Here is a 132816-nt window from a genome sequence, read left to right as displayed (position 1 = left end):
CTAATTTTGCATTATACTAGAGATTTCATCCCAATTTCACGATCCACTTAACATAGAAAATGATAGTGCGAGTGGGGCATCCATGTACAATGGACACATTCTTGTTCTTTTCCAATTCTGATTTGATCAATTATTGCGTTGACTCCCGTTTGTCATCATACTGGGACGAGTCGTCCTGCAAGAGCAAAAGTGATATGTTCATAAAGAACAAAAGTATCTTAAGGATTCCCATCAGAGCCTGACATTCAATAGCATCCTGTTCATTCTAATCAATAGAAACTGAATCACTTTGGGCATCTCCAAAATCGTGAACATTTCCACCAAACTCAGAATGCTGGTTTTGTTAGAAATAAGCATAAATCGTCATTTTGTTTTTCAGAGACATTAACTGTTTCGTCCGCTGACTGATAATTTTTCAAATTAGATAAATTCGAAAGGTCGAACAAGTAATGTATATTCTTTAATTGGTATAAGCTTCCGTTTTTGTTCTTGTTAGGGTTTGACTTAAAAGACAGGAACATTTGTATCCATATGGTTGAATAGTACACATCTGTCCTCACTCCATTTATTCGAAAGTATTTGCTGTTCATCACACATTTGTTTGAATTGAAACTAGTAAGTAAATTGATTAAATATGAGCTTTTTGTGCTCTTGTGTCATATTTTTTTTTTTATATTTTTCTGTGATCTCAAAATTACCTCTTGTGCGTTTTCATCTGCCAGATTGAATTTTGCTGATTTTGACAAAAACTTATTTTGACGATTATAATAAAAAGTAAATGATATATCAACAGCTTAACGGGATTGTCGATCAAACATTAACCTAACAAATGAAAATCTAGTAGATTAATGTTATATCCTAAGTATGTTTGCATGTGCAAGTATGAGAGATTGATTCTGACTTTTATCTGCGTCCAAATTCCTAACATGTCCATGATATGTAAATTGGAACGCCCACACATACCCTTACCCAGGTTTAGTTTTACTTTTCAACTGTTGGTAACAGTTAATACATCTTGAAACAATTTGGACTTAACATCTGCTCCCAGATGAATAGGGTTTAATTCCGTTATACTTTTCACAATTACATTAAAAAAAATAATAACTGCTTTGGTTAGGTAGTCATATTTCTACTTGGTATGGTTTGCGAGATTGCGAGTCATACTGTAGCCAGATGTATCCATATATAAAGTATAATTATCTAAACAAACCAGTTCAATTGGTTTTGTTCACAAAGCTCATGTTTCTTAATCACTTTTAACATTTATCAAATTGTGATCGTTTCCACCATGAACAGAATGCTGGTTCTGCTTGAAATTAACCTAAGTCGTTCGTTTGTTGTTCCGAGATATTGCTGTTTCGTTCGCTGAATTCTAATTTTTCATAGTAGATGAATTCGAAACAAACCACATCACCATCAGCATAATCATAGTTGTTGTCGTCAACGGTAACTGTTTAGTTTCAGGTTTTTGTTTCAGAACGCACAAGGGATTTGGCTTATGAAGCTGATATTGTAGGGATCATTCATCAAACACAAAAAGTTTTTTTATTTAAATCTACGATGTCAGTTTACATACTTTGTCAATAAAATCTATCTGGCTTAAGTTCTTTTACGTCCAGGAAGGTCAACGCTTATGTGTAAACAGGTTGAAAGAATTTGGAGAATACAGTTTTGGTAAAATTATTTGTAATCAGGTTACCTTATTATCTGATCCCTTTCTATAGAACAAGTAAATTAAACGGTCTTATCATACTTGTATGGTAAGATAAATTTGACAGTTTCTCAAGTTTTGACCAATTCTAGAGGAACAACACACGCATTCATAGTCGGAAAGAAACTGACAACGTCATGACAAAAATAGAGGAGACCAAAAGACAAACAACAGTATATAAACACAATATAAAAAAACTAAAGACTGTGAAGCATGAGCCAAACCAAAACACGGATATGAGTTCAGGTGCTTCGGAAGGGAAAGGAGAGACTGCGTTACATGTTGCACCTTGATTGTTGCTCGTGCGTGTACCAACCTTATGATAAGTGTCAGTTGGTAGATCCAATTTGAGGCCTAGATTGTGGATACGACAATTGAAAGATATCAATCGTTACTATTTAGTAATACCGATATTTAATAGTGGTAGACCAACTCGTGATGACGTCCGAAATTGTTTTAAAGGCACGATTTAACTAAACAGTTTGGAATTTAGTTTCATCTCTCTGTTACTATATCATTTCGGACTGGCTATATTGATTACGTTCTGATCTTCAAATCACTTGGAACGACTGGTTCTTACAGTGATAATGCTTCAATTTATAGTAACCATGTATCATTTAGCATCTTGAAACCGGACACTTTGACAAGATATTGGCACAAACATCTGCTGGTTCTTCATATCACAATCAAATATGGAGTAGTGAGACTGGCCAACAAGTCCATATGCATCAAATGGCAAATGTGAAAATATAATCTTATCTAATCAGTGTGCACTTTAAATTTTCTGTGGCACATTCTACCGCTCATTCTGTGAGGAGTTATAATATTCTTACTTATTAAAAGCTCAACTAGCATTGCTTTCGATTCTGTTTCGTACTTTGATTCACTTTAAATGTTGACATTCCTCCATAGAATAACCGAACACACACAATGCATGCGCTATCCATCTATCTATGAGATTAAGTTAAATTAAAGTTCACATGAATATGGATTCAATGTGGTCTAATTATTCCATTGCAAGTGAATAAATCATTACCAATGTTTCTATACTTAATTTGACAAAACTGGCTGCTAAAAGCGAATTATTATTTCACAATCCTCTTTTAAAAATGTCCTGTACAAAGTCAGGAAGATGGCCATTGTTATATTATTGTTCGTTTCTGTGTGTGTTGCATTTTAATGTTGTGTCGTTTGTTTTCTCTTATTTTTGGGATATTAAGATAAGACATGGCACGGTACTTGTTTATCCCAACTTCATGTATTTGATTTAGATGTTATATTTGTTATTCTCGTGGGATTTTGTCTGATGCTTGGTCCGTTTCTGTGTGTGTTGCGTTTCGGTGTTGTGTCGTTGTTCTCCTCTTATATTTAATGCGTTTCCCTCGGTTTGAGTTTGTTACCCCGATTTTGTTTTTTGTCCATGGATTTATGAGTTTAGAACAGTGGTATACAACTGTTGCCTTTCTTTATCAATAATGATTGAACCAAATATAATCATACTTTACATGATCTCGTATCTAGTGCACTTTCAATTTTCATAATATTCGTTTACTTCATAAGGTATGTTTGCTTTATTTTGAGGTTTTTATGAAGGATTCGATACCTTAATTAATATGTGACGAATTTGGAACATGAATTTTATAGATTTTATAGTATTTAGATGTAAATGTGTTTGGCTTTGGTCATGTTTCATGATACCAAGAACATACTCTTGTCGTGTTATTTCTAATCTTTGAATTACATACCACAGACACATACCATGATCTATGCAAATCTATATTATTTTGGGGGGTTTTCAGTAACTGGTAAACCTGACACTCTAATATAAATTTTATTGAATTCCACATATGGCAGTTTTGTTCTTTCAGCACATTCAATTCTTTTATTATATAATTCAGAGGCTGCATGGGAATTTGATATATATGCTCCCCAAACAATTTCGACTAGCTGTCGTAAAAGTAGACCATGTGTCTAAATTTGTGCGACCCGACAAATCACTAATCTTCTGATCCACTATATTAATGGCGTGTATGCTAACCTAATTACTGAACACTTATTGTCTTTGAATGGTCCTTGCACATTGACCCTTGAAAGTTAAACGGGCTACTAGCTTGTCTCTTTGTATGGTTTCATATTGCTAAACATTAATAACTGAATGTCAATGACACTTTAATCACATCTTGGAATTTGGTTTGTAGGGATCTTACCACCAACGCAAGTTTTTTTTTAATAAATCGCATTGATAAAACTTGATTTTAATTGTAGATAAACACAGAGCGTAACATGCCATTTGGATCTGAAAATCTCAACTTGTCAACTTAAATTTGTCTACTAAGTTAGTCTTCTAACCTTAATATGTTTGTAAATAAAAAGCAACTTTAGTATACCGCTGTTCAAAATTCATAAATCGACTGAGAGACCGGGCTACAAACCAAAACCAAGGAAACACATCAACTATAATAGGGAAACAACTAAACAAAAGAAACACTGAAATGAAACAAAAACACAAACTACAGTGCAAATCACACAAAGACGAACAATAAGCTAACAACTGCTATTATCTGACTTGATACAGGACATTTAAAAAATGTTGGATTTGGCGTATTAAATAATACTCCTGGTACCTGAACACACACAATGCATGCGTTAACCATCTATCTATGAGATTAAGTTAAATTGAAGTTCACATGAATATGGATTCAATGTGGTCTAACTATTCAATTGCAAGTGAATAAATCATTACCAATGTTTCTATACTTAATTTGACAAAACTGAACCATTATGGCTGCTAAAAGCGAATTATTATTTCACATTTCCACATTCAATAATGATTGAACCAAATATAATCATACTTTACATTTTTTTTTTATAGATCTCGTATCTAGTGCACTTTCAATTTTCAGAATATTCGTTTATTTCATAAGGTATGTTTGCTTTATTTTGAGGTTTTTATGAAGGATTTGATACCTTAATTAATATGTGACGGATTTGAAACATGAATTTTATAGTTTTTTTTAGTATTTACATTTACATGTAAATGTTTTTTTAGTATTTACATTTACATGTAAATGTTTTTGGTTTTGGTCATGTTTCATGATACCAAGAACATAATCTTGTCGTGTTAGTTCTTATCTTTGAATTACATACCACAGAAAAATACCATGATCTATGCAAATCTATATTATTTTTTGCGGGGGGTTTCAGTTACTGATAAAGCTGACACGTTGATATAAATTTCATTGAATTCCACATATGGTAGTTTTGTTCTTTCAGCACATTCAATTCTTTTATTATATAATTCAGAGGCTGCATGGGAATTTGATATATATGCTCCTCAAACAATTTCGACTAGCTGTCGTAAAAGTAGACCATGTGTCTAAATTTGTGCGACCCGACAAATCACTAACCTTTTGATCCACTATATTAATGGCGTGTATGCTAACCTAATTACTGAACACTTATTGTCTTTGAATGGTCCTTGCCCATTGACCCTTGGAAGTTGAATGGGCTACTAGCTTGTCTCTTTGTATGGTTTCATATTGCTAAACATCAATAACTGACTGTCAATGACACTTTAATCTCAATTGGAATTTGGTTTGTAGGGAACTTACCACTAACGCAAGTTTTTTTTTAATAAATCGCATTGATAAAACTTGATTTTAATTGTAGATAAACACAGAGCGTAACATGCCATTTGGATCTGAAAATTTAATCTTATTAACTTAAATTTGTCTACTAAGTTAGTCTTCTAACCTTAATATGTTTGTAAACAAAAAAGCAACATCAATATACCGCTTTTTAAAATTCAAAAATCGATTGAGAGACCGGGCTACAAACCGAAACCAAAGAAACACATCAACTATAATAGGGAAACAACTAAACAAACTAGACTGCAAATCACACAGAGACGTTCAATAAGCTAACAACTGCCATTTTCCTGGCTTGCTACAGGACATTTAAAAAAATGTTGGATTTGGCGTATTAAATTATACTCCTGGTACCTTTGATAACTATTTTATTGTTTCGAGATTTACCCTAATTTTGTTCTGACATATTCCTTTTCGTATTTGGACTCGATGGGATCATACACTTATTGTACGCCTCTTATTGTAGCAGAGGAGTCATACGCCAGCTTTGATTGCACAAAATAAACGACAATAACAAATCAAATGATCGGTCAGAAATTTGATGAAACAAGTCAAGTGTAATGCAAACCATGTGCAAAACTTTTCATTTAGATAAGAAAATTATGTAATACTATTATTTTTTCACAAAAACAGAATATTTCAAATTGATTACAAAAAGAAATGCATGCAATTAGGGTCTGCATTTTAGTGTGAACAGTTACGTCATAAACGGTAAAACTATGGAATTTAAAGTATTAAAGCAGTGGAACATAAAACAAATGAAAATGCAAAATCACTGCCGCATCGGATAACGTTCATAAAATTCATTTTGCACTTTATATTAAATAAGAACAATCAAATAGTATCATGTGATATAAACACCTGTCAATCGTGTTTCTCTTTGTAAATCCTTAATGAGTTAATTTAAAGATTTATGTTTTCTTTGCATGTAATCGTAAGGCATTTACAAATTAAAGAAGAATTTTGCTAAATCTTTTTCACAAGTCTAACAAGGTGAACTTGACATTTTTAATTGACGTTACCGGATAGGCGATCTTATCTGTTAAGAAATACACTTCGATTCACATGAAAGGTGAACCTTTAAGATATTTTCACGTTATGGTATACCAAACCTAATTTCCTAATTAAAAAAAGTCAACACAGTGATAATTTATTCACAATAAATTAACTGTAATATTCTCTTTTTAAAGTTGTACTTTAACTCGTTGAATTTTGAAAGATCTTAGAGCCAAATGAATTTTTAATGACCATAAAAAAAACATTTCTGTCTTTTAAATAAGAAATTCCTGTTGTTGCCTCACATTGGTATTTCATTACAATACCTTTGGTTAACAATTGTTTTAATTACATTCATTTGTATCGAAGGAAAAACAAAAACGAAATCATAAACGATAGTGGGGTTTAAGTAACTATTGTCGAGGTAAAATGCACGGTAAATTAGCTTCTTTATCTGCAAAACGTAATATAAGTTACAATTCCTAACCTCCGGAACTAAAGCACATGGAAATTATAGAACAAAAACATTAATTTTTTAACATTATTTGGATAATTATTTGATAAAGTGTACGATGGCAACTTTGATAATGTCCAACAAGAATGATGCTGATCAATCGAAACCGTTTTCCTACAGCCCGTCTTATCTAAAGAGTATAACAAGAAACCGGAAAAATAAAAAACCTTTAGTTGAAACTTCATCACCTTGGAAAGACAGCTTTCACAACCCCCTGGACACTTTGGAGGAACAGAGTGAGAATTCATCCAGCACCCAACCTGATGATTCACCAAGAAATCTGACTCAGTTGACCAAGAGCAAAACATATTTGGAAATAAAAGCGAAATTGATTCAAATTGCAAAATCGAGAAAGAAAACAGTGGACAATTATTATTCACAACACTTCCGGAACAAAAGATTCCAATTAGCTGGAAGAAAAGTTATCATTTGTCTACGGTGGACAGCATTTTATCTTTTGAGGTAGGTCAATCTGAAGATGATAAATTAAAATCGTTACAAGTATTCAAACGTTAAGAATAAATTTAGAAATGATGAGTTTCCATTAATCTTTACAAGTAAGGCACCAAAAGTAAAATGAAAATAACGCAAAGGGTAAAACGAATCGCAAGATTGATTTTGTATAATAAACCACAACAATGTTTACATCTTATGTGTATATACATGTTAAGACCGACAGATGTTTCTGGCATCATTGGCTAGGCTTAGAAATATACTGTATTGACATTTAAGAAGACCAGGCATATGTATGGTTTTTAATTGAATTTCACCAGCCCATAGTCGACAATACTATGTTGACACAAATTATCATTAATATGTTAAACTGAAAAAAATAATTGTTTACAAAACTTTTTTTCTAAATACTAATGATGGTCTTCCCTCAACGATAAATTACCATAGCTGTATTCGACCAATCATCTCAGAATATCTGGTCCTCAATGCTGTTCAACTTTGTACTTTATTCAACCTATATAGTAACATTTTAGCTCCAAGCGCGCTGGTGATTTATTTTTAGAAGTAACACGCGTATTACGTACAAAACTATAAGCCTAATGTCTTTGATTTCACAAGTTATATATGTCTAGATATGCAACACGTTAGCTATTTATTAACACGAATATATGTTTACCTGTAAATATATAGAGGAAGATGTGGTGTGAGTGCCAATGAGACAACTCTCAATCCAAATAACAATTAATAAACAAGTATATGCAATGTACGGCTTTCAACATGGAGCCTTGGCTTACATCGAACAACAAGCTATAAAGGGCCCCAAAATTACAAGTGTAAAACCATTCAAACGGGAAAACCAACGGTCTAATTTATATAAATAAATGAGAAACGAGAAACACGTATAAATTCCACGAACAAACGACAACTACTTTACATCAGATTCCTGACATAGGACAGGTGTAAACATTTGTAGCGGGATGTTTCAGCTTTCAATTGCGGTATAACCTCTCGAATTGGAAAACGCTTGATTTGTTAGTTGTTCTAGACTTCCTCTTCCATTTATGGGCATTATGTTTTCTGGTCTGTGCGTCCGTCCGTCTGTTCGTTCGTCCGTCCGTTTGTCTGTTCGTCCCACTTCAGATGTAATACCACCATTGATTTTCCCCTATTAGTCTTTGTTAAATGCACTTTTCAAAAAATTGTGCAGAATTTATCTTTGTTTCAAATAAAGAAATACTTGGCATGAGTAAAGTTTTATCTTGTCCAGTGCTATAGAAAAAGTTTCACATAACATTTCATTGCATATAAGAAAATAACCATCAATGGAAGTTAACCAATCAAATTTCTCCCCTTATTCTATCTGTGTACAAGGTTAAGTCATCATGTAACCTCAAGATTACAAAATTTTCTATACAAATCACAAATAAAAAATAATGGTGTTTTGAAATACCCAAGACATATGTTTATGACACAGAAATAGTTTTACTACAATAAAATGTAGGATTTATTACCTACAACGGTCAAATTCAAGGGAATATTTTGTTAGACCTACTTTCGTATGCAACCGGATGTGACGTACCATGATTTGGTGGTATTACACCTTCAAGTTGTTCAGGTTAAAGTTTTTGGTCGAGGTAGTTTTTGATGAAGTTGAAGTCTAATCAAATTGAAACTTAGTATACATGTTCCCTATGCTATGGTCTTACTAATATAATGCCAAATTAGAGGTTTTCGCCCATTTTCACGGTCCACTGAACATAGAAAATGATAGTGCGGATGGGGCATCCGTGTACTGGGGACACATTTTTGTTTAATTTGCCTCTGAGTGTTATTTTATCATATTCTTTTCAATATAAGACCCTTAAATATATCAGACTTCAACCAATTATCTTCTTATATGCGCCGTGTTAAGAAAATCCTGCCACGCTGTATGTGATATACGTTTAACTTTATAAATCGGTATCCCCTTTACAAAAACAAACGTACACGCTTTTACTTTTGTATTTGTATAGAAACAACACATACAATTTAAAATAAAAACAGCCATGTAATCTTAATTTGTTTGCTTTTGTTTTGGATAAAATTCAAATTAGCATCTCTTTTATTTGTGCATTTGCAGAAAACTCATCAACATATTAAACATTCGAACATGACCACCAATTTCAGATAGTTTTATTTGTATTTAGTAATTAATGTGCATAAATGAAATAGATTCCAAGGAGGCATTTAAACATTATAAATCAGTTAAAAACATCATTTTCTAAATTAATAATGACCGACAAGTAAATAGCTCACAAAATGATAAACAAAAAACAAAAGAATGAGCGACACGAACCTTATTTAACATTAACCGGTGAACTCAGTTGTTACCAGAAGGACCATCAGTCGTGTTTCTATCCGTTGACAAATCATTTCAGATAAAACTGCATCTACCATTTGATTTGTACAAAAATCTTATCAATACCTTACCTTAATACAATGCCAAATTCATAATCTACTGTTAATTCTCGAAGCCACTCACATGACTGAATATCAAAGTTTTAAATACACCAGCTGGCGTTTTCTTGACAAGCTGTTTGCAATACCGTTACGTTAGTAACATATATTAAAGAATAAAAAGAAAACAAATGCAAAACTGATACCAAAGTTAGTCCAATTTTACATTGCTATATACTTTTATATTGTAAGTTTTTGCATCAGCAGTTTATTTTGATTTTAAATCTAATTTCTTTAAACAGATCAACATTAACAAATTTGCGAAATGCACATTTTATTTAAATATCTTATTGTTCGAAATAAAATATCCTTCATTCATTTAAAAAAAAATATGTTACTTTAATTGATAAATGAATAGTATAATTAAATCCTGGCAGTTTAGCACATACATGTAAATTCAATTGAAGTGTCCCTGTGGCGCCATAATATGTTGGAATTAAAGCCCCAGTCCCACTAGACCACGATTGCACCACGCCCACCGCGATCTAAAATAAATTCAGATCGTGGTGAGGTCTCGGTATGAGCGACAGGAAATTCTAAATTTTCGTTGCTTCCACGATGCTACTATGACATCATTACTCTTCTACAACGATCCCGTTCCGAGTATACCACGTTCTCATTGCGCTTATTCTGCGACCTCACTACGATCTTTCTACGATCATCACGTTCTTACTACGACCATACCACGAGTTATCCGATTGCAGCAGTGCACGATCTTACCACGCGTCTACTGCGATTATAGCACGTTATTATCACGATTATACTACGTTCATACCGCGATCTTAATACGTTCTCAGCAATAACGTCAACAGCGTGTTCCATATCAATACAGTTCCATTCCTTTTATTTCTGATTAATACATAGATTTCTCAGATAATACAGCCATGCCACCAAAATCTACCCGAACACGTTGTCGTAGTGGTATGGGTTAAATTAATAGGCAAAGGGAGCTCTGGTAGTAACGAATTCTAATCCAGCAGAGATGTCGGACCGACCAAAAAAACCTAAACTACAACCTATTGCTGGTCCATCAAGCTCAAATGACGATATTTTAGTGAACGATAGCAGAAAAGACACACATGTGTCTATATATAGGGAGATGTGGTATGAGTGTCAATGAGACAACTCTCCATTGAAGTAATAATTTATAAAAGTAAACCATTATAGGTCTAGGTACGGCCCATCAACACGGAGCCTTTGCTCACATCAAAATTCAAGCTATAAAGGGTCCCAAAACATACTAGTGTTAAATTATTCAAACGGTAAAACCAACGGTATAATCTATATAAAATCTAGAAGCAAGGTTGAGCCGTTAGAGAAAATAGACAAGAAATCCTTATTAACAACAGAGAAACAAAACATGGATAGATTTGATATATTTTATGTGAGAATGATGGTCGTTGTATGAATGAAGTGAGGTCGTATGATGAGGACGACAAGGGCGTACTAGAATCGTACTATAGTCTTGAACAGCGTGGTAAAAACGTGGTAGGGTCTTAGTGGAAGCGTAGTCGGGTCGCAGTGAGAACGTGATTGTTGTAGTGAGGTCGTAATAACGTCGCTGTGAGATAGAAGCGCAGTCTCTCCGAACAGAAACGCAATTTCACTACGTTCTCGCGACGATGGTACTGCGACCTTTGCGATCCTACCACGAACAAAGTGCGCTCTTACTACGCTTCTACACGACCTGATTTCATAACGAACACACCACGATTGTTTTGAACATGTTCAACACGGAGCCTTTGCTCACATCAAAATTCAAGCTATAAAGGGTCCCAAAACATACTAGTGTTAAATTATTCAAACGGTAAAACCAACGGTATAATCTATATAAAATCTAGAAGCAAGGTTGAGCCGTTAGAGAAAATAGACAAGAAATCCTTATTAACAACAGAGAAACAAAACATGGATAGATTTGATATATTTTATGTGAGAATGATGGTCGTTGTATGAATGAAGTGAGGTCGTATGATGAGGACGACAAGGGCGTACTAGAATCGTACTATAGTCTTGAACAGCGTGGTAAAAACGTGGTAGGGTCTTAGTGGAAGCGTAGTCGGGTCGCAGTGAGAACGTGATTGTTGTAGTGAGGTCGTAATAACGTCGCTGTGAGATAGAAGCGCAGTCTCTCCGAACAGAAACGCAATTTCACTACGTTCTCGCGACGATGGTACTGCGACCTTTGCGATCCTACCACGAACAAAGTGCGCTCTTACTACGCTTCTACACGACCTGATTTCATAACGAACACACCACGATTGTTTTGAACATGTTCAACACGTAACCTTTGCTCACATCAAAATTCAAGCTATAAAGGGTCCCAAAACATACTAGTGTTAAATTATTCAAACGGTAAAACCAACGGTATAATCTATATAAAATCTAGAAGCAAGGTTGAGCCGTTAGAGAAAATAGACAAGAAATCCTTATTAACAACAGAGAAACAAAACATGGATAGATTTGATATATTTTATGTGAGAATGATGGTCGTTGTATGAATGAAGTGAGGTCGTATGATGAGGACGACAAGGGCGTACTAGAATCGTACTATAGTCTTGAATAGCGTGGTAAAAACGTGGTAGGGTCTTAGTGGAAGCGTAGTCGGGTCGCAGTGAGAACGTGATTGTTGTAGTGAGGTCGTAATAACGTCGCTGTGAGATAGAAGCGCAGTCTCTCCGAACAGAAACGCAATTTCACTACGTTCTCGCGACGATGGTACTGCGACCTTTGCGATCCTACCACGAACAAAGTGCGCTCTTACTACGCTTCTACACGACCTGATTTCATAACGAACACACCACGATTGTTTTGAACATGTTCAAGGTTGGCCACGCTCATCACGATCTTTAGGACATCAGCCCGAGCGTGATACGACCTTACTGCGATCTACACGATCGTAAGTTCTACGATCATCAAATTTTGCATTTGTTTCACAGATCGTAGTGCGATCGTGGCATAGTGGGACTGCGTTATTATATATTTTACAAAAAATGGCTACGTTGCACTTATGTTTTTTTTACTGATTTTAACTTTCAAGTTGGAGTAAGCTGCACAAAAAGCAAAATAAACAAAATACTGAACTCCAAGGAAAACTCTAAAAGAAAGTCCCTAATAAAACGACAAAATCAAAAGCCCAAACACATCAAACGAATAGATAACAACTGTCATATTCCTGACTTGTGTTTAAATTTCATAGATTTTTATTGACTTAAACGTAAGTTAGAGTGCGGAAACTAAAAGTCTTGGGACGACGACGACGCAGATGACAACGCCAACGTGATACCAATATACGACCAAGAAAAAATTCAATTTTTGCGGTCGTATAAAAATTACTGTTTTATTAATTTACTTAAAATCAAGAAAACATTGGAAATCAAATGTTAATTTACATTTACATAGCGAATATTTGTTAAAATTTAGAAAGTAATTCTTTTCAAGAATTTGTTTACCTATTAATGAATTGATCAATAAATACAATGTCCCCAGGATGCATGCTTTCCTGGAATGATCCACATGCTGTCGTTACCAATTTCTTATGTAGAAAATGGTGAATCAAACCTGGGTTTAAACTAGCTAAACCTCTCACTTGTATGACCGTTGCAACAAATTCCATTATATTCACAACGATGTGTGAACAAAACACATTTTTTAAACAACGAAAGTAATTAATTACATTTTAAAAATCAAATGCAAAATTAAAACAATTTAAAATTTTGATAAGATAGAAATTGAAATAAATTAATTTTGATGATCATTAGGTAAACCTTTTTGTAGTTATGACCGATAGAATTTTTCTAACTGAAAATGAGTTAAATACAGGGCTGAACTTGAATTTTAAAGATTAAATCATTTGAATGGAATAACAAATAAAGCTGTATTTTTTTGTCAGACTGAGTCATTAGGAGAATTCGATTAAGTTTTCATTTTCTAACTATTGTGGAGTGCCTACAGTACAATAAATTTCGAAAACCGATGAAACATGAATGTAATATTTGTTTTCCATATTCTTAACAATTGAAATAGAATATACTATATGATTATCTATATTTTTTGTTTTCTGGTTATTATGTAAACATAGTTTGTAAATAGTTATGTTACGTAATTATTTGCCAATGACGTTAAATTGAATTTAAAAAAACCAATTGAATATAATCATATCATTGTTTGTTTATCAGCTGATTATCGAATGTATTCAACAAATGTAAATTTTAAGTATACTTGGGGATATGGAATATACGTCGATAGACATCAACCTAAAAACACATTAAAACATAAAAAACGAGTATAATATATTTGTTTAACAAGTGTATACAATGTGCCAAAATCTATTTATATGTATTTTTTATCACCTGAAAAAGAAGAAAAATGTCACTTTTATGAAGAACCCCGTTTATAGTCGATATAAATATTTGTTTTCAAGACGAAATTACTGTTCTACAGTAAAACTTGATTTAAGAGACCGCTAAGGTAGAGCACAACATTGGTCTGATAAGACAGGTGTGTTTTTTAAATACAGGTTTAATCTAAGTGAAATACACTACAGATGGACCCAAATTAATGGTCTAATGACAAAGATTTTTGCTTGATACGGGTGGTCTTTTAAGCAGGTTTGACTGTATTGTAATAAACAAATCGCGTTGTTTTGCACTTTAAACGAATGATATCCATCTATATGTAAAACATTATAATAAAACTAAATACATATTAAGTGTTTAACTAATTACGTTTTTTCCCTTTTAAATAGCCATAAAGATTCACTTTTTTGTTAATGAATTTGAATTAAACGACGTCATCCGAGAAAAATCCGGTTGATAGCTATAAAAAAAAGATGCAATCAAAAAATAAATATCATATAAACATGAATTTGAAAAAAGACACTTATTTTAATATACCTTTTACCTTTACGTAGCCGTTAAACGTTGAAATATTATTAAATATTTCATGTTTCCTTTTCACTTCCATCACTTTATCAGATATCTTTCTGGAAAAGAAAACACAAGGAACTATGTCCAATTTATACCCAGTGAAACAAAAACAGAAAAAAAGGACGCTAAAAATTTGTATGGAGGTTGTAATAGCTGTCCAAATTTTACACTTTAAACGGTAGGTATATTTATTTAATATTCTTATAATCAAATCTTACAACAACATGTAAATGTATCAATTCCTTCAAAACGAAAATTCTCCTAACTCATAATTGTAACAAAATCATCATTTCAGTTCAAAGGATACAATACAAGAAGCCAAAAGGCTGTACACTGAAATGCAATTGAGAACATCAGATTATGAAACAGTGGATCTTATGTTTGACAAATCTTCTTACAAAGCAAAAACTGCGGTAAGTCAAAGAACCAACATATGCATAACTGAACCAATGACAACATAACCCAGTATAACTACAAAGTAGTGTGTCGCATTTATCCGATTGATTAAAAGTTATACGACCAAAACACTGTCGATTACTACGCTATCAACTTTACGTACTAAAATATAAAGTGTCGAGTTATTATTGAATATGTATACTATATATTACTGTTCCGGACCATATGAGTACTTGGACCGTTCGCGTATGGTCATGACCATATGCGTATACTCATATGGTCCGACCATACGCGTATGGTCCGACCATACGCGTATGGTCCGACCGTACGCGAATATAATACTCGTTTGGTTATTAACGGGCCGGACCATATTTGGACCATTCATGTAAAAACAAAATTAAATAACATTATAAAAGTTTCAATAATAAAAAAACAGCTTACAGTGATACCGAGGTCATGAGCCATTCTGATATGTCTACGGTGTTTTTAAGAAGCTCTAAATCTCAAATATCGTCACATGACTGCAATACAACATATTTACAAAAAGAGGGACAAAAGATACCAAAGGGACAGTCAAACTCATAAATCTTAAACAAACTGACAACGCCATGGCTAAAAATGAAAAAGACAAACAGAAATACAATAGAACACATGACACAACATAGAAAACTAAAGAAAAAACAACACGAACCCCACCAAAAACTAGGGGCGATCTCAGGTGCTCCGGAAGGGTAAGCAGATCCTGCTCCACATTTGGCACCCGTCGTGTTGCTTATGTGATAACAAATCCGGTAAATAGTCCAATTCGGTAGGGCACATTCATGAAAGGGAAGGGGATTGTAGTTACGACGTAAAGAACATATCTGATATCTTTTGTGAAACGGTTATTCCATAACGTAATCAACTCGTGATGGCGTTCGTAAAATTTACGAAGTGATGATTTGAACTTCACCATTTGGAACTCTTGGTTTAATAACTTCCTTGTGAGCAGTAAACCTCTATCAAGAAAATCATGATAGGAAATGCAAGGACGGGAATATCGTATCGATTGGGAGATATATACCCCGTATGCAGGTGCTGCTGGAATGTTGCTACTAAGAAATGGAAAGTTCACAATTGGAAAGCTGAAATCATCTCTTTTGCCGTAAAGTTTTCGTTTTAACCGACCCTTATTGTCAATTTCTAGATGTAAGTAAAGATATGAGTCAGATTTAGCTGTATCTGTTGTATCCTTTATCTCTAGTTCATAATAATACAGGAATAAGTCGACCCTGTTTTAATAATTTTTCATAAATACAGAACAGCGATTTTTTGTCATTAAAATTGAATACAAATGTTCGTTGTTACATACACGAGCGAAACGAAAAAGTTCAAATAAATAAACACCATAAGATTGGATCAATGGATCTTCACCATCTAAAAATGGATTACTTATTTACATAGGGATTGAAAAATCATCTCTTATATTGTTAATTTTATCTTGTGTGAATTATGTTAATGAACTAATCTTTATATGATTTTCAGGTTAGAATTTCAAAGGAAACACGAAGAATACTGATGAAATCACCACACCAACGAACGGACGAAGAAGTATTTAGGGTATTGTGTAGTATTATAATGAGCAATATTTTCGTTTTTAAATTGGTATATCATTAGAGATCAGTGGTGAACTAAGAGATGTGACGTTATGTTCACTCCTCTATAGACATGTTTGAATACTAGTACTAGTATTCTATTTTTTGATACTCAGATGAGAATCAACAGGGTCGACTGTGCAATAACTTTAGTATGCAAGACGATAAGTCTGATTACGAGTTGCTTTGTAATCGGGTAGTTATATCAAATTTTGTGATATTGGTTTTAAATAGCGATTCTTTTGTTTAAATTTGTATCACATTTCAAGTAGTTTTACAAATTGTTGACACCATCATTTAATTAAGTTAATTCCCACGATATGTCAACAAGAATAAGAATAATATAAACATAGACTTGCTGATTTGTTCATAAAAACTATCTACCTTGTTCTAAGGTTCGCAATGTAGAAAGAAAGGTGTTGCTTTATTACTTCTCTGCAAGGTATATCTTGAGAACTTAGTTTTTTTTCTTTGAGTACATGTGCATTGTATTCGTTTTCAATAAAACTTGATTTACTTTATAATACTGACGCTTGCTTGACTATACTGTGTGAGACACGTGTTGATAATGTAATATTTATGCGACAATGCATCATTTGAGAGGTTTTTTAAATCGTTGACTAAAAGTTGTGTAAATATTGCTATATCAATCACCCATGCTGTGGCCTACTTTTATGAAACATGCAATCATCGCATATAAATAAATAAATAGTATTATAATACTTACTTTTGTTAAAATAGTGTTTTTACACAAATAAATGAAATTACTTTTGAATTGTGAGATTGTTCAAATACGTATTTGAATGAGAAGAGTATTAAGTGTATCAATATTTCATGTCCATCAATTTCTCTTTTCTTGTGCATTGTAATGACACTATCGATCATCAAAGGTCACCTTGGGTTTTGATAAAGTTATACTTTTGATATGGTCATATTTAGAACAAATGATAAATTAATATTCGATATGAAGCAGCATTAACACCCGTTTTGTTAATGCGAATTAGATATTAAAAAATTAAAACAAAAGAAAAACTGGCCAAATAATAATAAGTAAAATCCCAAAGGTACCCATTCCAGAAATTGTACCATTGATGCATTGAAACCAATATCATTTATCTGTATATTTCAATTACATCAGTAATGTTTAGTGAATTGAGAGATTGTAAACAAACTGCTAATTAAACAAAAATCCAAAAAGGAACGGTAATGGAAGTATTATTGAGTTTTGTAACTTGAGTACTATATAATGCTAGACAATTATTTATTTAGGCACAAATAGCATTGGGAAACATTAAAGATATAGCCCAGTATCCGTTCAGAATGCAGAGGGAAATAGCTAAATTCGGAGAATATGAAAGGTCAGTTTTTGCTTGGTATTAAGACTGTTCGTACACGACTTGTATCTTTTTAACTGTTGTTTGGAAAAAATACTGACATATTTCCAAGAAATATTGAATGCAGTTTTTTTTAGTTTTAACCGCTATCAAACGAAGTACAAAGAACATTTACAATAGAGCACAAAAAATACATCTTGTTTAATAATGTAATACATCATTTGATTTTTCATCACATTGGTCTAATATGAGGGTATGAAAATAAAATGATACATTTTTACTTTGTAGAATGTAGTCTATATTATGCTATTAAAAAAAAACAATGATTGATATTCTGTTTACATAGGCTTGTTTTCAACTTAAAGCTGAAACATTGTGTTCAAAGTTCACAAGGAAATAAATAATAAGACGAGAAGCGATAGTGCTTAAAACAAATAATTTTGAAAATAAATACCAGAAATTATCTTTTTTTCAACATTTGAAAATGAAAAAGAAATCATGATGTGATTGTTGTCTTTGTGATGCATCGCAAAAACGGTAATTTTAGGGTGTACAGACAGTAAAAAAGAGTACTTCCCTGATATAAAGATTTTCTGTTTTTGTAAAAGATTGTGTCCTTGAGATAATAATAAAATTGTGTAGTTCAAATAAAACGTTCAATAATCATATATTGCTTTTCTTTTATCAAACTTTGTTTATTCTTAAGTCTTAATCTATACCAATCGTTACAATTAAGATTGTAAAATTTTAAAATGAGTAAAATGAGAGTCAGAATGTGAAGTTATATAATCAGCGGAACTGACTAACTAATACTATTGTTCTTTTTATTTTCACTGTGTAATTATTGGATTACATGTTTCAAAGTTGAAACTTGTTTTATTCTGATATCAGTCATTTACTATAGGTGTAATACCACCATTGATTTTTCCCCTATTAGTCTTTGTTAAATTTGCACTTTTCACAAAATTGTGCAGAATTTATCTTTGTTTCAAATAAAGAAATACTTGGCATGAGTAAAGTTTTATCCTGTCCAGTTCTATAGAAAAATTTTCACATAACATTTCATTGCACATAAGAAAATAACCATCATTGGAAGTTAACCAATCAAATTTCTCCCCTTATTCTATCTGTGCACAAGGTTTAGTCACAATGTAACCTCAAGATTACAAAATTTTCTATAGAAATCACAAATAAAAAATAATGGTATTTTGAAATACCCAAGACATATGTTTATGACACAGTAATAGTTTTACTGCAATAAAATGTAGGATTAATTACCTACAACGGTCAAATTCAGGGCAATATTTTTTTCGACCTACTTACTTTCGTATACAACCGGATGTGACATACCATGATTTGGTGGTATTACACCTATAACAGAACAGTTTTAATACAGATATTTGATGGGTATTAAAATATCATGTCTTGATATTGGGCATTGGAAAAATGTTACATTAGCGTGAGATTGGTGTGAATATATTTTTTTAAAGTAAATACTAAACAATGTCATGGGACCTGGAAAAAAGTAGAACATTTTAAAGGGGTTATTAGATAACAAGCTTACAAAATTACTAAATTTGCATATATGTGATTCCCTTTTATGGCATCAAATATGCATACAGATGATTACCTTTTACGGAATCAAATAAATGTACATGCTATTACTTTTTATTCATAAAAATGATAGATTGATGGCAATAAATATGCAAAACATGATTACTTTTATGTTAATAGTATTAAAATTCAAAACATGATTACTTTTATGTTAATAGTATTAAATATGCAAACGTGGTTACTTTTATGTAAATAATATTAAATATGCAAAACATGATTACTATTATGTTAATAGTATTAAATATGCAAAACATGATTACTTTTATGATAATAGTATTAAATACGCTTAAACAAGATTAATGTTTATGGTATAAAATTTCAAAACAAAATTATATAAATACCATCAAATGAAAATATATTGTCTATCTTCTGTTGTCTCGATGACTTTATACCTTACAGAACCTACTAATTTGATGTATTGTTTAATTTGTTTAGGGTCTGCATGCGCATGTTACACTTTTCCACTGATAAAAAAATAAATAAATACACGCTCTGCTTTCCATGACAATGCTTGCTTCGTTTTACTTTAAAATATTAGATATCTTATTTTTCAGTTTTGGAGGAAGGAGATTTATACTTCGTCAAGGGCATCCACCTTCAGCAAGTTATTTTGTTCTTTCCGGTGAAAGTAAGTAAAAATTAAAAAAACCATGACACAGTATAATTTTATTTTAGTTCCTAAAACAAATATATTTTGAAAGCTATGTATGGCATTGGAACACAAAAAAGACTTCTGCGAGGCCTAGAATTTGAGAAGTTTTCATGTGCTGTGGAAATAAAAATGCCAGTTTCTATTACTTCTATTGTGTACCCCTTTTACATACTATACATGGCTGTATTTTTAAAATGAAATCACTTCTATTTACTGACAATGGGATTGAACATATAAAGAATGTCAGAAACATTGAAATCAATATGATGGCTTGCTTTTTGCCCAAAATACAAAGTTTTAAAAATATTTTAACGAGACAAACAGTCACATATTATTTTTACATTCAAGAACACTTTAAACGTTTAAAAACATTCTTTTTCTTAAATAAATAATGAGATCGAATTTGATATTGTAGAATAATTTAAATGCAAAATATTCAATTTATTTTTCAGTATAGCTTCCGATCTGTTAAATGATGTTCATGACATTTTCATGAACGTGAAAGGTTGAAATGATGTTGTTGTGGTTCGAGTAATTCATGTAAATACATTAATTCAATCTAATGGCAAAACTCTTTTGCCATTCACTAGCCTTCTGAAATGTCATTGATTTTAATTTTGTTTTAGTGTTTGAACTCATTTACGAAACATCTGATGCGAAACCCAAACTTGGCCAATCTATCGTTAAAGGCGATGAATTTGGGGTGAGTAGTAATATTTTACAAATGTATGTACTTTACACTTAATTTGTGATTGATTTAGTTTATTAACTATTTTAAGAACTGTTACATTCAATTTGTTAACATTGCAAATTTCCTGCAATACAATTTGCATATCATGTGAGATTGTGGATTGGTTGATTGTATTCATAAAGTCCACTTAATCGTACCGCGCAGCTCTAAGTTGACACATGCTCTCGAAAATTCGGATCTAAGAGTATGAATTATAATTTTGATGAATAGTTATCAAAGATACCAGGATTATAATTTAGTACGTCAGACGCGCGTTTCGTTAACATAAGACTCATCAGTGACACTCATATCAAAATATTTATAAAGCCAGACAAGTACAAATTTGAAGAGCATTGAGGATCCAAAATTCCAAAAAGTTGTGCCAAATACGGCTAAGGTAATCTATGCCTGGGAAAAGAAAATCCTTAGTTTTTCGAAAAATTCAAAGTTTTGTAAACAGGAAATACAGGAAAAAACAGTTTTACAGAGAGCAATCTGAAAAAAAAAATGTTCAGATATATCGGAATTCCTGTGCTCGCCAACGAAATTATATTGTATAGGAAATAAATTTCATCAAACACTATTTTCTGTTAAAAATCAACTTTTGAACTCATATTAAAATGTTTTAATTGCTGAATTGTACTACAAAAAGTCAATTAACAGTGGTTATTATCTTAATGTTAACCTTCTATTCTCATTTTTTTATGAATTCTAGGAAAAGGCCATTGTGGATGATACTCTTCGAGAATGCACTGTTATTACTAAGGAACCAACAGAATTGTTATCACTGAAAAAGAAACATTTCCGGCGTATATTTATGTTAGGAGGAGGGCTTTGTGTTTTAGATTCAGAACAGAAACAATTTCTGAGGTGAGAAGATAATATCAATTCAACTATCAGGATTGATTTAAATAACACTGTTTATAGATATACGAAGATGTGGTATGAATGCCAATGAAACAACTCTCCATCCAAGTCAAAATTTATAAACGTAAACTATCATAGGTCAAGGCATCTTTTTTGTTACTAAGATATATAAATGTTTTATTCCTAAATATTTCCTGTATGCAATTACCTTAGTCGTCGAGGAACAGGCTAAGGGTTCCCTGTTTAAAAAATGGACCATTTATCCAGGGGAAATAGAAGGCAATAACAATGTAGTCCATCTTTTACCTTGGATTTACAATTAGTGTAAAAAATATATCCAAATAATGTTAGAAACATCTAACAGTTCTATACTAAATAAAAAATAGTTAGTACATGTAAATAATAAGATATAAACACAAAGGATGTGCATTAACTACAATAAACATGATAGTTTAACATTTTTTTTATACTCGTATTAATTGTTAAAATCGATATTCTTATACAATAAACCATAAAAAAAAAGCAATTTGACTCAGGCTTATACTATATTTACTGTCTGAATAGTTATCAAAGGTACCAGGATTATAATTTAGTACGTCAGACGCGCGTTTCGTCTACATAAGACTCATCAATGTCAAAAAGATCAAGGCATCTTTGTGATCTTTATAATGCAGGATACCTTAGAAATAATGTTTGTCTCGCAGGTACTTAATCTCAATCCCCAAGTGGCAATACGTTGATTATCAATTCGTGCTATGTAGCATAATTTTCTTCAATCGCTCGCCCATCATAGTAACGAACGTGACGGTGACCCTAAACGCACAAATGATGTTCACTAAAAACAAATGCAACGAACTCAAAAGTGGTCTTAACTTTTTTTATTTTTTAATATAGTCGAACGTTTTTTATGCATCTTCATAATAGAAAGCGGTAAATTTTGAGACATAGAATTGTAAAGCGGCACTATTCCTTCCAGCTGAAAATATCCTTCCGTGGTAAAATTAGTACATTTGATATCAAAAGCCTTGATTCCTTTCTTTTCAGACGCTTACCTTATATGAAAGGATTTCCTATCGACAAATTGGAGGAAAACTCGGAGAAAGTAAAAACGCAATATTTCAAGTAAGTAATACAATGTAGAATATTTTGGGTGGTCACTAATTGCTTGATTAGGAATATTGGTCTTGTGTGTACTACTTTGACCGTTTGCTTTCGGACTGGTGGTTTATCATAATGGTGAAGCGGTATTTTAATCATTGGCCGTCTCCGTACATTATCTTCCGCGAAGTAATCTAAAGACAAATTTTTTCTTGGTTTTTATATGTTTGAATTGTTTCAGTTTTACAATGAGGTGTTTGGTAAATTATGACAGAATTTGATACATAAAGCGTGCAAACTCGATTGTGTAAAGGAATTCATAAATGAGACCTTACCGAAATATGACAGCAAATTACGCCACAATCGGTGCTAGAATCCAGCTTGAACTTGTTATGATGTATAACTAATTTCTCCATATTGTAAGTGTCGTTGTGACTTTAGATGAAAAACTATAATAAAAATGCTTATGCTTTACTTTAACATTACATGAAATCCTTACCCTGTCAATGCAAAAGATCCCAATCCTATTTGATTGATTGTTTTTCATCAGTTTCTGTTTGTTAACCTGATTGGTCTCTTCCTTATCGCCTAAATTTAGGCCTTACAAAGTGGTAGTAAGGCTGTCTGTCATAAACTTATAAATGAATTCAACAAAAGATTTAAAACTATTTATTACATGTTTATTACAGTTTTTGTTTGTGCGTTTCTCTGTGTTGAATTTCCATACGTTTGTTCGTGCTGTATTTCTGTCACTGTGTTGTGATTGTAGCCACATTTTGTATCAATGTCACATAAGCGGGAGGTTTGGCTTATCATACAATCAGTTACAACACACAATTTGTTTCTTCTTAAAATGTCCTTAACAAAGTCAAGAACATGGCAGCTGTTATCAAATAGTTGATTTCTATGCATATTGGCGTTTGTTTTTGTTGCACTTCAGTGTGTCTGTTGTTCCTTTGTTTTCCTCCTACAGTTGATGTGTTTTCCTGGGTTTAAGTTTGTAATCCGGAATTGTTTTCTCTCACTTTAAACAGCGGTATGCTACCGTTACCCTTATTTATATATGCACTCTATTTACTTCCGTGTAATCTTTAATTTGAAACTCGCCATGATATAGACTGTTTGCGCTGATGCCAATCAACTATTTTGAAATTATGACTTCATCCCGCAGCAGTAAATGCAAAGTAGATTGATTTTGACATTCATAATAAATTGATATACCGTGGACATTAATTTCACTATTCTAAAGTGTATACATTGCAATGCAATGGTTCTGACATCTTCAGATTTCATAAAAATAAAAATGCAACATTTATCATTTTAAAAAAAAATAAAAAATTGTTACCTATTCAATAAATTCATCGCAGATATATTTTCTTCAAATATTTATTTTTGTTTTAATACTCACTCACAGCACTCTAAAAAATGTCGTTTCCAATCAATTATGTAAATATAATTAGAATTATCAAACCATATTTTATGAAGACAATTCAGAAATTAAGAAACCTTGATCCTTTTGGGAAAATTCCAACCATTATGAACATTGACTATAATGTCGAGTATTTTGTAGGAAAGGTGATATGATAACTGATGATACTAGGTATTTTCCATGGCTGATTCTTGTCAAAACGGTATGTTAAACGAGTGAACACTGGTATTAATTTTTCATGTCTCAAAAGTTACAAAATGACAAATTCCACTTCATGGCAGATCAATGATCGGTGTAATTTCTTACATTGAAGAAGTTTCACAACTTCTGTCTCTAGTGGAACAGGAACTGCTGATCTCGTCAGAGCAGTGTACGTTAAACCCGATGGAGTGCTTGTTTGTCTTTTCGTCGTTTTTATATTTACCTTGTCGTTACGGGTGTTGATCCAAATTTTGATTTCAAAGGAAACACAATAATAATATTAAATAACTATAATTGAAGTTTCTATAATCAATGTTTTGTTATGAACTGCATGTAAAGTAACCAATATTTCTTTGTTATCTATCTACAACCATTCATAAAAGGATGTAAGACTCTGAACACAAAGGATACAACAAAAGAAACAAAAACACTATAACACCTTCAAAAAACCAAATGCATATGTGTTGTATCACATTTGTTCTTACAAGCATTCAACCCATATCTAATATCTTGAGTCAGCATCAGTATCATATATTTATATTTATGTGATCGTGTTAAATAATATCTGAAAGAGTTTTTGTTTTTTTATTTAACTGTTAATTAAGTAGTCCTGTCATTTCAGGGTAGCGTTTTCATTTACAAACGTTTAAAGAAGATAGTTCCTTTACACAACAATCGCAAAGGTATGTTTATATGAATTATTTAAAGGGTCCGTCAGAGAGAATTGATTAGGCAAATAAACTATTTTATAGGAACAACTTTCAAGACAGTTATGGTATGCACATTAGAGACCCCCATGAAAAAAAACCGGAGAAACTAAAATCACATTGAAGATTTATATACTGTTGGTCTTATCGTGTTTGATATCCTTTTTATGATACAGAGTTCGACCGGTATATCATTTTGTTCAAATAGAGTTTTATATCCTCTTATAAAGCACTTCAAGTATTTAAGTACTTATACCACCTCAGTGTTTATACGTTTGTGTTTCATCGTTCTTGAAAATGAAAAATCCAGAAATGCGCTCCGGTCACAGCAACATTTATATTTCTAGTTTACTTTTTAGCACTGGGCCGATACCGTTATTGGTGGACCTCCAATGATTTCGCCGCTTTAGTTTGTACTTCGATACTGACATCGTTTATAACAGATTTTCCTAATTTCCCTTATTGATAAATTAAGAAATTTTTAACCACCTAACTTTCCAACTCCAAAATTTTGTGATATATAAAAAGAAGATGTGGTATGATTGCCAATGAAACAACTATCCACAAAAGACCAAAATGACACAAACATTAACAACTATAGGTCACCGTACGGCCTTCAACAATGAGCAAAGCCCATACCGCATAGTCTGCTATGAAAGGCCCCGATAAGACAATGTAAAACAATTCAAACGAGAAAACTAACGGCCTTATTTATGTAACAAAATGAACGAAAAACAAATATGTAGCACATACACAAACGACAACCACTGAATTACAGGCTCCTGACTTGGGACATGCCATACATTCATAATGTGGAGGGGTTAAACATGTTAACGGGATCCCAACCCTCCCTCTAACCTGGGACAGTGGTATAACAGTACAACATAAGAACGAACTATAAAAATCAGTTGAAAAAGGCTTAACTCATCAGATGGACAAAAAATACAAGTGGAGGTGGTCTCTTTTGGTAAGATTGTTTATTGTTCACGTGAAGAATTTATGCAATAAGTGCTTTCAAAATGATAGGTTACAGCGTTTGTTCCTGGTAAAGGTTAGACCACAAAAGTGTGCTTCAGACGAAATACTTTATGAAATATTATGTTACTTTCGGTAAAAAATATTAAAATTCAACCAAAATGTACTCGTTAGAAGGCACTGAAATGCTTGAGCGAAAACAACTGGGATCGCAATATTCAAGCGAAGCGACACAAGCTGTGTCTTTAGAAAAATCTTATCATGCTATGAATATCCTAACAGAATGAGACACAGTTCGTCCACTTACCATATCTCTACAATATAAGCTTGGTATCTTGCTATGAATTATGAGACGGAGTGAGACAAGGTGTGTCTATTTCGTTAACATATCCTGCAACTATTTTCATATGCTACCATCCCTCACCATTGATACCCATCAGAACGACTTTAATAAAACTTAGAAAATGCGCAACATATTTTGTATCCTAAAAAACGATTGAAATATTTGTCCCTAGATGTTATAACAAAGAATATCTTCTGAATGTTTAAAGACCTATATAAATTGTTGCAGGTTTATTGATTTTCTTTAAAATCAAAATTTTCTTCAACAAATCAATATTTTGATATTAAAGTAACTCAAGTGCCTGTTTTAAGTCACAGTGATATTTTTAACCGTTTCAGGCATCTGACAGTTATTTCTATTCGTTCCGTTGGTGATGAAGTTTTACGCTTGATGATCTCGTTATGTTTTAAGGACTTCCCCTTTTTGAATTTAAGTCGCAGTTCTGTATTTTTGTAAATATTTTATTATTATTATTATTTTATTATTACTTCTGTAATTTTTCTTTTCTTGGCATATTAAAAAGATCATTTTAATTTGTTACAAAACTAAAGCCAGAATATGTGAATATTTTCTTTTATTAATCTGAGAGGCAATAAAACAATGAACAACATATTATTAAGAATACTATGCAACTTATGAAGCGTCATATTTAGTTAAGAACCAATGTCACATTTATCTATTACTTGAAGGAAATCGTGTATTCATGATCCTAGCCCCAAATTTTTAATTATAAGAATTGAATGCTTCCTTTTGTAATTTCATAGCGTTGGGCCCTGGGCACATTTTTTGAATGAAGCGCTTATGCGCTTCATACAGAATGTACATCGGTAAACGATTTTACACCCTAATGAACTTACAAAAAGAAGCTTTCAATTCTTAAATAAAAGTAATGAACAACATATTATTAAGAATACTTTGCAAATAATAAATCATGATATTAATTTCAGAACCAGTGCCACATGTAACAGACCAGAAAAAGAAACCAGAATCTCAAAGTTCCCTTACGAGAAGACAGATGCTAAATGATATCCATATACCAGTTAGAACAAATGTAGAAATTGATCCAAATGTTGTAGAAGAGAAACCAGGACAACCAAAGAAATTTATTCATCCGTCAGACAGACACTGCTCCAAAGATTCGACAGACCGTCTGCCTGATAAACAAAACCAGGACACTGAAAATAACAAATACTCATTTCACAGCATACAAGATCAGCTTTTAAAACGAACAACTCCTCCTCACTTTGAACCGTTACGATCAGCAACGTCTAGAGGAAGTATCTCATCAGGACTTACTGGTGTTGAATTAACAACCAATAACGTGCAGTTAGGTGACGGTATGTGCTTGAATTTTGTCTACGCTCGTATTCTGGCGTTTTCTTCATCCAGAAAAAAAGAAATTTTGTTAAAAATGGATTTTTTAAATTTTAAGATGTAAAAAGGAGACCATAGTAGTCATATGCGACTGAGACAAGTAATACATGTTATAACACATTTTCATCTGCAATGTAAGTGTTATACTTTTTGTTTAACGGCACTTTAAAACTATATTGTAATCCATAAGCAAAGAACATTTAATTACAGCATGTTTTTGTCGTGCCAACGTTACAGCCATCGAGCTACATAGTAATCGTGCCTCGGTCAACACTTTTAATTTCAAAAACATAAAACTTGCAGGAAACCTAAAAAATAACGCGTTTAGATGATGTTTGCTAGCTGCAAATTTCCTGCAAACAATGCAGCTTCTCGTTGCAATGGAGCAGCAAGTTGGAAGAAACAGTTCTGTTTGCAAGATTGAAGGAGAATTGAGAATATGCTCGCAGGTAGATTGCAACAATCTTTTTCCATTATATGTTTGTAAGAATTACACAACAATGACTGAGTATGTTTATATCTTACTATTTTTTTCTAAAGGTCAAAAAAGTATTCATGAAAATGACGATGATGATTTCTGGGGAAAAGCTCGCAGTAAGGTAAACAGATTATTTTAATATTACTCAACTGTAGTTCTCTTTCCAAATACTCAACTATTGTGTCCTCATTCCGAATACACAATTGAAGTAGTTTTGATTTTATCGATACTAGATGTAAAATAAGATACGAAGCTGGCTAAACTGTATCTGTTGTATCCTCTATTTCAAACTCGAGGGCGAAAGATGCAACTGTAGTTTTCATTCAAAATACTCAATTGTAGTTATCATTCAAATGACAAAACTGTAGTTCTTCCAGAAGAAAAGACTGTAGTTCTTATTCAGAATATATAAAGGAATTTCCCATTCGAAATACCCACCTGAGTTCTCATAAAAAATAAGTTCTCCATATTTGAAACTTTAGCAAAGTTTGTCTCTAATTAAGTGAATATATATTTCCGTACTTTAGCAATAATTCAATCATAAATGCCAATATTTAAACAAGAGTTGTCTCTCCTGGACAATACAGTATTTATTATTTTCTTCTCTTTTAATTTAAGGCTGATAGACAACACGCCGAGGATTCAAATACAGACATTGTCCATGTTCATACAATCACCAACGGTCAAATTTTTGTAAGTTATCAAATTAAAACATTCTTTAGAATGAGAATAGTATGGTTAATTTGATCAAAACGTGTTGCTGTAAGTTGTAGAATTATGTTAAAATTTGGATTACCTGTACTTTTTTGGTTGCGGCGTCACCTTTTCGTCTATTTAGCTTTTGACAGTCTTCAAAACACGAAATTCATTTAATAATTAGACTAAAGCCATGTTATGAGAATGATTTGTCTTCGGAACCATCTCATGATACAGAATAATCATAAAAAATATCAGAGTTAGAATTTTGGTACTGCAGAAACGCGTTCCATCTACACAAGACTCGTCTGTGACGACTGAATGATAAAAACTCAATTATAAAAAGTGAAATAACAAAAATAAAGAACTCCGAGGAGTATTCAAAACAGAAAGTCCCTAATCAAATGGCAAAATCAACATATCAAACACCTCAAACGTGGATAACAACTGACATATTCCTGACATGGTAACGGCACTTTATCATGTTTACAATTGTGGAATTAATCTGGATTTATTAAATATATTTTGATTTTAAGAAAGGCTCCAATAAAGAGTTTTTGAACATTTTACAAACGTCAAACGTTATGTACGATGTCATACAGTCGTTTAAATCTACGTCATTTGAACTCTGTTGTCATTGGCAATCAAACAATGTAATGTTTTTATTTAGAATAACATCCTAAGGAACTGTAACGTTCAGAATTAGTTTTTTGACAGGGTCTGGATGATATAATGGTTGATAAGCGAACCGAACAGAGACAAAGTTTTAGTGTATTTAGTGGTGGAGCTGATGTTATTTTTATAGACAAATATTTCTTCAAAGAAAATATGACGGAACGATTTAGAACCAAGTTAGTAAAATATGTAAGTACTAGTATTGTGAATAGGTGCAACTACGTTTGTTAAACTTGATGTTGATGTTGGTCCGTTCTTCTTCGACATGATTGTCCCTTGCGTACCATCTATCTTTTATAAACGGGATGTTTTTTTCAATGTAGATTCCATGTCTGCGTAAAACAACCGTTTGCTTTCGAAGTTTATAAAAAATATATGTGTCGAATTGTTTTACATGCATACACATAAACGACAAAGAAACTTTGATGTTGAATACTTTGTTATTCGCCATCTGATGCATAGAGAAATATTCAGACTGGAAAAGGTCCGAGGTAAAAAAGAAACAAGTTAAGGTTTTTACGATGCCAGGTTATCAAATTCGCAGGATGGTTAAATGCGCCCTACTTAACATTAGGCATCGTTTGTCTAGCCGTTCAGAAAAAAAAATAGAATTAAGTTCAATTTATCTAGTCGTAAAATAATTAATTTCACATGGGTTCATTCGTTCTGATATATTTGATGAAAGTTTATTCGTGATATGACCGAATCAACTAGTTTTAACGTGTTTTTGGATACATTGCAGTATATAAACAACTATAGTTACACCATATGGGCAGAGGGGATGGTTTGTTATACGATCTTTTAAAAGTGTTGCTTATGTTTTCTATTTCATAGTTTTGTCCATATCCTTCTGACGAGGAACTACAAGAAAAGTTACAAACTGAAGTCGATTGGAATGAATATAGAGTACGAACATTGAATAATACATTGTTTCTATTGGAAAAGGAATCTCGACTAAGGAAATCACAGAACTTTTTCTAATTTAATTAAAAGCATTTTGAGTTTCAAAAATAATCATTCTTGTTCATATTTATCCAAAGATGCTTTATTCAGGTTACTGATGAATTTAGCTCAGGACTGTTGAAGAGAGTTGATAAGAAGAAGCAAGAAAATAATATGTACTGGACATGACATTTGAAAGAATGAACGTTTTTAGGTCTAGCATTCGGAAGTGCATATAAAACTAAATAGTTTTTTTACAACTTTTTCAACAACAAAAAAAAAAAAACTGCCTAGCAATAGAACATAACAATTAGCAAATTAAAATGCTCATAAAGAGGGAAACAAAGCAGGCTTTTCTACAGGTTCAATACATATCTTTTGAAAAATTTGTACAGTAAAGTTGACCTCGATAATTTTGTAATGGCATATACTCGACCTGTTGGGTTTATCAGAAAGGATTCCTAAAATACTAAAGGTATATTCAAAGATCTTCAGTCACAATCATTCATAGTTATCAAAGGCACCGGGATTATAATGTAGTACGCCAGACGCGCGTTTGTCCACAAGACTCATCAGTGACGTTCATATCAAAATATTTATAAAGCCAAACAAGTACATAGTTGTAGAGCATTGGGGATCCAAAATTCCAAAAAGTTGTGTCAAATACGGCTAAGGTAATCTATGCCTGGGATAAGATTTGGCATCTCTTTTCTGTTTTCTGCACAGTATTCTATGTTGCTTTTCATATTGCAGTAGTGCTTCAACATATATATTTTCTTGTTGGAAAGATGCGTGGTTTCGTCTTCAGTTGAGTCCTCCTTCCTCGGCTGTTTCGGCGCTGTCCACTACAACCCGCAGAGGTGTGCCGACTGGGGTGATCTATTACCAGCCAGAAACTACATGGCTATCCATCCCTGCCTCAACCCTTTACTGCTTCCACTATTCATACCTTTTCCTCCACCACCGCATTGATTATGTCTCTGCTTCTTTGCACAAGTTACCAATCAGCTAACTTCTTTCCCTTCAAACAATACCAAGTGCTCTTAATGCCCTCTGTATAGACTGTTCAACAAACCCTCTGCTTCTTAAAATGTTAACTTATGAACGACATTTAAGTTTTCTGATTGTCAGCTTTTCATTTGTTAGTACATTCAAAAAATATGTGACACCCGTGTCTTTTCACAAAAATCGAACGTCAAGATAGCAAAATATTTGACTGATACGTAAATTTATCGATTATGTCCTATACCCTATCATGATATAACTCTTCGAACGGCGGTGTATAAATGCATAGTAGGATAGGCTAATCCTGTCTACCCAGCCTGTCTTATTATGATTAACAAATATTCTATCCAAAAATAAATATAAAAAATTAGTTGAGAAGGCTATCAATTTAGGTCAAAAGACTTTTCAACGGAAAAACAAATATATATCATTTTTTCAAAATTTTAAAATTTAAAAAAAAGGATCGATCCTTCATATGAGTATAACATAAATTACATTGACTATCTTCCCCTTATTTAGAATATATAGTGGCAATATTTGGTGCTTATAGAGGTTATATGGCCATATGTTTCAAACAGTCATTGGTAGCATTTTGATAATTACAGGATTTTGAAAGTTTTATATATATCAATTCCCTTTATTGTGCTATTTTCAAATTTATTTCTTGATCGGCGTGAGAAAAATATTTCGCCTCACTAAAGAAATATCTATTATCGGCAAATGATTGGTCGGAATTTAATTATGACGTCAAATTTTCTTGGTTTTTTCTGGGCCTACTTCGATTCGTCCAACTCGGGTTAACTCGAGTTAAAACATCATTATTAATGCGCATGTCCGCAACCTTTCCGAATCGAAGTCAAAACTCTTCAATCGAGTTAACTATCAAAAGACTGTGAGAAATATATATGATGAACATTAAAATAAAAAAAATACATTTATGTGTCAGTATAAAAAGTCCTAATTATGTGTGCTTCTGATATAAAAAATTTGTTAGTGAAAAAAATCAGAAAAAATATCGTTCCGAGAAAAATAATGATTTTGTTTTATTTTTATACCTAACCGACAGTTGATACACACTTGAGATCACCCCTAGTTTTTGGTGGGGTTCGTGTGGTTTATTTTCTAGTTTTCTATGTTGTGTCATGTGAACTAATGTTTGTCTGTTTGTCCTTTTCATTGTTAGCCTTGGCGTTGTCAGTTTATTTTCGATTTATTAATTTGACTTTTCCTCCTGTATCTTTCGTCCCTCTTTTTGAACTATATTTATTGATTCCATAATGCAGGCACACATAAGTTCTCTTGTCAACCATTTTCTCCGGCAGTATTTAGTCAAAAAACAGTTATTTTGTATCATTTTTTGTTGTTGCATTTATTTGAGGCCATCTTGAAACTCGACTAAGACTGCCCCGACCCAGGATTGATGTTCTGGTAGGTTTAAAAGGTAAAACTCGGGGTGTTCGGTTCTCAGTCAAGTAAACTCGACAGACTTTACTAACCCGAGTTGAACGAATCAAAGTAGGCCAAGAATATTCCTATTGTGACGTTATGAAAAAGGTGACCATGCCTGAAGAGGTCAGATATAAAGAAAAATAACTATTCAAAAAATCTTTGAGACGGAAGACAAAATTCATAAGAGAATCAGATTCTACAACCATAACTCGTGCATTACGATATTTCTCCATTCCCAACAGCAAGCCTCGTGCTTGAAATATTAAAATGTTTCTGTCTCGAGTGAAGAAATATTGTAACACACTTGTGGTGGGATCAATATATCTTTGGGTTCCACTTCTTTTACCTATAACATTATTGGTAAGTAAATGAATATCTAAAATTTTGAAGGTGGACATCCAAAAAAGTTTTTTTGTTTTTTTATTATTCTTATCAGCAGTTAGATTTCCAGAAAAATATTTGAAAAAATAAAAGCAACAGTAGTATACCGTTTTTCAAAGTCATAAATTGAAGGAGAGAAAACAAATCTGTGTAACAAAACCGAATGAAAAAATGGCAAATAATGGAATCACACTGAATGCCAAGGAAAAACATCGATCACATATTTTACTGAGTGTTATAAATTATATCTTAAAATGTGTGTACTTTATAAAATAACTGTTGCAGTCATAACATTTAAGTTTATGACAGCTACAGTGTATGCATTCTTTTACATTTTTATATCTTTTGAATGAATTAGTCGAAATAACGTCATGATTCAGAAAATAATATTCTTCAAGCTATGTAAGGATAACATATAGTTTTACTTCTAGATGGTTGCTATGTATTTGTGCTGCGTAATAACATAAGATTGTGCTTTTACTGATTTAGTTCTAAAGCCTAAAACCCTTGATCATTTTCATATGAAAATCTATTGTCTTTTCACATCTCGTGAGTAATTTACAAGTAAAATGGATTATACAGTATTCCGCGAACATCATAAATATTCAGTCATATTTTGTCTTTCGAATGCAAATTAAGCTTTTTTTTCTGTTAGGAGGGATTATAGAAAAGAAAGAAAACCTGACTTCACCCGAATAGAATTAGTTCGAAATTATTGATTTCGTTCAAATCGTATTACTAATTCTCTAGTGTCCCGGTGTGAAGTTATTGAATTGGTATTTTTGTATATAAATTAGAAGCCAGCTTCACTGGTTTAAACTTTGATTTACCTGGTTCAGGAAAACGGCATTCTTCTAAACCCATCAATTAAGGTAATGCAATCGTGCGATAGAACATGTCTTACAGAAGTAAATGAGAACTATTTAATGAATAAATGGTCAACGACCAAACACCTAGTCAACCTTAATGTCTTACAGGAATCATGCGTATCACATAATTTATATATTTGTTATTTATTTAAGATAACTTTAAATAAGGGATCAATGTAAGATTCAATTCTGTAATCAGCTATCATATACTGCAGGGCAATAACAACAAATCATATGTGTTAGTTGTTTAAAGCTTACAAAATAGTTAGTGCTTTATTCATTTTGGAAGGACGAACAGTGACCTATATTTACTTGCACCTACTTCAATTGATATTTGCATTGGCACTCATAACATTTTTGTCTTATTCTATTTTTATTCTGTCTTTTATTTCAATAATAGGGTCGATTGAATTCAAATCTTTTCTTCAAATGAGATCATTTCAACTTCATAATTATCCTCCGAACGTAACAACTATGAACTTTCCGTCTATGTAACAACATTCTAGCAACGTCTGAATCCTGAGCATGTGTCTCATAGTTTGTGCGATATTATAGTGCATGTGTTTCCTATAAAAATTGTCGTGATAAAGGGTTGTTGCTGTTGCTCACAATAAAGCCATTTAACAAAAAAGTGCTGAAAAGTAAAATAACAAAATACCGAACTCCGAGAAAAATCCAAAACGGAAAGTCCGTTATCATATGGCAAAATCAAAAGCTTAAACACGTTAAACGAATGAATGAAAACTGTCATATTTTTGACTTTGTGCAAGCATTTTTTTTTAAGTACAAAATGAAAAAGTTGAAATCAACCCTTCTTTACTTTAACGGACGATATCAAGAGTTGGTTGACCGTTTCATAGATGATAGCGAAAGTGTTCCTTATGTCGTCATTATAATCCTGTCCCGTTCTCCCTAATGTAACCTATAAATTAGACTACCGATAGGGTTTATACTAACATGAGCAACATGACGGGTCCCACATTTGAAGCAGGATCATGTTATCTTCCCTGAGTACATGAGCTCACTCACAGTCTTTGGTAGGGTCCGTGTTGCTCAATATCTAGTTGTTTATGCTGTGTTTTGTGTACTATTGTTTGTCTGTTGGTGTTTTATTTTTTAAAGCCATTTTGTTGTCAGTGAATGTTCGACTTATGCGTTTGAATGTTCGTTTCGTAACTTTCCCATCTCTTGAACTTAACATCTTTCTAATGACCGTACAACCATTCTTTCTACAAAATAAAATTGATTCGTAAAACTTTGTTTGTATTTACACCAAATTTATCATTGATACAATCCGTTTAAATTTAACAGATCATTATCTACAAAAAGAAATGTGTATACAAATGTACATATGTTTGGGTCAAGAGTTATCTAGGAAATCACTAGGAACAACCAATAATTGCACCGAAAATGATGTCATCAAATTGCAGGACGTTTTGGTCGGTAAGATATTTGAGGAGTAGTGGGTTGATTAGTTAGCAGACATACACAATTGGTATTTCAATTGGTAATACTTGTTCACCATTAACAGTCCGATTTGGGTATTTTTTTTTGTATTCTTATATGAAGTAGAAACCACACAGAACATAAAAAATAAACAGCAAAATCATCTTGCAATTCTTAAATTTCATTTTCAGGTGGATTGATGATTTCCTGTCCCTTGATAATTTATATTTCTAAAAATGTTTTTGGTATCTTTGGTAAGTCTATTTGCAACCAATTCAGTAGTCGGCACTTCAGTGTTGACATATGTTATCATTGATATGGTTATCATCCATTATGAATTAATTGCAGAAAAGTTGTTGGAGGGTATCAACATCTTTTGAAGATTTCCGTTTTCGTCGATCTAGAGTTCCTCCAGGACTTCAAATATCGAATGCACGTTTGCCTTAATGATTATCTGTCAACAAATTATTACAAATGATAGTATTGGGTACTGTATGCAATCTCATGATATTCATGTTTGTTGTATATGTTTTAGACTACTAATGAATTCTTCCAATTCAATTTGTTGGGCTATAATGTTTACATAATATATATCTTTAATAAAAAGCAATATCAAACTAATGGTTGTGTTTAATGGAAGTAAATAAAGGCAATAGTAGTATACCGCTGTTCAAAACTCATAAATCCATGGACTAAAAACAAAATCGGGGTAACAAACTGAAACCGAGGGAAACGCATTAAATATAAGAGAAGAACAACGACATAATACGTAAATGTAACACTAAGTAGAAACGGACCGAACATCAGACAAAATCCCACGAGAATAACAAATATAACATCAAAACAAATACATGAATTTGGGATAGACAAGTACCGTGACACGTCTTATCGCAATGTGAATTAACACTAAAAAATAAGAGAAAACAAACGACACAACGTTAAAATGTAATACAGACAGAAAGGCACAATAATATAACAATGCCCATATTCCTGACTTGGTACAGGAAATTTTTAAAGGAAAAAATGGTGGGTTGAACCCGGTTTTGTGACATGCCAAACCTCGAACTTTTATGGCCATATGAAATATAACATCAAAATGACAACACAACACCACAAGACTACAATATAAATAAATTGGAGAACACAATTGACAAAGAATCACACGAACAACCATATAATGTGTAAAACTTTGTGAACAAACGTATAACCACCCTTTTTTCAATGAACCAGTTGCCTTCGTTTTGAGTACCACTGCTTGCGTTAAAATATGTGTTGAAAACGAGCTGTGAAACAATCATAATTTCAACTGAAAGGTCAAATATATCGGTTTTTAGTTCAATTTTTTCGTGTATTAAGTGAAAAATATAGTTATGTTGGATTGTGAAAATTTTATTTACTTACAACTTTAACCCTGTGTATTGTTAACCTGAGATATGTGACTCAGGATGTTTATAATTTTTTTTAAGCGAGACGGTTATGCTTATAAGGATATCATGAATATTGTTTTATTTCTAGTATTTTCTAATAAACAGTTTGAAAAATAAAGGCAAACTCTAGAACGATAGAAATGTCAGCAAACTTAATAAAATATGCTAGAGCCATATCCTGATTATCAAAAATGTTTGTTTGTCTCAAAACATTATATAGACAAAGACATTATTCTGAAATATAGAATCCATAAGGACAACTCATATCCTAATCAAGTATCTATCTTTCAAATATATAGCAATCTTAATCAACGAACTAAACGTAGAGAATTGCCAAAAGACACTAGTTGGTGTAATACACATGCAATTGAGACAAATATTGGAGCAAGCGCATATTTAAACAAACATAAGACATTAAAGGGGCGTATCTTAATTAATGTCGGTATTTTTGTTATTTTACACTTTAGAGAACATTCAAGACAATAACCATTTCCCTGTCTCGGTTAGGAAAGCCTTTAAACCAAAAAATTATAAAGTCTGTTTCAATTATTTTTTCCCGATGAGGAAACCCTTAGTATTTGGTATAACATTTTATTAAAAGTTAATTTACAGAAATGGACAAGGCTGGTTATACTGGAAAACTTTAGCCGACAAATGTTTTATAACATTCAACATAACCAAGCTCCGGAGTATCTATGCAAACTTGTTCCACCTAGTGTACAGAACACAACGGCATATCCCTTGAAAAACGGCAATGACATCATGGTTCCATTTTGTAGATTATCTCTTACTAAATAATCTTTTATACCATCAACTATTAACTTATGGAATCATACCGATTTGTCCCTTCGAAAATCAGACTCTATATCAAAGTTTAAAATCCAATTAAAAAGGCTAAATACCATAAATAAAGATGTATTTATGTAAACTATGACTTGTTTAGAGTCAATATAATTGCTGATCCATCTTGCTTTTGTGAATGTAACATTGAGACTGTACACCATTTCCTTTTCGACTGCTCTTTATTTACACGCCAGAGAGAAATTCTGATGAACAATCTAAGATGGCTTCCTGATGACCATAAACTGAATGTTAAGTTACTTACATTTGGTAATCAGAAACTCTCATATGAACAAAACGTGAATATATTCAAACACGTAGTCGAATTCATCAAAAGTTCTGAGAGATTTCTTGTTATGTATGAAAATGTATTTACGGTACATCCACGTCATCATTATCATCATCGTTTTCAATGGTTACATTTATTTCTATATCTTTTTTTTTTTCAATTGATATACTTGTAAAATATTGTTTATTTTGATATTGCATGCTCATTTTAATATTTTATTGTAAATTATTGTCATTCGGAGCGAACTTCATGAGTTTGGCTTACTTGTGTCCAATCCATTTTGCTTTGGGTAAATGACATATATGTGTAAACTGGTTATACTCTTGTGGACGAAACCTCCACCACTAGTTTCATCAAGTAGTGGGTTTAGAACTCATCAAAATTCTCTAACATTTAATTTATACGCCACCAACGTGTTTTGTTAACATTACACCCAATGATGGTGCTCGAATGAAAACAGTTGTAAGGCAATAACTAATACGGAGATGATGTGCACTGGAAACCAAATATTACAATTTGAGATATGTGATTAAGATCTATTATCTTTCTAATAATCAAACATTCAATTAATAGTAAATTGAATTTAAATCTATGAACGAAATATATTTCATGTTAACTCAAATTTCTCTTATATGTGATATCCTTGGAAACGAACCGACAACAAGCATGCACATCAACCAAGTGTCAACATTATCAAGATACCATGATCATAATTTGTTACCCCGCCTGACGCTCGTTTCGTCTATATGAGACTCATTTGTGGAGCTGGGTTCATGCGAATAAGAATAACACCCTAAAATCATGTTTTGTCGCTGTATAAGTCAAGGAAGCACCAAACATTCATAGTTTGTCATCGTACAAACCAATGTAACATCAGACTATAGAACTCGAATGAAGAAATACAGATGGTCCATTTGAATAAAAGAAGTACCCCACATTATGTATTTATGCGCCTGTCCTAAGTCAGGAGCCTGTTATTCAGTGGTTGTCGTTTGTTTCTATGTTACATATTTGTTTTTTGTTCATTTTTTATACAAATAAGGTTGTTAGTTTTCTCGTTTGATTTGTTTTACATTGTCATTTCGGGGCCTTTTATAGTTGACTATGCGGTATTGGCTTTGCTCGTTGAAGGCTTTACGATGACCTATAGTTGTTAATTTCTGTGTCATTTTGGTCTCTTGTGGAGAGTTGTCTCATTGGCAATCATACCACATCTTCTTTTTGTTATTTTTAACCATTCTGTTTTTTGTACGTGTACATTAAGCCTTTAATGAAAAAAAACTTTTTACTCGATTCATCACAATGGAAGGTCTCAAGAGACTTGCATTGCGTCAAATGTACAAATGGTTAAATTGACCTTATTTTACCAAAATTGTAACAACATAAAAAAAATAAAGTAGTCAAATATCATGTTAAAAATAAAGAGTATGAAAGTTTGATAGATGATGTCAAACATAATTAGTTTAATATTTGATAAGGCACAGATTCATTAAATGTCTTAAAAATCAAGTTTTCGAAGTTACCAAAATTATTAACAAATACGGTCATTTTTTTTTTGCGCGCCATCCAACTTCCGCCTGCGCAATGATAGGGGTTTACTTTTTTTGTAATTGGTATGGTTATATTTATAAATTTACTGTTTACAAAATTTTAAAAGAATTATTTGAAATACTAAGGCTTTTCTACCTCAGGCATAGATTACCTTAGCTGTATTTGGCAAAACTTTTAGGAATTTTGGTCCTTAATGCTCTACAGCTTCGTACTTTATTTGGCCTTTTTAACTTTTTTGGATTCGAGCGTCACTGATGAGTTTTTTGTAGACGAAACGCGCGTCTGGCGTATACACTAAATTTAGTCCTGGTATCTTTGATGAGTTTATTTAAACTTTTTTTTTTGGATTTGACTTCACTATTTTTATCTGGAGAAAACATCAAAACATTTCTGGTAAAAACACCTAAAACACTTATACTGTGCACCTATATATATATATAGCAAATAAACTCAGTACAGATACCAGGATTTATTTCTTTTTATTTGAAACCGACGCGCTATTCGTCTACAAAAGACTCATCCATGACGCTTGAATAAAAGAAAAGTAATAAAAAGGCCAAATAAAGTACGAATTTGAAGGGCATGGAGTACCAACAATTCTTAAAAGTTTTGCCAAATAAAGTTAAGGTTATCTATTCCTGAGATAGAAAAACCTCAGTATTCTATAAATTCGACGTGTCGTAAACAGTTAATTTTATAATTATGACAATATCAATAATAACTGATGTCAAAACATAAGTGCTGACTACTGGGCTTGTGATACCCTCGGGGAATAAAAATTATATCAGCGATTCGGTGGTTGTAAACAAACGCTTCATGGGTACCAGGATTGAAATTTTGTATTTGCGCCAGACGCCTGTTTTGTCTACAAAAGACTCACCAGTGATGCTCGATGATATTTTATATTGTCATGATTTGTTTGAATGCAGAAGAGTGATGTTATCATTTGAACTGGGTGTCTTTTTAATAATAACGCATAGATACACACTTTTATGGACTTTCCGTTTTGAAATTGCCTCTGAGTTCAATATTTTGGTGACTACTTTTTTTAAACTTTAAAATGTATAATAAGAATTCTTATAGCTTGTTATGAAAGTCTAGAGAAGCATTTTTAGTAAACTTTAAAATTATTATGAGAACTCGTATAATTAGTTATGAAAGTTTAGAGAATCATTTTTAGTAAATTTTAAAATTTATTATGAGAACTCGTATACAAGTTATAACAGGATATTTCATTCAAAATGTATAAATTTTATAAATGATACGGTTGCTACTATTCCTTTACTAAGAATTGTAAATGTTAAATGGCATAACCGTTATGAGTTAAAAGTTAGAAGTTGAATGTCTTTTCCGTAATACCTCCATATTATAATTCAAACCTGTCTGGTTATATGTTGATGTGTGTTTAATGTAAATTCCATAACGGATGACTGACTCTCTACTTTAACCCAAATGGGTGTCTTTTGAGGTCATCGTCAGCATTTTAATTTGTAATCGAGAAACCTTGTAGCATTAATATCAATAGGAAATCAGAAGCATTCATCTGTTATTCATGAAAGTTATTTGGAATTGATGCGCGTTAATTCACTTCAATGAGTGTCACAGTGAAAGTCTCGCAATCTATCAATGTTAGTTGTATTTACAACACCTGGAGTTTAATATAGAACGGGTAATATAACAATAGCTGGATAAAGTTCAAAGGGTATTACCAATGTGCATCACCGCACTGCAGCTTAAATGAATGAATCTAAGCCTACCTGACGATCTATGGTTAGATTATTATGTGTCATCACGCGAAAAGTGTACTTGTATTATTTCCTGTTATGGAATACAGTGCGTTTCAAAAGAAAAATATGTTATACAACTAAATTCAAAAGTTGTTTTATTTTGGGAATATTTAAGTACATTTTTGTATTCATATTTTGTCGCTAAAAGTAGTAGAATTATTTTTCAGTTCTTCCATTTCGTAACGTTTTGTTTATGTTTCAAATCGAAAACACTCGGTCTCAAATATTCACGGTTAACGGACAAAAATATGCTGGATATATTTGATGAGTTTCTATAGACTCCTTAAGAATAGGAACAATACAATTGGTTCGAATTGTTTTTGCTGTCGTAAGGTCACAACTCCATTTCTTTTATCAATTATAAACCCTAATTTTTACCTTATTTCGACTATATTAATTTTCATTATTAATGTTCAACCTTAACAAATGAACCTTACATGACAACTACTATACTTCTGAAGTGGTTAAGATAGTATGTTCTAACAAAAAATCGGTATATTCAAGCTTAATGAGAAAACATTTGCCTCCATATACTGTAATGATTTGAGCATTTGTTACGAATTATCTAATAAGTTCATTTAAGGTCGCACATGTATGAAATAGGAGGCAAAATTTGCACGTAAATAAAAGCAACAGTCGTATACCGTTGCTCAAAACTCGTAAACTAATGGACAAAAAACAAAATCGGGGTAACAAACAAAAACTGAGGGAAACGCATTAAATATTAGAGGAGAACAACGACACAACATTAAAATGTAACACACACAGAAACGAAACGTGAGTTTTGAGTTTGATGATGTTTTTGTACCAACACTACTTCTTTTATTATGTGTTGATATGCAGCATTGAATGTCGCAAATCTAAAAATTCAACAGAAATATGGGGTAGAATTCACCTTTAGAAAAATCAGGGAACGATTGATAATACAAGTAATAACTTAATAATTGAGTTGCGGCCGGCACTCTTGAAATACCCACACCTGGAACGTTTAAAGCCACAATCAGTATATTCCCCATATACGAATAGATTATCGCAATTGAGAAAATCATTTCCCAAAGTTGGGGATGTAAACTTAGAATGGTCTGTTTATAATATCACCTGCGTGTGTGGAAATACCTATCAGAGGACTTTCCCCCTCTCTAACTTTATATATCAAACAAGATTTTACATTATTAACAAAATTATGTAGTCCATTCATACCTCTAACGATCAAAACACAAGACGACTTGGAAGCAGGAAAAAAATAATAGCCGAAAAAGGGTTGAGTACGCGTTTAATAGTGTGTTGTATTTATGATATCACCTATATCAGAATAACCACCTAACGCATGTTTCGAAAAACAGATACCTTCCCAGTGGTTGTATTTTGTTCACTCTTTATGTTATCTGCTCACAATGGAATAACGTGTCCATAGCAGATCTTTTAAAGTCTCTGATATTTTCATTCAGATCTGAACTTGGCTTCAACACTGTTTTGATATGGTCGACAACAACGATTAGTTCGGTGAAGAAAAAGCAAACGTCTGATGTACTATTTAATTAACCTGGCATTCGACGTGATGTTTTTTTGTTTTTGAGATTCGAAAGTGATTTGGAGTTTGTCATATTTTCATAAGTATTTTTAGCTCACCTGACCTGAAAGGTCAAGTGAGCTTTTCTCATCACTTGGCGTCCGTCGTCCGTCGTCCTGCGTCCGTCGTCTGTCGTCCGTCGTCCGTAAACTTTTACAAAAATCTTCTCCTCTGAAACTACTGGGCCAAATTTAACCAAACTTGGCCACAATCATCCTTGGGGTATCTAGTTTTAAAAATGTGTCCGGTGACCTGGCCATCCAACCAAGATGGCCGCCATGGCTAAAAATAGAACACAGGGGTAAAATGTATATTTTGGCTTATATCTTTGAAACCAAAACATTTAGAGCAAATCTGACATGGGGTAAAATTGTTGATCAGGTCAAGATCTATCTGCCCTGAAATTTTCAGACGAATGGGACAACTTGTTGTTGGGTTGCTGCCCCTGAATTGGTTATTTTAAGGAAATTTTGCAGTTTTTGGCTATTATTTTGAATACTATTATAGATAGATTTAACTGTAAACAGCAATAATGTTCAGCAAAGTAAGACCTACAAATAGGTCAACATGACCTAAATTGTCAGTCAACCCCTTAAGGAGTTATTGCCCTTTATAGTCAATTTTTAACAACTTTTCGTCAATTTTTGCAACTTGTACAAAAATCTTCTTCTCTGAAACTACATGGCCAAATTTAACCAAACTTGGCCACAATTATCATTGTGGTATATAGTTTAAAAAATGTGTCCGATGACCCCGCCTTCCAAACAAAATGGCCGACATGGCTAAAATTAGAACATAGCGGTAAAATGCAATTTTTGAATTATATCTTTGAAACTAAGACATTTAGGGCAAATCTTTCAAGATTTAAATGTCCATCAGAATAAGATCTTTCCCCTCACAAATTTTCAGATGAATCCGACAACTCGTTGGGTTGCTGCCCTAAAATTGTTAATTTTAAGGAAATTTTGCAGTTTTTGGTTATTATCTTGAATAGCATTATAGATAGAGATAAACTGTAAACAGCAATACTGTTCAGCAAAGTAAGATCTACAAATAAGTCAACATGATCAAAATTATTAGAGGACCCCTTTAGGAGTTATTGCCCTTTATAGTCAATATTGAACAACTTTTCGTCATTTTTGTAACTTGTACAAAAATCTTCCTTTCTGAAACTATGGGTCAAATTTAAACAAACTTGGCCACAATCATTACTAGGGTATCTATTTAAAAAAAGTGTCTAATGACCCCACCTACCAACCAAGATGACCGACATCAGTAAATACAGTAACAGGTGAGCGACACAGGCTCTTGAGAGCCTCTAGTTTATTGTTCGAAGCCTTTATTTAAGTTTTGTCGTTAACGTAGAAGTGTTTCATTGAAGTATATCCTGCATGCTTATTTGCCACATTTTCATTATATATTTATGGATACTATTTAGAAGAACGTGCAGCTATGCTTTAGCTCGAAGATCTGAACACCTTATGACCCCTTTTACCCTTATAACAAAACAAGGTATATGACTTCATTCTTATTCGTATTCGTTTGTAATAACAATAAAAAATAAAATTTGGCAAAAGGAATTAACTGGACAGAAGAAATAAAATAAATTTCACAAAAACAATATAAAACATCATGTTTATATTGCTTTTTTGTTCGTCTTTTTTTTCATTTGAATAGGTACTTTCCGTTTTGAGTTTTCATCGGTGTTCGGTATTTTTGTGATTTCACTTTTTTTATTTAGCTCTCGTCTATGACAATTTGGATTTTCAAACTTTTGGCTCTGATCTTTCCTAATTAATGAAGAATAATCCAGAGACGCGGGAGAAAAACATGTGTGTTTGTACTCGATAAAAAAAAGTTTGACTGTAATAAACACGTCAACTTTGGCAGAAGGATTAACTGAAATCAAAACAGTTGGATCCTAGCGTTTATGACTTTAAGATCCTTTTTTTTAAATTAAAACCTCAAAAGCTGATTTGATGTGTATCAATAAGAATGAATATCTAATGTGTGCGATTTCCTCTCAATTGATTAATGCCTTTTGAACACTGGTATACTACTGTTGCCTTTATTAGTCTTCAATTGTAATTCTAATTTCGATATTTTCATATAGAAAAATAATATATTCAATATTTTCAAATAAATTACCCTATTCATGTAATTAAAGGATATCGTGTTTTGTATTTTAAAGTTATTGTCGATCATCAGTATTTTAAAAAATACAAGACGAATAGTGATTATAAAAAAATGTAATATTGAGAGATAAAATCATTGAAATCAATGTCAATAACTTTATGTTACACTGTGAAAAAAATGTTATTTTAAAGGTTACTTGTGTGTTTTTGCTTAAGTCACTCAGTGTACTATACAACAGATGCTACCGACACGTATACGTAGTTCAATATTACAAATGTGTTATAGTATAAGAAAAATCAATTTTTATCAATTTTTTTTTAATTTTTTTTTACAGGATTAGTATAGTGTTAAGCATTTTCTTTTTTTTTTTAAAAACGTTTCCTTATACCTTTCAGAAATAAAGCACTTTAGATTTACTGCAAAACAGTGTTCGTTCTGTAATGCCAGTTTTTTTCATATTGGAATATTTCTGTCTAACAATGTGCTTATCTGAGAGGAAAGACATTCTATGTATTGAAAAAAAACATCTGAGAAATAAAACACTTCTGGGTTTTTCGCCCATGTCAATCATAAACATGCTATCCTTAACTATCGACGCATCCCCATCCTTTTGAAAATCATGCCATTACCTTAGTTTTTTTGTTACCTTGATTCAATTTTTAATCAATTAATTGAATCATCGGTAAACAACGTTTGCCAAAAAATTATATAACAAACAAATCCGTATTTGTATATTTTGTACGGAAAAGAGAACCATCCGTTTCGGTTAAATATTTTTGAAATTTGAAAAGATAATTTTCAAGATTATTTTTTACGAACGTTTGAAAAAGAAAACTCCATTATAATTAACCTACAGAATACTGTTTTGATGCAAAAGTATTTGTCAAAACTGTCAACAACAAAAATGTTTGTTTTTTGTTTTAAAAGTTATCGTTTCAAGTAAACTATCTGTCAACAACATTTGTATGACATATGATAAAGAATGTACTTCAATGTTGTCAAATATGCACTCGAAGAGTTGCGTAACGCTCTTTGTATTTCAGTGTAGTGTTATCTGGTTATCTGAAATACTGTTCATCTGTTCTTTTTTTATATGAACATGATGCTTCCCGTCTTATTCATTATTGCCCTTTTGTAATTTTCTTATTTTTCTTTAAGGACATGACTTGAGTTGTTGTGCAGATCAAATCGAGGGCTGTGTCCATCTTATTCCGAAATTATAATGCATGATATCTTGTATACACAAATCTAAAATGTCTAAAGTTTGATAGAAACATTACACTGAAGAAACCAAAAATTGGACGAGAACTCATCAATCATCATGTCAAATAAAGGCTTATCATCTCTTTGATAACAAAAAAAATTACAACAAACTCTTTTTTAAGTGCTAATTTATTTATACTTGTTCAAACTGGAAGACATATTTTCTTGTTTATATTGCAGAGACATCAGTATAAGATTTCATGAACAATAAACTTAGCTATACCCGTCACATTAAAATACACTTCATAATGGCAATAGTAGTATACCGCTTTTCAATAGTCATAAATCGATTGAACTGTACCAAATATGGGTCACAAACCAAAACCTAGAGAACACATCAACTATAAGAGGAAACAACGGAACAACAAAAACACTGAACTGCAACAAAAACAAAAGCCAACATACAAAGAACGGACTGTTTGATAACATCTACCAAATTCCTGACTGGGTACAGGAAACTATAAGAAAAATGGTGGTCACTAAGCCAGGACCTCAAGATTCCATTAACTTATTTCCACATATTGCTTGGAAACATAATGGTGCTAATGAGTAATAGCTTATAAATGTTCTGCTCCTCTTTCTTCCCTTGCATTTAGTATGTCAAATTTTTCATCATCACATACAAATCGTTGTATGTTTAATAGTTGTCGCATTGGCAATCGTTGACAACTATACCACATCTTCTTATATGGAACTGTATATTTTCCTATTTGTATAAGTTGCTTCATCTTAGAATTTGAAAGCAAGACATTCTGTTTTGAAATACTCTTATGGCAAATCTTTTCAAACTTCAAGCAATAATGCCATTCATCAAATAAGCAAAGAATGTATCCATTATCTTGCAAAATACCTTAATTTCGGTTGATTCAGATAACTCAGTTTCAGGAAGAAATTGAAAAGTAAAACATATACATAAAAAATATTCTTTTAAAATACAGACAGTACAGTATGTAGACAAGTAAGTTTGTGTTTCACAAAAAATTTGCTTTCAATTATATGTCTAATTGTACTTTTATGCTAAAGTTCAAATTCGTTCTGTGAAGCAGGTAAGGATTTTGTTAACTATCCAAATATTGAGTAATCCATTTTAAGTCTGCCACGAAATCTGTTCGGACACGTCTTTTTCGAAAATTCTGCTAAATTGACTGGAACTATCATGCCTTTCCTTCTTCTTCTTGAATGTTCTTTGTTGTTGTATACCCTCCTTCAATCTTTGATTGCTGCTCGATAGCCACTATAAATTCACTGGCTTTCTGAGCAACAATCAAAAGGTGAGAAGAAACTTTGTCACGTGACTCGACATGTGCTCTTGGGAGACCACCGTGTTTGGGATTCTGTCGATGCACGGTAAACTTCTTGCTGAATCAATTCCTCCATTAAATCGCAATAAATTGTCATCATCCCAGTAAAGATGTATCTATCGCAAACTAGCTTTCTGTGAGAACCATATCACCTGATTCAGACAAGAAGCAATTAAAAAAGCGACCACCATGATTGTTACACCACAGTTATGAATCAACCAAACAGCTTCAAAACTTCTTATTAAATGTCATATAAAAGAAAACTAATCAATAAAATGTAAATTGAAAACGACATGTTGCATTATTTTGTGTAGCGGAATTATTTGCCACGTTGGCAATGCGAATTCTGCAAGGTGCCAATGATTCAAATATAATTATTCAAATGAAGCAAAGAAGATTAAGGTAGTAATTGATTTAATGACGAATGAATAGTAAATCTGTTTGTAACATCAAATTTTACTGAGTCGCTATATTCGATTTTTTGATAATTCCATTTGGTCCTAACAGCTTTTAATTAAAAGTGCTGTGCAAAATAATGCATTGGACAGATATAACGATACTTTTCTGACAGAGCATCGGTGCAGCATCCACTTTTTGCAAATTAAATCACAACGATAATATGTTTCACCATTTTAAAAAGATCCTAAATGTTGTTTAATAAACTTTTTATAATACTTTTTTTTCATTTTAAAGATAAAGTTAAGTGAACTCACCGTGGGAGCGGACTCAGCACGTCTTTCATCAGACGACATCTCGGTAAGACTGTATACCTACTTATGATGTGGACTGACGACACATGTTGCAACGAAACCTTGCGCTTTAGCGACTTTTAATAATGAGATTTATTCGTTGCTACAGCGGGTTTTCTGTTTGAATACGTTCAAATCGATTGCTCCTTTTTACTTTTTATTCATGATCTCCTAATCCGTTCTCTTTCTGTTGGTCGGCTGTTACTGTGTTGCCTAGGAGATTTTCACCTGAAATAATTACATATTTTAATCTCATAAATGATACATACATTTTAACTTTAAGGAAGGTTTTACTTTTGTATAAATCTTTATGAAATAAAAAGATTTTTCACAAGTTTTGAGGAAAGTATCAACAGAAAACAATTTACCGTGAATTAGCATGTTTACTTTATTATTCCATAATTTGATGGTTTGTGGTCAATATAGAATTAATAAACTTTGACAAAGAACCTAACATTTACTGTTACAAAATGTGTAATACATGTATTACTAAAGTATCAAACAGGTTGTTCAAATTAAATTTTCCAGTGTACCCTATTTTTTTTAAAAGAAACTAGTTTGCAACATAGTATATGCACTTTTTTTTTGTTGTTGTTGAATATCTTATTTTGAAATTAGATTTTAAACCAACAGATAGCTAAACACAACGTAAACGAGTTGTAAGGACTTATGACTACTTTGTGAATATGTATTTTCCGGATTTTAATTTTACCAGAAAGATGATTTGATAATAGGTAATGATGTTACAGTCAGGTATTAAATATGAACTGTATATATTTCTGAGACGAAATGATTTTGAAAATGCTTAAAAGTTGTACGGAACATTATTGGTGGATGTCTTCAGTTATACATAAATGTTTATTTTCTATTTATATCATTATTTCGGGGAATTTTTATCATTAAAACATAGGATTACAATATGTGTATATAATAGCATTCAAATATAATCAAGATAAAATAAGAATGTCTACATGTCAATGAAAAAACTTTACACAATAAAAATTCCATACAAGTATCAACTATGTGACCCTGAAATGAAAAGACGTGAAGGGACAACAATAGGATACCATACTAGCTTATTTAAATAATTCAAAGGGATAAAAATCATCACAGACGCATATCAAAAAAACTTTCTCCATACGAATTATATTTTATAATTGAAAAAATAAGAATGAAAGACTTTGTATTCTACATAAGTCAATCGGAAACAGCTTGCCTTGTACCAACAGATGGTTTCAGCATTTCTAACAATTAATTTGGATTTACATATACTTTATGGAAAATGTAGTATTAAATATTTTATGTGCATGTATTACCAAATATTCCTATTAAATTTTTTCATATCAAAGTATTATAAGGGCTTAAAGTTCACGAACTTTTTGATAAGCTATGGATTTTTGCAAGTAACATTTTGCGTTAAAATTTCTACCAAGTTGCTGTTTATAAAAACAAATGTCTCAAGACTTTACAAACATTGTTTGAAATGAGTTTTTTTTCTTAAAAAGCTTTAAATATTTAACAAAGAAACAGATTCACTGCATCAGCTGTATTCTCGCAGATTGGTTTTAACATGAGAATTAATCTAAAAACAACCTATGCAAGACCAAGGACAATTCTTTTCTTTCAGATTTTATAGCAAAAACAAAAAGTCTTCAGAGTATTTTGTTTGCCGTTGGATAATTGTCTCATTGTCGCATACACCAAATTTTTTTATTCATAATTTGAAAGAAAAAACACTTGAATTGAGGTACTTTAGCTACTGGAGAAATATTATTACAATTGTCTTGAAAGTTTATCTTGTCACTTTCAATATGATTCTTTTATTTCACATTTCTATCTTTGTTGATAAAATCACTCAATGGCAAATGGTGACAATATTGAACATAGCATTATATGTACCCTAGACATGATTAATCATATGTTTGATATGGTCTTTTTGAGTTCGAATTTGCTTAATTGAAGAGGCTCTTATTTATGAAATATGTTAAAAGGAGAAGGTATGCTATGGCAGCATTTTTTTTATAATAATCACAAAAGTGTTTAAATATTATACTTGCATTAACATAAGACATTGGTTTGCCAGTTAATTGAACTTTTGTCTTATGGTTTTTTTTAACTTTTTGTCTCGTTTTGATATCTAGAAACGAGCAACAACCTTACCAAAATATATAACGACAAGAGTTTTAACAAAGATATAATGATATCAGTAAAAAAAAAAAACGTTTTAGAGATCCGCAGTTGCATGCTTATTTATAACTTTACCAAAAGCGATTAGTAAAATACCTTTTTAAGCAGATACGTCAATTTAAACAATTTAAAACGGCACAGCGACAACACATACTTTTGCACTTCAGTGACACGACAATACCATCAAAATTTACTTAGAATTAACATAATTTTGACAGGTTTGAAAAATTAAAATATTTTGTACATATCAGAGACCTTTTTTATTCTGATAATAAGAGGTGCTTTTCATATGTGACGAAGGGAGTTTTAAACAACATTGACTACTTATGAAGATCTTGCACGGTCGGCATTTTTCTAAATTTCGCTAATAATTTAAACTGGTGGTCATTTAAATATATTTCACTTAAATCATAAGATGTGGAGAGGATACCTAGGGACTATTTAATACCATTGCAATAAAATATTATCGAAAAAAGGGGAAAACGAACATCATAACAACACACTGCACACAAAATTGAATAGTTCATCTCTGAATTAAAGAACATATGATATATAAAAGAATATGTTGATATTTTATCGTTTTGAACACAAATGTACTATACATGTCGTTTGACATGGTCGGCGTAATAGGATGCCCTGTTTTGAGTGCATGCAATTACTCTGGTATAGTTTTTATCATTTTGTTTTAACAAATTTTTAACATCGCTTAATGCCTCTTTTCTTAAAAAAAAAATCCGTAGCACAAAATATTTAAAACATTTGATTTATTCATTCGCTGCTCATCTTAGAACAATGTCTAGGACTTCTTTGCAGCAAGGGTTTAGTCTTAACACAACGGATATGCCGGTCCTAGTAAGAGTCAGTGTTTTCAAACCAATTTCACATTCATTTCTTTTAGTTACTTCAATGAAATATAACCTCAGTGTATTTTTTTTTAAATCTCGATTTAATTTACAAAACCTAACAAGAAAAAAAAGAATCTTCATTTCTAAAGTGGTATTCTTTTAATTAACAATCGGACCATTATATCATAAGATTCACAGATGCAAATAAATCAAATGCACTATCTAATAGTTATGTTTATATCGTAAATGTTACATGAATAGTACATGCTCTGTAAGCGGTTTTGAGTTGAAGAGCAATCTTAGCTGAAGACGCACAATTCGATTTGTTTATTTGCACAAAAAAATTGTGAAAAAAATGAAGAAAAACAATCGTAAATATGCACACAGAAAATATCATTGAAATGCTATATAATATATAAGTTTATTTATTAAGAAAGTTGATTCACAAAAATGAATAAAAAATAAACCCGTTATGAAAATCAAACTATTACAAAAAATGCATATAAATTAAATGAATATTCAATAAGCAAAAATAAAACAAAAATGCAACTCTTATGCACCAACACTTCTTTTCGTCTTTTAATGTTAAAATATTATTAAAATTCAAAAACAATTTACTCCGAATTAATAACAGTTTTTCAGTTTACTTTTGGGACATCAAACTTTTTTTTCATCAGTTTATTTGTTGGTTTTATCTTTTAAATAGTTTATTCAGTGTATTAATTAGTTTTAACATTTAGTGTACCTTCATTTCAATCTAAATAAATATGATTTTAAGATAATTTCCAGAAAAAATAAATGACTATGTTAAATTTTCATAGATTGTTGTACTCAACACAACAATACAAATATCCGTCCTTTATATTTTGCCGCCTTTTATAAGTAGAAATAAAAGAAAACATGTTGCGAACTAATAAATAAGAAGAAGAAGAAAAAGGAAGATAACTAATATGTGCTCGCATCTAGACTGCCGGATGGCATGTAGGATTAAAAATGCAAAATAGTCAAACAAACTTATACACGTATAAGTATTAATTTTAGTACCTGCTTTACATCTTTTCTTGAGAGGTACTCCATATCAAAATGTGACAGGATTAGAATTATTCCACCATGTTTTACACACCTTTATTTCAATAAATAATATTCTACATTGACAGCAGATTGTAGTACTGATCGATACTTGATCAATCATATATAATTGTATGCATATTCAAAAAATGTAATTTTAAAACCCTGCAGTATGCCTGGGAAGTGAACCAAAATTGGATGGGAAATTAATAGATAAGTCGACAAAGATGACAGACCTACTCATTCAAACAGAAAATTCGTTTTTCGTGTCTAGAATACGGTGTTTAGAAGGTGGTCATTTAAAGCTGTTGAAATATATTCCCGATTTTATCCCTTGTATCATCTTGAAAATAATATAATCACTTTGTTGTAAATATATATATAAAAAAGATTAAACAAATTGCGAATAGGTGGATTTTAAATCTATACTGCCACAGAAAATTGTCATTTATTCAAAATAAATCTAAGCAAATTCCATCTTTTTTATCTCATTTCCATAGAAAAAAATAGTTTTTATTCCAATACTCGTAACACTGACTAGATTGGAAATACAAAAAACGTGTCTTTTAAACAAATTGGGAAAATTACTTTTTCAACCTATAAAATAAATGTCAGCAAAAACATAGTCCAGCATATCAAGATCAAAAGAAAGATTGGAATTTTGTATTTATTCATTCTTATATTTTTTTAATTTCACTTTAATGCAAAAAATAAATAAACTTGTTATGTACATAATACAATAAAGAAGTGTAATCGGTATTAAGACGACGAAACACTTAAGCAAAGACATTTAGAATGTCATTTTATTTGGTCATGTAGTCTTTATTTATAACTTAAGGTTTTGGTTCCACAGGGGAATGGATCATATAATTGGGTGTTGTTGTACCGTCAAGTGCATGACAAATAGTGAAATAGAAATAAAGCAAATGCAGTGTAGTTTTTTTAACATGGTTTGATGAAGTAGAATCTATGTTATGGCGATTTATATTATCCCTTTGTTTTAAAATCAAAACATATATAATCCCCAGTCTGTCTTTTAGATAGTTGATATTTGAAATTATATAAAAAAAAGGATAACAGGATTAGCAGGAATAACCAAAACTTTTGGAAAGTACAATAGACAAAAAATAACATAGACAAAAAATAACTAACACCACGTGGTCCATATAGCCGGCTGTCTTAGTGCAGCCAAAGAATGTTGTAGGGTTTTACGTGCGCCAAAACACCCCCGTTGCTTATCTGTACAATATGTCTACATATTGAATATTCAAAACTTGTTTTACAAATTCGCAGCAACAGCTGATATTTTCAATCTACTCAAAAAAATGTTTTATTGTATTTGAAAAGATACAATCTCGCGTACTTTTTTCCTCATAACTTCATAGCATATATCGAACGTAACGCTCCAAAATAATGATTGTATTTCTATTAATATCACGTGAAAATCTTACATACTCAAACTTGTAAACTTCCAGCTAATTTCAACAAGTAAAGTGAACAATAATGCATGTATATATAGTATGTTTCTGCTTATTTTATTTGTAACTGTATTTTAATTGCACCAACATGACACGTTTGGTTGAACCTCTGATGGTCAATAAATCAACAAATGATAATAAAGACATGTGTGGTGTTATCATCTATAAATAATATCAATACTAACTTGATCAAATATGCAATAAACAATTCTCAAGCTGTGGTTCAATCATACATGACAGAAGATTATCATTGTTATATTTGTTGTGCTGGAAATTATCTATAAATTGTATTAACTTGAAAAGTATCAAAATTATCAGCATATAATTTTTTTCCATATTTGCTACCAAGCTGGTGATATACAGTTATAGTAGCTTCTACCATGTCTACAGTAAAACAAAAAGAATATTTATGTGTTAAAGTCACTTCCAGGTCATGGACTTCTGGTGGGGTTCTTCTTAGAGTGTCTTCTAAAATTAAATTGTATAATAGAAGTCCCTATCGTCTCCGATTCTTTCTGACGTAAGAATTAATAATGCTGAGCGGAATACAACAACTTGATTATTCGGACTGGATTTTAATGGGTCCTTAACGAAATATATGTTTGATCTATAAAACTTTTCAAAAAGATATATGAATATATGTATATTAAATTTAGTACCGCTGTTTAAAGTATGCGTTTGTTGTGTTGATAGTTATTTCGTGTTTCTATATCTTCCATGCCTGTTTTCATTTCACAAATGTTTCCGACTGCGCATGGTTTTAGAGTTGTAGCAGCTCAATTAAATCGGCCTCTCCTTTTAAAAGTATATATATACATATTAAATACATCACTACTTCTGCCGATAAAGAGTTCCATTAAGAAAGCCTACTGCCACTATATAACTTGTTGTCTGATACTTGACGTTCCTTTACGTCCCCTTTTTGTGAAAATTCAAAGCTTAGTTTGTTCTTGGTATGTAAAAGATTTTTTTCAAAGATTCTGCTGGATCCTATTTGAAATTCAACACTGACTAGGGGTAAGGATTAGTAAAAACCAAAACTAGTACTCACCCAGATGTAAGATAAACATAAACTGCTGTTAACAAAGTTTAAAACAATTGACAACATTAAACGAAAACATTATATGCACAATTATAAACTTTTAAAACGAAAAGGGTTATTAATATTAAAAAAAAAGATGTGGTATGATTGCCAATGAGACAAATGTCCACAAGAGACCAAAATGACACATACATTTGCAACTTAAGTTACTAATTTTGTCTAATCAAATGGGAATCAAAAGCTTAACATTTCGAGTTTTACAGGGAACATGATACCACTTTTTCTTAAACTTTTCTGTACCAAGTCAGGAATATGGTAGTTCGTTTCTAAAACTGTTGGCGTTTGTTTTTATTGCACTTCGTTGTCAATATAAGGATATCTAATGTCATACAAATGAGAGGTTAAGCTAGTTTAAAACCAGATTTAATCTACCATTTTCTTCATAAGAAACTGCCTGTACCAAGTCAGAAATATGACAGTTACAGTTATTATCCATTCGTTTGGTGTTTGAGAACTTGATTTTGATATTTGATTAAGGACTTTCCGTTTGATTTTCCTCAGAGTTCAGTTTTTTCGTAATTTTACTTTTTCAGTGTTCCAGTTCTCCCTTTTTCTCCTCTTATAGTTGATCTGTTTCGCTCGGTTTTAGTTTGTAGCCCGGATTTGTTTTCTCTCAATTGATTTCTGACTTTTGAACACTGGTATACTACTATTGCCTTTATCTATCATACCAACTTAATGAGGCATAAAACCAAAAATAGAAGGTGATCAAAACTGAACAATACTGAATCTTTAGCAGATAATTTATTGTTGTACAGTTAGCCTTTTGATATTTCACGTGTATCATAGAGTTCTATCATAGTTTTTATAAAGAAGATTTAAAATTAGGAATTTTGTAATTAGAGAGTGATTAGATAGGTCAACAGGGTGAATGTTATAATCCTTTAATAAAGACACCATTTCTGATTGATCATTAATGTATATCATCAATAATGCATGATTTAGAAGGTTTTAATCCACACAAAAAAACTGTTTTATTATTGGCTGAACGAAATCCCATGAGGTTTTCTTGCAATCTTTGATAAAGATCTGACACTATTTAAAACCGACGCAGCTACTGATTCAGGAAAAACAACATATAAACCTATTAAAATTGATCAAAATATTAATTCCTCAGATATTTTCCCTGTTCTATTTTCATTACAATACTGTAAGTTCGTTTTGATTTCTTTCCAGGTTAATTCTAACAAAACTTTCAGGTTTTTTCAGACATTTTAACGAGGATAACGAAGTTATGACAGACATTTTTTTATACTTTTGAATGTTCTTCGTTTTATTAGTTATACTGTCATTTGGACTAACATTACATATTGTTAAAGGTTAAAATACTATGTATAATATATTTTTGCAAAGTAAATATTTTTTTTACATATTTTTCGTTTTATATCGGTCAGGAAAGTTATCACATTGTACTGGATTGAAGTAGAGCAGTACAGCCTCTTTTAATTTGTTGTGGAATAAGATATAGTTTGTAATTTAGTATCTTCTTGCTTTGAATATCAGAGTCGAGGTGTATGATTGGTTCCTATTAAAAATTAAAACAATAATATGATAAAGAAAAAATCGGACTTCATAATTTCTTTATTTACTCTGGAAAATCTCTATCTTTTGAATCTGGAACTATTTCCGGACTGAATTCCATAAATATAAAACTACACGTGAGATTACTACGTAAACCAATCAATCAACGGACATATTAAGTTATTTACTTCCGGTTGGAAGAAATGTTACCATTATTATCCCGGGGAGAGATCAATATAAGTAACAATGAATTCCATTACAATATTTTATGGAAAAAATCAAGATTTTTTTGAAACCTTTAATTTATAAATCATTAATGGGTTTTCTTTTGCTCTGTAATTATTTCAGACTTTTTAATCTTCCTAAGCAAGTACGTGACCCCTAACAAAGATAGTCAATATTTCTTGAATAAGTTTATCAATTTGAATTAATAAAGCCTTCGCTAATAATAGATGAAAAGCAACAAGTGTGTGTTTTCACAAATTTTCAACAATTTAAAAAGAAATCAATTTTCAAATTGTATTTTCCCCATAGTTATGTAAAACCTCACCGGAATAAAATGTCTTACTCCAATCAGCAACTATCTGAGTATCTTGTAGACAAATATATGTCTTAAGAAACTTGTTCTTCAATTTTTACTGAAAGACTGCGCTGTTGACCTGATTATCAATTATATGGTCATTTTGATAAATTTCCTGTTACAAAAGGCTTGGAATTTTTCGAAAAACTAAGGATTTTCTTATCCCAGAAATAGATTACCTAAGTCGTATTTGACAAAACTGTTTGGTCCTCAATGCTCAGTGTCTATTTTTCTGGCTTTATAACTATTTTGATCTGAGCGACACTGATTAGTCTAATGTAGAAGAAACGCGCATCTGGCGTATTAAATTATAATCCTGGTACCTTTGATAACCTTTTTAATATAAAACAGTTTGGACATTTCAACATTTTCCTTAAATTTTCTTGAATTTAAGAAGTTTGAAAGAGATAAAAAAAAATATTTTTTTACAAATAGTTTTATTGAACGCAGAAACATTGGGAGCTTAAGGCAAATATTAAGGAAAAATATTATATCACTCTTATTATCTGAACAACAAATGTCCTGTAAACAATACATTGTTTAAATGATTTACTTAACTGTATCTGCAAACATTTTCTTTTTGCAGATTTCAGTGATCATGAACCATTATGTATGGCTATTGAAACAATAATATAAAAAGGAAAAAAAACTTGAATTTTTCTTAATTGGTAAAGCTTAATTTATTCTTGAAAATCCCCCTGCTTTACCTTGATGCTTTAACCTTCTGATAAAGTTTATAATAATAGTTTTTTTCTTCAATTGTATCGATACACCTTTTGTGTGATCATGTTTAAAGATGAATTTTCATATCAGAACAGAAAAGAACAATCATACGAATGCCACCAACAATATACTGAATGCCTGTTTCTATACTATTTAGTTTGAAAGGGAAGGTTCGAATGTGTCATTTTTTACTGGAAACAATATTGTTGCAAAATCAATGAATTCGAAGTACAAAAATTACATTGAATAATTCCAGTATTGCTTATGGGTGGTGTATGTTGATGTAGAAATGGCGGAAGAAGTCTAATTTGCCTGAGACATTACCAAATAACTAAACGTATCGAAGAACTATCGATTTTTAAAAGCTTGTTAAGCAGTTAAGGATAACAGTGGCAAAAAGGAGTTTAATTATGAACGCGAAAAGTACGACAAACGTAAAATGATATAGAACATTAATAATGCATTCTTCCTGTATCAACCCAAAATCCAGCAAACAAAGATTTAACATGAAAAAAACACCATACACATAAAGGAAAATTAAACATCACTTGATACCTGAATTCATTCACAACGCTTCTTTATCGAATATTATTGTGACTACCAATGTGTATACGTGTTTCAAACATATCAGTTTGTAAAAATCTTCTCTTGGGACCAACAACGTTTTTAAACAGATTATTTCAGATACTATTCGCTTGTTTATTACTGAAGGTTAAGCAATCTTCAAATAAAAAATATATACGATAGATAATATATATCTTGTATAATCTATATGTTTCCTGAGCAAAGTGAGTTTAACAGTTATTTGGGTATAATGCCTTGTTGTTCCATTGTGGATCCATACGGATACAGTGTAGTAGATTTAAGGGAAAAGTCGGTCAGAGATTGTGGATGCATAGTAGCACATATTCAAAATATAATTCATGTTTATAGTTCAGTCCAGCTTCAACTTAAAAGTATACTACTTAAGTCCGTTTTGCTTTTCGCTTCCTCGGCCTTTTTTGTTGCAATTTGTTTCGTTGCTGTACTTCACCTGGCTAATTTAAGTATTTGTTACTGCTTTTTCGCCTTTTTTATAAACATCTATTAGCAACATTTAAGTTTCATTTTAGCTGTATCTCCTATTGATTCGTTTGATGTATAATATAAGTAATACTGTTATACAAATACCTCTTGAAAACTTACCTTTTAACATTTATGCATTTCTTTTCAATTTCTTTACATATCTGTATTTGTGTTCTGAAAAGGAAAATTATACATGATATGAAATATTTTGATTTCCAATAAACATCATATGTTGCAACCAATAAAGGATGCATGCAACTGAACATGTATATATGTAAATAAAGCGAAGTAACACATCGCATTATCATAATTTATTGTATTCAAAAGAGTGTGTCTGTGGTTTTTTTTCGTGTGGAGTCGGATAATGCGAACATTTGAATACAATATCAAATATCACCCTGGTTAACAATTGTAAGTGCACTTTTAACTAATGATATACTGCTGTTCGTTTGTTTGTGGTGGTTTTTGTTCAGGGTGTTTGTATTATCCAATTCAAGTTCCAAAACATTTATTTTCCTTCTGAAACACTAAATGTATATTCCAAAGGGTACAAATTGCATGCTCTTATCCATTGTACTCATATCTATCATGACTTAAAAAGACTTCAAGTGTTCTTTGAAAATTCGAGATAACTTGTATCTGGCATTGTGTTATAATTTCATTTCCAATACAAAGTAAAATTACAAAACTACTAAACTCCGAGTAAAATTCAAAACGGAAAGTCCCGAATCAAATGAAAATTCAAACACATCAAACGAATGGATAACAACTGTCAATTAAGTTTGAAATTAAAATATAAAACAATGAACACACAACACATATAGTGTTAGTATCTAATATCTCATAGATGCAGGTAAAGCCTGAAATTAATGACAAAAGATAAATTAACATTTGAGAATACAAAAACGTTAATAAAGAATTATGAAGGACTTTTGACAAGCACATACATAATGTGACTGAGTTAAACATGTTTGAAAACACCAACCCTCTCATAACCTTTAACACAATGGATAACCAACATGTGTATACTACGTTGTCAGATATGGTCGCTCATAGTTATCCGTTTGAACCTTGACTTTTGATGCCTTGACGTGTTTTAGTTAATGTCTCTCTTACATATGTATTTTTTACATAATATCAATCGACATTTACTATTTTATATTCTAACTCCCGAGGAAAATATAACTTAACAATGCATTTTACTGAAATATTGATTAAACATTGATTCGTAATCACCATAAAACTGTGCAAATATATTTCTTTACATCAAATTTTATAAAATATACGTCAATACATAAGATAATGTATAAAAACGTGTTAGACCTCGATATGGGCAAATATAATCTTTCAAACTTCTAATTTAAAATTCATAAAAACCGATGATCAGTTGTAAAGAACATTGTCAATATGACATCCTCCTACGCATGTCTGGGACAATTTTAGTTTGACGACTTTGAACCATTACGAACTGTTATTAAATGCTAATTTTATGGTTTATTTCCAAAAGATGTTGGTATTGTTAAATACTTCCTTGTAAAAAAAAACAGAAGACGCTAAATGAACTCAAATGCCAGCAATACTTGTAGTAGACCCCAACTCATTGTGGTCATGGCAGCTTGTTAAATTTGAAAATAAAAAATCTGTAATTATCTTTATCAAATCATATAAGATCGAACATTTATTGTAACTTTTAAATTTTCATCAAATTTTGGGTCACATGTGGACGATATTGTCCTTACTGCTTTTGTGGACAAGTGATTCAGCTCTTATTCAAGAACACGTCAATCTGTTACTTTTCCAGTTTTCCTCGTTCATTTCTATGCATAGTAATATACAAATCAGGAAAATTGATAAAATCCGTCAACAAAAATGATCGGAATGTAGAAAATCAACATGCATGGCGTAACATTGGCAACATATGTTTAGGCTTTTAATAGAACATAAGTATTATATAGATTTTCACATAAGTATAATCTTTATTGAGAACAATTTATATGTTTTTTATCATGTTCAAGTGATATTATTCAAAAATCCCCATTAGATTGTTACTATAATACCAGAAGTATGGATCGAATATTATGTCTATATTTGAAGGAAAAAAACGCCCATGTTTTCCAAATGTTTACATCCAAAACATATTCCAGGAAAAAACACAAAATGCTACATAATTTAAAGGCTAGACCCATAAAGCAATGCAATCATTGGAGGTTTTAAAAACAAACCCTTAAAAGGAACTTAAATGGCCGTCTAATGACAACCTCTGAATAAGAAAAGCTGACTTCTGAGCAAGTGGTAACCTTAGGGACAAAACAACATGTGGTGGTATCGACCAAGAGGGTAGACACACAGTTCCATAAATATACTACGTGGTGTAATAATATATAAGTCTTCCCAACCAATACTTATGTCTGCTCTCTTTAAATAATTTGCTTTATATTAATATATAGAGTTAACAATAAGAAGAAAATGTTAAAGTACAGTTCTGTGTAACAAGAGATATGTCTGAAACAAACTAAGCAACACTGTACAGCCATAATAAAACAAGAAAATATCAAATTCGGACAAATATCAAAGGACAAGCTCTAAAAAGAACGTTCCATAATTAGTATAGTTGATATAAAACCGATAGACACATTATAAGACAATCTCTAGAAATAGCTCTATAATTACTGTTCCATACATGCTATAAGAAAAAAGTAAAATCACAAAAATACTGAACTCAGAGGAAAATCAATTTGGAAAGTCCATAATCACATGGTAAAATCAAAAAACAAAACGCATCAAAAACGAATGGACAAGAACTGTCATATTCCTGACTTGGTACAGGCAAGAATACATCTATAAGCAAATGTTCCATATAAAAGTTGCATCAACTTTTGTTTCATTAGCGTACACAACATAGACAAACCTGTCATAAGAAGAAATGTACTGGCAACAGAGGTACAGCTTAAACCGACATAAGGAATAGTGGCTAAGCTCTGGTAAGAAAGTTCTAAAGGTAGAGTAAACGTATTCCCCGTGTCAAAGGCAAACTCATTATATGTTATAGGTTAAAAGACAAGTTATTGGGAGAGAGTTCATAAGCAGAGTTGTAGACTCTTGGACGTTTATTTGTTTATTTGTATCATTATTTAGAATGAGACATGTTATAAATAAAAATATGTATCTGTGATATTCAAAATTGCAATTAGTATATATAGAAATGACTTATGAGGATCAAGTACGACAATTGAATGAACTCTTAACTAGCTCTCAAACTATGGTTCTTTAAAATTCCTTTACTACATCGTTAAGATAATACATTTCATAAAACACAATATATAAAGGGAAAATGGACATCATTGAATGTGCCAGCTTCTTGCAGACGACAAAAAAGACTAAACAGTATCAATTAAGACGAAGATATACGAGTGACCATGAAAAATAATGAAAATGAAAACCCACTGATATTTCGTGCAATAACGCCAGTATTAGCAGAACAGTCTTAGAACATCTATGTTCAAGCATAAAGCAGAATCCGCACATATAGTCTTTTGGTTAGAAAACGTTACTCGGTCCTCGTAGTACAAGATTTCGGCTCCAACGAAATATCAAATCCAGTATTTTGATTGGTTTATTTCTGAGTCCGGGTAAATTATATGACTGTAACCCATAATGAACAGACTAGATGTTTATTTATATGAACAAACAAATACGTTTTGTCTAAAATAAACATAAATGTAAGGAAGTTCACTACAAAACTGTCATTGTTTTAATAAACAGCATACTGGTGAAATGATACGATATAGGTATACAGTATCGGAGATCCGACATGCTCATGTGCTGTTTTGGTTGTGCAGTGCTATCTAGAGAACCATCCAGAACAAACAAAAAAAATGCGTTCACTTATGGATCCACGTGGACTGATCGATGTGGTTTCTTCGAATGTTTGTTTTAGAAGAAAACTTATTCCAAGGAATTTAATGTCAATAAGTTATGGTGTTCAATGTGAAGTTTTCGTTTGTAATTTTTTTCTGTATTTCATCTTCAAAAATTAAATGAATTTTAGGGGGAAAAGGTTATAAATTCAACACCAACTTACCTTTCACATTGTAGAATTCTTTGTGACATCATAAATGGAGATTTAAATGCAGTTTAACTTACGTCAATAAAAATATAAAAGTTCATAACGTCACTAATAAATGGGAGTTTTATCAATTTATTCACTATCTGGGCCACATCGTTTGTATGTACACATTAATTAGTATCATTTAAATCATAGTTCACCTTGTATTATCACCTGGGATAGGATATTCAAACTTGTTTAAAATTCAATTTTCGACAAGTACCTTGAAAATATATTTTATAACTTTACACACGTGGGTGTCAGGTCCAGAGTCACAGACGTCTTCAAAATATTCAATATACTCTAACATGTATGGGCGTATTCAAGGGCTTGTAAAAAGTGTCCTTAGTCAAGTTACGGGACTCTTATCTACAAAAAATGTCTATAGCTAAGGGAAGATGTCTGAAGTTACAAATTATATTAGTATCTAAAACAACATTTACAAATAGAGGAATAAAGGCAACATTAGTATAACGCTGTTCGAGTAGATACAAAGTCGTATTCCAAACCATTAGTAGTATATGATCTGGAAAGATTATATATCAGGACAAAAGGCAATTTTTTGGAGAAAATATATTTGAATATTGTGGTTAGGATAGCAAGAAAAACACTTTTATTTTATTTAATACTGGTTTTTTTATATTTTCATGTTTGTATCGATGTTAAGTTTTAAAGGGGGAAACACGAGCTTTACAACTGACTGACCTGTAGTACATATCAAACATACGTTATCAGAAACTGTATAACAATAATCGAAGTCCAAATTAAAGAAATATTTTGATATTTATATATAGATAGATATCACAATACACTTTTTTAAATGTCCTTAATTTGTATATTTTCCATTTAAAAGTAGAAATATCCAAACTAATATTGTATCGAATACTTCAATGTTTGGCACAATAGATATACAATTCATAACTGTTAACCATACAATTCCCTTTGAAATTGAAGATGAAGATTAATATATGAGATTGAAAAAACTATCTTCTATCAATAAAAAGGCAATTCTAAAAGATATTATTTATCAGGATCATTTAAAAAATAATTCATTCATATAACAGCAAAAGTTAAAAACTGATCAAAGGTTGTATAATATAATATTTTATAAATATAAAAATAAAAAAATAGTGTATGCTTCCCAATGAGACAGCTATCCATCGGAGACCAAACTGACGTTTTAATGTTAAAGAATTTTAAATAAATGTTAGTCCTTCGTAGAATACATTCTTATTTTAATGATAAAAAGTAATTAATTACCTTGTGAACAATCACCAAATTTCTGTTATTATTTTATATCCTCAAATTTAAATTGTAATGCACAGAAAATGTTCAACAAAAGTACTTTTCTTTACACATGAAATTGGAAACAAAGTTCACCTATTTATTCACTGTACATTCTAAAGGAAAGTCACTAGAGTTAATAAAGTAATTGTTGAAGAGAATCCCTTTCAAAAAGATTTATACCTTCATATTTCTACCGGGTTATCAATAGTTTTAAATGAATATCCCTATAGGCGATGTATTCATACTCATACTGACTGTAAAGTTTAAAAGTGAAAAGCATCAAAACCTCATTCAGAAACAAATTTCACGCCCTCTTGAAATTAAAATAGAAGCTGAATATAATTTTTCCTATTCTAACTTACACAAATCCGGACACATGCTTAAAAATTCTGTTCAATGTGGTTCTCTCTGAATTTATAACTCGACAATAAGACTCAAGTATATGTAAATATTCCAATTTATTAAATTTTCAGTGTGAAGAAATTTAATATGTCGTTGAACTGTAAATTAAACTGAAGCAAAGGTGATTACTTCAAAAGAGCAAACAAAATCTATTTTAAGTTAAATCATACCTGTGTTTTCATGTCTCTTTCAACACACCCAGAAATATTAAAATGACGCTGCATATGGATAATAAATACGAAATTCATACCAAATAAGCATGAAATCGGATAACCTGTTATTTAAAAAAAAAATGCTACAGTTTGGAACATTAATTTCATTTAAAAGAGGAAATTGGATCAGAATTGTTACACAGGAAATATATATCATTAAATCAAATAAAAACTTTAAATGTTTAATAATGCCTAAATTAAACTTTTATCATTTAAACGATTTGCAGGCGAACTTATTTGAAAAGTGTAAAATGCAAACATTACAGTTTTGTGAATAAAAGAAAATGTATGGTACATTTTGTTAATGTAACAACAAATAAATAAAATACATCTATAGACATAATGCCTTGTGGTCAAAAACATTTGCAGTACGATTTTCGTAGTCAGACTCAGGTTTTAACCAATCAAAATTATGGATTATGTGATTTAAGCACACATTTTGTACTCCGAGCAGCGAGTAAAGTGGTGTTACCGTAAGCCCCGAGCCTTCTGTAAGAGACTTTACAATATATGCATACCAAGCTCACACTATTTAGACCTAACAACATTTATAATTTTGGTATTAATGGAAGATCTTTGGTGGTCTGCTAAATTAATTTCGCAACATGCTTTGTTATTCATTATTCGAATGATTCTTGAAAATTTTGGAATTAATGGAAGATCTTTGGTGGCCGTCTAAATTCGTTTCCGCAACATTTTTATTTTTATTTTTAGTATTCGAACTATTTTTGGTGGTTCCGTTTGAAAAAAAATACTTTGTAGGAGCATTCTATTTGTTCTGCTTTGTTTTTACAGTACATTTTGCAAATTCGATTGATGTCCGAATATTGGTTATGGTAATCGTTTAAAAAGTAATGAAAATATCGTTAGGTCTAACTCATCCTCAATCTAGACATATTGTGAATTTTAGCACAGACCACCAAAGATCTTTCGTTAATACCATGCTCCCTGGAAAGCATAACAAGAACTATACATTATTGTTATCTTATTTTTGATAAAATTATAAATAGATTCCTATGAAATATTCATAAAAAAAAAACCGTATCATAATATTTGTAATTTTTTTCAACACATTCATGTTGTCCTTTCGTTTGATGTGATTGAACTTTTGATTTTGCCATTCAATTAACATGATTAGGGACTTTCTGTTTTGAATTTACCTCAGTATTATTGTGATTTTGATGAACGATGGAACTGTTCATTTTGCTCCTACATAAAAATCTAATATATATTAAATAATAGATAAGTAACTTATGTAATTATTTACATCAAAGGTACAGCAATGGAAATTCGAGACACGACATTTATCTTTTCGAAATAATAATACTACCATTATTAATTTGCCATAGAAAAGATAAATTCAAATGCTGTTATTTTGTGATTTTTTTATTTCTTTTTGCTTGTAAAAATCATTAAGATGTAACGTGTTAATCCATGAAAAACTAGAATCTACGAAACATTGAAAAAGCCTTATCGTTTAAAATGTTCAAATTAATCTATACGAAAAAAAGATGGACTGTCAAAAGAAAATCTTCCATCTTGCTCCTTAAAGATATAAAAGATTTCAACAATGCGTATTGTACACCTAGGCACACCATAAGTCAGGACTAGATGTTACTTGCAAAGGGACTTCCTTACTCCTTAAAAAACACAGATCATGAAATGAAACAGAAGTTGCGCAGTGCCGTTATATATTCTTAAAGTTTGATGGTCAATGCCTGGAGTTTTATATAGGATGAGTTGATGATGTTAGCGGCCTGGCTATTCACTATTTAATCCTATAAAGCGGAAGTTCACAATTACTTTTCAAGTTAAATATCTTTTAAAAATAGTACAGCAAACACCATAACCACCACTTAAATATACATCACTGTAACATATATAAAAGAACCACAGCCGCTAAACTTCGTGGTGTGTTTGAATCATAATTGACGATCCATATCTGCAATCGAATGTGCCTTGTGAAAACGATTTAGCAAAAATTTCGACTAATATCGGATGCATTATTGTATCAATGTACAGTTTTCAAGCTGTTGATCTAACAAGAACATTGTATCTTATTTCAAGAGTTTCGTTGATTGTTAGTTTTCAAATTTTACGAAACACAACAAAGACTTTTGTCGTGTCTGTCCTCCCCTGTATGTACTCGATATATTATTTTGTCTTTTTTGTTGTTGTTTCTAAAATTTAAGAACTAAAAAGCAACGAAAACTCTTGAAATAAGAAGTAATGGATATTGGTAGTATTCGGGGTTAATTCAAATAGTTAATACGTAGTAAAACTTAGTGAGTTTTTGGTTTAATTTTGAATGTGCATGATTAAGATTAAAGTGTTTGGTGTTGGGGTTTGTTTTGGGTTAGGTTTTGGTTTGTTGTTTTTTTTTGGGGGGGGGGATTCATACAAAAACTGAAGTTGATTATGCTCTTATGGTTTGAATCTTTGATATTTTGTTAACAAAATGACGAAGTTGAACAAGTATTGTTCAAATGAAAGTGCAACTCGTTTTTTTTTTCAATTTACGAATGATTCACACACTGGTTTTTTTAATGAAAGACCCCGTTGGCCAAACTTTTGCGTTTTGGTCCTGAATGCTCTTCAACTGTGTACTTTATTTGGCCTTTTTAAAATAAAAAATATTTTAGCGTCACTGTTGAGTCTTTTGTAAACTAAACGCACATCTGGTGCAAATACATAATTTCAATTCTGGTATCTATTATGAGTTTATTCCCAAGCCCAGATGAAAGAGGAGGGAAATCAGTTTGCTTTTAATTAATGCAATCGTTTATAAAAAAAATTGGCACAAATGCATGACACTTTGTTATTTTTAAACAGGTGGCGAAAACCGTAGCAAAAAAGAGTTATGAAATGTTGAATATAGCATCTTAAATTGTAATTTTTGAATATAGCTTCGAAATGAGTAAGCTCTCTTTGAAAACTGGCTTGCCGTAAAGATCGTAGTTTTCAAAGAGAGCTTACTCATTTCGAAGCTATATTGAAATATTACATTTGATGCTGTGTTTTATACCATTTCCCAGTTAATTCAAAGAGAGCTTACTCATTTTCGATACTATATTCAACATTTAATTTTTTTCTGCGTTTTATATTATTTTCCAGTAAATTCCAGGAGAGCTACTATATTCAAATGAAAAAAATTGCTGATTTTATATCAATTACCAGTAAGTTCAAAGTGAGCTAAATCTTTTTCGTAACTATATTCAAATACTTAATTTTTGTTTCGTTTAATACTATTCCCTAGTAAACTCAAAGAGAGCTAACTCATTTTCGATGCTATATATTCAAATATTTCACGTCTTGCTGCGTTTTATACTATAATAATTGTCAAGCAAATTCAAAGAGAGATGGTTGTACCTTCTTTTAAATGAGGAAAGATGTTCTTGCTACATGATCAATTGCTGATCGACAGAGCATGTGTCTGAATCCTTTTTTAAATATCTTTATGAAAATAATATGTTTTTTTTAAATTAAAAAACAAAACAAATGATATGTTCACGGTTAATCATTAAAAAATCAAATGTGCACCAGAACAAATATGGTACATGTTAAATGTATGTACACAAAAAAATAATCACAACCAAGATCGCACATATGGTATATTCATGACTTTTCTTAATATATGACAACCAAATATGTACCGGTATCAGAACAGCTTTGGTGCATGTTTGTTATCACATTTATAATGAAAACCAAAATCGCAACAGAACAAATATGGTATGTTAATAGCTTATCTATTACCAAACGGTTCAACTGGTTAGAAAATTTAACAAAACTGTTGTAGAAAACTACTGTCCAGTCTTGAAAGTGTAAGGTGATAAATAAATTGTACTTACAATCCCATAAGTCTAAAAAATCTAAATTCTTACATTTCACTACATTGATACTATAATGAATCCGTCCAACAAGTTCTTTACAGAGGATGTTGTTATTGTCATGCTAAAGGTGATAGGTAGTAACTTTTGAATTGCTATAAAAAGGTCCAAATTAAGCTTTCATACAATTCTTCTTTCAATATGTCTTCTGTATTCATAATAACCAGACAACATTTGGAATAACACATCTATGTTCAGTAAAATACATGTGAAATTGCATTATGTTGTCACTGTGACTTGACTGTAAGTGTTGGTCTCCACCTTTTGCAATTTATTCTAAATTCTGACCTAATCGTTAATTGTTTTATAAAACTAAAATGTTCAACTGGTCAAAAACTTGAACAAGATGCTGAAGAAAACAACAGCCAAGTCGTATATGATCTTTATTTCACTCCAATGAAAACATTATGAAAAATCAATCTCACAATTGTATACCAATTGCATTGTAATTGTCAGACTGAAGGTGGTAGTTAGTACTTTTTAATTGCTATACAAATGTCCAAACTATAAACTAGTAGCTTTCATACAATTTTAACACTTAAAATCAAATAGACCAAGTCATCTCCAAGAAGTTTAGAAGATTAAAAGATGTCAGAGTTAAAAGAGGAAAGTGTAAAAGGGGACTTGATACTTTCACTGATCATCACCTTATTGTGGCATACAGTAAGTAAAACTTAAGTTATAGAAACAAAACAATGAAATCAGAATTCAAAACAGATTGTTTTTAAACGCCCCTAAACATTTCACAATGCAACAGAGGAAACAGTTACAATAGAAGATCACTGGTAAGAGATTAAAAAGGGTTTTATGACAGCTTGTGAAACATCAGGAATGGATATCGCCAGAATTACATGGCAAAAGATGATAAAAAGGAAAAATATAAAAAATATCCTGAACAACAGTCAAAAAAACCAGCCTTATGAGAGTACACTTTATCTAACAAGGTTGTCAGAAACCGTGCAAGGAAAGAAAAGACGGAATTTGTAGACAAGTTGACAACAGAAGCAGAAGAAGCAGACAGATAAAACGGCATTTGGAGACGACTAGTTGACAACAGAAGCAGAAGAGGCAGACAGATAAAACGGCATTTGGAGACGACTAGTTGACAACAGAAGCAGAAGAAGCAGACAAATAAAACGGCATTTGGAGACGACTAGTTGACAACAGAAGCAGAAGAAGCAGACAGATAAAACGACATTTGGAGACGACTAGTTGACAGAAGAAGCAGAAGAAGCAGACAGATAAAACGACATTTGGAGACGACTAGTTGACTAAAGAAGCAGAAGAAGCAGACAGATAAAACGACATTTGGAGACGACTAGTTGACAGCAGAAGCAGAAGAAGCAGACAGATAAAACGACATTTGGAGACGACTAGTTGAAAACAGAAGCAAAAGAAGCAGACAGATAAAACGGCATTTGGAGACGACTAGTTGACAGCAGAAGAAGCAGACAGATAAAACGGCATTTGGAGACGACTAGTTGACAACAGAAGCAGAAGAGGCAGACAGATAAAACGGCATTTGGAGACGACTAGTTGACAACAGAAGCAGAAGAGGCAGACAGATAAAACGACATTTGGAGACGACTAGTTGATAACAGAAGCAGAAGAAACAGACAGATAAAACGACATTTGGAGACGACTAGTTTACAGCAGCAGCAGAAGAGGCAGACAGATAAAACGGCATTTTGAGACGACTAGTTGACAACAGAAGCAGAAGAGGCAGACAGATCAAACGGCATTTGGAGACGACTAGTTGACAACAGAAGCAGAAGAGGCAGACAGATAAAACGACATTTGGAGACGACTAGTTGATAACAGAAGCAGAAGAAACAGACAGATAAAACGACATTTGGAGACGACTAGTTGACAACAGAAGCAGAAGAGGCAGACAGATAAAACGGCATTTGGAGACGACTAGTTGACAGCAGAAGCAGAAGAAGCAGACAGATAAAACGACATTTGGAGACGACTAGTTGACAGAAGAAGCAGAAGAGGCAGACAGATAAAACGGCATTTGGAGACGACTAGTTGACAGCAGAAGCATAGGAGGCAGACAGATAAAACGACATTTGGAGACGACTAGTTGACAGCAGAAGCAGAAGAGGCAGACAGATAAAACGGCATTTGGAGACGACTAGTTGACAGCAGAAGCATAAGAGGCAGACAGATAAAACGGCATTTGGAGACGACTAGTTGACAGCAGAAGCAGAAGAGGCAGACAGATAAAAAGACATTTAGAGACGACTAGTTGACAGCAGAAGCAGAAGAAGCAGACAGATAAAACGGCATTTGGAGACGACTAGTTGACAGCAGAAGCAGAAGAGGAAGACAGATAAAACGACATTTGGAGACGACTAGTTGACAGCAGAAGCAGAAGAAGCAGACAGACAAACGGCATTTGGAGACGACTAGTTGACAGCAGAAGCAGAAGAAGCAGACAGATAAAACGACATTTGGAGACGACTGGTTGACAACAGAAGCAGAAGAGGCAGACAGATAAAACGGCATTTGGAGACGACTAGTTGACAGAAGAAGCAGAAGAAGCAGACAGATAAAACGACATTTGGAGACGACTTGTTGACAGCAGAAGCAGAAGAGGCAGACAGATAAAACGGCATTTGGAGACGACTAGTTGACAGCAGAAGCAGAAGCGGCAGACAGATAAAACGACATTTGGAGACGACTAGTTGACAACAGAAGCAGAAGAGGCAGACAGATAAAACGACATTTGGAGACGACTAGTTGACAGCAGAAGCAGAAGAGGCAGACAGATAAAACGACATTTGGAGACGACTAGTTGACAGCAGAAGCAGAAGAGGCAGACAGATAAAACGACATTTGGAAACGACTAGTTGACAACAGAAGCAGAAGAAGCAGACAGATAAAACGGCATTTGGAGACTAGTTGACAGCAGAAGCAGAAGAGGCAGACAGATAAAACGACATTTGGAGACGACTAGTTGACAGCAGAAGCAGAAGAGGCAGACAGATAAAACGGCATTTGGAGACGACTAGTTGACAGCAGAAGCAGAAGAAGCAGACAGATAAAACGACATTTAAAGAGACGACTAGTTGACAGCAGAAGCAGAAGAGGCAGACAGATAAAACGACATTTGGAGACGACTAGTTGACAGCAGAAGCAGAAGAGGCAGACAGATAAAACGACATTTGGAGACGACTAGTTGACAACAGAAGCAGAAGAGGCAGACAGATAAAACGGCATTTGGAGACGACTAGTTGACAACAGAAGCAGAAGAGGCAGACAGATAAAACGACATTTGGAGACGACTAGTTGACAGCAGAAGCAGAAGAGGCAGACAGATAAAACGGCATTTGGAGACGACTAGTTGACAGCAGAAGCAGAAGATGCAGACAGATAAAACGACATCAAAGCTATGCATGAAAAAAATAATCTGCTAACTGGGAAAGGATGTAGACAAAAACAAAGAAGGACAAACACTTTTATTAACACACATATAGAGCAAATGGAACGATAGGTTGAGCATTTCAAGAATGTGCTAAACCATGATCCACCTGTAAATAAAGCTGACATTCTACCCTCATAAGACTTTTATGGCAGTTGACTGTAAAAACCATCAAAAGGTAGAAATCAAATTCTGAAGAATAACATAGCTCTAGGTCCTGTCAACATACCCGCAGAAACACCAAAAGCAGACATTGACACATCAACTCAAATGCAATATGAACTGTTTGGAAAGATCTGTAAAGAAGATGACCCTCTGGAATGGTAGGAAGGACGCATGCATGGTTAAGCTTCTAAATGGCAATTTGAGCATTTCTGACAACTATAGAGGAATAATGCTGACATCAGTTTCATGGAAAGTTTTAAATCGAGTTATGTTAAATCGACTCCAAATGCAATGTATTTTAAAGCGACTCAAAATGATATAGATGAAAAGCCAACCAAACTGGATTTATACAAAACAAATGTACAGTCGAACAGAAACTACCAACATCATCCTAGAATAATCACAAGAGTTCAATTATTCACTTTTCTGTTTTTGTCGACTTGACAGCTTAGATAGAGATGCGTTATTGCAGTCGACGAGATATAATTAAACTCATCAACGATACCAGGAATAAATTAAGTATATACGCCAGACGCGCGTTTCGTCTACAAAAGACTCATCAGTGACGCTCGATTCCAAAAAAGTTAAAAAGGCCAAATAAATTACGAAGTTGAAGAGCATTGAGGACCAAAATTCCTAAAAGTTTTGCCAAATAGAGCTAAGGTAAGATATGCCCGAGGTAGAAAAGCATTAGTATTTCAAAGAATTCAAAGTTTTGTAAACAGTTAAAGTGACGCTCGAATCCTAAAAAGATAAAAAAAAAAAAATAAAAAAAAAATTACGAAGTTGAAGAGCATTGAGGACCAAAATTCCTAAAAGTTTTGCCAAATACAGCTAAGGTAATGCTTATTATGGTATTCCTGAATAATATATTACCATCATCCTGAACATATATACATGAGTGCAGAGCAAGATTATCCATGAAGGTCAACTAACAGAGGCCAACATGGGCGTGACGGGACTGTCTCCTTTCACCTTTGTTATTTTCCCCTGGCGGTGGACTCGATCAAGAAGCAAGTCACAGACGGTCGAAGTAAAGGTATCCAATGGACCATGTTTACCCAGCTGGATTACTTATTTTTGAAGATGACATGGTCTTGTCGTCCCACAACCACTAACAAATGTAGGACAAAATAGCTTAGGTTGAAAAGATAGCTGCAGAAACATGCCTTTTTATCAATCATAAAATAACCAAAGTTTTAAAATCAAATGAAAGCCTAGCAAGTCTGATGGTTAATATGTAATTTTTAGAAGAAATAGATTCGTACATTGGAAGCGTAGTGGACACTCTTGGTGACCCAGAAAAAGGTGTTAAAATAAGAATTGGATTTAATATCGTGAGATCAATTTGGAACAGCCCTGTAAAGACTAAATTCGCTCGATTAATTCCAATTTAAAAAAAAACATCTCTTTAATAGCGGAGACTCGGAAAACAACAAAACAAGAGTGCACACGCTGAAAAGTTTCGCCTTCTTTACTAATTATTGGTATTATGTTGATAGTCCTAAAAATAAAGCTTTATTACAACTGTTACAGTTATTTTACATTTACGAAGAAAACTAAACAATGACCAATGAACCATGAAAATGAGGTCAAGGTCAGATGAACCATGCTAGCTAACAACTCTTCCATACAACAAATATAGTTGACTATTGCTTTTAGTATAGGGAAAACACTCCATAACGCAAAAACTCAACACTGCAATTAACCATAAAAATAACCTATATATATAGCATAAGATATTTCCATACACCAAATATAGTTGACCAGTTGCATATACATTTGTAGTATTAGAAAACAAGACCAAAACTAAATTTTTTAACTTTGACCACTGAACTATGAAAATAAGGTCAAGGTCAGATGACACCTGCCAGTTAGAGGTGTACACCTTACTACTATGTAAAGGACCACTCTGATTCAAACAAAAAATTCTCTGAAACTGATATTATCAAGATGCTTGATTTCTTGATTGACAACATATTTGATACGTTCGGATGACGTGTTTTTCAACAGACTGTCGGCATTCCAATGGGAACAAACTATGCCCCTCTACTTGCCGACTTATTTCTTTATTATTTTGAGGCTGACTTCATGCAGGAACTTCTTAGGAAGAAAGTTAAGAAGTTAGCAATATCCTTTAACTCTACTTTCCGCCATATAGATGATGTTCTTTCACTAAATAATTCAATATTTGGTGACTATGTGGAATGCATCTATCCCATTGAACTAGAGTTAAAGGATACTACATATACATTTAAGTCGGCTTCGTATCTTGACTTACATCTAGAAATTGACAATGAGGGTCGATTGAAAACAAAACTTTACGACAAAAGAGATGATTTCAGCTTTCCAATTGTGAACTTTCCATTTCTAAGTAGCAACATTCCAGCAGCACCTGCATACGGGATATATATCTCACAATTGATACGATATTCCCGTGCTTGCATTTTCTATCATGATTTTCTTGATAGAGGGTTGCTGCTCACAAGGAAGCTATTAAACCAAGAGTTCCAAATGGTGAAGTTGAAATCATCCCTTCGTAAATTTTACGGACACCATCACGAGTTGGTTGACTGTTATGGAATAACCGTTTCACAAATGATATCGGATATGTTCCTTACGTCGTAACTTCAATCCCCTTCCCTTTCATGAATGTGACCTACCGAATTAGACTATTTACCGGATTTATTATCACATAAGTAAAACGACGGGTTCCACATGTGGAGCTGGATCTGCTTACCCTTCCGGAGCACCTGAGATCACCCCTAGTTTTTGGTGGGGTTCGTGTTGTTTATTCTTTAGTTTTCTATGTCGTGTCATGTGTTCTATTGTTTGTCTTTTTGTCTTTTTCATTTTTAGCCATGTCGTTGTCTGTTTGTTTTATATTTATGAGTTTGACTGTCCCTTTGGTATCTTTTGTCCCTCTTTTACAATCATTCCATACATCAAACATAGTAGATATGTAAGATGCTATGATGCTAGGGTTAGTACTTCGCTTTTGTAGACAATAAAAAGACGTTGTGTTGCTTTCAATTCTATAATTCAGATCCCATACAAGTTTGCGTTACAATAACGTTACGTCAACAATAGTAACGTTGGGTACGTTTGAACAAGGTCGTGAATCTTTGACACTCCGGGCGCCGAAAGTGAAATATAAATAGAAATGAAATGAAAATTTGACTAAATTGAAGACATATATCATAATTCATCACTTAACTTTAAAGTCTATGTATCATAAAAGAAAGAATTAATCACTTTGAATTTGAACAGTCTATTTCGATCATAATTTGAAAAGTTATTTTGTCCACTCGTGAATCTTTTGTACGGCATCTGACTTCGCCTGACGGAACATCTTGGGTCGTGTAACATCCTCCGGTTCAGATTCAATACAGTTCACTTCGATTGGGTATAATTTCGTGATTGGGCGGTTGGTGGTTCCGTTTTTAGTGCGAAGTTTTACAGTTCTGATAAGATTATCCTCTCCTTTTACGAGTTCTTCGACAACGGCGAGTTTCCATGAATTTCTTAAAGTTTCGTCATGTATTTGAACAACATCACCAATAGCTATCGATTGTTCGTTATTTCCTACACTTCTGTGATGTTCCCGTAATGAGGTCAAATACTCATATTTCCATCGCTGTTGAAAGTGGTTTAGAATGTCTCTTTGTAATTGAACACGTTTGTTAAAGTTAATTGGTTCAAAATGTCCATTGTTTTCATTATCTGGATACGGAAGTCGCGTAATTTTTCGACCATAAAAAAGATGTGATGGTGTCAGTGGTTCTGGATCCGTAAGATCGGATGAAACAAACGTTAGAGGTCTATCATTGAGAGTTGCTTCGATCTCTGTTAACACAGTTTGTAAAGTCTCTAAATCGACACAGTTACTTCCTAATACTTTCTTCAAACACATTTTCGTTAACCCAATCAACCGTTCATAGAAACCACCAAACCACGGAGCTTTCTTTGTAATAAATTTCCAATTTGTTCCTGAAGAGCTTAGACTTTCGCGCACTAAATTTGAGTTTGTAAGATGTTTGATTTCTCGACTGGCTGCTTCAAAAGTTAGTGCATTGTCAGATATTAGTAACTTCGGTAAGGATCTCCTGCTTGCGAATCTTCTGAAGGCTAACATAAATGTAGGTTCTGATAAGTTATTCACAAGTTCTAAATGAACAGCTCTCGTCGACGCACATGTAAACAAACATAAGTATACCTTTGATTTTATATCATCTGTATTTCGCACATACATAGGACCAGCAAAGTCTACGCCTGTAACAGTAAACGGTATATCCTCGTGTAACCTCTCTTTGGGCAGTGGCGGTGGATCAGGTTGTTGGTAAGCATGCCCTGTTACTTTCCGACAGTTAACGCATTTTCTAAGAATAACTTTGACTCGTTGACGAATTCGAGGTATCCAGTATACTTGTCGCAAGTGTGTTACGGTAGAGTTGACGCCTTCATGTAAATGATTGATATGAGCATCCATAATAATGAGTGAAGTGAGTCTATGTAACGGAGGTAACAAGTATGGATGTTTAGCTGATTCCTCCAAAGGTGCATGTTGAATTCTCCCGCGGCAACGAAGTGCATTTTTTTCATCAAAGTACAAGTTGAATTGTCTTACAATAGACGGCTTAACTGTCACAGATTTGTTGAAATAATTAAACACTTCATGATATTCTGATTTCTGAACCGTTTGTATCCATGTCAATGTAGCATGCTGTATTTCATTAACGGTCAATTCCGACAATGTTCTATCACTCCGTGCTAACTTACAGTTTTGTATAAATCTCATCACATAGGCTGTAACACGTATTAATGTCTTCAAACTGCTATAACGTTCGATATCCATAATTTTATGTATGCCAAATTCTTGACGTTTCTGAGATGTGAGTAAGACGTGCTGTTTTTCTGAGGTTTCATTAGTGGGAATCTCCATTATATTCTCGTTTTCAACAATTTCGTTCCCGCTCCATGTTGGCCATTGTGTTTTGTCTGTTATCCACTCGGGTCCATGAAACCATAATCTGTTGTTTATGAATTTCGTTCCTGTTATGCCTCTAGTTAATAAATCTGCAGGATTTGCATCCGTCGGACAATAACGCCATTTTTGATTTTCATTTGACTCCTTAATTTCCTTGACTCTGTTTGCGACAAACTTTTTGAGTGGTTTTGTTGATTGAAGCCATTTCAAAACGATCTGACTGTCACACCAGAAGTTGATTTGTAAGTTTCCAATATGTAGATTTTGAATAAGATGTTTCGCAAGTCGAGCCCCTAAAAGGGCAGCCATCAGTTCAAGATTAGGTAGAGTGACACTTTTCAATGGGGCAACTCGATTCTTTGCCATTACTAATGCAGACTCCTTTTCTGTGACAAGATACGCACAGGTTCCATAAGCTAGTTGACTTGAATCTGTGAAAATATGTAATTCTGCTGTTTCAATGTCCGTTATTCCTGAACACTCAAAATAACATCTAGGAATCTCAATGTTCATTGCAAATTGTAGATCTTTGGTCAAATCACTCCATGTTGATTCGATTTCTTTTGGTAAAGGGCAGTCCCATGCAAACTTTTCTTTCCACAACAATTGCATTAACATCTTTGTTCTGACGGTGACGGGGCTAAGCAGACCTAGCGGATCATAAATGTTTGAAGATTGTTTTAAGATCTCACGTTTTGTTATTATCCTTTCCGTTGTTGTATTTATGTTGTTTCGAAACGAGATTTGATCGTTGTTCACATTCCAACGGAGACCAAGAATTTTGATGTTCGTATCTCTTTCTATGCATTTTTCAGATTGGGCTAAGCGTAGTAATTCTGTGCTATTTGACGTCCATGATCTCAGATTGAATCCTCCTCTTGCCAATAAATCTCGTGATTCTCTGTAGAATTTCAGCATTTCTTTCTCATCCCAGAAGCTTGACAAAACATTGTCAACATACAGGTCGTTTTTCAGTATCTCGGCTGTTTTACAAGAATTGAGTTTGAAGTGCTTCATAAGGGTGGCATTCAAGATGTAAGGTGAGCATGTAGTTCCAAATAGAACGACTCTAAAACGGTAAATTATCAGTGGACTGTCTGGGTCAGATGGATCACTCAACCAAAAAAATCTTGTGACGTCCCTATCTTCTTTATCCAGTTCGACATTCAAAAACGCTTTCTCTGTGTCGGTAGTCACTGCGTGCTTGTGTAATCTGAATCTAGCTAAAATTCCCGTCAAATCGTTTAACATCGGCGGAACTGACATGAGACAATCGTTTAAACTAGCCTTGTGAGGTGATTCGTGACAACTACAATCATAGACTATACGTATAGGAGTCGTAGATGAGTCCTTTTTTACTGCATGGTGAGGAATGTAGTGAATTCTGTTTGACTGGTTTCCATTTTCTGTTACCCGCTCAATGAACCCTCGGCGTTTTTGGTCCTTAATTATGTCGCCATACATTTTCAGCATGTTGGTATCCTTTTTGAGTCTATCGATCATATTACAAGTTCTGCGTAAAGTGACATTATAGTTCGTAGGTAACTCATTGAAATCATTTCTCCATGGCAGTTTTGCGGTATAGCGGTTATCTTGGTAAGTTATGCATTTTGTTTCGTATTCATCATTGAAGTCTTTCATGGTGGTTGTTTCTAATTCGTCTGCTTTGACACCAATAGATTCTAAATCCCAAAACTTTTCCAGGCTGCTTTCCTCTTGCTGATGTTGAATCAGTACATTAAACATTCCTGTTGATGATTGTTCTCCTGTAAAAGTATGCATCGGTCCTGACAACAAGTATCCCAAACGGGATTTTACGGCCGTTGGCCCATCTCCTCTGATTACGTGATCCTGCACAATACTCCAATAGTAGTCCGCTCCAATTAAAAGAGAAAGTTCAAATTTCCTATCCTCTGTGACTGGGTTAGCTAATCGTAATCCTTTGAGATATGGCAGTTTTGAAGCGATGACATTTGTAACATTACTGAGGGGTGCGGCAATGCGCGGTACTATCAGTACATCCATAGGAATAAATCCACCAGTTTCAATTTCTAAAGTAATCTGAGCCTTATCCATGTGTCTCACGTTCTGGTTGGCGTTTCCAAAAGTTGATAAACTAATTGTAGAATTTCCACAAGGTTTAAGTTGTAATTGTGCTGCTAAATCTTCTGAAATAAATGATTTCTGAGACCCTTCATCTAGTAAAATGTTAGACATCGCGCTCCGATCCTCGAACCATACAGGTGCTACTGCTGTCTTAAGAAGTATCTCGGTATGTGCCTGTGCTTGTGGTGTTGACGTGTAAAACGTTGACATAGGGTTACTTTCTTCTCCATTAACATTTACTGTATTGACAGCGGCGGCATCAGCGGGAGGTACAGGTGCTTGAATTTCCTGATTACATAGAGCAGTGTGATGTCTCTTGTCACATTTACGACATTTATATCGTGATCTACATTCTGATATCTTATGTTTACCAAAACAGTTGAAACAAAGTTGTTTTTTCTTGACTATTTCGTAACGACTGGCATTATCTTTAATCTCTGAGCAATCAACAGCTGAATGGGATTTGTTGCAAAATATGCATGGCTTGGGTTTATTCGATTCAGTGTTGTTCCTGGAGTTTGTGTGTACTCTATTTACTTGTCTATAATTTCCTTTCATTGTAGCCTTTGTTACAAACGATGCGGTAGGGGTTAAATTATATGTGTTCATAGCGTGGCCAGCATGTTTACGTTCAAGGTTTTCAATGGCACTATGAATGTCCCGTCGGGTGATCTCTCCTTCGTTGATTTTCTCGTCAGTTTTGTGAATCTGTCTGGTTACGGCGCTTCTGTGGCCTCCTCTCACTGCTTTCAGCTTATCCTGGTCACGGCACCAATATGTAAGATGCTATGATGCTAGGGTTAGTACTTCGCTTTTGTAGACAATAAAAAGACGTTGTGTTGCTTTCAATTCTATAATTCAGATCCCATACAAGTTTGCGTTACAATAACGTTACGTCAACAATAGTAACGTTGGGTACGTTTGAACAAGGTCGTGAATCTTTGACAGTAGATCTATTGCATACAGTATAATGAAATAGACAAAAAGACAAAACCTTAACTATAACCACTAAACCATGAAAATGAGGTCAAGGTCATATGACACCTGCCCTTTGGACATGTACACTTTACAGACCTTCCATATATTATAGAGAGATTTTCATTAAATGTTCTTCAAAGTTTGAAGTATAATATAATCATAGTTTAATTTCACTTGTCCGGATGGGTGACCGTGTATAAAGTTTTATTGACCATGTACAAATTTAGCCAGTGGGGTTTATGATGTGAATAAGCACTTCATTCAGATAACTGAATGACCATGTTACATGGACACCATGACACATTTACTTTGAAGGGTATTGGGGGGGTTAAGACTTTTAGTAAGGGTGGTGCATCGGTCACTTCAAAGTTGCAAAAGTTGAGTACCGACATTTGTGACTTTATTTGAATAATGGGATGGTTTCTCCGGTGCTATATGAGCAAGTTTGTTCGGTTGGGGTACTATCTGTAGGTTCCAGCTGAACAGAGCTTTGTGTTTTTATTTAAAGGTTGGTAGACTTTCCACATTTTTTGGTGGCTTGATCAATGTAATTAAGAAGGAGTTTGTGGTTAAAAGTACATTTTTGGAGTGTGATCCGAAAATAGAGGTTTTATCAATTTAACGGAAAACTTGAATTGTTCAGTGTCATTTGATTTGTTTACAACTTTATTGTGTTTTTTAATTGTCACTGTTTTTGGTTTGTATTTTGGTTTGATGTTTTGTGTTGTGTTATTTTAATTGAGCATGATCTGTAAATTCCAACTGAACAAAACTTTGTGTTTTTATTTAAAGGTACTATTTCTGGAACCCTTGTGGCATGATAAAGTCCTAAACACGAATAGCATAAAAAGTACTGGTTATCCGAATATCACGCAAAGCTTCATCCAACCTCTCGCTACACCAAGTCGAGTTATAGTCAAACCCCAAAAACAACACCAAAACCAACTATAAAACATACACCGAATATACTAGACCTATTGCTTATAGTATCTGAGATATGGACTTGACCACCAAAACTTAACCTTGTTCACTGATCCATGAAATAAGATCGATGTCAAATGAAAACTGTCTAACGGGCATGAGGACCTTACAAGGTACGCACATACCAAATATAGTTATCTATTACTTATGATAAGAGAGAATTTAACATTACAAAAACTAGTAACATTTTTTCAAGTAGTCCCTGAACCATGAAAATGAGGTCAAGGACATTGGACAAGTGACTTACGGAAACTTCGTAACCTGAGGCATCCATATACAAAGTATGAAGCCTCCATGTCTTCCACCTTCTAAAACATAAAGCTTTTAAAAAGTTAGATAACGTCGCCGCCGCCGGATCACTATCCCAATGTCGAGCTTTCTGCACCTAAAGTCGCATGATCGACAAAAAACCTGATTAGATATCAAACCAAGAGCAGTGGAAAATGACCGTTCAGTCCCCAGTTGATGAGGAGTTGGAAAAAGAGGAAGTGGGGGTATCATCACAAGGCATATCTTACAGTGGAACCCACAAGGGTAGCGTGGTAGAAGAACAAGATACACCTGGAGAATAAACTTTGTAGCCGACAAGGTAAAATAAGGGTACAAGTGCCATGATCTGGAAAGCTGGCAAAAAGCAGAACAAGGTGGAGAAATATCGTAAGTAGCCTATACTTCACCAAGGAGCAACATGATTAAGCAAGTGAACAAAGTGTTCTTTATTCATAAGAATATGGAATTATTTTGATGAAAACATTTTATATTCAGTAAAATATATGTGAAACTACAATGTTGTTAGGAAATAACCATGAGAAAACGTTTTCTATATTCCAAAAAATACTGATTTTTGGTTATCTCCAATTCAAACTTGTAAACGTATTATAATTTCACACATATTTTACTAAATACATTTATTTAGGTGTTGTGTCTCTGTTGTGTCGTAGTTCTCTTATATTTGATACGTTTCCCTCAGTTTTAGTTTGTAACCCGAATTTGTTTTTTCTCTATCGATTTATGAATTTTGAACAGAAGTATACTACTGTTGCCTAAATTTATAAAGAGGATTTAATCAAATGATGGGCTATTTCTTGTGAATAAAGAAGACTTTTGGTAATAAAACTGCATAAAGCTTAGTCTGGACATTTCTAATGCAATGATAAGTTACGACCTATACCCATTAGCATGACAATTACAATAAAAAATATATAAAAGTGTTAGATTGATTTTTCATAACAATCATTGAGCTGGAATTTAAGTCTTATAGGATTGTGAGTAAGCTTTATTCTTTCACTTGCACTTTCACGACTATTTTTTTTTTTTATATAAAACTAATTCCAATAAGTCAGAAGTTTGAATAAACTGCAATAGGAAGATAGCACAAATGCAGTCGTGTCACAGTTATAAGTTTCCATGGAAGATATTCAAAATCATTGATCTTTTGAAATATTGATTTATCAATTCATAAAAATATTTAACTTGAAGTATAATTCACCATGTATTGGAGAGGTTAATTCAAAGCAAAATAGTAGCATGGCTAAAACAAGAATGTGTCCATAGTACATGAATGGCCACTGGCACTACCATTTTCTATGATCAATGGACCATGAAATTGCAGTCAAAGCTCTTATTTGGAATTACAATTAAAAAGATCATATCATAGCTATAGGTTACATGTGTGCTACGTTTCAAGTTGATCGGACTTCAACTTCATCAAAAACTTACTCAACTAAAAACTTAAACCAAAAACTTTAACCTGCGGCAGGACAGATGGACAGACGAACGGAAAGACAGACCAACAAAAAAATTAAATGCCCCTAAGTTGGGCATATAAACACCATTTTATTAGAAATATATCAAAAACTTAAATTTGGACCTTTGTTTAGCAATCAAAAATAACTACCTATCACCTTTTGCATGACAGTTACAATTAAAACTTGTATACAAATTTCTGGACTAATTTATCTTAATGTCAATGTATAGAATTAAAATCTTATAGAATTGTAAGTATGCTTATTTTATTTTGCATTTTCACGACTGGACTGTACAGCAGTTTGTTTAAATTTCTAACCAGTTGAAGAGTTAGGTTTGATAAAACAAATTGCAATTTGTTCAAAATATTGAATAAACTCCAATAGTTGGACAGCAACACTAACAGTCAAGTATCAGTAATAACAAACAAAAATGCTTCAGGATAAATATGGTGTGCTCATGACTTATTATTGAAAATCCAATATGCACCAGGACAAATCTGGTACTTGTTTGTTCACAACATTATATGACAACTGAGATCGCACCAGGACAAATAGGATATGTACATGACTTATTATTGAAAACCGAATATGCACCAGCACAAATACGATATGTACATGACTTATTATTGAAAACGGAATATGCAACAGGACAAATTTAGTACATGTTTGTTCACAACTTTATATGGCAACTTAGATCGCAACAGGACAAATAGGATATGTACATGACTTATTATTGAAAACGGAATATGCAACAGGACAAATTTAGTACATGTTTGTTCACAACTTTATATGGCAACTTAGATCGCAACAGGACAAATAGGATATGAACATGACTTATTATTGAAAACCGAATATGCAACAGGACAAATCTGGTACCTGTTTGTTCACAACATTATATGACAACTGTGATCGCACCAGGACAAATAGGATATGTACATGACTTATTATTGAAAACCGAATATGCACCAGGACAAATTTAGTACATGTTTGTTCAAGACTTTATATGGCAACTTAGATCGCACCAGGACAAATAGGATATGAACATGACTTATTATTGAAAACCGAATATGCAACAGGACAAATCTGGTACCTGTTTGTTCACAACATTATATGACAACTGAGATTGCACCAGGACAAATAGGATATGTACATGACTTATTAATGAAAACCGAACATGCACCAGGACAAATCTGGTACATGTATGGACACAACTTTATGACAACCAAGATCGCACAAGTTCAAATAGGGTATGGTCATTGCTTATTAATGGAAACAAAATATGCATCATGACAAATTTTGTACATGTATTGACACAACTTTATGATGACAAACAAGATCACACAAGTTCAAATAGGGTATGGTCATTGCTTATTAACGGAAACAAAATATGTCTCATGACAAATTTTGTACATGTATGGACACAACTTTATGATGACAAACAAGATCACACCAGGACTAATGGGGTATGTTTGTTGCTTATTGATGACCACTGATAATGCATCAGGACAAATATGATATGCTTATGGACAATTACTCAATTACTCAATTACTTATTGAGGACAACCAAAATCACACAAGGACAAATATGATAATATATCCATGGCCTATTAATGACAATCTGAATTACATTAGACAAATATGGTTGGTCATGGCTTATTAATAAAGAACAAATAGATGAATGTATCAAATATGTTACATGCTTTATTATATGTATAAAATTAATAAATAGAATTCTTTTATTTAAAGTAATTACAAATTACGAATGTTCAAAAAATATTCCCCTCACCCATGTTAATATCAACTCTGAAATTGCAAAGTGGTTTACACTCATTTTAGTTGATATCAAAAGTTCTTTTGACTGAAAAAATATTATTTCCAAATATTTTTCATAAACAATTCAATGAAAAATCAATTCAAACAAATATATCATTAAAATAACAATGATCTTAAATTTCTTATATTGTGTAAGAACACTCAGATCACATGGATCTAGTATAAATTTAATAGTATTAATGATAAAAAAATGTTTTCATATCAAAACCATAATATTATCCTGTGTTTTCAGATCTCTACATGTACATGTATACAAGAATTATTTACAAAGAAAATTATTCATAGTATGCCATTTTATGGCTGACAAGATATACAAATTAAGATAAAGCACTATTATGGACGGAATAAATATTTAGAATGTCAACCTTGACACAAGTATATATTTATATCTGTGCTAGCTGCAGTATTTACAAGTCACTGAAGATTAGTCTTAACCTTTTGGGGATTTTTGTTTGTTCTGCACAAATTCTACCCAAAAAAGCTTTGAACAAAATATAAGAATTATTTTAAAGTCAAAATGTATTGGTCAAAGTTTCATTGAGTTACAATAACATATGAGAGCAGTCCTGCAAAAATGCAGTTTTGAAAATGAATTGGTTCAAGCTACAACCTGAAAACGATAAATACTGCAGAGTTTTTCTGTGAACACTTTGGATTCCAATTCTCTCTTCATTCAACCTAAAAATAAATAAAACACATCTCAGAAAATGGCAAAAGTAGATCTCTTCTTTGTTAACCTTTTCCCCTTATCTTATTGCAAAACTCACAATTTTGTTCAGATAAATAAAAGTAGATGTGAAAGACAGCTTCATTTGAACTTTGGTGGATAGTTGTTTCATTGGCAATCATATTTTTATTTTATACTGACAGAACATGAGAGAGCTTCTTATATATTTTTATAAGTTTTTTTATGGGTTAAAATATTCCATATTCCGATTTTAAACACAACATTATACAAACTGTAAGAGATTTCTTCTTAAATTCTATCTAAAATTTTCAAAGTTTTCTTTCTATTCACTGATAAGTGTTTTTTCCATGCAAAAACCATTACTAAATTAAGCAATCTAAAATAGCCTATCACTTTAGGAAAGTGTAGAAAAATTATATCGGTTCTAATTTAGATCCTTCATCTACTATTGCAAAGTTAGTGTCTATGTAGGATTTTTTTTTACTGTAAACATAATACCATGCCTTTGAGGACTTTTTCAGTGAATTTTTTTTTATTTTTTTGCTTGATAAATCTCCCCGTTTCTCTTATATAAAGTTATCTTGGTAGTTTTCTGACAGCACAAAATGGTAAATTGTTTTTCGTTCATTTTTTTACATAAATAAGGCTGTTAGTTTTTTCGTTTGAATTGTTTTACATTGTTTTATCGAGGCCTTTAATAGCTGACTATGCGGTATGGACTTTGCCCATTGTTGAAGGCCGTACTGTGACCTATAGTTGTAAATGTTTGTGTCATTTTGATCTTTTGTGGATAGTTATCTCATTGGCAATCATACCACATCTTCTTTTTTATAAATTGCTGGCAATGTGACAGTACATACCCATTCATTCTGAGACACACATGGATGTGATATCATTTAAATGGTGCTCTGTGTGAGGAGACAGACCCTGACATATAACTTTTAGGTGTACCCATACTGGAACCTTTACCCATTCTACTAGTGCTGGCCATGGTACTGGCATTGGACAAACGACCTGATAAAAATAACAACATTGTAAACAAATATTTATCATGACTTCATTGTAACAATCAATTAACTTTACAACATGAAAATCAGAAGTGGTATATTTAAAGACTATACTACAAAATGTATTTAGAGAAAATTTGTGGTATTTTTTTTTTTATGGGAACATCATATAAGTATACACATTTGAATATCAGTATCCTCATGTGTACCATATTTATCATATAATTACAACAACAAAAACTAACAATCATATGTACAGTATAAGGGGAGATTATACAATTTACTGTCTTTGAAAGTGTTTATGGAAATAAATGCATTAAAGATACCAGGATTGGAATTTTGTATTTGCGCCAGAATCAAGATGAATGGATTCTATGTACAGTGTTTTACTATAATCAAATAAAAACATTACATTTAAAAATATCTAGATCCCAAGACAACTCATACCTAGGAACCATATTATTAGTCCTCAAGGTCTAACCATGCATATATCAAAACTGTTTTGTAGTATTAATATTACATGCAAAATCTCTCACAAGCAAATTCTATAATAAACTTTATTCAGATTAGTTGTTGTATGTTCAATGTCGAGTGACAAATAGTTCAGGCATATTCAGAACAACCTATATTTAGTTCGGATTAAATTTTGTACTTTAAATACTTTGAATAATAAGATCAAATGTAATATGAAAGAACATGCACTTGGTTAAAAACTCTGTTGACATAATTAACCTACATAATCCTGATTAATACACTAAGAGCTAATCTATCTTAAATCATGTTAAAGATTAAACTACAATCCATCACAATAACAATTATAATCCACCAAACTTTTAACTTACTGTTCTTGCCTAAAACAAAATTGCTGCATTAATTTATTAATTCTTTTAAAATCAATTTAAAAACAGCAGAATAATCAACCCAAATAATGCTCCTTTTAAAATTCTCTACAGAAAGTTTCAAATACAGATAAAACCTTTATACTTTCATGTATAGTTTTCACTGAACACTTTCTAGAATTCTATATCTATTCAGAGACTTGAATTTGTATTCAAATTATGGAAAGTTAAAATGAAGATGGCAATTTTTTTTTAGTACCCTGTGCTTTGGAATTGGAAATCATCGCTTGGACAGGGTTAAGAAATATCATTGTTACATATGACATTAAATATGTCCATTTGTCAGTCAAAATCTTAGTCTCTTATCCTAGTTTGTAACTTATAGCAAGTTGAGACTACCCACTAGATATTCTAATGACATGGACATTATAACAAATGATAATTTGGACTATTTCAGCAGGAATTGCTAACCTTTCTAATGCACACAAGAACATCCCCTATTGCTGTTTTATAATTTTTGATAGTATTTGAACTCATCCTTTGAAAAGGACAGTCATGGGTCAGATTCTAAGATCCCGATCACTGCAAACCTGCACTACAGATTATCTAATCAAATAGTTAGACTATGAGGATGATCTATACAAAATACAAGCCATGAATATATGAACACAAACAGGTCAGTTAAAAATCAGCTGATAAAAATCAAAGAGCAATGAATAAGAAATTACTTAAATTCATCATCCTACTATTATGTCCTGAAATATAAATGCAAATTATCACACTGGCACAATTAAAACACAAATTTAAGAAGTTTACCAGAAATAAATTACAAAACGTATTGAAAGAATTGTGAAAAAAGAAATGAGGCCCTCAGATTCAAGAATTTTTCTTCTAGTTACAGACAGAAGACCTTTCTTATCACACACTGCAGATCCATTAGAAATAGCAACTCATTGTAACTCTTTAGAATGGAACAAAAATAAAGAAAGGGAATTAGGTCCGTACAAGACAGGAATCTCAAACCTCAATATTTATAATTCCTTACACGGACAAAATGAACACATAACAAATAAAATAAAACTGATCACAATTTCAAGAAACATTTTCATGCTCAACAGCCTCCATACTATTCATACCTCAGGCATATTGCTATGCAGTATTGAAGAGAGTATTGAAATTATAAATGGGATATCATGGAGGTACAATGTATTAACATTAAACATCTCAATACAGCTCTATCTATTGTAGAGACACAGCAGAATGATAATAAACTCATCATAGATACCAGGATTGACATTTTGTACTTGAGCCAGACACATGTTTCGTCTTCAAAAAGACTCATCAGTGATACTTGAATCAAAAAGGATAAAATTGCCTTAAAGTTTAGCCAAATACAGCATTAGTAATCTATACCTAAGGAAGAAATGACTTGATATAATCAATTCTATCAGTGTATCTAAGATATTAGCCTGAGATCCAGTTTCACTGATGACAGTAGAGCCAGACAGAATACAATGACACTTAATTCATTTCTTGGATGTCAGAATGTCATCAGATTGCATAATTTCTTGACACACATCAATAAGTGTTTGTATTGCCAAAAATCTATTTTAAACTCATAGTCAGAAAAAAAATCAATTTCCAGAAAAATAAAGGATTTGAAATACAAACATTACAGTAATTCAGTTCAACACCAAAAAGTAGTAACATGTGTATTGTACACCTGGCCGTACTGACACAAAGAGGATGTTGGCCAGGATACTAGGCTACATAAATGTGTCTCAATGATTATCTCCCCTGACAAACAAACTTACTTCCTGTGCTTCTATCTTGTAAGGCATTATCTAAGTACATATTTAATCGATCTATATCATGTTGGTCAAAATCTTTCTGTGTGGCTGGAATAATTTGTTTAGGTGGCTTGGCTGCTTCTGTCACATTTTGATTTGGTGTACCAGTAAAAAGACCTTCTGGAAATGTTTTGTAGGCTATCCTCATTCCTAAAAATTTACAAATAAATATTTGAATGAAATGAACAAATTTTTACTGTCAATAGTTTTAACATTAATATAACTTAACATATATATGGGCAGCTTTTTATAATTTATTTTTGATTGGATAAACAAGGTCTCACAAGAACGTTTTTTCTTCTAAAAAAGTGGTGTTTTTTTTACCTACCATATTATAAAAACAAACAAGTGTTTAAATTGCAGACCTTAGTTCGTCATTTTGCACTATTTTGTAAAAGATAATGAAGGTATTTTCAGTATAACAGTAAATTTTAGCTTACCCCCTGATAACAAAAACAAGTTATCATATCCCCTTTGGACTAGAGTTGTAGCTGCATTCGGTGCTAATCTTTCATCTTCATCACAAACTAAAATTATTTTTCCTGGAACATTTTTCTGTTAGAGGTTAAGGAAAACATACAAAGACAATTTACATACATTGTACTATAAAATTATCAAGAAATGAGTTAAAAGTCAGGTAAAAAATTAAACCAATAGTAGTATGGCATGACCATTTTAGAAAAATTATGCCACGTATGAGGACAGATGTATTCCAGTGGAATGGCCATAATCTTATCCTAATAATTTAAGAAGAAAAAATCACTTTTCATAAGCAACATGAAGGGTATCAAAGAGTCTTCCATGTTTTATTTGGCTGATATTGTATTCTTTGTTGTGTATTTGTTTATCTTACCACAATGTTGTTGACAGCCTTTTTTTACTGTGATCTTTTTAATTGCCCACTTGGTATCTTCTTATTGGTCAATGAAATGTTTAAAGTTTTGCATTTTTCTATTTTTTGGACAAACTCACAATTTTAGTTTGGAATACATCTTATACAGTTATTCACTTTTTTCAGTGAAATCATGAAACTTGAAAACCTAAACAACATGTCTTTTGCATTAAAATTGATCTCTTATGATAACCATGGATACCAATACAATAAATCAGTATGATTCAGATAAAAGGATACATATGCCAGCATGTCTTTTGTTTCAAAATTTGTGGCCCTTGACAGGTAGGCTGTTGGATAACTTTTCGCTGAAAAAAATAGCATATGATACATTAGTTGTTACATGCATTGTATAAAATAGGTGACATATATTTAAATAAATATAGGCAGATGTGGTATGATTTACATATATACCAAGACCCAGACTTTACAAATTGCTAGTCCCATACCAAAATTGTTAAATTATATCTGTTAAACTTCAGATGTGTACAAACATGAGGCACCTCTAGCAAATAGTTATATAAACTATATATACATAAGGTTTTTCTCACTTCCCATAAAGCAATGATTCAGCCCTTAATTAAGGATGTACTAAGGTGAGGTTAGGTTAAAATTAATAAATTAAGAAGTTAAAATTGATTGTATAAGCTAGTAGAGCATCAATTAAGAATAAAAATAAGCTAAAAATATTGATAGGTCATGAACCTCCTTTTAAAGATGTTTTTGATTTAAAATATGGCGGGAAAAGACTGACTCGGATTTTTACCTTATATTTGCATTGGTATTATAGGGTCTCAAAACAAAAGAAAGAAAATTAAGAATCTTCTAAAATTTTGGTAAATGAGCTTTCATGAGGTATTTAATCTTATATGAAAATATAAATCGGTGTTATGGAGCACCATGTTTTACATTGTGTTGTATGGAAAAACACCAAGGATTCCAAACATTTGACACAAATTCTAAAACCTCACCTAAGTACATCCTTAACAAAGAAACATTTAACAATTATTTGAATAAAAAAAATAAAAAATGAAAAGAAACAACAAAAATCAATGTGCATTCAAACACAAAATAGGAGGCCAAAACAGCATTAAGTAGTGATGATTCTAAGAAACCGATATAATAAATCTTAATATCAATGTGGTGATGAGGAGCTGTTGATACAAAAGGACAAAATGATAAAAAAATAGACCCACAGGCACCCAATCACTATATACCAATTGCTTCAGAAAACAGTGGATATCATAACAAATCAGATGAATGAAACACTCTGTGGGATAATACTATATATCACATGATCAGTACAATTCATGTCAGATTATCTCCCCTTACCTGAGATCATATGAAATTGATCATAATCATCTTTGATTCGGATATCTAACAGCAAATATGGACAACCATCATCTAGTAAGTCTGGTTTAGGAGGAGCTGGTTGTGGTTTGTCTATATCTATCTCTCCAACACCTCGTACAACTCTACAATCAAATCAATAACATTGGTTTAAAGAAAATGAATCTGAAAAACTTCTTGCGATAATCCCATAGATGTTATAAACACATTCTTTTAGTCTGCATTACAGTGTAAACAACCGTTCATAAAATTGTATCTGTTTTCCTTTGTGTATCAACTTTTTAAAAAACTTACTGGGATAGATAATTTTTTTCTATCTAAGGCCAGAATTTTTTTAATTTGTTGGTTTACGGATCCGCTGACCCGATTTTTCTTTTTTTTTTATCAGTTTTCATGCTTGAAGATCATTATTTACCAAGTTTTCTAGATTGATTAAGAGCTACACGAACCCCCCCCCTTTTTATGGGAAATTATTAGACAATGTCATGCTATGTTTATGACAGATGAGCAATAATATTTTATCGAACTAAAACTTAAGAAATGATGACAAAATAGCATAACAAACACAATGTTAGAAATGTAAAATATATATTTTTTTTGCATATTTTTCTGTCTTGAAAGATATTTTTTTCTTCCTTTTTTTCCGACCAACGTCGGCCAAAAATTTTTCATGGGGAAAATCCATAAATCAACAAATTAATAAACCCTGGCCTGCAGTCATTTAATTATTTTTTTATTTTTTTTATTTTTGATGATTAAAGTTTGAAAACTTTTATTTGAAGGGATTTGTTGACATAATAATCATCTAAACTGATTTATTACATTTTTTGGAATGTAAAACTAACCCCTGTAACGTGGATCTTTTTCCTGATCTATCTGGTTCGCCGTAATCTCCTTCAGTGAGAGCTAATGACGGAGCCGGGCTGAGTCTATGTCCTCCTTGTATTCTCTGAATCTCCATATCAGCTGAGTCAGGTCGTGTTGACGACATTGAGTTACCATTGTCTGTAAAACAAAAATAGTACAAAATTAAAAGATTTGTTTAATTCAATTTATATTTTACTCAAAACTTATTTTTGCTACACAACTTGTCTCAACTCAAGACTTGTTTAGAAATAAAGGATCTTTTATTTGTAGTTTTTTTTTTAGCTATTTCCAAAATATGATGCATGCAATCGTAATAGATGAAATACATTAAAAGATGTGTCCAAAGGGAAAACAAGTATTGGGATTGGTGACATTGGTTCTTTTATATCTTTGCTCCCTTTCCTATGATTTTTCATACAATCTATAATAAATTTTTTATTGCCTGATCATCTTCACACTTCTGTAAATTTACTTAAAACTTGTCTTTTTTGTTTAGACAGATTTATAAAGTGCCCCATCCGAATCTTCTTTCTGTTTTTTAAAGATTTTTATTTTATTTTTATTGCAAAAACAAGTTTTGGTTTCACTTATTCTTTGTTACATGACTTATTTACTACATGTACCTTACAGATAACTTCATGTGAGTATTTACTCATAGAACTACAACATGTGTGTGAGTACTTACTCATAGAACTATTACATGTGTGTGAGTACTTACTCATAGAACTATTACATGTGTCTCTTTGATATTCCCATACCTTAGCAACCTGAAAATAAATAAAATAAAAGTTCCTTAATAAATATACATTTAGCATTTATTAAATAAGAAATAAAGCAAAAATTTACCAATATGTAAGTCTATATGGTAATGAACTCAAGTACTTAAAGGATTCTTTTTGTTGACATGCTTTTAACTCTTAGTATAGTACAAGTCATTATAAAAGCCTTTAAGATTTAGTTAATCTTTCATTTGACAAGTTTTCTTACTTGCAACATGTATATAGACCCATTAGAGAGTTAAAGAATACCTATACGAAGAATTCAAATTTAGAAAAATATTCAATGAGTGACAAAAAAAACATAAATTCACTAATGTGGATAGTGTATGAGTTAATCATCAGTGTTGATTGGTCATGAAATGTCATTTTTTTTCTATTTTAGAATTCTTTGATAAGTTATTCTTTTCATTATACATGTATTGACAATGCGTTTTTTGATGGAAATCAAGTAGCAAGTGCAAGGAACTCTATTAAGTATTTCTACACATTCACAATTTGCTTTGATGCAACATCGTTGTCAACACCTATTGTAGTATGACGTAAGAGGAGTGAAATTACGACTATGGATCAACATTTCTTAAAAATCATACTAGCAAAAGTGTTTGAATATGAATAATAGTTTAAAATATATATTCATACATAGTTTAATACTTTACTTAACATTGAAAACATCCATACTACTTACCAACTGAACAAAAGTGGCTGCTTTCATCCGTTTGAATATTTCATCCTTTTTGAATCTGTAATCTGCAAAAAAGAATCAATGTAAGTTACTTAGTACTTAAAAAAATTCTAAGGCAGATTTAATTAAAGCAATTCTACATAAACTTAAAAATCTATAATTACATATAGAATTCAAGCTCAATACTGATCAGAATGTGAAATATTAAAAAAAGACTATTAATAGGGAGAATCAACTTACAAATATATAAAGGACAGAGTCTATAAGAGAGGGACGAAAGATACCAAAGGGACAGTCAACTCGTAAATCTAAAACAAACTGACAACGCCATGGCTAAAAATGAAAAAGACAAACAGAAAAACAATAGTACACATGACACAACATAGAAAACTAAAGAATAAACAACACGAACCCCACCAAAAACTAGGGGTGATCTCAGGTGCTCCGGAAGGGTAAGCAGATCCTGCTCCACATGCGGCACCCGTCGTGTTGCTTGTGTGATTACAAATCCGGTAAATAGTCTTATTTCGGTAGGTCAAATTCATGAAAGAGAAGGGGATTGTAGTTACGACGTAAGGAACATATCTGATATCATTTGTGAAACGGTTATTCCATAACGGTCAACCAACTCGTGATGGCGTCCGTAAAATTTACGAAGGGATGATTTCAACTTCACCATTTGGAACTTTTGGTTTAAAAGCTTCCTTGTGAGCAGTAACCCTCTATCAAGAAAATCATGATAGGAAATGCAAGCACGGGAATATCGTATCAATTGGGAGATATATACTCCGTATGCAGGTGCTGCTGGAATGTTGCTACTTAGAAATGGAAAGCTGAAATCATCTCTTTTGTCGTAAAGTTTTGTCTTCAACCGACCCTCATTGTCATTGTCTAGATGTAAGTCAAGATATGAAGCCGACTTAACTGTATCTGTAGTATCCTTTATCTCCAATTCGATGGGATAGATGCAATCCACATAGTCACCAAATTTTGAATTGTTTAGTGAAAGAACGTCATCTATCTATAGCGGAAAGTAGAGTTAAAGGATATTGCTAACTTCTTATCTTTCTTCCTAAGAAGTTCCTGCATGAAGTCAGCCTCATAATAATATAGAAACAAGAAACTATAACTCATGAGACCTTCATGTCAACACAAGACTAATGAACAAGTGATTATCAATGGGGTATGGTACTGGACAACTTTCACCAGTCAAGCCCATTTTACTAGATAAAAGTAGAACACCAGCTGGTTTGTATTATTAAAGACGTAGAGGAACACAAAGAACGTCAACTATTTGATATTTTGACAAATGTTAGTAGTTTAACTCTTTATGTATGTCGAGTTCTGACATAAAAGTTCAGTTTCTGTCTTCTTACAAGAATATCAACTTCTTTACTTTTGAAACAAACTAATAAAAACCAGAGTTTCAGTCATTCCTTTGTTACTAGACTCTTGTCTTGAATGGTCTGTACAGTAACTATTATTACATTTATAATGATAGTATGTTCAAAATAGCAGAGAAGCAAACTGTATTGTATCCACTCAAGTAAATATATAAGCTGTGATGCCCTAATCATTTATATTCTTGCATCTTTCTGTTTTAAATTATCTGTGGTAAGTCTGAAAGCTTCCTTTAATATCCTGCTCTGATCGCTTATCATGTTCACTAAAAATTATATTTTTAAAATTAATAATTTAAAGGTTTTAATTATATTTTGGATGGTTTTAATGAATAATTTTCTGGATGATTCTTTCTAATCAATTTTAGAATGTAATATACAGATTAAAATTTTCACACTTCTAAACGCAAGTGTCAGTAAAATTATCAACTTTATAGATTAGCATTATATATCACAAAATACAACTTATCTTTGAGTTTTTACTCGTCTTGAGCAACACAAGAGTTTCTCAAGAGGTTAAATTGATGAAGCAGGAACTGCTCACCTTTCAAGACCCGTTGACCAGGGGCGGATCCAGCCATTTTAAAAAGGGGGGTTCCAATTACATGTCCCGATTCAAATGCATTGAACGTGCAAAATAAAGGGGGGGTTCCAACCCCCAGAACCCCCCCTCTGGATCCGCGCCTGAGTTGACCCTGTGTTTGTTGGGATATATTTTACCTGTAACTAAGTTTGAAAAATTGATTTTATGACCAGAAACTTATGTAACATGATTTATGTAATATTATAATATTGTGTTAAATAAATGTTTTAACATAATGCTTTCACTAGTCCCATATCTGACTTGAACATGTATTTTGTCAAAACCTCCATTGTGTTTATTAATTACTATTAATCTAGTTGAAATCAAGAACATTTTGTGGGCTATTCCCAAAATCTCTATTTTAGGCCAATTAAGGGTGTAAATGTCAACACTTCATCAGAAGAGCCATAAAAAAAACCAATTCTATTTCAATATTTTTTTGGCAAGTCTATCTGTCAAATTGAAACATCGGATTTAATATTCTGGACCACAAATAATCTTATTAAAACTTTCTGCAAAGATATCAATAATTTCAATATATATTTCTCAAATAGTTGAATATTAATGACCCCATAAAAAGGTATGGTGATTTGCATTTTCTAATCAAAATTCTTTACTTTTCATTTAAATTTTAAAAGCAATCACATATAATAGCTAATGGCTAAGGTCTGGTAAACAATTCATTATACCATTAAAAACTGATGTCAAACCCAAAAGTCTAACTAAATCATTGTATATTCAGCAATACAAAAGTGTGCATTAAAAGATCAGGAAATTTGGACTTTCCAGAGCAACAGAAAAAAGAAGATGTGGTATGATTGCCAGTGAGATAACTCTCTACTAGGGACCAAAGTTCACTTTGCTTTTGATTTGGTTTACTTTTCTTTGTATGAGTAAAGTTTTTTTGACCCTCTGTCAGTTTTTCTGTAAGCCATGGTGTCATATGTACTTACTCAACTTACAACTATTTTATAACCCCTCTTTTGTATATCTTTATTTTTTTTGTAACCGTGTAGATAAAATACAGTAAATATTGAACTTGTCCCAATGTTTTCCGGTCAAACAATCCACAGAACTTTTAAATACCATTTCAATTACAATTTTCTTTCAGATGTCAATATTTAAACCATGACCATTTTGAAGAAAGTTCCAATAAACACAGCTTCTTTTAGTATGTCTATAGTATATAGAATGCAGGGGCATTAAAGTAAACATGTGTCCTAGTGATTATAGACTGAAGTTGTTAAAGGTAATTATAAAGTGACCTGGGATCAATGCCGAATTTTTACCATTTTGTTCATCTTTAAAAGTTCAAATTCAATTTTCAATGGATGTCAAAATGCATCTAATGGAACAGCATGCTTAAAGAAAAACCTATGAATTTCAAATATCAGGATGCTTTGGTATATTATCCCTTAAAAAATGTGATAAAAAAAAAGGTCATACAGGGTCATGAAAAAAAATATATAGGAATTAGGTATATACCAAAATGCACATCAGACAGAATAGCATGCTCATATGAAGTTTAAAACCAAATTTCAGGAAGCTGTGATTATGAATTCTTGAGAAAATAAAAAAAAAATCAAGGGAGTGACAGATGGAAGGATGGATGGACAGGTCAGACAGTGTGATAACAGTTTTATAATAATGTTTACTGTGTTTCAGCAACTGTTGCTGCAGTTAAAATCCCCAATGCTGGCCTTTGCATACCTATTTCTTACATTTACTGAAGAAAATCCATGAACTGTATCAGTAAAGGACAATCAAATTATAGTGTTCACAAAAAAAACCAACTGAATTATGGGGCACCAATTCGAAAAACAACTGTGTATTTAACTAATTCCTGCCTCTCATAATGTAAATTAATCATAAAATGTGTTCCTATTGGTATAAAATATCAGAACACTATCTTCAACTTGATTTTTTTAACAAATTTTCATTGCTAGGGTGTTTAAATTACAAAGCTTAAAAAATTTAAATTACTATTTATGAACAAGTTGAAAATCTGAAGGATTGTTTGCTTTGTACTTACTTTCATATAAGTAAGATTTCCATCACGTTAAGTTCAATATTATCAAAAGGTATAAACAGATGATTTCATTACAATCCAAATAGGCATTTGTACAACAATAGAAATTGGAACACTCAAAAATTAAATTTTATAAGTGGTTTAGGATAATATACAAGTTAAAAATAAAGTCTTTTAAATCATTTCATATATTTCTGCTAAAAGTAGCAAAAAAAAACAGGCCAAAAAATGAGACCATACAAAATGAAGGGTTGGTGTTAAACAACTTACTAGATGTAGACAATAGGTAACTGTGTCTGTTGCTTTCATAACCACTCATAGATATCTAAGATACAAGTTACGTTTTCCAATGTATTATGACCCAACTTTATGTCTTTTTTATTATAACAGATACATGTACAATATATTATTAAAATTGTATATAATTTATGGTGATATATTTACAACAATAGAATCTCTCATATGAATCACTGACTTTGAACAGAACCTTTATTTCACTTTGAGTTAAGTTCTAAAAATAATCCTTTATAATTGCAAAGCATCTATAAATTGTTAAACATTGATTTGGGTCTTAAAACGCAAAAGCAGATATATTTAGATTGCATTGTATATGGAAGAGACAAATATTCATTTATTGGTTTTTGTCCTAAGAAGTTGTTTAGTCCCTTTACTGCAAAGACAATTAAAAATTGTCATGAAGAGTATATATAGACTATACTAAGTGATCATTCCTTTGGGAAACCTTGTATTAAAATCAGTAAACAAAATTAAATTAGTGACATTTGAAATAATTTGAATTTTTACCTGAATAAAGAATAAGAGTTGTGCAATCACAAAAGATGAAATCATCAAAAGGAATCCCCCAGACCTGTTTCAATTATTTAAAGAAAACCTGAAGAAAATTGTTCATTTAAGGTAAACTCAAGTTAAAACAACACGAATTTCATAGCTCTGATCTGCAAACAGCTCTAAGGACACTTTTTGCTGAAGCATTTGTAGATCTAGGTGAAATTGAAAAGAGAAACCCAAAACAAAAATTTTGAATTAAATATGAGGTTTTAGTTTTTTTTGACATTTAGGTTTTATTTCTTGGGAAGTTTTAAAACGATTGGCTTTATTTCAAGATACTTATCCAAAGTATCATCCAAAAATAAACAAGATACTTATTATAATTCTGATTATGAGTGTACAGATCCTTTTAGATTACTCCCTTCAACTTTTTTAGTATTTATTTAATTTTATTCATTCATTTTAAGCACTTTTTCCCCCTATTTGATTAAAAACATTTATTCTGCACATTTTGCAGACTTCAAACAGATTTCAGTAATACATAAGACTCTTGGCAAATTTAATCACTTTGTACTTTTAAACAGTTTCTACCCATTAGTGATACATTTAAATAAGTACATCACTGATTTCTGTCCCCAAAATCAATCAATTATACAGATTTTCTTTCAATTAAACCATTTAAGTAGATATCATGAAATTTATAACACTATAAACTACAAGTTCACCATGTTTATAGTTGTTTTATCACTTTGAAACTAAGAACGAAAAACACCTACATATATTAAACTGAAATGTTTACTTGTCAACAGTATTTGTAAACATTCATTTATATAAATTAAATTTAACCGTAATCAATAAAATCTATCTGAGTTTGAATGAGTCTTACAAAGAATAAATACAAAACATGGCTATGATCATTAACAGGTAGCCTACAACAGTTTTTCAAATGTCAATGGTGTATCTCCATTCAATCTTCCCCTAGCAACACTTGACTCTTATTGATGTTTCAACTGAAGCTGAGCAGGAGCAGTCAAAACTAATTGAAAGATTCATTTTGTTAGCTTTTCTGAACTTAAAAAAAAATATATATTTCCAGTTCCTATCTGCATTTTTTTCTTCACATGGATCAATCTTAAATTCCAATGGATTAGATTTTCCTTTTCATTTAAATTTACAACTTTTCTTCTTTGATGGGAAACAAATTTGATATGTGCAATATAATAATATCAAGCTGTTATATAATGACCTATCAAAAATAACTAGTGAACAGCTTAACCTTCTGCAGTGTAAAATCTTTCAGTTTCAAATAAATTAAAGAATCTGTCAGATAAATCACAAATGAAAATTCGATTTTCACTTTCATTTCAATCCTATGTTACAAAAATCACTTTCACCTAATCTACAAGCTCTTTTCTGTGAAACAAGAAAATCATCGATAAAATCAAAATCATAGTTTAGCCTTTTTAGTGAAAAAAATATTGGTTAAAGTAAAACTGGAACAATATTTGTGTAATCAAAATTGCAATTTACCCCAATTAGTAAAAAAATAAAAAATCTTACCTTTGTGAAGTGATGTTAAAATTCTCACTAATTCTAATCTATTTTCTTTGAATATTCTTGGTCTCACAGGTGGTAATCTCGGAGACATGTAACTCGTATTATGAGTTGCTAAATTCCCTTTTTTAGGCATTTTAATTTTCAAGTATAAGTTCTCTGCTAATTTCCTTTAATTTATTCCTTCATTTTCCTCATTAAAATTCAATATTGCATCTGCCCTAAGTAACAGCAAGTTCAAACCTTCACAAGTTAATTATGTCAATAACTGTATGCTGAAGGCTTTTAATCGTCACTTGTTCATATTTACTTATATAACATGGCTTTCTTAAGCCGGTCGTAACAAAAATAAGTAAAATAATTTTGGTTCCTTTCCGATTGACGACGCAAAACCTCTTACAGCTGAACAACTTATATCGAAGTGAATACCTACGATTTTATGATAAAGAAATTGTGTTGATTTATTCTGTTGTGTGATATATAAATGAAAAGCTGATTATGTGCTTTATTAAAATCTATATATCCATTAAATCTCTATCGACAATTCAAATCTTTTAAATTCAGTTTGAATGAAATGGTAAAGACGTTTAATTTCAATGATGGTGCCATTTAATTTTGTTTGTTCTCTACATCATTAACCATTATTCCTGAATTATCGTGTATATCAATGAATTTTAACACTTTACTTTGGTTACGTAACTGATACACAAATTTTAACAATGAAAAGAGTAAAAAGTATAAAATTCAAGGTTCTAAGTTGCCAGTATATAGCCCAATGATGTAATGCTATTGCATATAATAACGGGCATTACTGCAATTATGACATCAGGAATTTCATTACCATAAATTACTTAATCAGTTTAACCCTTATAAAGATTTATTACAAAACTTTTTTACGATAGTAAGTTAGCATTCATTCTAATATGACGTCCTTCAAAAACTTTGAGTACACACCCGTGGTTAAATATGAATATATTTCATGGGCTGTTCCCATTGTACCCCCCCCCCCCTCCCCCGGTCATATGTTTTTTTTATGAATGGGGAACCTGACGTCATAGAACGATGACTTAGGAATATAAGTATTTTCAAGGGAAAATGTAACAAACGATGCTAAAATGTGGTATAAGCCTTTTTTTTTTATACATGTTAGACATATAAGTAAATTTTCATTTAAATTCATCCAAAACTATCTTAATATGTTATTTTAAATAGTTAATACATGTCACTAATTCAGTTTGCTCCCTTCTTTTACGTCAATTTAATAGTGCGTTTATTTAAGAAAACGGCAAATATTTGCCTCCACCTAGAGAGCTTTGATCCAAAAGAATTGCCGTATTTGTCCTATTAGAATCAAAATAATTCATGGAGGCTTGATAATATCTAGCTTTTACCACGGGTTGAGTCCCCTTTGTGCCAATATTTTACCCCTCGCAATCGCTCAGGGTCAAATATTTGTCATAAAGGGCCAACCCGTGGTAAAATCACGATATATTCAATCCTATGAATTATCTCTTAAATATCTTCATTTGTATAATTGATTGGAAACGTATATCAAGATATTTCACATTTAGTTTTTCAATTTTCGTACCTAAAAAATTATTATCTGTATAAAGACTGTTTCTCTCACTTACATCCATGCCCACTCACTTGAGTATCAGTATAGAGATAGGTTTTACTGTTTATAGTGCCAGATTATAGGTTATGTTCTATTCAAACATTTGTAATAAAAAATTAGTAATGTCTTATTAATCAGAATTGAGATATGACAAACATCCTATTGATGTTAAAATAATATGCACGTGTCTGATTAATTTATAAATCTATTATATAATCAATACTACTTTGCTGACTTACTCATTGAAATCATAAAGTATCAGACTTCTCATTTCTGTTATGTATCTGTAGGATGAATTATTCTGACAAATGAATAATTCTTTGAAATTACATGTACAATATATGATAAGTCATATAATATTCATTTCAAGCTACACGATTTGAAAAATATTTATTTTTCTAATTTTTTTCTATTATACTTTCTTTGTGCCGGGCTTATATTTGATATTCATGTACACTTTTCATGGATATCATACTAAATACCTCACACAATTGAAATCCTAATTAAATTCAAATAAGGGGAAGTAACTCCAGTTAGCACAAAAATTAGTTTTAGAGGATTGGTATTGCACTTAAATGTTACTGTGGCCCTAATACATTTCAGTTTTTAATTTGTTAAATATTTCTATAATTCATAACTTCTATGAAGTAATGATTTAATGTCAGATTAGCTTGTACCACTTGCTTTAAGTTTAAGTTTGTTTTTTTGGGTCAGGTTTTTTTTTTGGGGGGGGGGGGGGGGGGTGAGGGGGGAAAGGGGGGGTAAAACAAAGTGAGGACTGGTTTCTCAAATTTACAATATGAAGCCAATCTGTGCCGAAATATTCTGAAGTTGCACTGTCACATTTATTGTTCTTTAACATTTTAAGATAATTTACTAAGACACTAGCTGTCTTTAACATATATACAATTAACATACCTTTTACTTGAAAAAACGAATACATGTTCAATCATCAAACTGAAATGTACTGATAGTAATGCAACTTTATAGAAAATATCAGTGATGTATCACCAGTGGTTCTTATAAATTTGACTTAAGCAGAAAACTTTACAATTGTTGACGCCACTTCTACCAGAAAAGCAACACTTATATATGTCTCAAAGTTGAGACAAAAATTCAACACCAATTCAGTGATGATTTGTATGACATGGCACTCAAAAAGAGAAGCTGAAGGCAATTAACAATTAAACAAAGATTTCCTCAATAACATGAATATATTGGTGACTTTCAAACTCTACACTAACTTAAATGACAACAGACATTTGACTTGCTATGTCAACCCAAAAGCAAAATAATACAAGAATGTGTCCAAAGTACACGGATGCCCCACCAGCACTATCATTTTCCATGTTCCATGAACCGTGGAATTGGGTCAAAAGTCTAATTTGGCTTTAAAATTAGAAAGATCATATCATAAGCAGCAAGTGTACTAAGTTTCAAGTTGATTGGACTTCAGCTTCATCAACCAGATGCTCCGCAGGGCGTAGTTTTATACGACCGCAGAGGTTGAACCCTGAACGGTTGGGGCAAGTATGGACACAACATTCAAGCTGGATTCAGCTCTTAATTTGGATTGTGATTAAATAATAGACACAGCATAGGTTTCTGACACAGAATGAATGTGTTCTAATGAACTTAAAATTTTTGTTTTCTCTTAGAGTAATTCACTATGCTGTTGAATATTAATCCTCTCAAAAAAATGTTTGAAGAAATTTTCTTTTTATTTATGAAATTTCAAATGAGAAAAATTGAACCCAATTTTTTTAATCACATCCCCCTTTCCCTTATTCCAAAACTAATCTCAATTAAAATTTCTAATGGAGTTTGCAACAATAACTTCTAATTTAAATACATCATAAAATATTAAGATGTAAAAAAACTGCTTGTTATCACTGAATGGTAAAGATAAATTTAATTTATCAGTTGGTAGTAAAAAGTGAATATACATTGTACATTGTATATAACAAAGATTTAAGTTGATTCTGGACAAAGAAAGATAACTCCAATTAAAAAAAAACTTGCTATTGCACAATATTGTGCAATTAGATATTTCTTGCTTACTATTCTGGACAAAGAAAGATAACTCTAATTATTTTTATTTTAGCTATTTCACAATATTGTGCAATTAGATATTTCTTGCCATTGCGCAATACTGTGCAATTGAAAAGACTTGCTATTGAACAATACTTAATATAATAATTTTAGATCCTGATTTGGACCAACTTGAAAACTGGGCCCATAATCAAAAATCTAAGTACATGTTTGGATTCAGCATATCAAAGAACCCCAAGATTTCAATTTTTGTTAAAATCAAACTAAGTTTAATTTTGGACCCTTTGGACTTTAATGTAGACCAATTTGAAAACAGGACCAAAAATGAAGAATCTACATACACAGTTAGATTTGGCATATCAAAGAACCCCATTTATTCAATTTTTGATGAAATCAAACAAAGATTAATTTTGGACCCCGATTTGGACCAACTTGAAAACTGGGCCAATAATCAAGAATCTAAGTACATTTTTAGATTCAGCATATCAAAGAACCCAACCGATTCATTTTTTGTCAAAATCAAACTAAGTTTAATTTTGGACCCTTTGAACCTTAATGTAGACCAATTTGAAAACGGGACCAAAAGTTAAGAATCTACATACACAGTTAGATTTGGCATATCAAAGAACCCCAATTATTCAATTTTGATGAAATCAAACAAAGTTTAATTTTGGCCCCTTTGGACCCCTTATTCTGTTGGGACCAAAACTCCCAAAATCTATACCAACCTTCCTTTTATGGTCATAAACCTTGTGTTTAAATTTCATAGATTTCTATTTACTTAAACTAAAGTTATTGTGCGAAAACCAAGAATAATGCTTATTTGGGCCCATTTTTGGCCCCTTATTCCTAAACTGTTGAAACCAAAACTCCCAAAATCAATCCCAACCTTTCTTTTGTGGTCATAAACCTTGTGTCAAAATTTCATAGATTTCTATTAACTTAAACTAAAGTTATAGTGCGAAAACCAAGAAAATGCTTATTTGGGCCCTTTTTGGCCCCTTATTCCTAAAATGTTGGGACCAAAACTCCCAAATTCAATACCAACCTTCCTTTTGTGGTCATAAACCTTGTGTTAAAATTTCATAGATTTCTATTCACTTTTACTAAAGTTTGAGTGCGAAAACTAAAAGTATTCGGACGACCCTGACGACGACGACGCCGACGACAACGCCGACGACGCCAACGTGATAGCAATATACGAATAAAAAATTTTCAAATTTTGCGGTCGTATAAAAAATTTTCAAATTTTGCGGTAGTATAAAAACTACCTTGACCAAAAACTTTAACCTGAAACTCCCATTTTCATTTTCTATGTTCAGTTGAACGTGAAATTGGGGTCAAAAGTCTAATTTGGCTCTAAAATTGGAAAGATCATAACATAAGCAACAAGTGTACTAAGTTTCTAGTTGATTGGACTTCAGCTTCATCAAAAACTACCTTGACCAAAATTTTAACCTGCGGACGAAGGAACGAATGACAGAAGACCTAATTTTCCTGCCAAGGTCAAACCCTGACCAGTTGAGCAAGTAAGGCCACACCACTTAAGCTTAAAACAGCTTTGAATTTGGATTGTGACTGAATATTTTAGATAGATTCATGTTGAAGGTCGAACCATGACCTATAGTGGTTTACTTTTATAAATTGTTACTTAGATGGAGAGTTGTCTCATTGGCACTCATACCACATATTCCTATATCTATTATCTAATTAATAAATTAATGAAAGTGATATATGCAAATCTAAACCCCCAAACAGTATCAAGTAAAAATTGAACTTCAAATATGAAATACCACATAACAAATGTGACATCTACATTGAATCATAACACATATTTAAAGACAATCTTTTTAAACCATTTCTGTTCAAAGGGAATTCTTATTTCCATGAACCAGTGATGTATTCTGCAAAAATAGTTCTCTAAAATTAGATTTTATTCAACCTCTAAATAAAGTTCTCTAAAATTTGGTATGATGTAATAGGCTCAACACCACAATTAATAACCCAGCTTTTCATCGTCCACGAATACAGTTCCTTTTAAATTAGAGTGTATTTTCCTTATTTTATTTCTTTCTCCAATGTCATTCATTTCTTTGCTTTTATGGGGTGAAAATGAAAGGAGAGAGGTGAAATGAATTTGTGGATGTTGTATTCTTATACTTATTTTGATATTGAAAGAGTGATTAGGCCACATGTCAAAAGGTAATATTTACAGCTTTTGGAACATCTCTCGACATGTCCATAGTGGTATGGATGTGTATTGGCTTAATTTGTAAAATGCTGGAGTCATTCTTTCTGAATGTTCTGAATATATATTTTTAGACTAGTAAATGTACTGTACTTTAAACACAGTGACACACAAAAGATTTGACAAAAAGAATGGTGCATTTCTTTTTAATGAGACAAAACGTTATAAAGAATTAACAGAGGAATTTAATTGTGGTCTGTGGCCTATACATCTATTTTCAAATTTATATAATCATAAATCTAATTACCACGTCTTAGATATCAAAGAACACCATTGAAGAATGCAATTGTTATTTTGGTGTTGGTTTTTTTATGCTTTATGAACCTGAATGTTGACCAATTTGAAGACAGGTCTTAATTTTTTGTTTAAATCAAACAAGAGACCAAATGACAAAGAAATTAACTAATAATTTCTGTACAAAGGGAAATTACTCAAATTCATATAAAAAATCATAAAGATTTGCTACTGAAATGTCTAAAACTCATTTTACAACAGCTAAAATCATGAAAATTGAACTTCACCTTCATTTAGTCACAGGATTTAACATATATCTCAATTAAAAAAGATTTCATCAAAGTGTTTTCATGTTAATGTATGGACTGACTGTTTGACAGCCACCATCCAGCGGTACATACCCAAATCAATAACTGATTTTTCTTTCGAAAACCCAGTTAAAAATGTCAAATATAGGGGTAGAGCAGTCAACATCGTCTTACCATCTTAAACACTAAAAAAAAAAAAAAAATAAGCCAAGAAAGAAAAACAAAATGCCATATAGACAAAGCACATCAGCAAAAAAAATGTGGAATATGCCCATGGGACACAGATGATAACCCTGCTTGCATATACAGTTATGAAGGGACACACATGTAACTTAAGAACGGTTAGAGTGAGGCTACTTAAATTCAAACTTGATCTGTTTTTTGTTTGTAATAACTTATAAAGCATTGTATATTAGTTTTATAGCATTTGGTTGAGACAAACTTAAGTTAGAGTTACCAATTTTGGGACGTACATACGAACAAGGGTATAATGTAATGCCCCCTCCATTACAGTGGGGGCATAAAAAGAGCAGGCAGATTGATGGATATTCCTAAAAAAAGACTAAACAGTAAAGTAATAATTTACAAGGACAAATAAAAGTAAACTATAACACCCAATTAGACAAAAAACAACATCAGAACCTAGAATTTCAATCTTTACATAATCTAAGATAGACATCGTCAAAATCACAAGGTGACACTTGATAAAAAAATTTAAAAATCTAGGGCAACAGAAACTTTCTATCACTCTTTTATAAAGCAAAATCAATAATCCTAGAACATGCTCACTTAGCATCTGGTGGCGAGACCTACCCAGATGATAAACTGAATGACACTTACAATAGCTGTATATGTATTCCATCATAACATTTAAATGGCTTGAATCAAATTTAAAGATACCCTATGGTCATTAAAATTAATAAGAAATTAACAATCAGAGCTAGACAGAGGCATTATCTCTAGCTTGTTTGCCTAAATTAGCTACAAGTATAGACTTACTTTTTCGTATATCTTCAATCTTTTCCATATACTTTGTGACACTGGAACCTAGAAAAAAAAGATATACATGTAGTTTGTGAAAAATTACAATAGCAGACAGTTTTTACAAACACCCCTAACTCTTACAGTCCAATATTTTGTTCTCAGGAATGTACATGCTGCAATGCTTTGTCACAATATAATATACATTTATAAATTGCACAGTGGAAAAAATGTTTTAGATCTGTGGTACCATGTTATATATGGAAGTGTTTAACGACCTTGACTGGCTTTTCAGCCCTCGCACGGTCGGTACAATTAGGAGTGGAGATGCCGGGGCCTTTCAAATGTAAACATGTACCATGTTCCGACACCTAGATTCACTGTATACTGCCATCTTAGATTGTTCAATAGCAGTACATCAACTGTTTACTTCTTTAAATATATCTGCAATCTAAAAATTATGTGTGAAGACTGTTTAATATGTAACAAAAATATGTCATTTATTGCATTATCCAATATATTTAAAAAAAAACATAAAATATTTGTGTATTTAGATATTTTTTTCAAGTTTTAAAATTGTTTAAGGGGAGATAACTCTCATTGTAAAAGTTTTTTACTGGAATGGAAATGAAAACATTTTTTCTCTTAAACCAAGAATTCAAGTTTGGTGACATTATTTTTTCATTTGTGTTTTATTAAAGCATATTATAAAACTTATTTCTTCTTCTTCCAATATCTACACATATCCTATCGTGTAGACTACTTTTTATTCACAAAAAGTGTTTTTTCAAGAATAATCCATGTAAATGTGTGCAATCTCCTATCTTTCTTGAAAATATTTGTAGCAACTTGAAAACTAGGCTCAAAATCAAAAGCTCAATGAAAACAAGTGTCATACAACAATAACTACATGAACTAGCTGATTGACAATACTGATTACTGGTCTTTTCTACTATAACGTACTATACACAACAACTAAAAGTGAAAATAGAAGTCACTGTGACTCCGTGTGTTAGTAGAAAAAAAAACTATTTTCATATGTAATTTGCGGGTTTAATGCCTAAATATAGGCGGATCCAGGGGGGGGACCTGGTCACCTCCCACTTTCGTGGGAAAAATTTGGTTGATTATATAGGGAATCACTCTAGCATGACTGGACCGGGCCCTCCTTAGGTCAGTCAGAAGGCCCCCCTTAGGAAAAGTTCTGGATCCGCCACTGCTAAAAATAGGCATTAGAAAATTGTAATTATGAAAAAAGGGGGGTACCTGTGCTATTTTAAAAGTTGTGATGGTATTTAAATTTATAAGTTTTATATTCTAGCACAGACTATAGGATACAAACGATTGATTTAGATATACAAATATAGGCTTTAGGAAGTGGTAAAGTGTTTATCATGACAGTTAGCTTTCACGTGTCTTTGTTTATTTATGTGCATTCCATACCTGTATCAACTGTGGCTCGAACATGTTGGTACTTGGGATTTACTGGTATTTTCTTGTCCAATACCTGAAGAAAAAATTAAAGCAGTAGAAAATTGGCCTATCTGAATTTATTGAAAATGTGGAATTTTAAAAATATGGCTTTATTCTATAACAACTTACATTCACCGGTTTTGCTTTCGCCGTACTGACGGAAGACATTTTGTACTGTTTTCGTCCGTAACCCTTCGTGACTGCAACACGCATGCGTTGAACTAAAATTAGCGGGTACTTTTAAAAATGATTTTTGACAGAAGACTTTTATGACAGAACTATATTCAGCTTTTGAGTGACGATATGTATGCATGACACACAATTTTCTATAAGGTGTTAATCAGGAAAAACTCCAGCTGTTATAATCGATTTAATTAACATTAATTTATCTGCATTTAGTAGTCTCGAGAAGGAAAAAAATATAAATCAAAAGAAAATCATTTTTCTATGAGCAATAAAAGTTTTAAAAAGAATTTTCAACAGGCCTTATTCAATATTTAGTTTTAGTTAGTCTGATAATAAAATATGATTAAAAAATTTAACAGTCAATTATTTCTACTGCATTTTTTCGCTTAAAAACAAAAGGCCAGTAGAGATCAGTAGAAGTAGAGGCAGAGACTTGTATACTAAATTGTATTTATATGTCTCTGGCAGAGGCTACTAGAAAATCGAAAGCAAGTTATTTAAAACAAAATATTAAGAAAAAAACACCTGGCTTAATGCTCATTTATAAATTAGAAAAATGATCTGAACTTGGCTGAGGAGTAAAAAATCAACAGATTGCAGAAATTATCTTAAGTTGGTTCAATAAAAAGTTCTAGAGAGAATCCAGGGTCCCAGCTTCCCAATATTGCAATTAGAACATTACCAAAAACCTGCATTATGTCTAAGAGTCACATACTACCAGCATTGTGTAATAGAAGACTATTGGTCTGATAGCTGTAGTTGTGCAAATTTATTTTACGTTTACCCGCAACATTTTCCATGTTTTCTCGGCGTCAAAACTCCAATTGATACGTATGCACGTTTATCTGTTGAAAAGTTTGCGCAAAATTTACCTAATGAAAAGTAGATGTATCCATGTAACAGATACAAAAACAAAATAGAGTAAGACCATTTAAAATCGCTGATTTACAAGCATATGTAAATATCATAACCAAAGTCTAAATGAAGTGGGTGCACATTTAATTCCCATCGATCCATTATACATTATGTGACATAATATTTGAGAGAATATCAGAATCACGTATGACAAGAAAGGTTACTGTTAGTCTAACTTCAAGATATCAATGATTTGTACAGTATACACATGCATCCTTGGAGATATCTTTTAAACTTTGTAAGATATCTGATATAGTTTATAATGAGATATACTCTGATATATAGATTCTGAGATTAATCTTAAATATAGGCCGTTAAATATATGGGGTTCTGGGTTAGAACTGCCTTTTTTTAACGTTCATTAATGCTATTGAATAGGAACAAACGGGTGAAACCCATTTTAATTAACCAGCGTTAGAACTCTCTTTTAAAAATGGCTGGATTCCCCCTTGCCGGCATTTGTTCGTGAAAATGTAATACACTAATGTCAGCATTCAAATTCGCGCAAATGTAGGTAGTCCGTCTCATAGCATGTTTAGTAAGTAAAAGAATAAATCTTCATATGCAATAATATTTCGAATACATCTATAGTGAGTTCAACTTTGCCTTTAAGCTTGTGATTAAATTTACTTAGTCAGTCGAAGGTGGAACACTCAATAGATATAACAATACTACCTACATCTACAGTTGTCTTTCTTAGTATAATCCATTTATTTAGCTTACTTGAAGAGCAAAGGACAGGACTCTGTTGGAGTTGCACTCAAAAACAAGGGAGGCTTCCTTAAAAGCGACAGCCAGAGTAAAGCCAATAGCTAAGTGCTTAAAAGAACAGTTTTGCTCGGTTTTCACGAAAGAAGATGGCAGCACCATTCCCGATTAAGGTCATAGAAACACCAATTCTGTGATGGCATAACAGTAACTAACTAGAGGCTCTAAAGAGCCTGTGTCGCTCACCTTGGTCTATGTGAATATTAAACCAAGGACGCAGATGGATTCATGACAAAATTGTGTTTTGGTGATGGTGATGTGTTTGTACATCTTACTTTACTGAACATTCTGGCTGCTTACAATTATTTCTATCTACAGTCTACTATCTACAATGAACTTGGCCCAGTAGTTTCAGTGGAAAATGTTAGTCAATAACTCCTAAAGGGGTCAACTGACCATTTTGGTCATGTTGACTTATTTGTAAATCTTACTTTGCTCAACATTATTGCTGTTTACAGTTTATCTCTTTCTATAATAATATTCATGATAATAACCAAAAACAGCACAATTTCCCTAAAAATACCAATTCAGGGGCAGCAACCCAACAACAGGTTGTCCTATTCATCTGAAAATTTCAGGGCAGATAGATCTTGACCTGATAAACAATTTTACCCCATATCAGATTTGCTCGAAATGCTTTGGTTTTTGAGTTATAAGCCAAAAACTGCATTTTTACCCCTATGTTCTATTTTTAGTCATGGCGGCCACCTTGGTTGATTTAAGATGAGTGTGGCCAAGTTTGGGTTAATTTAGCCCGGTAGTTTCAGAGGAGAACACTTTTGTAAAAGATTCCTAAGATTTATGAAAAATGGCTAAAAAATTGACTACAAAGGTCAATTACTCCTAAAGGGGGTCAACTGACCATTTTGGTCATGTTGACTTATTTGTAAATCTTACTTTGCTGAACATTATTGCTGTTTATAGTTTATCTCTATCTATAATAATATTCAAAATAATAACAAAAAAACAGCAAAATTTCCTTAAAATTATCAATTCAGGGGCAGCAACCCAACAACGGGTTTTCAGATTCACCTGAAAATTTCTGGGCAGATAGATCTAGACCTGATGAACAATTAAATACGTGTCAGATTTGCTCTAAATGCTTCGGTTTTTGAGTTATATGCCAAAATCTGCATTTTACCCCTATGTTCTATTTTTAGCCATGGCGGCCATCTTGGTTGGTTGACCGGGTCAGGCCACACATTTTTCAAACTAGATACCCCAATAATGATTGTGGCCAAGTTTGGTTTTATTTGGCCCAGCAGTTTCAGAGGAGAAGATTTTTGTAAAAGTTAACGACGACGGACTAAGGACGCCAAGTGATGAGAAAAGCTCAGGTGAGCTAAAAATGGGATATTCAGACTGCTGAAAAACATAAGACACCAACAAAGCAGCAGGACCAGATAAAATACCAACCAAAATACTGTAAATAAGTGCTGCAGAACTATCACAAGCTATATAGTTCTTACAAGAATCTTTCAGTTCTCACTTGACACAGAAGAAGTTCCACAAGATTGGAGAGATGCCAACATAGTTCCACTATACAAGAAAGGGGATACTCACTTAGCGGCCAATTATCGCCCAGTCTCTCTTCCCTCCATCACTTGTAAGCATATAGTTACCAGCAGAATTATGTAAAATTTTGATCAACAAACTATACTCAATAACAACCAACATGGTTTCAGGAAACACAGATCATGTGAAAGCCACCTTATTTTCACCATCGATCGAATAGCCAAAAAACTTTTCAAATGGAAAACAGGTTGATATCACACTCCTGGATTTTGAAAAGGCTTTTTACAAGGTTCCTCAATCGAGACTTCTGTTCTAAGTTTTGATTTTATGCTTTTTATGATTTATGACTAATGTTTTCCGATTGTTTTGCTTGAGAAATGTATTTTGTGTATGTTTATACTTTTTTGCAACAAAGTTATTGTTCAGAGTATATATATGACAATAACTATTTGAATTGAATTGTAAAACCAACTTCACTTTTATGGTGAAAGGGCCCGAAAAACTCCTGGATCAGTTCATTCCTATCAAATAGGAAACAGCATGTAGTATTGGAAGGAACTAGACCTCAACAAGACTATGTTTTGTCAGGAGTGGAACAGGGCACAGAGACGGTCCCTTATTGTTCCTAACATGCATTGAATGACATGCCCGGTTCCGCCTTTTTGCTGATGACAGTCTATTTAACAGGTAAGTTAGTGACAAAGATACAGACCAACTGTTTTAGTTAGTCTGATAATAAAATATGATTAAAAAATTTAACAGTCAGTTATTTCTACTGCATTTTTTCACTTAAAAACAAAAGGCCAGTAGAAGTAGAGGCAGAGACTTGTATACTAAATTGTATTTATATGTCTCTGGCAGAGGCTACTAGGAAATCGAAAGCAAGTTATTTAAAACAAAATATTAAGAAAAAAACACCTGGCTTAATGCTCATTTATAAATTAGAAAAATGATCTGAACTTGGCTGAGGAGTAAAAAATCAACAGATTGCAGAAATTATCTTAAGTTGGTTCAATAAAAAGTTCTAGAGAGAATCCAGGGTCCCAGCTTCCCAATATTGCAATTAGAACATTACCAAAAGCCTGCATTATGTCTAAGAGTCACATACTACCAGCATTGTGTAATAGAAGACTAATAGGTCTGATAGCTGTAGTTGTGCAAATTTATTTTACGTTTACGCGCAACATTTTCCATGTTTTCTCGGCGTCAAAACTCCAATTGATACGTATGCACTTTTATCTGTTGAAAAGTTTGCGCAAAATTTACCTAATGAAAAGTAGATGTAACCATGTAACAGATACAAAAACAAAATAGAGTAAGACCATTTAAAATCGCTGATTTACAAGCATATGTAAATATTATAATCAAAGTCTAAATGAAGTGGGTGCACATTTAATTCCCATCGATCCATTATACATTATGTGACATAATATTTGAGAGAATATCAGAATCACGTATGGCAAGAAAGGTTACTGTTTAGTCTAACTTCAAGATATCAATGATTTGTACAGTATACACATGCATCCTTGGATATATCTTTTAAACTTTGTAAGATATCTGATATAGTTTAAAATGAGATATACTCTGATATATAGATTCTGAGATTAATCTTAAATATAGGCCGTTAAATATATGGGGTTCGGGGTTGGAACTGCCTTTTTTAACGTTCATTAATGCTATCTAATAGGAACAAACGGGTGAAACCCATTTTAATTAACCTGCGTTAGAACTCTCTTTTAAAAATGGCTGGATTCCCCCTTGCCGGCATTTATTCGTGAAAATGTAATACACAAATGTCAGCATTCAAATTCGCGCAAATGTGTAGGTCGTCCGTCTCATAGCATGTTTAGTAAGTAAAAGAATAAATCTTCATATGCAATAATATTTCGAATACATCTATAGTGAGTTCATCTTTGCCTTTAAGCTTGTGATTAAATTTACTTAGTCAGTCGAAGGTGGAACACTCAATAGATATAACAATACTACCTACATCTACAGTTGTCTTTCTTAGTATAATCCATTTATTTAGCTTACTTGAAGAGCAAAGGACAGGACTCTGTTGGAGTTGCACTCAAAAACAAGGGAGGCTTCCTTAAAAGCGACAGCCAGAGTAAAGCCAATAGCTAAGTGCTTAAAAGAACAGTTTTGCTCGGTTTTCACGAAAGAAGATGGCAGCACCATTCCCGATTAAGGTCATAGAAACACCAATTATGTGATGGCATAACAGTAACTAACTAGAGGCTCTAAAGAGCCTGTGTCGCTCACCTTGGTCTATGTGAATATTAAACCAAGGACGCAGATGGAATCATGACAAAATTGTGTTTTGGTGATGGTGATGTGTTTGTACATCTTACTTTACTGAACATTCTGGCTGCTTACAATTATTTCTATCTACAATGAACTTGGCCCAGTAGTTTCAGTGGAAAATGTTAGTCAATAACTCCTAAAGGGTTCAACTGACCATTTTGGTCATGTTGACTTATTTGTAAATCTTACTTTGCTGAACATTATTGCTGTTTACAGTTTATCTCTTTCTATAATAATATTCAAGATAATAACCAAAAACAGCACAATTTCCCTAAAAATACCAATTCAGGGGCAGCAACCCAACAACAGGTTGTCCTATTCATCTGAAAATTTCAGGGCACATAGATCTTGACCTGATAAACAATTTTGCCCCATATCAGATTTGCTCGAAATGCTTTGGTTTTTGAGTTATAAGCCAAAAACTGCATTTTACCCCTATGTTCTATTTTTAGTCATGGTGGCCACCTTGGTTGATTAACCAGGTCGCGTCACACATTTTTCAAACTAGATACCCCAATGATGATTGTGGTTAAGTTTGGGTTAATTTAGCCCGGTAGTTCTAGAGGAGAACACTTTTGTAAAAGATTCCTAAGATTTATAAAAAATGGCTAAAAATTTACTATAAAGGGCAATTACTCCTAAAGGGGTCAACTGACCATTTTGGTCATGTTGCCTTATTTGTAAATCTTACTTTGCTGAACATTATTGCTGTTTACAGTTTATCTCTATCCATAATAATATTCAAAATAATAACCAAAAACAGCAAAATTTCCTTAAAATTATCAATTCAGGGGCAGCAACCCAACAACGGGTTTTCAGATTCACCTGAAAATTTCTGGGCAGATAGATCTAGACCTGATGAACAATTAAATACGTGTCAGATTTGCTCTAAATGCTTTAGTTTTTGAGTTATATGCCAAAATCTGCATTTTACCCCTATGTTCTATTTTTAGCCATGGCGGCCATCTTGGTTGGTTGACCGGGTCAGGCCACACATTTTTCAAACTAGATACCCCAATAATGATTGTGGCCAAGTTTGGTTTTATTTGGCCCAGCAGTTTCAGAGGAGAAGATTTTAGTAAAAGTTAACGACGACGGACTAAGGACGCCAAGTGATGAGAAAAGCTCAGGTGAGCTAAAAATGGGATATTCAGACTGCTGAAAAACATAAGACACCAACAAAGCAGCAGGACCAGATAAAATACCAACCAAAATACTGTAAATAAGTGCTGCAGAACTATCACAAGCTATATAGTTCTTACAAGAATCTTTCAGTTCTCACTTGACACAGAAGAAGTTCCACAAGATTGGAGAGATGCCAACATAGTTCCACTATACAAGAAAGGGGATACTCACTTAGCGGCCAATTATCGCCCAGTCTCTCTTCCCTCCATCACTTGTAAGCATATAGTTACCAGCAGAATTATGTAAAATTTTGATCAACAAACTATACTCAATAACAACCAACATGGTTTCAGGAAACACAGATCATGTGAAAGCCACCTTATTTTCACCATCGATCGAATAGCCAAAAAACTTTTCAAATGGAAAACAGGTTGATATCACACTCCTGGATTTTGAAAAGGCTTTTTACAAGGTTCCTCAATCGAGACTTCTGTTCTAAGTTTTGATTTTATGCTTTTTATGATTTATGACTAATGTTTTCCGATTGTTTTGCTTGAGAAATATATTTTGTGTATGTTTATACTTTTTTGCAACAAAGTTATTGTTCAGAGTATATATATGACAATAACTATTTGAATTGAATTGTAAAACCAACTTCACTTTTATGGTGAAAGGGCCCGAAAAACTCCTGGATCAGTTCATTCCTATCAAATAGGAAACAGCATGTAGTATTGGAAGGAACTAGACCTCAACAAGACTATGTTTTGTCAGGAGTGGAACAGGGCACAGAGATGGTCCCTTATTGTTCCTAACATGCATTGAATGACATGCCCGGTTCCGCCTTTTTGCTGATGACAGTCTATTTAACAGGTAAGTTATTGACAAAGATACAGACCAACTGTTTTAGTTAGTCTGATAATAAAATATGATTAAAAAATTTAACAGTCAGTTATTTCTACTGCATTTTTTCACTTAAAAACAAAAGGCCAGTAGAAGTAGAGGCAGAGACTTGTATACTAAATTGTATTTATATGTCTCTGGCAGAGGCTACTAGGAAATCGAAAGCAAGTTATTTAAAACAAAATATTAAGAAAAAAACACCTGGCTTAATGCTCATTTATAAATTAGAAAAATGATCTGAACTTGGCTGAGGAGTAAACAATCAACAGATTGCAGAAATTATCTTAAGTTGGTTCAATAAAAAGTTCTAGAGAGAATCCAGGGTCCCAGCTTCCCAATATTGCAATTAGAACATTACCAAAAGCCTGCATTATGTCTAAGAGTCACATACTACCAGCATTATGTAATAGAAGACTAATAGGTCTGATAGCTGTAGTTGTGCAAATTTATTTTACGTTTACGCGCAACATTTTCCATGTTTTCTCGGCGTCAAAACTCCAATTGATACGTATGCACTTTTATCTGTTGAAAAGTTTGCGCAAAATTTACCTAATGAAAAGTAGATGTAACCATGTAACAGATACAAAAACAAAATAGAGTAAGACCATTTAAAATCGCTGATTTACAAGCATATGTAAATATTATAACCAAAGTCTAAATGAAGTGGGTGCACATTTAATTCCCATCGATCCATTATACATTATGTGACATAATATTTGAGAGAATATCATAATCACGTATGGCAAGAAAGGTTACTGTTTAGTCTAACTTCAAGATATCAATGATTTGTACAGTATACACATGCATCATTGGAGATGTCTTTTAAACTTTTTAAGATATCTGATAAACTTTGTAAGATATCTGATAAACTTTGTAAGATATCTGATAAACTTTGTAAGATATCTGATATAGTTTAAAATGAGATATACTCTGATATATAGATTCTGAGATTAATCTTAAATATAGGCCGTTAAATATATGGGGTTCGGGGTTGGAACTGCCTTTTTTAACGTTCATTAATGCTATTGAATAGGAACAAACGGGTGAAACCCATTTTAATTAACCTGCGTTAGAACTCTCTTTTAAAAATGGCTGGATTCCCCCTTGCCGGCATTTATTCGTGAAAATGTAATACACAAATGTCAGCATTCAAATTCGCGCAAATGTGTAGGTCGTCCGTCTCATAGCATGTTTAGTAAGTAAAAGAATAAATCTTCATATGCAATAATATTTCGAATACATCTATAGTGAGTTCATCTTTGCCTTTAAGCTTGTGATTAAATTTACTTAGTCAGTCGAAGGTGGAACACTCAATAGATATAACAATACTACCTACATCTACAGTTGTCTTTCTTAGTATAATCCATTTATTAAGCTAACTTGAAGAGCAAAGGACAGGACTCTGTTGGAGTTGCACTCAAAAACAAGGGAGGCTTCCTTAAAAGCGACAGCCAGAGTAAAGCCAATAGCTAAGTGCTTAAAAGAACAGTTTTGCTCGGTTTTCACGAAAGAAGATGGCAGCACCATTCCCGATTAAGGTCATAGAAACACCAATTATGTGATGGCATAACAGTAACTAACTAGAGGCTCTAAAGAGCCTGTGTCGCTCACCTTGGTCTATGTGAATATTAAACCAAGGACGCAGATGGATTCATGACAAAATTGTGTTTTGGTGATGGTGATGTGTTTGTACATCTTACTTTACTGAACATTCTGGCTGCTTACAATTATTTCTATCTACAATGAACTTGGCCCAGTAGTTTCAGTGGAAAATGTTAGTCAATAACTCCTAAAGGGTTCAACTGACCATTTTGGTCATGTTGACTTATTTGTAAATCTTACTTTGCTGAACATTATTGCTGTTTACAGTTTATCTCTTTCTATAATAATATTCAAGATAATAACCAAAAACAGCACAATTTCCCTAAAAATACCAATTCAGGGGCAGCAACCCAACAACAGGTTGTCCTATTCATCTGAAAATTTCAGGGCAGATAGATCTTGACCTGATAAACAATTTTACCCCATATCAGATTTGCTCGAAATGCTTTGGTTTTTGAGTTATAAGCCAAAAACTGCATTTTACCCCTATGTTCTATTTTTAGTCATGGCGGCCACCTTGGTTGATTAACCAGGTCGCGTCACACATTTTTCAAACTAGATACCCCAATGATGATTGTGGCCAAGTTTGGGTTAATTTAGCCCGGTAGTTTCAGAGGAGAACACTTTTGTAAAAGATTCCTAAGATTTATGAAAAATGGCTGAAAATTTACTATAAAGGGCAATTACTCCTAAAGGGGTCAACTGACCATTTTGATCATGTTGACTTATTTGTAAATCTTACTTTGCTGAACATTATTGCTGTTTACAGTTTATCTCTATCTATAATAATATTCAAAATAATAACCAAAAACAGCAAAATTTCCTTAAAATTATCAATGCAGGGGCAGCAACCCAACAACGGGTTTTCAGATTCACCTGAAAATTTCTGGGCAGATAGATCTAGACCAGATGAACAATTAAATACGTGTCAGATTTGCTCTAAATGCTTCGGTTTTTGAGTTATAAGCCAAAATCTGCATTTTACCCCTATGTTCTATTTTTAGCCATGGCGGCCATCTTGGTTGGTTGACCGGGTCAGGCCACACTTTTTTTAAACTTGATACTCCAATGATAATTGTGACCAAGTTTGGTTTTATTTGGCCAGCAGTTTCAGAGGAGAAGATTTTTGTAAAAGTTAACGACGACGGACTAAGGACGCCAAGTGATGAGAAAAGCTCAGGTGAGCTAAAAATGGGATATTCAGACTGCTGAAAAACATAAGACACCAAAAAGGCAGCAGGACCAGATAAAATACCAACCAAAATACTGTAAATAAGTGCTGCAGAACTATCACAAGCTATATAGTTCTTACAAGAATATTTCAGTTCTCACTTGACACAGAAGAAGTTCCACAAGATTGGAGAGATGCCAACATAGTTCCACTATACAAGAAAGGGATACTCACCTAGCGGCCAATTATCGTCCAGTCTCTCTTCCCTCCATCACTTGTAAGCATATAGTTACCAGCAGAATTATGTAAAATGTTGATCAACAAACTATACTCAATAACAACCAACATGGTTTCAGGAAACACAGATCATGTGAAAGCCACCTTATTTTCACCATCGATCGAATAGCCAAAAACTTTTCAAATGGAAAACAGGTTGATATCACACTCCTGGATTTTAAAAAGGGTTTTTACAAGGTTCCTCAATCGAGACTTCTGTTCTAAGTTTTGATTTTATGCTTTTTATGATTTATGACTAATGTTTTCCGATTGTTTTGCTTGAGAAATGTATTTTGTGTATGTTTATACTTTTTGCAACAAAGTTATTGTTCAGAGTATATATCTATATATCTATTATACTAAAATTACGAGGTCCAATTTGTCAGCCATCATCACGTAAAAACGACGAATCAAAGAACTCAACTTTATATTTAACTAATATAGTACAAAGGTGTAGATTAAAAATTACACCACTCCAGGCCCTTTTGTTTTCCATGTAATTAATATTGCCAATAATTAAGAAGTTCCGGGTCGAGTCCGATACCGATACCAATAGTATATTCACCTGTTTCCTATTACCTTATCTGTACGTTCCGCATCTGACAGGAGCACCACCAAACGGTGTATTCATAATTAATATGCTATATACACGGATCATAATCACAGGGTTGACACTACTAAATTGTCAAATTTTTACCTTTTGTAGTATTTTAATCAGTAAGACTTTCTAAGCTAACAAATCTGGACTAAAAATAAGGGGTATAGGTACAGTTTTCAGTTTCTTAATGGGGGCATGCATAACATTAACTGACAGCGAATCAAAGAATTCAACTTTATTTATAACTAATATATGACAATGCTGTTGATTAAAAAATACTCCATTCCAGAACCTTTTGTTTTCCAAATAGTTAATATTACCAATAATTGATAAGTTCCAGTTCGACGGAAAACTTCTTCAAACAGAAAGATTTGAAAGCAGAGAAAACTGTGTATCTTATAATCGGCATGACTTTATCCGATGACAATACTAATACTAAAATAAAGCTTGCGCATAGTTATATACTTTAATTCATTCACGGACCCGCGATTTCACGGGTGTGTTCTAGTCTATAATACTAAAATTACGAGGTCCAATTTGTCAGCCGTCATCACGTAAAAACGACGAACCAAAGAATTCAACTTTATATATAACTTATATAGTACAAAGGTGTAGATTAAAAATTACACCACTCCAGGCCCTTTTGTTTTCCACGTAATTAATATTGCCAATAATTAAGAAGTTCCGGGTCGAGTCCGATACCGATACCATTAGTATATTCACCTGTTACCTATTTAAGGAATAACACTACTGTAGTTGAAGAGTTGCCACCGTCAATTGTAGATTTGACGGTCGCAAATGCAGTTTTACTGGCGACGCGTAGCGGAGACATTAAAACGGAGATTTGCGACCGTCAAATCAAAATTGACGGTGGCAACTCTTCAACTACAGTACTGTTATTCCGATTCTAATGCATTACAAAAAGAAAAAATACGATAAAACTTGTAAAAATGTCTAAATTTGTCAAATAAAAAAAAATCCGCGAAACTTCATGAATGATTTTGGCACAAAGACTTCATGGCTAAACGTGACGTCATACAAATGAAAACTTACAAACTGGAGGTTATTACGTTACCTCTACGCTTCAAATTCGAATAAAATTACATTAAAACGGCAAATTCGAGGTAGGTGTTGTTTTATTTTTGAATATATAGTAGTAATCGAACATTTGTTGATTCATCAATTCAAAATGGCGGGTCTCTCCTTAGTTACGCCTGGTCAACTGTGGATTTGACGGCAACTTTTAGCCAATGAAAAAAATTGTTACATCCAAATTGCATTAGAATACCTTATCTGTACGTTCCGCATCTGACAGGTGCACCAACAAACGGTGTATTCATGATTAATATGCTATACACACGGGTCATAATCACAGGGTTGACACTACTAAATTGTCAAATTGTTACCTATTGTAGTATTTAAATCAGTAAGACTTTCTAAGATAACAATACGAATACTAAAAATCTTGACTAAAAATAAGGCGTATAGGTACAGTTTTCAATGTCGTAAAACAGCGAATCAAAGAATTCAACTTTATTTATAACTAATATAAGACAATGCTGTTGATTAAAAAATACTCCATTCCAGGACCTTTTGTTTTCCAAATAATTAATATTACCAATAATTGATAAGTTCCAGTTCGACGGAAAACTTCTTCAAACAGAAAGATGTGAAAGCAGAGAAAAGTGTGTATCTTATAATCGGCATGACTTTATCAGATGACAATACTAATTCTAAAATAAGGCTTGCGCATAGTTATATACTTTAATTCAGTCACGGACCCGCGATATCACGGGTGTGTTCTAGTATGACAATAAATATTTGAATTGAATTGTAAAACCAACTTCACTTTTATGGTGAAAGGGCCCGAAAAACTCCTGGATCAGTTCATTCCTATCAAATAGGAAACAGCATGTAGTATTGGAAGGAACTAGACCTCAACAAGACGATGTTTTGTCAGGAGTGGAACAGGGCACAGAGATGGTCCCTTATTGTTCCTAACATACATTGAATGACATGCCCGGTTCCGCCTTTTTGCTGATGACAGTCTATTTAACATAGTTAGTAACAAAGATACAGACCAACTGCAGAAAGACTCACAAGCGTTAGAAAATCGAGAAAAGACATTGAGAAGAGATTTATTCTAACAAAATGCAACGTTATCCGCATACTACGGGGCGCCGAATGGGACTCTTGTGGTTTTGTACTCAAAATTCAATTTTGTACGGACAAAAGTGACTTTTGTTCAACAAAAATGAGTTCAGTTAAACAAAATTTGTATCATACTACAAATTTGAAATTTTGTCATACAAAATTATCTATCAGCGGACAAAAGTCACTTTTGTCATGACAAAATTAATTTTTGTTACACAGACTTGACTTTTGTTACCTAATTTGAAAATTGAGCGACAAAAGTCAATTTTGTATTTAAATTAGTTTAGTTTGGTTTCTGTGAACTAATTTGCATACAAAATCGACTTTTCTTACACAAAATTGACTTTTGTTACACAAAAATTACTTTTGTTACACAAAAATTACTTTTGTTACACAAAAATTACTTTTGTTACACAAAATTGACTTTTGTTACACAAAATTGACCTTTGTTACACAAAATTGACTTTTGTTACACAAAATTGACTTTTGTGAGACAAAATTGACAAAATTGACTTTTGTCTCAACAAAATTGACAAAATTGAATTTTGTCTCAACAAAATTGACAAAATTGAATTTCGTCTCAACAAAATTAACAAACTTGAATTTTGTCTCAACAAAATTGACAAAATTGAATTTTGTCTCAACAAAATTGACAAAATTGAATTTTGTCTCAACAAAATTAACAAAATTGAATTTTGTCTCAACAAAATTAACAAAATTGAATTTTGTCTCAACAAAATTGATTTTTGTCTCACGAAAGTCAATTTTGTCTCATAAAAGTCAATTTTGTTGTTACAAAATTGAATTTTGTCATCACAAAAATGAATTTTGTCGTCACAAAATTGACTTTTGTCTCAACAAAATTGACAAAATTGACTTTTGTCTCAACAAAATTAACAAAATTGACTTTTGTCTCAACGAAATTTACAAAATTGACTTTTGTCTCAACAAAATTAACAAAATTGACTTGTGTCTCAACAAAAATGACAAAATTTAATTTTGTCTCAACAAAATTAACAAAATTGACTTTTGTCTCAACGAAATTTACAAAATTGACTTTTGTCTCAACAAAATTAACAAAATTGACTTTTGTCTCAACAAAAATGACAAAATTTAATTTTGTCTCAACAAAAATGACAAAATTGAATTTTGTCTCACAAAAGTCAATTTTGTCTCACAAAAGTCAATTTTGTCTCACAAAAGTCAATTTTGTCTCACAAAAGTCAATTTTGTCTCATAAAAGTCAATTTTGTCTCACAAAAGTCAATTTTGTCTCACAAAATTGAATCTTACCGTACACAATTGACTTTTGTGATTTAATTTCCATATCAGGTAACAAAAGTCAATTTTGTATGCAAATATGTTTATATTTGCATACCTTTAAGACAAAATTGACTTTTGTCATGACAAATATGAATTTTGTCTACAAAAATGAATTTTGTCATGACAAAAATGAATTTTGTCTACACAAATGAATTTTGTCATCACAAAATTGAAGTTCTCACAAAACAAGTCTGTAGCACATAGTTTTGTGAGACAAAAATGATTTTGTTATGACAGAATTAAATTTTGTACAAAACCACAAGAGTCCCATTCGGCGCCCCGTACATACCACTAAAGAACAAAGAACCTTTACAATAAGGTCATGCAGTTTACATGGACACACACTCGAACCAGTAGATAGTGCCAAGTACTTTTGATATAACAATCTCTCATGGAACAAACATATACAGAACGTTACAGCAAAGGGTAACCTAACTTGGGTTTGTCAAACGGAACCCAAAAGAATGCACAAGAAAGGTAAAGGCTGCTGGCTATGCAACTCTCATACGACCTGTCATAGCGTACGCTTCTACTATATGGGACCCAACCAAGCATTAACACACTAGATCTTAGAGGAGAGCTGCTAGATTTGCTAGAATTACTACACATCACGTACACCAGTATGTGTCACCACACTTCTAGAAGAGCTGAAATGGGACTAATTACAGACAGGACGCCGTGATAACAAGCTATGCATGCTTTAACGCATTCAAACTGAGCTGGTAGATATCAACAACTTTACAAGTCACTTAGCGTACTTATCTCATAGTTGACGACAGTTGAACTCGTGGACGACATAAATTTTACCATCAGACGGCCATTAGTGATGTCTACAGGAACTCTTTCTTCCTAAGAACAATCATGGAATGGAATACATTACCTGTCAGGGTTGCTGAAGCGGGATTAGTTGAAGATTTCCGCTCAGAGAAAGTCTACAGACAAAACATTTATACCAGCCTCGACGATTGTACATACTTTTAACTGTATCCATCTGTTTGTATTGTAGATACTGGAAATAGACTTAAGAAACTAGACTGTAAAGTTGTCACCAGAGGCGGATTTAGGGGGGCAGGGCCCCCCTTTTTGGAAAAAAAATGGTTGCTTATATAGGGAATCACTGAAGCGTGACCGGAGCGGGCCTCCTCTTACGTCAGTTAGTGGGCCCCCACTTATGAAAATTTCTGGATCCGCCACTGGTCATGTGTAGTTCCGCAGAGTTTAAACGTTTCATAAAGGAACCCAACTTTTACATGGAATAAGAATAAGTAAAAGTAAAGTTTTTTAGTTTTTACACTGCTTCTGAACAATGGAGCTAGGTAGGACAGAAACTTTTACACATCAGACATCTTCTATAGATAAGAATCGAGGTATGCCTAGGAAATATAAATGTTCTTCAAAATATTTCAGTTTACCAGAGAGGAGCCCATAATGCGCACACCAGCATTTGTATATAAATGATACCATCATACAATATGAAGATTTCGAGTTAATAAAATATCATTTCTGGAGAGATAAAAAAAAAAAGAAACTGCCAAAAAACCTTCTTTCAATGCCAATAACTTCTATTAGACTGATGATTTGTAAGTATACTCATTTTCATTTGCAGATCAAGTTCTCTTCTTATCTACTATATTTTTTGTTGCAAAATCACATAGATTTAATAACAAGAGTGCACACACTGAAACTGACGATGTCCCCCTTCTTTATTAACCATTGATATTATGTTGATGTCCTAAATAAAAAAACTCAACTACAACTATCACACAAACTTAACATGATCCAAGAATCATGATGAGGTCATGGTCAGATAAACTAAACGAGAAATACATATACACCTTATAATCATTTAATACACCAAATATAGTTGACCTATTGCTTATAGTTTCTAAAAAACAGACTTAACGAGGAAAACTAAAAAAATGACAAATGAACCATCAAAATGAGGTCAACGTCAGATGGAAGAAGCCAGACAGAATGTACATCTTACAATAAGTATATGCATTAAATATAGTTGTCCTACTGGCTTAGAATCTAAGAAACAAACTTAACCATAAAAACTTAATATTGACCAATGAACCACCAAAATGAGGCCAAGGTCACATGGTACCTACCAGACAGACATATGCAGCTTACGTCCTGCAATACATCAAATATAGTTGACCTATTGCTTATAGTTTAAGACAAAAAGAACACAACACAAAACTTAACGCTGAGCAATGAATCATAAAAATGAGGTCAAGGTCAAATAATACTTGCATGACCGACACTGCTAGTGGACTTTTTTTCCCCGAGGGTATCACCAGCCTAGTAGTAAGCACTTATGTATTGGCACACATGCACTTGTCTCAGTAACACGAAATTCCTATATACCGCAAGTGTTACATTAAGGTATATAGGAATGGTTTATTTTACTGAGACAAGTGCCTGTGTATTGACATGAATATCAAGTATATGGTCGTTTTTATAAGGCACTGGCTACGGTTACATGGAAATGTAAAAATAATAAAAATATTATTGTTACATTGGAGACTAATTGCCGGAATGCAAAGTTGGGTAAGGAACTGATTAATTACGAATGTAACAATAATTATTGAGGCTACGGTTACAATGTGTTATTGTTACATGAAAAAACGTCAATGTACGATGGGACTAGTAATATGTACTAAATGATAAAAGTTGAAATAAAATTGAGAAAGGAAATGGTGAATATGTCAAAGCGACAACCACTCGACCATAAAGCAGACAACAGCCAAAGGCAACCAATGGGTCTTCAATGTAGCGAGAATTCCCGCAAACATTTATTTTATATTTACAATACATACAATTATTACATACACTTTCTTTAGTTATTTTTATTTACAATGACAGTTTCTACATATCAAGTAAGTGGTTTTTGGGCATTTTGAAGTCCAACACATTTTTTTTTGTTAAACCTCTCCAAACAATATTTGTATAGAGGTATATAGATTTAAACAAGGGAAAAAACGGTTACCTTTGGTTTAGGCTCCATCTGATTTTGAAACGAAATTACGTCCTCCATGGATACATGTATACTGAAGTTCACAGTTAGCAAACTTTGCTTTTGATATATATATAATTTTTTCAGAACTCAGCCCGACTCGGTTCCCAACAACAAACCATTGAGCTATAATTTTTGCCTTCAGTGACACTACTTATCTGAAATCAAATTGAGAATGGAAATGGGAAATGTGTCAACTTAAAAGCGATAACAACCCGACTATAAAGCAGACAACAGCCGAAGGCCACAATGCATGGGTCTTCAATGTAGTGATAAACTCCCGCACCCGGAGGCGTCCTTCAGCAAGCCCCTTAACAAATATGTATACTAGTTCAGTGATAATGATCGCTACGCTAAACTCCGAATTATACACAAGAATCAAAAATTAAAACTCATACAAGACCAACAAAGGCCAGAGGCTCCTGACTTGGTACATTGCTATCTTTAAGAACATCAAAACCATTAATACGTAAAACTATTCAAACACAATTTGTTGAACAATTCAATTTATTATTTGTCATTATTACAAGTAATATTTGGTACCATATCCAACTAAGTTAGACATCACATGACTTTTGTGACGTATAATAGCCGCCATTTTGTATTATATTTCCCCATATAAAATGCATATATGCTTCAATAAAGTTTAATTTTCTCATAAACCTGATCCGTTTTCTTACTTTTGCAAATCAATCCTTGATATTCAAACATATTTCTATCAAACAATGTTGGTCCTAACAGTTTAATTTTTGATTAAATTCGGTCAAATCGGACTCGTAAAATATGCACTTTTTCTCGTCATTTCTCCGTTGACTCAATGCTAAATTACCGATACCCATGTCTACTTTTATAACATATAAAGAAATTCTGTAAATAAAACACAAACTTTGCAAATCGAATAGGTATATTCAAACATATAGCTGGCGAAGAATACTACTTAAAACAGTTTAATTTCAGGGCAAATTCGGTCAAACATCGATTTAAAAAAGGGGTACGTCTAAACACCGCTCAGGACCTCCTGAGTGCACTCAGGACATACAAAGTGCACTCAGGACCCTTTATAGTCATCGCATTTGCACACAGGATGGATGTATATATTCGTTACATGCTGCTTATATAAGAATTAAATTTTGGTAGAATTTGAAATCGAACTTAGATAGATATGTTAATTTTGTTTAAATAATGAGGGCACGTGTCACTGATTACAAAACTACTCAGCCGTGAATTACCCAATAAACAAAATTAATTGGATTATCTTTATTGATGTTTATGAATTGTGTTGTGTTGTTTGTACAATGTTGCGTTTAAAATAGTTGAGATTGTTTAATGTAGTTAAATTTAAATTATGCACTGTGAAAATAGTGAAAAATATATTATAATATACTGGACTATTTTCTGAAACTGCACAAGATCTTCAACAACAGCTAAATACATTTTATGAATACTGTGATATATGGAAACTGAAAGTTAATCCAACCAAAAACAAAAATTGTTATTTTTGATAATGGTAGATTGACAAACAAATTAAATTTTACACTTGCTGGTAATGATTTAGAAATTGTCAAGGATATTTCATATTTAGGCATTATTTTTTCCAAAACGGGTAGTTTTAAAAGTGCTAAAAATTAACTCATTAATAAAGCCACTAAAGCTTACATAACCTGACAGTTAAATGTCAGTACGATCTTTTTGATAAATTTGTAAGGCCTATATAGCTATATGGTTGTGAAATTTGGGGATTTAGTAATACTGATGAAATTGAAAGACTGCATTTGAAGTTTTGTAAACTTTTGTTAAACTTGAAAAAATCAACCCCAAGCTTTATGGTATATGGAGAGCTAGGCGCTTATCCTATGTCAGTATATGTGGAACACCGTATGGTATCTTTTTGGTCTAATATTGTAAACAGTTCCGATAGTAAAATGACAAATATTCTATATAGATGTATTTAAAAACTTAACGTAGATGGTGGATTTACTTTCGAATTGTTGATTTGTATAAAAAATATCTTAAATAAATATAGATTTTCAAATATTTGAAACCAGTAGATGGCGTAAAATTATTAGACAGGAAAGGTACTGTGTATTACTGGACAAGAACGATTAAAATGAGAAATAAAATCTTACTAAATGCGGATTTGTTCAAACATTAGTATTAATCAGAATTAAATTAAGACAATTTCTTATCACTTTTTTACAACAAATCATTCCTCAGAATTTACATTGACATTAAAACTGCTCAATGAATTTAATACTGGACAAGAACGAGCTCAATGTAAAACCAAATCTTACTACATGAAATTGTTAAGAAATAATACCCAAATGTGTGTTTTTTTTGGTTTTTTTTTATCAAATTTCGTTCATTATACGGAAAAGTTTTAGTTTTATTCTTTAATAGTTCAAAAATCAAGATGGATATTCTTTATAAATAATGTATTCATCTTGATTTTTGAACTTTAAAAGAATAAAACTAAAACTTTTCCGTATATTGAACGAAATTTAATAAAAAAAAAATCAACGCCACTTTTTGTGATTAACTGTTAGCTTAAATGTAAATAATATATTCTTTTTTTCACTATGGAACAATACAATTCAAAAAGTCTATTGTAGTATATCTAGAGATATGCAAATACGAAAGAATTATTCATCTTGATTTTTGAATTAAGAATACAACTAACACTTTTCAGTATTGAAAAACATTTATATAAAATTCGAAAAACTATACAAAGAAAATATTTACGATATATAATTTTGTATCTATTAAGTTAATATACCTTTCTCAATCTCTGGAAACACTCCTCGTAGTTGAAACGGGGTTTTGATCCCCAAGGACGCCACATTTTGCAATATTTTTTTTCTATATTTTTGACATTTTCAAATGAGATGAATTAAATTACGGTTATATGTTTTTGGTGGACGGATTACCAATTGGTAATTGCGCCCTGGTAACTAAATTTGGAATTAGTCCATTATAGTAACATTTTACTTTAGAGATAATTCCATTTAAATAAAAAATGAATTGAATGAAAATTTCCCAACTTTATATAGATTTCTCAACTGGCTTCAAGTATTACAAACAAAATGAAGGGTTAATTAACATTTTTTTCCAAAACAATATATCTTCTTTGTTCTATATTTTTCAAAAGGCATCTTGGTTTTGTTTGTTTGCCAAGCTTACATGTTTGAGGTTAGACCCATCACTAATCACTTCTAATTATTAAAGATAAAACGACCTAATCAACATGATAATTGGTATTCAATATAATCATCGGTCATGCCTCACGTATTTCATAAAAACGGCGCGTGCCGATGAAAACTCAAATAACTTCTTAAATATAAAATTGATTTTATCGAAACTAAAACTATAAGATGAAGAATTAAATTATCTATCGAATGCATACCTTCACCACTCACTAAAACATATATTTCATGTCCTGAGTGCACTTTGTATGTCCTGAGTGCACTCAGGAGGTCCTGTGCGGTGTTTAGACGTACCGTTAAAAAAGGGAATTTTCCGTCATTTTTCAAAATGGCGGCTGATGCATCAAATCAATGATTTCCATAGTAAGACTTTTCTAGATTATATTTAATTTTTCATAAAGAATCTCTGATGTATCTGTTATTTTCCTTTAGTGATATTTCGATATAATTAATTTCAAAATTTCTTAATAAAAAAAAAATATTTTATGTGTGACACGGGAACATTTATTTTGACAGATATTCATCCAGGAGATACTGTTACCAGAAAATAGTTTACAATATCTATAATAAAAAAAAATCTCTTCTTTTTTTAAAGGTGTTTTTCAAGTTTTCTGTTTATTTCATCTTTATTTAGAAATATATTTATACATTCCTTTTAGAACCAAAAAAAAAATGTTTCATCCTAAGAGAAAAAAAACCCATGTCCAATTATAATAGATAAATTCTATACCTTTAAAATTGCATTCCTTGACCGAACAGGTGAAATCTAACTTGGGTTATAATGTTACATCATAATATATTGTCAGGTAGACGTGCAAACCAAAAGCAACCGTGAGGTGACATTTAACATCCTGTCAGTGTGTATACCAGAGTTTAAATTTTGTAATATACAAGTTTTCATAAATGAACAAATAAATATCTTCTCCTTTCCGTGTCAAATCAGAAGAAGTTTGTTACATCATAAACTTTAGAAAAACATGAATATTATGAAAATTTCTTCAAAAAAATATTTATTGCTTAAAAGGCATTCAAATATTTATATATGTTTCTATAATTATTTCAAAAAAATATTTTGATTTAATTTTCAATTTAAATGAATTACGATCATTGAATATGATTTTATTGTTATTTATTTTTTAATCCAGCTGAATCCAGGCAATGAATCGATATAAAGTTTAAATTGTGTAAAAAAAAAAAAGATTTATTATATACATTCCAACAGAGACGTAAGTATAATACGAGTGGTCTGGTTTTAACAATATTGTATACTATACCCGATAATATCTATCGACAGAGTTATTGGTCCTGAATAGGACTGATATATATATAGTTGGGTATGATATGAAAGAATTAAGCAACAAAACTATAGAAAATTTAAATTTAATAAATCCAGCGTATATTGCTGTTTTTCATGTAACAATAACGCAATGTAACCGTAGCCTCAATAATTATTGTTACATTCTTAATTAATCGGTTCCTTACCCAACTTTGCATTCCGGCAATTAGTCTCCAATGTAACAATAATATTTTTATTAATATTGTTACATTTCCATGTAACCGTAGCCAGTGCCTTTTTATAAATGTACTGTTTGCAAAAGTATTAATTATTCGAAATACTAAGGATTTTCTTATTCCAGGCATAGATTACCCTAGCTGCATTTGGCCCAACTTTTTGGAATTTTTTGTCCTCAATGCTTTGTTTGGCTTTCTAACCATTTTGATCTAAGCATCACTGATGAATCTTATGTAGACAAAACGTGTGTCTGGCGTATCAAATTACAAGCCTGGTACCTTTGTTAAACTATGTATAAAATGATACACCATAAAATATTTTCATCCACCAAATATAGCTTACCTATTGCATATAGTATAGAGAAAAGTCCAAAACTCAAAACTTATG

General features: G+C 32.3%; 3 protein-coding genes across 4 annotated transcripts; 1 reads left to right on the top strand and 2 right to left on the bottom strand.

The window, feature by feature from the left end:
- The first annotated feature begins 6743 nt into the window (after positions 1 to 6743).
- Positions 6744 to 30969, top strand: LOC134715341 (uncharacterized). Its single transcript, XM_063577460.1, has 15 exons — positions 6744 to 7330; positions 15038 to 15155; positions 16663 to 16737; positions 18042 to 18130; positions 20275 to 20348; positions 20999 to 21075; positions 21818 to 21972; positions 23014 to 23091; positions 24638 to 24698; positions 25320 to 25380; positions 27670 to 28059; positions 28637 to 28695; positions 29193 to 29267; positions 29988 to 30134; positions 30780 to 30969. The coding sequence occupies exons 1-15, from the start codon at positions 6927 to 6929 to the stop codon at positions 30924 to 30926; spliced, it is 2010 nt and encodes a 669-aa protein (XP_063433530.1). The 5' UTR covers positions 6744 to 6926; the 3' UTR covers positions 30927 to 30969.
- A 45330-nt stretch (positions 30970 to 76299) lies between these two features.
- On the bottom strand, positions 76300 to 80655 carry LOC134710235 (uncharacterized). The gene has a single exon (XM_063570890.1). The coding sequence runs from the start codon at positions 80653 to 80655 to the stop codon at positions 76300 to 76302; it is 4356 nt and encodes a 1451-aa protein (XP_063426960.1).
- Positions 80656 to 85479: 4824 nt separating this feature from the next.
- Positions 85480 to 110096, bottom strand: LOC134715327 (centrosomal protein of 41 kDa B-like). Of its 2 annotated transcripts, XM_063577440.1 has the most exons (12): positions 109987 to 110096; positions 109828 to 109891; positions 108403 to 108450; positions 94595 to 94656; positions 93849 to 93897; positions 93109 to 93268; positions 92246 to 92388; positions 91154 to 91221; positions 90462 to 90576; positions 89986 to 90171; positions 87186 to 87339; positions 85480 to 86315 (listed from the first exon to the last, which is right to left on the bottom strand). In XM_063577440.1, the coding sequence occupies exons 1-11, from the start codon at positions 110068 to 110070 to the stop codon at positions 87218 to 87220; spliced, it is 1101 nt and encodes a 366-aa protein (XP_063433510.1). In that variant the 5' UTR covers positions 110071 to 110096; the 3' UTR covers positions 85480 to 86315; positions 87186 to 87217. The 2 variants fall into 2 exon arrangements, with proteins under 2 accessions (XP_063433510.1, XP_063433517.1); XM_063577447.1 differs by lacking the exons at positions 108403 to 108450; positions 109828 to 109891; positions 109987 to 110096 and adding an exon at positions 100953 to 101378.
- Between the last annotated feature and the right edge of the window lie 22720 nt (positions 110097 to 132816).

Source organism: Mytilus trossulus, chromosome 1, assembly GCF_036588685.1.
Source record: "Mytilus trossulus isolate FHL-02 chromosome 1, PNRI_Mtr1.1.1.hap1, whole genome shotgun sequence".
Lineage (NCBI taxonomy): Eukaryota > Metazoa > Mollusca > Bivalvia > Mytilida > Mytilidae > Mytilus > Mytilus trossulus.
The sequence above is the reverse complement of the archived record's forward strand: the minus strand, read 5'-3'. Positions and strand labels throughout refer to the sequence as shown.

Excerpts from the sequence above, each read along its gene's own strand:
- LOC134710235 (XM_063570890.1), bottom strand. The coding sequence starts at position 80,655 with ATGAAAGGAAATTATAGACAAGTAAATAGAGTACACACAAACTCCAGG.
- LOC134715341 (XM_063577460.1), top strand. The coding sequence starts at position 6,927 with ATGGCAACTTTGATAATGTCCAACAAGAATGATGCTGATCAATCGAAA. Across the intron at positions 7,331-15,037 it reads ACAGCATTTTATCTTTTGAG|TTCAAAGGATACAATACAAG; the intron begins GTAGGTCAATCT and ends TCATCATTTCAG. Across the intron at positions 23,092-24,637 it reads GTAAAAACGCAATATTTCAA|GAAAGGTGATATGATAACTG; the intron begins GTAAGTAATACA and ends AGTATTTTGTAG.
- LOC134715327 (XM_063577440.1), bottom strand. The coding sequence starts at position 110,070 with ATGCGTGTTGCAGTCACGAAGGGTTACGGACGAAAACAGTACAAAATG. Across the intron at positions 109,892-109,986 it reads CGAAAGCAAAACCGGTGAAT|GTATTGGACAAGAAAATACC; the intron begins GTAAGTTGTTAT and ends TTTTTTCTTCAG. Across the intron at positions 108,451-109,827 it reads TCGAGCCACAGTTGATACAG|GTTCCAGTGTCACAAAGTAT; the intron begins GTATGGAATGCA and ends TTTTTTTTCTAG.